Genomic DNA, 123,754 nt, shown 5'->3' on the forward strand with positions numbered 1-123,754 from the left:
TTTACAGTGATATGTCTCCGCACCTAACAGATGATAATTCTATCTTAATTAATTACAGCTTTAACCTGTCTACCCAGATCTGAGATGACATTGTTTCAAGTGTAATAGTAACAGGAATCTCAACTGCATAGCAGACTATGACACCACTTAGTGGCAAAAAATCCTTAATTCAAGCCTAAAGAGAGGACTTTAAAAGCATCGTTAAAAGCCTCGCAGTTCTTCCTGTAAGACCTTCCAGAGTTTTATAGGAGAGACAGATCGTTAATGCATTTGTCTTTCATTGAATAATAAAAAGTCTCCTCCCGCACCCAGATAAATGAAGCTTTGTTCAAAACCGTGTTCCGGTTTAATTGAACCACTTAAAAAATGGAGATTTCATGCAGGTCTTCTTCTCCATTTTTACAATCAGCCAGCAAAACCAAATGTTTAATGTGTGAGTAACAAGACCACGGCCATGGCTCTGGGTCATAGATGCCTTAATTCAGTGGCGAGGATGAGATCATGGCAGATATGAGAGGAAGTGTTCCTCCAGGCTGTGTCTCAAACAGGCCAAAGGATACTGTGTCATCCGCAGGTGCACAAATATGCAATGTAGGCAACACTATGCTGGTATGGTTTCCAGTGTTGTGGTTGGAAACAGCCTGTAGGCAGGCACTTGATCTGATAAGCATGGTGGAAAGGGTAATAAGTTCTGGCATTCATTTCAAAGAGGTGCAAAAGATGGTACGAGAACTTAAAACTACATAAACAGAACTGGGAATAATGTGAGAGAATAAATCTGCATTGTTAGTCCCTCAAATGATCTGATTAATGTTGACAAAATATGGAGCAGGTTTAACATTCTAACTCTTAAATATTCACTTTCTATTTTAAACAGAAAAGTGTGAAATAAACCTTTCACATAACTTTCCAATAACTTCCTATCCCAGGACCCCATCAAAGCTCCTGATTGTAGCTTCAGAGAGGGCGATCTGCTGAGTCTCATGTATCAGGTATGATGAGTACCTTCAAACAGCGTTTGATCTTGAAAGTGCACTGAGGTGGGGAAAGAGGTAATGAGATCTTGGCTGGAGCACAATACTGTATTTTTACACAATACTGCAATAGTGTAGCAACACCAACTATTATGACGTTCTTTTGTAACTTTGGCAAGTACTGAAAGTTAGCAGTCGAACCAAAGGAGAGCCTGTATTTCTTGTCATGGACGTTGAAAGGAATATGCATGGCAGCATTTAAACGAGAACAGTTTTGCAACTTCAAATAACATAAGATCTACATTCCAGCAACTGTATAATGAGCAACTCATATACTTGTTTGTGTCCCACTTACTGAGAGCAAAGGACAAGCGTTTTGTCCAATGTCAGGCCTTCATCTGTGCAGATGATTTGTAGTGAAAAGGGTCTGACATAAAGGATAGAGGCTGAATGTAACTATGCAGCCAACAAAAGGACAAAAACAATTACCAAGAAACACTCTGCTAGAGAGCTGGTTAGCATGCCAGTTTGTGCCTGTTTCTGTGCCTTAGGCTTTAATTATTGAAACCATTGTTTATTCATTGGTTTTTAACCCTTTGCTGTACCATGCAATATTTTGCTGGGCACACGCTCAGTTACATGCATTCAAATAAAAGTTAATTAGTTGTAGCATAGCCACAATATTCTGCTGTTGGCAAATGAACAGCTGAACTGGGAATTAGAGCTGGGTATTAATCCGAATTATCCAAACTGTCTCAGAAGCGCAGAAAACTTACAAGTATTGTCATGTTTTTTATTTACTTTTTAATCTGATAGTCCATGATATCATTCAAAAGTTTGCCATTTTTAGACTATTTTATTTAAGCAACATCCTTGTCTGGCTGCTAGTACTTAACATTTGAGAACTCTGGCTTCTTTTACTCAACTTCTAAAAGGGAATTGTAGAAAAACATGTCTATGCAGCATTCGTTAAGATAAGGTCTGAAAAGTATTGTTTGGCATTGGTACTGAAACTCTGGTATTGCACCTTCACTAGTAGTTTTCAAACAACACCTGGCTTTACAGGGGATTCATCAGTTGGCTGTGTTGATAACAGAGGAAAGACTGATGACCCCCTTTACACAAGCTCACTGACTTGATGTTTATGATGTCAGACTCATTGCATAGATTATTTTCCATCAGCAAGCCTGAACTGTCAGAAGTCTTTGTGTTTCCCATCGACCCTTGTTGTAAATACTCAGAAATTCTGGTTGAAGTGCTACAAATATTTTCAAGATGGACACTGATTATCTACCCAAATGCAAAAGCCTCCGCACCAGCACTGCTGCACTGCTTGGAGCTGTGATTCTTTGCTTGGTTTTAAACTGCAGAGTGAAACGGGAAGCAACGGTCCTAATTTACATCTGTGAGAATGAATACAATTCTGCAGATAAATAGAACACAGACATTATGATTTATATTTTATAACACACATCTGAGCCTGAGGGGATGAAGGAAAAAAGATCCTCAAGGTTTTGTTTGTCTGCACATGCCTATACACATTCCAGGAATGTGGAGAATGGCGAGCGAACAACAAGAGAGGCCTTGTGTTTGTGGCTCTATCTCCTGGCCACCCTGTAGATTAGCCTCTTATCTGTTAAATGAGACAGTGCCGACAGATTTGGATAACAGGACTTTGCTCCCTGCACTGAGAGCTCTGCTGTATCGCAGAGAGTCCCTGTGCCAGAGCTAAGCAGCACAGCCTTGGACCAAGCAGTGGGTGGATATGGGGAGCTACATAATAGGCAGCTTCAGATGCAGCCATTCCTTCTCCTTGAACACAGCTGATGATTTTTCTCTCCCTGGTCGTTTCTTATCATAACTATGGCGGTAACATGGGATTATGAGTGATACACCCAAGAAGCTACATTCAATTCACACTCTCCCACATATCACCTGGACAGATATGTGGTTGTGATTCCCGTAGCTGTTGACTCATTCCATCTCGGTCTGCGCTGTTGCCATGTGGCTAGCCAGGCAATACAAGGCAGGCTGAAATGCATCCTGCAGCTCTGACTCATGATTTGATCTGGCTTGTAGTCTCCCTCACCCTGGGCCAGAATTGATAGGTAGCGTTAAGCGTACACCTGGGACCCGAAGTTGGGCCTGTGCGCGTTCTCCCCATTTCCATCGTCCCTAAGCCCACGGCGTCAGCCAGACATTAAGCAGAAGTACTGCTCCACACACACTTGGCAGCCCACGCAGACTTACTGAGACAGAACTGCCTGCCACGTTAGGCGTGAGTGCCAGTCACCGTCAGGTCCAATGGACAAAACTGGAGCACATTCCTGAGACCTTACACGTTGTTTGCTAGTTAATAAATCTCTTAGCCTGCCAAGAACAGAAAGCACAGGAAGGTGCTGATTATCTCAACCAGAGAGGTAACAGGAGAGGACACAGAGTCAGGTTACACTGAGCAGGCTTGTCTCTCTGTGCAGGGACTTGACTCTCCCAGATATGTAGGCCACACAATAAAGGTAAGGCCGACATGTAAGGTTACCTGGAAGGACTGCAGTTGTGGAACGTAACTAAGTACATTTACTCAATTGTTGTATTGTAATTGTATTGTAGTTGTAGTTGTATTGTACATTTTCCCGGTACTTGCACCTTACTTAAACATTTTCTGCTACTTTCTGCTACCCTCTCCCTCTGCTCCGCTGCATTGAAGAGGCAAATATTGTACTTTTTACTCATGTACTGCAACCTTTATTAGATGACCTAAGTTAATTTGCAGATTCAGATTAATAATACAAAATATATTCAACAAATAATGTATGATGTACTATTAATAAGATAAATGATGTATGATGAAGTAAGAAAATAGCCTCACCTTCACAAGCTGCAACATCAAAGTAGTGTGCGCGTTAAAACATCAAAAAGGATTAGTTATTAATACACATCCTTCTGAAATGGACAATTCTGGTTTAAGAGTACTTTCACTTTTTGTACTAAAGCTATTTTTGATTCAAATACTTTTGTACTTTTACTTAATTAACAGAACTTAACTACATGTTTCATAGGTCATAGCCATTAAGCTGATTAGTTAGTAGACTGGTCGAAATGAGGACTTGATGAGAACTCGTGCATAAATATTATTATTGTGCTTTTTAGTGAAACTGTGTTTATTTAACCTTAATTTTACCAAACATTAAGAACAATTTGTCATTTCCAATGCCGGCCTGGCTACCTTGATTGTTGTCTTTTTATTGTTCTTGTTTTGTACGGACCCCAGGTAGACTAGTGACCACTTTGTGGAAGTTAATGGGGATTCAAATAAAGAATAAAGAATAAATATGGCATCATAGTTAAAATGTGAAATGGCCTTCCAAGGACTAGAACTTCAGGCTGTGTAATCATATTACTGCACTGATGGATTGGGTTAAGGACAGTTCAGGCAAGTGCTGAAGAGTCGCAGTACACATTTAAGGGCTACTGAGGGGGTTTTGATTTGATTTATGCTCCTCACTGGGGTCATCCTCTGGCTATTCCATTTGCTGATTTTTATATTTGCTGATGTCCTCTTGATGTGTTTCACAATCATTATGCCTGTTTGTCTCTGATAACAAAACTATTACCCAAGTCACAGAGGCCATTAGGGGCTTTTCCTCAGACTTCCATTTAGCATGAGGTCTTCTGAGAAGCTGTGCGTTTACTCTGTAATGGAGCAGCCTGATCTGCCACTGGTCGAACGTACAGAACTGCTAATGACCAATCCCCTGTAATTGCCTTCCGGGTCTCTGATAGCTGATTAATTATGCAGTGTAATTTTGCAAATTATCTGCTAACTTGCCTCAGCAAGACTCAAATGGGATTAATTAAGACTGAGATACATGTAAATATAACAAGATGAAACTACAAGTCCAAATTTGTTTTTCATTTAGATATAATTTTTGGTAAATAATTTTTTTTTTTTTTTTTTTTTAACACAATGAGCAGTGGCTCACTGACAGTCTATTTAAGTGTAGACACGCACAAGTGATGATGGTACCACTTGGAAAACCTTATTAGTGCTGAGCAGCGAGAACAGATAACTGGGGGCAGGCACAAACAGGAACACTTCTGTGGTCTAGGCACTGTGCAGAGAGGAAATCCTCCTTGTTCCTGTTCTATTATCAGCTCAACATAACAAGTGACAGAGTGAGCAGACACCCAGAGCAGACCAAAAACGAAACTTTAACAGGTAAATGATGTGTTCCTGAAGTGTTCTTTAAAGCATTTCAGCGCACGTTGTGACGAAATGGCCCTGCAAATGACTGTAGCCCTGTGGCCGTTCATGTGAGCCAAAGAAACTACGACAGGGCAGATGAAGTATGATTGTGACAAAAATTGCGGCTGAAAAGGGGGAGATCTGTGAGCACAACATATAAAAAGCTGAAAGGGTCTTTCCGTTTGCTATTGAGTGAAACCGAGAAGGGTTGTCTAAAGTAATCTACCATTGTGAGGGAGAGGAGATTGGCTCCATTGAGGGTCTCACTTCTCAGCCAACCCCCCTCAGCAGTCCGACAGTAGGCTCAGAATAACCCTTCTAATAAGTCACTTGGAAGAAAATGTGGGGAGTCAGCTGATTTGTAATCCGCTCTCTTTCTCGGTCTGTGCTCCCACATCAAGAGTCAGATTGATATGTGCAATCACATGAAAGCCCTTCTGTGGTGGGGCTATCATGGTCTAGTAGACCTGCAGGTGTTTTTGTGTATGTGTGTTTTGGCAAAAATGAGAACAGGGTGATGCATTTGCAATGGAAATCCCTCATCCATAATGTGCCTCAAGTGTAAACAACAGAATGAGAGAATAACAACTGCTAGGAAACGCATGTACTATTCTCAGCTGACACTGATACAATTTACATATTATGTCTCCGCTGATGGTGTATTCATTAGATTTCGAGACAATTAAGAGGTATAACACAATTACAAAAACAGACTGTCATTGCTCTGAAGGTTTTATGCAACGTGTGAATGAAATCTGTGATTAAAGAAAATGAATCCATCGAGCATCTATGTGATAATGTCTTTACATGTACTGCATTCGGAAAGCTGCGCATGTTCACTTTTAATAGAACATTAATTTACGCTCAATTTCCGATCTATTCTCTCGAGTCTACATGCAGATACTACATGCATGCTCTTTTTTCATACTGCCGCCTTGCAGGGGTGAACACAGAGTCAGTGCTGTTCAGATGACTGACAGATCTCTGAACTATTACAGACAGGCTCCGTTTCTCTATCTTAAAATCCTAATCATGCATGCCAAGGGTTTTATTAGTATATGAAGGCCATTTCTTTGTTGCAATGAACACTGAGTCAATTTTTTGCTCCCAGATATTCACACAGCTTATAGTTTATGATAATGTGTGATGATGGCATCACATAAATGGCATTGCATATTTCACACAAATATTCTCTGTGGAGTAAAAGACATCTAATCATTTGCTGGTAAAGCGAATTATAAGACTGTCTATTTCCACTGTTTTAGTCTAATGATATCTGTGATCGCTGTTTCACTTTAAGTTTTATGACTTCAACACTGGCTGTCAGTCTGAGAGATGTTCCTCCTCCTTTAAACTTTTCCTTTCTCTTTTAAGTTTTGTTCCCAGTAGAGCTCATGCCCTATTTAAAACCATAATAATGCAGGCTAATATAACCCGTAATTCATATAAGCTCAAAGAGATCGCAACAAAGAAATGTCACCTTCTTTGTGTGTATTTGTTCCATCTTAAAAGGGGAAAGTAGGAAGTCGTCAATGTGAGGACTTTTTTTAAGTATTCTCAAGGAATCTTTTGCAGTGCAGAGCAGGAAGTGGATTGAATGGCTGCTCCACAAACCAAAACTAACTGTAGTTTCATAATATATGTCATATCATTTCTACGATTGCTATAACATTAATCAATTATCATATGACATTTTGCTTTTGCAGAGGAGCTACAGTAATATAGTACAGCACAAACTGGACATTGACTCAACTTCACTAAAACATTAACTATAATCCTTTCAACTCATCCTTGAATGTTTGAACCCTTCAACAACCACATGCTTGCACCTTGTGACCAATATCACAGTTGCCTTCACTCAGCAGTCAAGTGTTTCTCTGAGACTAAACGCACTGATGACAAATGCACACTGCTGCAAACTCTGTGCAACGTGGGTGTATGATAAGCTTCTGTGCTGAGACACCCTGCACACCTTGTCAATAAAATCCCGCAATATTCCTCATCCAGCTGATGTTTGATTTTCACGCGCGACGTTAAGAGTATCGAAACCAAAATCAATATTTGTATTGAGTAAAACTCGAGTTTAGAAATCAGGTGTTTTTTGGGAAACGTTCTGAAGATAAGACATCATATTTTTCATGTGCGGCAACAGAAAATGAGTCACCCTGTTAATCATTTCAGAGCAGAACAAATACAACCTTTAGAACACGAACGGTCTTCATCTCAGCTGTCAGACGAGAGTCTCTGATTTTAGAAAACAAGAGCAGCAGCTGACCTGTTCAATCAGTTTGCCACTTTAAGTCTGTTACAACAAAACCAATGAAAGACAGCATGAAGGACAAATACACTATCAGAGAGCTCTCCTCAGGGCTGTATTTAACTTTTCTAACTTACAGTGGTACCACACTACAGGACATGAAAGTAGGTCAAAGCACCAAATTCTCTTCATCCAAGAATTTGGCAGCCACGGACTCTTTCTTCAGTTTCGCTTTCCTTATTTAATCCTCTGGACATATTGCTAGATCATTAGTACTTCTTCCTTTTCTAAAGCCACCCTGATAATTAGCCACCATGCCTTTTTCTTCCAAAAAGTGCATTTTACAAGTCTTTCATTGACTAGGTGTGCCAATAACTTATATGTGCTGTTAACTTTAACAGTTTATTATACAGCGCCGAGAACATCTGGGGTCTCTCTTCACTCACATTTGTGAACATGCAGTATAATGTATTCCATCCGTCCCTTGGGCTGAATTCTTGCATTTGTTCAGACCCTCCTTAGCTCCTTCAAGGTAAATGGTGCATTGTACTTTGTACCAATGTGCTGTTTTTCCTCTGAGGCCAGGCTGAGCATTCTCTGATCTTGTTCCCTCTTTTTCCTTCATCTGACGTGAACCCTTCGTAAAGTGTTAACTATTAATTCAGCTCTCTCTTTATTAGAGACCGCAGTTTGATCTGAGGTTGGTAGGATTGGATAGCTCCACTCCCTTCTATCACCTTCCATCTTCTCCACCATCCTCCCTCTTCTCCCCTACATGTGTCGTGCTTCCCTATGAGTCACTTCCTCCTATATGTATTTTGTCTGTCTTATGCTTCTTACTGTTGTCTGATATGCAATCATGCGCTGGTAGTTATGAGGTCTCTTCATTACTCTGAATGCTCTGTTCCTATTCTTCACCACCTACTTGCGCTTATCGTCCCACCATCACCACTGCTCCTCTAATACCTTTTATATGTTTTCTTCCTTAATTTCTCCTTACTTAAACTTAACGTCCACTTCTATTTTCTTTGACCAGAATTGTATTAACAATTATTTTGCATAGCACAGGGTGATGGACACTCCCAGTCATAATTTGGGGCAATCCTATTCAAAACAAATGCAAGGTCCAACACAGACTCTTTACCCAGCATAATGCCCACCCTGGTCTTCCTACCACCATTAAACTCACCAAATTATCTCCATTTAATGCCTCCTCTACTGCCTGCCCATTGTTGTCTGACTTTTCACTACCCCATAAAGTGTTATGTGCATTAAAGTACTGAAGCAACATGCCTTCCATTTCTTCTAGTTCACTGAACTCTATTCATTTGCATGAACTGTAATAGTTTATCAGGTCCTTCCTCTGAAACAGCTCGACTACAACATATTGCAAATACTCTATATAGTTATTGCTTTTTTAAGTAATGCCATACAGCTCCCTTCACTCCCTTTGCAATTACAGCGCCCCTCCCCACCTTGCGCATTGCCTCTCCCCCTCGCACATCTTGCATGCTCAAAATTCTGACATTGGAAAGAGCTCTTTGGCTTCGGTATATTCTCTTAAGCTGTAGCAGAAAAATCCATCCATCATTTTTTTGGCACCTCACCCTTAGGATCTCAACCAGCTCCTACACAGTGACTTTGAGAGGAAATCCATAGACCACCTCCTCACACTCTCCCACCCTCACTGCTTTAGTTACTATGATTTTGTCAGTCATGCATTTTTTTTTTTTTACTCTTTTCAGCTCTTATATATTTAACTTCCCTGACTAAGGCTTTGATGATTGTCAACTTCAGTGGGTTTCTTAACTCCTCCAAAACTCACAGCTACATTTGATGATACCCCCCTTAGATCCATGTCTGCACCCCCCCCCCCCCCCCCCCCCCCATCCGCCATTATCTTCTTTCGCTTTCAGCCACTACCCGCTCTTGCCCTACCCCCATATCCCCCCCACCTCTTCCACATCCAAGTTTTTTTTCAGTCCAGCGCAGGGACAGAGAGACGCTCAAACCTTCCGCCACAGCCCTCCTCCGCCGATGTTTTCACCTGCATGACGTCTCCAAATAAATGGAAGGCGGAGTCACGCTAGTACACACGGTTGGCCTCAACCTGTAGACCTGTCTGCGAGGAGGACAGAGGCAGTAAGGGAGGGGTAGCAACCGACATAATTACGATATAGAGTAGTGAACTACTAACCAAACCGGAGAGACAGCCGTTCCCTTGGCTGTGCTCAGATACCCTACTCACCAAATGCCAGATATCTGTGTGCGGCGCTGAGGGGAAAGCGCATGTTTAATGGCATGTTGGAAGTCTCAGCGGCTCTCTCCGGGTAGAAGAGGAGACATTACGGCGCGAGTTAGCTAACGTTAGCTCGCTAACAAGGTCAGTTTAAATTTTGGGTTATGTCGCTGTTTTAGCAGTAGCGTCGTGAGTAATGGCACCCTCGGCATCCTTGCTAACTCGACTTATTTCCAGATTTAGCACGGACTCCTGTCCGCTGACAGGACAGGTAACAGGCTATTTTTGTCATTGGCATACTTGACGTTAGCTTGTTGGTTAGCCTCACTCGGTGGCTATCATTGCTCAGTCCAGTCGTTTTTTTTTCGACTTTGCTGTTCGACATTTGGAAGTGATTGAGGTGGCTCACTTTAACACGTTATAGAGGTTAATGCCACGAAGCGAGCTTTTGTTCGTAAGCGCATCAGTAGTGCAGCCTCACAGGGCTAATGTTAGCTGCATAATATTGAGGGAGCTATTCATTTGTGTTGTGGCTGCCCCAGCAGCAGCAGCAGCACATCGCTGCTCGTTTCCGCCTAGAATAAAACAGGTGCATCTCTGCGCTAGCGACGGGCAGATGTAGATGCAGCACTGCACGCAGCCAGTGACTGGATTTGCTTTTTCATTTACGGCCAGTTTTTAGTCATTACTGTTCCCATAAAGGTAGAGTTTACTTAGTGGGTGCTGCTACATGATTTATCAAGGTTGAACGTCGTAGGTGGCGTTATCATACATAAGGGCCTCGTCTACAGACTCCAATCTAGCTAAACGGGGGCAACTGAAACGGGCCCGGTAGCTAACGTTTTAGTTAACTTAGTTAGCTAACGTTAGCTGTATGCCAGTAACTGCCTACCAACTGACTACAGGGACACGAATAGCAGCCAATCCTGACTCATTTGATTATGATATCAGTGTTTTGTGTAATTATACGTCAAAAACTAAATCGGCTGTCATCAATCACGGTGTCTTTATCGTTGATGATGTTATATCGGGAAGGGCGAGTGTAGCCGAACTTACTATTGTGTTAGCGTGAATTTCCCACCGTGTCTAACGTTCCAGTAGTTCCAGTCGCTGTACTTTATTTAACCTCGTGTGTCATATAGTAAACGCATTTGTGGCTTGTATCCTCACAGTCTTTAGCAGTCGGAAGTGTAAACAGGTTTAACTTCACGAATTAAGAAAAATCATCCGTAGCAACGGCCAGATTTCAGACACAAGTGTCACTCACTGGGAAGCTTTACAGAGCAGAGATTTAGCGTTGCCTTTTTTTGTGCGCTTGAAACTCACTGTTTCTTCATGCTCCGGATTCCTTTTGATTTGACACAAAGTCATTTGTTGACTTCCAACATTTAGTTTTGACAGCATACGGTGGTTTTCCTGTAGCTTGAAACGAGTTGCACGCAGGTCATCAAGCCACGATAGACTTTCACTCAGCCAAGGCCGATTTTGTGTTTTCTGTCCACATATTTCATTACTTTGTCGAACAGTGTGGAGGGCAACACAAGGGAAACATCCAACTGCAAAGCAAGCTTGTCTTGTGGATGTGTTTGTTATTCAGCTCATGCACTATCCAGAGGCTGCTGGATGTGGTACGTCAATTCAGTTGGCCCTGAGTGCCACTGTGCATCGGAGCACTAATTATTTTTGATAGTTTTCAAGTTTTAACTACTGTTGATCTGCAGACAGCGTGGATACCATGGCTGTAAACGGTGTCGTTCCCCTGTTAGTGCAGGCCTCAGTGGGAAATGGGCTGAAATCACCCACACTCAAAGCCTGTGTCATTGTACTAGGCCTGTCATAGAAACTGATATTTTAATAACTTGTCAGTGGCAAATTAACAAGTTGTGTTTTACTCAAATCCCAAATAAGCATATAAAATAACTAATTTCATTGACTTTTGTTTCAGCTCTTGGGCTTTTGAAACTACATTTCTTAAATATTTTGTAAGATTGCCATATGGCTCAGCCCCAGCACTGTTGTAAAGAAAGTATTGTGGTGATAACATTGAGGCACAATTATCCCTTCTGTTAACAATGAGATGCAGTTAATGCAGGTGTTGTGTTTTTCAAAAAATATACTGTGAATGTGGGGTCTATTCTAAAACTGGTAGTGATGATTTTTTTTCTTAATTTTTAGGACCTACCTTAGGCTTTTAAGGTCAGTCCTCTCCACAGCAGGCATTATGGATTCGTGTATATTCTTTTGATAAGCCTTTTGTTAAGATTGTTTTCCTTTTCCTCAAATGACACATCCTCATTACTGTTGAGGTTTACTCCTCTCAACACACATTCTGTTATGCACACATTTCATTTTTCATATTTGTTTTGTTCTTTTGAACGGCATGTTAGAACACTGCAAATCGGCATATTAAAACATTTCATATTTCTTAATGAGATGTTGTTTTAATTGGATTCTGAATTACTCGCACTGTGAAATGAGAACGTGATAGAATCTAGGCCACAATGTGGAGAGCTTACTTTGATGCTAGGATGTTGCCCCCCCCCCACATGTGTGTGGCAACAGCCTGAGGTAAGGTGTAGTGCTCATTCTGAATTGAATTAAGCTTAAGGGCAAACCCATTTTCATGTTAATGTTTATTTTACATAGAAACACAAATGGATAGATGAATCAAGAAATATGTTTTGTCTTCACAGCTGGCATAATATAGGTCACCGAAGATTTAGCCTTTTTTTTTTTTTTTTGCATGACCGTGCATTAATTAGATTGCTTATTGTATGTGTTTTTTTTTTTGTTTGTTTGTTTTTTTTTTCTTTGGAATAGTCAGTCAGAAGACAGCTGTGCAGGGAGAGAAGAGCGTGGGGTATAAATCCCACTGAACTGACTCAGTAGATAAAGATGTCAGATAAGGTGCATGTCTCAACCTGGATAATGGGTTATGTGAGACATGACTGGATGCTCTCCATGCATTTGTTAGTAGGTGGCAAAATGTCAAATTAGCAAAACAGATCACCAGTGTGTCACAGCTATTTCATGTTTCAGAGTGACTCGTTATTGTGTTTTGTATTTGAAATGTTATTCTTTTGACACATTCATTCAGCATTTCAAATTACGTGCAGGATGGTGGAGGGCACAGGAGCCCCGTGAATGTGAACTGATTGTATGTTGTAGTTTTCCCAGCTGGCCGTCTAGTCATAACAGTCCATTTCTGTGCCAGAAACACCACACTCTATACCTGCAGTACATATTAATATTTTACACTGAAGGTTGAATACATAGATTACGCAGTAGTTTGATTTTTGTTTTGCATACGTTAGCTACATGTTTTTATTAGTCACTAACAGTAGGTGATCTACTGACACGGTTGATTTTCAATGCAAACAAATATCTGTAGCGGCCTTGGTATGTAATTTTTTTGTATAGTGATGAATCATACATTTTTTAATGCAAAAGGTTGGCCTGTCTCAGTAGCGCTGGCTGAGCTGTACACCACCATAGAGATACTTGCTGTTCACAATTCTAGTAACAGATCAGAACAATGTGGGCAGTTATTGTAAAAGCGTGTGAAGGAGTGGGACTGTACCTGCATCCACAGAAACCAAAGTTGGAAAAGTAGCTGTTAGTAGTATGAATTTTGCAGGTTAATTGAAGGCTGAACATTGTTTTGTCAGGTCAGAGATAATTTGAACGACACAATTAACAGTAGTCTGTTTTCGTGTTTTTTGTTTGCTTTTCCAAAGGCTGAGTTATGTTTGTTTAAAAAAGAATTGAGTGACTAAACATTCAATATGTTTTTGCACAACTTAAACTATAAAGTCAACACACAATTACAGAAAGCTAATGTTGTAAAGAACAGCTTTCATCAGCCCTATAAGAGTTGAGCCTTATAGGATAAAATTTCCACTCATGAGGCCTATCAAAACCTTTATTCCCTCCATTCTTGTCCCTTGCAACATGGTATGGGCACTGAGGCTTTGATATTGTAGTTAAAGGCTCAATTTGTGCATGTCTAGGGAAATTCTGATCAATTTTATTCTATTGATTTATTTTTACTTTGACATCAATCTGAGCTACTGGATAGAGGTGTGTACAGAATCTTCAGGATTTCTAACCATTATGGTCAATTCCCACAGAGATTCTGATCACTTCCACCTGAAACCATATTTTCTATTGAAAATCTTTCTGCCCAGTTCAGCAGGGAACATACAGTCACTTAACTATTTAATAAGCTGCCCTTAGTATATATGGATTGCAAATGAGCCTTATTAAATGGGTTGTGAAGGTTAAAAAAGCAGCTTCAAACTAGGGCTGAACAATTAATTGAAATATTATAAAAATATACCATTATCAGTGAAGCATTGTGCTGCAGAGATGCCCTGCTCTACAAACCATATTCTCCAGATGTAAGGGAGCGAATATGCTTTTTTTGGTACTGCAGGAATAGTCACATAATTTTTTTTCCAGTGAAAATAATTTGCAAAAATGATCATATCCACTGAAATTGTGAGTCATTGCAATCACAATATTTGTCAAAGAAATTACAATATGATTTATTTTTCTTTTGCCTGTAGTTCAGTTGTGCCTCAGACAGTGGGAACTAAAACTGAACAAAAAGGTCATGGATTTTGCCCTTTTTTTTTAAGAAACTTGATGTCATTTCCCATAGGAACGGTTACCAACCAGATGTTTGAATGTCATATGACAGCATCAGCAGTCATAGTGTTATTATGATTTGATTGGAGGGATTTTGTTGTTAATTCAAGTTTTGAAAAAAAAAAAAAAAAAAAAAAGAGGCCAGACTAAAGAGAGAGGGAGAGAGAAAGTGAAAGCAAGTGGGTGAGTGAGACAAGCGAAACTAATCATCTGAAACTTTATTTGCTGCAGCATTTGGAGGAACACAGTTTAGTAGAAGACCATGCACTTGTGTGCATGATTGATTTCAATAATGACTACCTCCCATCATGTTCATTAAATTTTTATAGCTTATCCCAAAAGAATGAGGCTGAACATCTGTTCCTGCTTATATTAGGGTAAATGAATGTATATTTTGTGATTGCAACGTTTGTGTTGGTTTCCATGAGATCCCCATCCTAATGCAGTGCAGCCCTGTTACTGGCCTTTTCTAGTATAAATCATCCAGATATTGTGGTGGTTTGTTCAAACAGCATAACACATTCTTAGAGGTGTGGGTTTTGTTTAAATTGACTGATTTTATGACAATGATTCTAGATAAAAATGATGGCCAGTGAATAGCAAATATTTCACTAAGACCCTCTTTAAGCAGAGTCCTCTTTCTGGGGTTGGATTAGTATCTAACACGCAGTGTTTTGGAGTGAATAAGTTTGACGTCACAGCCTTGTGCCATTCAGGCATTAGGATTCCAGGCAAATGGGCGACCCTCCTCTGCCGTTTCTGACTGCTACAGGATTGGGGTTGGCTGGGTCAGCACAACAGGGACTCTTACTCCAACCCCCAGGGCACCTAATTAGAACTTACAACCAAGACAAACAACCTTTGACACTCGTGAGAATCGCTGTTACTGAAAATGCTGTGACAGAGAAGTGAAGATCAGTAGGAGATCAATGTGTCCTTTTTACAATAATGTTCATGACTTTGAAACTGCAAGTGCATAATCTAAATCAGAGATATATTTTACACTATCAGCTCAAATAACCCTACAATTTGGTTGAATTTAATTTCAGTAGATTTAGATAATTATGTTTATCCTAAAATTATAAAACTGGATGCATTTAGGGTTCAGTGTTTTCAGCGAGTCTCTATAAGGTGATTTATTAACTCCAAATATTGTCTCATTTATAATTTACGGTGGGAAAACAACATGCTGTGTCCAAAATCCTCCTTCCTTATATAATAGACAGTAGTTTACTCTTTAGTGAAAAGTATATTGAGATTTCAGATGCTTATACAACATTGTTATTTTGCATCATCAATTACAGGTATAGCGCTGTGCTGCTATAATTTATATGTCTGTAAAATGCAATGCATTGCTTTGTAGAATTGTTAACAGACAGCAGTACATGCCATGTACTGTACTTTTTTGGTTCCGTTGTGGTTTTGAGGGTACTATGTAGTGCCTAAATGTTTACACTCTGACCTGAGGGCAGCTTAGATAGGTGATGTGATCGCCAATTGGCACAGGCCAAGTGCACTGGATGGTAAATAGGGAGTGATTTTGGGCACCTAAAATATTCTGCAGTATCAGATCTTTTAAAGTAATGGAACAATTGTGCTACACCATCATACTCTCCTGTAGTACCATATAAATCATCTCAGACTCAGACTCTCAGATGGCACAGGGTTCCCATAAGTAGGCACCACCTTCTCATTCAACATGTCTTTGTCCCGCTATCCATTAAAGCCCTTAACACCACCTCGGCTGATATGTGTATGCCATAGCTGACCCCCTTGCTGTTTATCACTGTTATATATTGTGCTATGTGTGCACTTATGCTTATGTAGATAGGCATGTGCAGTTAATGAATGTTTTTTACTTCTTGCTGTGATTTTATACTGCAGGCTGTGATGTCCAAGGCAAATTTCCCACTGGGACATTGAAGTCTCTCTTATACCTCTAGTAGGGTGTTAAATGGATTTTTTTTTTTTTTTTTTTTAAGTTTTAACACACAATATACAATATATGTTGGTAGTATTGCGGTGGGGAGATCTGTTGAGACCACTTAACTGTGTGTTTGTACTTGTATGTTTGCAGTAAGTTTGCTTTTTTCCCCCCCATTTCTCACTTTGTCACACTCGTATTTGTTTTTGTTGTCTCACGCAGCTGGCTGACATGGCTGTCTAACAGGCTGCCAAAGATCTCTTCATGGATCACAGAGGACAACAAAGAGAAACCACTGCATCTGTGAGCATAGCCAAAAACTAGGGAATCTGACCCACAAGCATATCATCAGCCTGACTTGAGTGCATGTGGCCTCTTAAGTTGTTCACAGACATCTGTTGGGCAGCCCAAAGGCCTATTGCTATGCACTATAAACGGAGAGACATGAGCTGTGGGGATGCTGGGAGGAGCAGGCTTCTTTCGTGCAGGACTATCCCTCTGGTAATGGGGCTTCTGGTGACCATGGCCCAGGGCACTGTGCCAGAACAGCAAGAGACACTGGTGGAGATGATATCTGTGGAACTAGAGGCTTCTATGCAGTCCTCTGTGCTCTCTGAGCTACAGGCTGCAGCATCTTTGGTTGGAGAAGGGCCGCCTACAGCTATCCCAGATTGCTCTGCAAAGAATGGGGGAGTGCACACTGGCATCCCTGACTCCTCTGCAATCGTGGGCCAGGTGTTCCAGTTGAAGGTTCCACCAGGACCTGCCAATGCAACCTGTAATGTCCATGTAAGTGCACTGAAGATTAGCCATTACAGAAAAGTTTAATGTTGAGATAAATTTAGAGTTGATTTTATGTGTTAAATATTTGTATATAGCATGTAATATTAAATTGAATGTAAATTCATAAATTTATTTAACATTAATGAGATTGAATTAATCAGCCCCCCTTATTTGTTTGAATAGACTCAACCATGGTATTATTTGAATTAGACTGTGTCATTAAAACAACATAAAATCCATTGCTTTCTAACCTTTCTGTTATTTCTGAATATTTTTTTTATTGTTCTTTTATGGGTACTACAATGGCCATGTAGGCCAAAGTATTTTTCTGTCACTGTACAAATACATAATATATAGTATTTATCCTTTCAGTCTTGATCACAGTATCATTGCTGATTGAAGCCGACTCTGGTACAACTTGCTCCAGTCTGACTTATGAATGAGATGAGATTATTATTGGCCCAAGTGGTGATGCAAAATGATATCCTGTCATACAGTAATAACTCAAAATGAATAGTGATGACTCACATAGTGATTATGAATAGGAGCTTACTCTGCTTCCTGTTCATATTTGGCAAGATTTGATAAACTAAATGCAATATGAAAGGGTGTCTGGGGAGGTTGTGAAAGTGTTTCTACTTTTACTCGAGACATTAAGATTTGCATTCATTTTGATTTTGTTTAGTTTTTCCTAGTTCCAGGATTAGTCCATAGCAAACAGAGAATTAAATAAAGAATTGTATGTATATTAATTGATATACTTTTGGTAATTACTTCATATTTTCCAGTTAAAACTTTACAATTCCAATACTTACTTAATTTTCTCTGTCATATTATTAGTTAATTGAAATTTCTTGTCAAATGAAGTAAATAATTTTAAGACATCACCTGGGTCCTGGTAATTTATAGGGCCATTTGTAATTATTTCTTAACTGAATTATCATTTAATGAAATGAGTAATGACTTTCTACTTTTTGAACTTCAAGTAGTATTCCTATAGTACAAAACAGTAATAGTGTTTCTCTTCTTCTTGTAGCTCACTGAGATGGGAAAGGAGACTTTGCCCTCCTGGCTCTATTGGGACAAAGAACGCTGCATTCTGAGAGGCTTGGCCCTGGAGCAGGATAAAGGTGTGTATCATATCTTAGTGACTGGAGAGGAGAAAATTGAAAAGACTGCCAACCAAGTTTTCCCCGCAACGGTCTTCTCTATTGAAGTATACCCAGAAGAACGGGCTGATGCAGAGCCAGCCCTGTTCACTCTGCTGTCTGATGTCAGTGGCATCCAGCCTTTCACCTGTGGCTCTGAGGAGCCTGTCACTGTCCTTACAGTCATCTTGGATGCTGACTTGACAAAGATGGTTGCTGAACAGAGGGTCACCTTACTGGGCATTATGAGAAAATTCTCACATGTGCCCCTGGAGCACATGAGGGTGGTCCCTGTTGTCAACAACCGCTTATTTGACATGTCTGCTTTCATGGCTGGACCAGGAAATGCCAAGAAGGTGGTGGAGAATGGGGCCCTACTATCATGGAAACTTGGATGTGCCCTTGATCAGGCCAGTATCCCTGACATTAGCAGCGTCCAGTCCTCAGCGAAGGATGGGACCATGTCAGCCAGGCTGGGATACCCAGTGGTTGGCTGGCACATTGTCAACAAAAAGCCCCATGGAGTGAAACGGGTCAGACGGCAGTTGTACAATACTCCTACTCCAGTGCCCTCCCTTCTTCCTCCGACTACTCACCCAGAGCCCCCTGTGCGTGTTGTTCCCACCCCAACTTCACCCTCTATTGCCCCAGCAACAGAGAACTCTGCTCCCCCTGTCCGAGGCCCTTTACCTCTTCCGGTGAAACCGACCATGAGGGTCAGAGATCAGATAGCCCACACTCCTGTCTTTGGGCCTCCCCAACCCACAAGAGTTTTAGGAACAACAAGCGTCATCCCTATTCAGCCTACCATGACCCGCCCTACATTTGTGGAGGCCACTGCTTTGCCAACACCACCAAGCACGACCAAAAGACCCAAAACCTCTGCCACAAGGAAACCCAAGAAACCCAAAACTTCCACCCCAGCTCCCCGGGAACCCAAGTCCACCACGCCTAAACCACCCAGACGCACCACCACTCTCTCTATAGCTCCAGACTTAAATCAAACCCCAGAGATCCGCAACGCCATCGATCAGGTCAATGCATGGGTTGGCACATACTTTGAGGTTAAGATTCCACCTGATACATTCTTTGACAGAGAGGATGGTACGACTGACAAGCTGCGTTTGACTTTGAAGAAGACCCCCAAAGAAGCAGTGAGTGAAACATCTTGGATCCAATTCAACAGCACTATCCAGCTTTTGTATGGCCTTCCAGAGGAGCAGCACGAGGGGAAACATGAGTACTTCATGTTGGCTACCGATAAGGGTGGGAGGAGCATCATGGATGCATTTGAGGTTCAAGTCAACCGTTGGTCTACTAATGACAAACCGTCAGTTGTGTTTGCTGCTCGTTTCCATGGTGACCCGAAAACTTTAAGCAATGATGTGCATAAGAAGATTCTTTTGACCAAAAAGTTGGCTTATGCCCTCGGTGATCGCAACAGCAGCACAGTAACCCTGAAAAACATCACTCGAGGCTCCATTGTGGTAGAATGGACCAACAACAGTCTCCAGCAGAGTCCTTGTCCAAAGGACCAAATCACAGTTCTCAGCAACAGGATCTCTGATCCCCAAGGAACACCTAAACTGGCCTTCATCAAAGCCATGGAGCCTGATTTCAAGCCCATTAATATCTCTATTCGTGGCACCAATAAATGTCAGAGCTACACGTTCATCCCACCAGGAGAGGTGCCAATGCCTGTTCTTCCCACAGCTACACCATCACCGGGGACAGGTCGTCGGAGCACTGATGATGTTTACCTACACACTGTCATTCCAGCTGTAGTGGTAGCAGCCCTGCTGCTCATAGCCGGGATCATTGCTATGGTCTGCTACCGCAAGAAGCGCAAAGGAAAGATGACCATAGAGGAGCAGGCCACTTTTATCAAGAAAGGAGTCCCCATAATATTTGCAGATGAGTTGGATGATTCCAAGTCACCCCCGTCCTCCAGCATCCCTCTTATCCTTCAGGAGGAAAAGCCTCCACTTCCCCCTCCAGAGTACCCAAACATGGCTGGCCCCCACAGTACCCTGCTTAACCAGGATCTGCTGGAGGAGTATTCTGTTTATCAAGATGATCCTAATGCCCCTCCTTACCAGCCCCCGCCACCATTCACTGTCCCCATAGAGGGAAAAGGCTCTCGCCCCAAGAACATGACCTCTTACAGGTCACCACCTCCCTATGTGCCTCCCTAACGCACACTAGAGCTTTCAGTTTGGAAAGCAGGTGCAATGTAGGGATGCTTGTTGAAAACTATTACAGGAGTAATTTTACATGTGTTCAATGAAATGGCTTTGACTTTGTAGAGGAGCAGGCAACCATACCCATATATTTGACCATCATGGATAAGACACTGTATCGTACAATTCTACTACTGGCACAGGGCAAAAGGATGGGGAACAGTTCGTATTTCCAGCACTCCTTTTTTTTTTTTTGTTGTCCTTCAGATCTGCTTTTGACTTCTTGCATATTCTTTTTTGTCTGTTTTTGCCAAGAAGAGTCCATTTTATCTTCAATGATGTTCTATTTCTATTGTATAGAAAATAATAAAGAAGCAGGAAAGACTGACGCCCACAGGGCCTTTGAGCAGATGTCACCATGACAACAGACTTGAGGCTCTCCCTCACAATGTTAATCTTTATGAGTTCTGTATCACTCTTATCTGTCCTTCAGCTAGGTTTACTAAGATTTTGCACCTGTTATTTCTAGAGGGGAATGACATACAAAAAGCCAAACTGAAAGCATGAAATACTTTATTTACACAGAAATCTGTTTGTTTCTTAGACTTTGATCCCTGTTCTCTCCTATGCTTTGCTCCCTCTTGACAATAACATGCAAACCTTGCACTTATGCAAATTCTTGTTAAACCTTGCACTATGTGTCTTGCGCAGAATTGAACGCAGTAAGTGGTAGCTCAGTAAGGAGAAGAAAAATTGTTTTGGTATCCTTGAACTCACCACATGACTGAGATTCCTCTGGTACTTGATCACAAAGGACATTACACTGATCCCGCCTGTTGTAGATGTAGCCTCATTAAGTTACGAAACAAATAATGACTTTTTTTTTCTTTTTCCTTTTTTTTTTTTTTTTTTTTTTTAATATAAATGTGTGTGTGCCACTGAACCTGCCTGAGAGATGACTGGTTTTGCTGTTGCTAAGGTAATGTGTGTGGTCACAAGGCAAACCTTGTGGGGTTGCTACAACAGTAATGAAGGGGCCAATGGAACGCTGTGATTCACAGCAGTGGGAGACTTAGCGACACAATCAGTGAGGTGGATCCACTGTCTTATATTCAGTTGATTTTGTTGGTATGAGGGTGGGTGGGCCTAGAGTACTGTATTATTGCTGCTCTGCCTCTAGGAGTTGCACTGCTATGTTTAGTGTGCTGCCTTTTGTCAGTTCAGATGAGGCATGGGGACAAGGGGATGTACATAATTGTGTGCCTGTGAAATTAAACAACTCCATAATGTTAGTGTTTTATCAGTAAACCTAGTTGGGAAAGGGAGGGCCAGAGTGGGAAATAATTTTATTTTTCAATTGTATGTCTAGATTTATGATCACAATCATGAAAAAAATGACTTTATAGTTTGTGAGGGTACAAAAGAACATTTATGTGCCCATCACAAAAAAAAAGCATTATCTCAGTATGATGGGGATCAAAGAAACCACAACATGTGAATTATGTACATTTCATATCTGATATCACCATAAGAAAAAATGGTTAAAAATCTAATGTTTTTACTGAGTTTTTGATACAGTCTTAAACTTGTTTTATGAAAATATATTAATAAAATGTAATACTATTTGTAAAGCCTCAAAGATGTGTATAGTCCCTTTTTCGTCTAAGAAAGAACTGGATTGATCATGTTATGTTTTCAGCACATGTGCACAGGTGTATTTAAGGACTGACAAACACAGCTTGCCGGATAAATTAGAGTGCATTATGCAGTAAATTCAGTATGTGTTGGAAAACAGAATTTTTATTATTTTTGAAAGTTAAATAAGTAAGTTTTAAATATATATTACACCCCACTTCGCTTTCCAGACTTATTTTGCCCTCAAATATGCTACAGTACATAATAACAAAGACCTGTGGCCTTTTTGTGGCCTTGCTTTACAGTATGTTGTCACATTCTTGACAGAGTTTATAGAAGCAGGCTATAATAGGGTCCAATGGTTGGCTGGTTTTGGCTATAACATGAGCTACACACTCTTTGTTGTAATAAACCAAAAACACAGCAGGCATCCCCTGTGAGACATTGTGATATTTTAAGACAAGTGCTCCCTTCTGTGGCATTTAGGTGGGCACTTTTTCTTTTTTTGGCTCTGTGCTCCTGCGTGTCTTGGAGAAATATCAATAACAATGACTAATACCTGAGCTTGTGTAATGATGACTAATCCAGGTGGGGTTAAAAACAGTTCCATTAGTTGGTGACAAGTTGCAGACCCATGCGGTCTTGACAAATGTACATTTTCAGTACAAATCGCAACACGAGGCATTTTGATTTGTTCTCACAAAGTCAAATCGTTGAACTGCTGTGGATCTAATTGTGACAATGTGTATTTGGTGGAAACTTGCTCTGGGAATTAATCAAGGTGCTGAATATTTTTGTACCTTTTTAAAGAGCACCCAGACCCTGAAACACAACTGTGTGAATGTGAAGTTACCCTTCAAGCTCATAGAAAATCTCTGATCTGTAGACTCACGAGGAGAGAAAGATCTGTCTTCAGTAGGTTTATGCTACATACATACATATTTATGTACTGGAGTGACTGAAGAACTGTAATTTCTTCATTGTCCATGCTGTAATTATGTTACCTGTTGTGCTTTCATTTGCTCAGTCTTAATTATTTTAACACATAATTGGTAATGATGAGTTGGGTTATGTTGCAAATTGCAAAATCATTAATCAGTTAGTCAACATCCATCTAACTGTGGGCGACTGACTCATTTGGGACGCTGGACTTAAAAGCACTGTTTCCTAGAAACACTCTCTGTGATTGAATATTGCTTAGAATGTTTTTTAATACACAGACTGAAATACTGACATTACAATATACACTGAAACGGGCAACAAATTAATATCAAGCTTTTCATAGACCTGCAACAATCAGTTAATTGATTAGTAAAGGAGCATTTTTTTTTTTTTTCAGTCAGTTTTCATGCATAAATGCCAAACATTTGATGGTTCTGTGTTCTCAAATGACGACTCAAGACATTTGATGACATCACTCTGGGCTTTTGGAAATTGAGCGTTTTTCACTGTTTTAGGATGTTTTATTGACTAAATAATTAACTGAAACTAAGTTATAATCAGAAATATGGAAAATCTTCAGTTGCAGTCCTAAGAAATAGATAGATGCTACCTTTTAATTACTGATTATGCTTCAATTCTTCCATTCAAAAAATAGCGATTCACATCTCCTAGGCGCTTGTCATTACAAAGCTTGCAGAGTGTGTAATTCTGAAAACATACAATATAATATAGCAGCTCTGATGATCACCTCTGGCGCACATGGACCACAAACCGAATATGCAGCTGTAGGATGATATTTTATTCTGGGGGCACATGACTGAGTTGCTGACAGGCTGGAGTCTCATCTTCTGATGTTGCAGTTCAGGCGACTTGGAGCAGCTCTCTGAGGTTGAGGTTAGGTGAAGGCACAATAATGTGCACCCATATTACTAAGGACAGTTGTGATTACAAACGCTGCCTTTTTCTTGCAGTGACCCACTATAAGCTTTTAAAGGGATTTTAGAGCATTGTTTAAACTGGACCTTGTTGGGCAAAATGCATCAAATCACCTTTGATTTTAATTGCTAGTTTTAGTGCATCACAGCACAAGTTGCATAGGACTTTCAACTGACTGTACCCAAAAAATCTACTATAGTTTTTTTTAAAGCTGTAGGTATGGATATGCTTTCTATTAATACTTTCCATAAAGCATAATCTGACTGCCACAGCAGCAGTTGAGTAGTTTGAATCTACAAATGGAGTTGAGCTAATCGATAACAGCAGCCAATAGTAGGTAATGAGGCTGTATCAAAATGTGGAGTCTATTTTATGCCCTGCCAATCTCTCACTTCATCAGCCCCCCGCCCCCCAGCACCTATTAATAATTTAGTTGGAATGAAAGTTAATGTATGTAATGAAAAATGCATAACCTCATGAAAATCTATAGGAAGAACTGACCTTTCAGTTGTTGATGTGTCTGGTGCAGTGCACTTGAAAACCTGCTGTTGTGGATGCTTTGCAGCTCTGCACACGAAAACCACAAGTCTCATCTGTTTCACAACTTTTAATTCCTGCAGTGATAGTGCACCAGATAAAATACAGATGAATACAAATGCTTTGTTTTATAATTGTTTGAAATTGCTTCACAGATTTCTACATATCCACATTTGGTGTTTTTAGAACACCTGCTGTACCTTTGTTGTTTCAGACACTGGCAGAACTCTAATCAAAACGGGTGTTTTGTAAGCGTGTTTATAATTCCTGGGGTCATAACAAATTCTAATTAGGCTTGTAGCCATGCCAGACCAAACTCTCATTGCAAACAGGAGGGTAATTATTTCCACTGCACAGTATTATTGACAAAAACTTTTTCTTTTGATTAAAAAAGAAAAAGTAATCAGTCTTTGTATGCACCATAGTGCTTGAGGAGGCGGTAAGGTGATCTCCTACTTAGCTGTGGAAATGGCAGAAAGGGTATGATGGTGGGCAGCACCACATGATATGGACAACTCAGTAATAGGCCTCATTAGATGCCCAAAGCCCATGAAATGTGGCACTCTGTTTCCCATTAGGCTGAAAGCACAATGATAAAAAAAAGCCCATCATAATGATGAAGCATAATTGTCAGGGAAGCAAGGGGATATATATATATTTCATATTTTATTATTAGCAGTCCATTAAAATGTTTTGCATATTATCATAGACCGTATATAACCGAATATGATGAATATTGTATCAAATCATACAAAATGTACTCGTACTGTACGGTTCATCTGTATTTATACAGACAGACTTTACCCCATATGTTAAAGACACACTGATATAGTTGAAAGTTTCTGTCAGTGCTACTTTCATTTAGCATAATCCTGAAATGTAGCCACACAGGCCCTACACAGATTTTACTTCCTGTTTGTAAAAATTAAGCCTACAGGACCAAAACGCAATTTGAACAATTTTAAGTAAAAATGTGTCTGCACTGTTGTTCTCATAATAACCCTCATTAAACTAAATGGGAAATATCCAGTGCTTTAATAATTTTCCTAATTTCGTATGTCCAAATGTTTGTGTCAGCACTGACAAACTTAAGTAGCAATTCAACATTAGCCAACAGATTAACCATTGTCATACACCCGTAGAGACCAAAAAAGAAAAGTCTGTGTTTCATTAAATATTTATTAAAAAAAAAAAAAAAAAGGAATCAATCAAATTAATTTAGGGAGCTAGTTTATTACTTTCTGTGTCCTGCTAGCTAACTGCTAATAGTAGCTTTTTAGCTAGCTACTTATAGTTAGCCAGAAAGCTAGTTTAAGCATGACCTGATTATTTTGAATTTCATCAAGCCAGAGCGTCAGTCTGTCATCGGGGAGGTGAGCTTCAATTGTGAGTAACAAAGACACACTATTTATATTTACACTTTCGTATTCTACTTGAATAAAATTGGATTCTCTCTCTCGTAGGGGTTTTTATTTTTTTTTTTAGGTATACACAGGTAGGTATGGCAGCTGCTTGGTGTTTTTGCCTTTAACATACTGTATTTTTTCCTGCCTATACTTTTGCTAATTAAACTTCAAGTACAATAAGCTGTCCACACAGGACTTAAAAGCTGAGCAATTCAGATTACTATAAGATTAATGTAAACTGTGGTTGGGGTTAGGCGCGAAGTGATGTGGTGAATTTAGGTTTAGTATTCAGAGTTTAACATAATTCAATGCATTGTCCTCCTAGGTGACAAAACGTGTGTGTGTCTGTGTCTGTTCTGTGTTTTTATATTCTCTTGCAGAATTGGAAATTATCATGATGAAGTCCTCACCAGCAATGACTGCAGTGCCATCTTGTGAAAGAATCAAGTAAGTTCATTTGAATGCTTTGCAATGTTGACACAATGAGTTTGCTTGTTCTCAGTGCTGAACAGGAAGTATGTTCAGAAGTACATTTTGTCATCTGTCAGAACTGATAGTGCAGACCTTATATTTTGAGACAGTGCAGTGAGAATGCAGGGCTCTGAGGCAGGAGCCGACAGAGAGATAGACAGAGATCCTGCAGCATCAGTAGATGGCAGTAGCATCACACCAGGGCAGAGGTGCTGATTTGAAAGCCTTTGCATGAAATCATATCATTTGTAGATAAATAACAAGTAGCCCTAAGCTGTTGTAAACAAAATACAAAACTGCAATTATCATTTATCAGATGCTGTGTGTATAGGCAACAAGAGCTTATTATACGATATTTGAATTTATTTAAATTCATTACTATCCAGGAGGGTTACCGTAACGCTGCATGTGAATCAGTGGGTGAATCACTGATGCTTGGTATTTATCAAGAAGTGCATCAGCTCACTTAATTCCCCCCCGGTAATAAAATGTGTCGGCTCTCTTAAGTCACACTCATAATTAGAGACTGAGATAAGTTATAACAACTGCGAGATGCCATAATTCAGTCACAGATTTTTGTGTTGACTAATTGCATTTTGCCTCTTATCTAATAAATTGGATTCATCCCAGAGCTGGGATGGAAATCCCCATCTTCGGTCATGGAAGTTTGTGTGGATGCCGTGAATTTTCAGAGCCGTGACAAAGCTAGGGAGTTGGGAGGGGTTTCAAAGCCAACTATGGGAGAAAACATGACAGATGCTGCCTTGTCTTGGCTGCTTGCACAGGAGTTAATGGTGTGAGCAGCATTTTAAGCTGAGGTTTGCTGCAAGGGGCCCAGGGCAGCGGGCAGACACTTGACATATGAGAGGTTATTAGAAACATTTACATGACTGTGCATTTGAGTGCAGAGGAGAAACAGCAGCACTGAGGTCACGTTGACCCCCCCCCTCCACGCTCTGTAATGTCATGTTGAAGCAACCTCCGCCTGACTTACAAAGATCACAGCTGAATCAACATGTTGTTTTTGCTGTAAATTATACAGAATGCGATGGCTGGATCCCTGTCACTGTGCACAGCATACAGCTTATTCCTCTCTGCGGTATGCGTTTAGCTGGAAACTTTTATGCAGTCCATTGAACACACAACATGTCAAAACAAAACGTGGAGCCCTCATGATTTGTTTTGTTTTGTTTTTTTTAGATATTGTGTTCTCAGTATGTGGCGGCTGTGCATCGTTTCTACCTTTTGCAGGCATTGTGTGATCTGCCAGTCTCATGTTAGCACAGGATATTTGTGCAGAGCTTTGGTCTCTGCATCCTGCGTGCTCCCTGCTGCCCTGATGACCAGATGGGTCAGCGGCTGTGCAGTCGAGGCTTTGCGGGCCCCTTCTGTTCTCTGTGTGGCTCCACTCATGGGATCAAAACCCCAGAGACCACAGTTATAGAAGCTGGATCATAAGGTAGATGGCTTGCAAGCTGAGCTGAGACATGCACACACGTATGCATTCAGTGCACACACAGGTACACGGCTTTTTGCGTGGCAGAGAGCGTAGGTGCACACATGAGGATGTGTGTTAGGTTTTGCACTCCTGGTGGAGGAGACGGACCTGTCAGAGGGCATAATGTTTTACTGATCAACAGAGAAATTAACAGGAAAATGTGGTTTTTATTCAATAAGCTAGAAGCAGACCTGATCTTTTATCATTTCAGACAAGCTGTTCAGGAGGCTTACATTACTGAAGTGAGATTTTTCTTGCCATGTCATGTGGAAATTTAGTCAAGTCATCTTCAACTGTTATTGCAGTCCATTAACTCCATTGTGAAGATACATAATTGATGCAGCCTTTGGGTAGGGTTTAATCAAATGGAGAGTGCTCCACACTCCACCGCCAACTGAAAAATGAGACACACAATCCTCAGCGATGTAGTTTGCGTGGCGAGACTATAATTCACACTTTGAATTGATTTATAATCATTTGACTGCACACTTCCTGCACGATGCCCAAAGCAAAAACTCGCAGCTGTTAAGCCTTTAAAGTTGGATTCATGTGAAGGATTTATGTGACTGAATTAGGATGTGTTTTAAGAAGAAAGACAAAATAAAAACATAACACCAGACAGCTGTTTCTACTAATCTACTCCCAAACAAGCAAACAAGTGTGGTGTGTGATTTATTCTCTGTACCTTTTGGGTTTTCAGTTTCATTTCATCTTTGTTTGATGTGGATTTCTATCACTCACCCTCAACTATCCATTTCCATTTCAGCATTTTGTTTCTCTTTAGGCATTTACTTTTCTTTGAAATAACAGTGATCTGTGTGGGATGTGGAAACGCATTGTTTATGCCATGCTCCTTGAAATCAAGGGCTTAGCTCTCTAGTTAAATTTCCCAGCCAGCCAGCACTTATCTCTGTCAACTCCTGTTCAAGCCTCAGACAATTTGCCTTGGTTTAAATGCTATTGACTGTTGTTTGTTCCGTGAACCTGAGCTGCGATTTAATGTTAAAAATGTGCTACTTTATTTTCTACAAGCTTCTAAAAGTGAGTTGCATTTCTCATGCAGCCAAAGCATAACAAATATGCAACATATTCACGAGATGTATGCCAGCGCTCGGTACTTCTTTTCTCCATGAATGCATTTTTCTGACAGGGGAAATTGGGGGAAAGCAGCAGATTAGTGCACCTACTCAGCTGCGAATTCTGAAGAGCATTCGTCTCACTCAGCCGTCTTAATAACACAGCAGTCAATTAAAATCCGTGAAGTCAGATATGTAATTTTCAAATAATCATTAACTGGGGGAAAGATGAAATTAGAAGTTTGCATATCGGAGAGATGGGAGGGAAAGACAGCGAGAGAGGCATAACAGTCATTACAGTGGAGGCAACACAGACTAAATCCCCCAGCCAAAGATGAGTGAAGATAAAGGAGGTGACTGAGCTAATTGTGTACTGTCAGAATCCATATCTCTAACGACTGTCAAATGAGCAAATTTCAAATGTATCCTCTCCACCCACCCAGCTCCCCCCAGGAGTAAAAGTAGAGAGAGAGAGAGAGAGAGAGAGAGAGAGAGAGAGAGAGAGAGAGAGAGAGAGAGAGAGAGAGAGAGAGAGAGAGAGAGAGAGAGAGAGAGAGAGAGAGAGAGAGAGAGAGAGAGAGAGAGAGAGAGAGAGAGAGAGAGAGAGAGAAATAAATACCAGGAGACACTAATGTGATGAGAATGATGCCTGGTCTCTTCCGCTGATTAAAAATGCAATAACGCTGTGGCAAACACACGCACACACACACACACACACACACACACACACACACACACACACACACACACACACACACACACACACACACACACACACACACACACACACACACACACTGTGCAGCCTAAGCAAGGCAAGGAGTATGTCTGTGGAACCACAGATATGAAATGGCACCCAGTGACCCCAAACTAATTTATTCACTCAGAAAAGGAGGAACTGTATCTTTTTCTTGGATCGCTCATAGTAAAATAAACAACATTTCAGCTGCAGAGCCCGTTCATAGAATTTACTCGTGATCTTCCTTTAGATGATAATTGGTGCCTATGAGCAGATGTGGATGTTATGATTCATGTCTAACCATTGGCTATCTTACTGTACCACTAATTATAAAATATTAGTGTCACTTTGTGCTGGTAACAGTAACTGGCCTGATTTCTTGAACACAAAGGAAGAAGGAAAATGCTGGTAAACAAAAAGCATTGCAAGGAGGTTTCGAGTACAAGATGCAGCAGGGGGAAAGGATAAGAACAGTGAAGAGTGTCTTTATCCACCCCACGTTATATCGGGCCTCAGTTGGTTACTGACGGGAAGCAGATAAGGTTTCACTCTGGCTGGAGTTGGATAATTGGACATTTATGGAGAGATAGGAGAGCCCAGGGCCCAGGAGCCATGAAACAGAGCTAATCTAGACTCAGCATCAGTAAATTGTCTGTGAAAGAGCGCATCAGGAGTTCTGACAAGATAAGGAAGGCTTTCTTCAAAGGCAGAGCTGGACCAAAGTGACATGAAAACTCAGATAGAAGAAAGCCTGAGTATTTGGTGCTGGGACTTCTACATGTCGCATGAGGCGCACGCTGAAATGTATGTTTCATGTAGCAGCTGTGTCACCTTGTCAGCCAAACTGGGTCACGCAGACTTGTAATTCTTCACACTTTTCAGGACGTTTTAGACAAATTTGTAAGTAGGAAACTCTTGGCAGGCCTGCACGGTCTATTTTTAAGAGTCTCGAAAATCTGTTGTTCAACTTCAAATGTTCCGTGCATAAAAACCTGCGACTGACAGCCGTTAGTTTGAAACATTTAACACTCCTCCTGGTGGAGTAAGCCTTGCTCTCAGTGTACCATGATTAGTTTCCTCCCTTTGATGTTTTCTCCATTTGATTCTCACAGGAAACTGCTGCCTACAGAACAGGTGCATACTGAGCAGGTGGGCCCTTACGTAGGAGCCTTGAGAGTTTGGAGCCGGAGCGAACCATACCTCACGCTATTTCAGGCAGGTAAAAACCATTTCTGAACGTGCCCTGTTTTGATTTCTCAATATTTTGTGCATATCAAAGATCATGTCTCTTAAAGTCAAGATCCAAAATGCCATTTGCTGCTTTTGTCTTTTTCTTTTTGCTGAGCTGCAAATCGAAACTCTGTTCAGCCCCTACTGATTACTTGCACGCAGTCACTGACACACACAATTAATTTGGTGGGGGAGAGGCTAGTCTTAATTGGGCATAAGTGGGATTTTTCTTGGCTGTGTGCAACAGAAAATGACAGACTGTGCGTATGAGAAGTAAAGACCATCTGGTCCCACAGGAGCCGAGAGAGATGCCAGACAAGTGGAAAGAGAAACAAGAGAAAACCTGCGTGGGTAAGGATCTCATTCCTTCTCTTCCCCCTTCTCATTCGGTCTCTCTCTCTCTCTCTCTCTCTCTCACACACACACACACACACACACACACACACACACACAGACTAAAAATCTCTTGGTCATACAGTATATCATTTGCCCATGTAACAGCCTAGAGGGAGATGTTTACTGTGTGAAGAAACAGAAGTCTCTCATGCATGGCCTATTCATGTTTTTATATAATAATCAATATTGAAAATAGTAACATTATGCTTGCAGGCAGGCACAGGAATAAAGAGCGGTTAGCTCGTAAAGGCCCGGTCATCAGCAGGACAAATTGATCTGACATGTTATATTATTCATGTAGGGGACGGGTGGTGAGACTTGGAGGGAGCAACAGCGAGAGAGAAACAAGGGATGAGACAGAGAGAGCAAAGGCTGAGTAAAGGAGTTAGCTCGTGGACATCCTCTCCTCTCGCAGGGTCTCATCTCCTCTGCATGACAGCGCTGCTCAGCGAGCTCGGTAATGTGCCCTGTCGTGGGGGTGAGACAGTAAACGAGCACATGGCATTTCCATCAGTTTACAGAAACCCATAAACAACGCAGTGATTAATAGTACTTATTCATACATCAGTTTAAAAATGCATCCTGCTATGAAACACAAACGCTCTCACACACACACACACACATGCACAGAAATAACTATGATGTGCTGCCTGGTTTAATTGTATAAAAGATAACAAAATGATTTTTATTACATGTTCATAAGTTGACAGACATCACAACATACTTGCATGACTGCTCTGATATTAATGCTTCCCACACCATAATTAGGCATAATATACCCAATACGAAACTATATAAAACAAACATGCTTGCAGATACAGCGGGGGTCAAGTCAACAACAGATTAAAGCCATATTCCGTCATTTAATGAAATTCAGTTCTGGTAAAGGAAACAAACCGCAGAAGGATGCTGAAGCTCATTATCATTTTCAGAATTTATTTCTCTCTTTTTTTTTTTTTTTGTTTACATCAAATAGAACAGACATACATTGGCACATGCAAAGTGAACACTTTGTGGTGCTTTTCATTACCATCCAAATCCAATTGAACAAAGACTGGATATCTATTTTTGTACTCCAAACATGAAAATACTCTCAAATATTTACAAAAAAAATATACTTACAATGCCCATCACTCCAACATAATAATCATTTGGGACTGATTTGAGTCGGTAAAACAAAATACTGTATGTGGCAGAGCTCGCTGTTCAAGGTAATTAAATCAACTGCAAGAAAAAGAGGCACAGAAGAAAATCACTTATAAACAATACAAAACAGAAATCAGAAAATGGGAACCCCAAGAGAATATGGCTTTAATGACATTTCAAAAGAAAATATCTTGAAAGCAGATTCACTGTCTTTTTTTTTTTTTTTTCGTGCGGTCATCCTCGCTCACAGTGACCCCTTTTAGCAGGCAAGTTGTTCTCTGTTGGAGAGACGGGGGCCACAACACAAGTTTAAAACCTACAGTTTGGTTCGTGAGGCTGACCCAGCCACACTGGCCTACAGCTGTGCTAGCCTCTGTCAGGACTCATGTATCATGTCTGGATGAAGGTTGGATGCTATCCACAGTCCTGGAGTGCATAGGTACTGCAGGTGGTGCTGGGATGCCTGCGCTCGCTCTCCTGTCTCTGTCTGTCTTTCTCTGCTCCTCTAGAGCTCCCCTCCCTTTCAATCACAGATAAAGGACAAACACCATTCACTTTCAAGCAGATCAGATCCTGAGGTTGTTGTAACTCACATATGTTTTCTTGGTTGCTTGACCTGAGAACAGAGTGGGAAAAAAAGAAGCAGTTTAAGATTTACTTTGAGCGTTGCTACAACCAAGCAGAAGAAGAAGAAGAAGAAGACATGCATCTTGCAGAGGCAAACAAGCCGCTTTTGTAAACTCATCCTACTGTGCCGTGCATCCTCATCACCAGCTGTGTGCAATCAGTAGCAATATTTTCTGGCCTAGTGTATTGTTTCAACTCACAAAGCCCCCGTGTAAAGCCTTAGTTTCTATTTTCAGATGTTAACTAGTGATAAAAAAACACAAACACTGCACAAGTGAGCGCCGAACAAATGCTGGGGCATGCAATGCGATCTCAGTCTGGATTGCCATGGAAACATATCGGACTGTGGCTGAGTGCCTAGGTGCGTGTGTGTGTGTTTGTGTGTCCTCCAGTAATACGCATCGTTATGAGAGCCAATTTGAATTGCAAACCTACAGAGGGAAGGCTTTTTTTTTTGGAATTGAGGTCATCCTGGCTCACCATGACTTCTGTAAACAGGCTGTTTTAGGGTAAGAGGTAAGCTTAATGTTGAGGTTAGTCCCTGGTTTAGGTTGATTTTAGGGTAGGAAGTAAGTCTAGAGTTCAGGTTAGCTAACTGATTTTTAGTTGATGCTCTGCTGGTGAACACTGAGATGAGGAAATGTGAACATACTCGGTGGACCAACATCAAGATCAAAGAAGCGTGTATCTGCAGGTGCGCTGTTCTTTCTGCATGCCGGAGAAAGTCGATGTGCATTTCCTTCATCACAAACATTGCTATAAATGATCATTGAACTGCTTTAATGTTGCCATGGCGACCAACTCCCATGAGCGACGCAATTAAAGTCGCACCGTTTCTTAACAGCTGCATTTTGCAGACTTGGCCGGCAAGTACGATGAATAAAACATTAGTAAATGTACAACAGATTCTTCCTGTTAACCATAAATAGTCTTCAGGAAGATCTGAAGAATACGCTGTGTGTATGTCTGTGTGTGTTACCTACGCCATCATCTTAATTTGTAATACCAAGAGCTGATTTTTCATCTCATCCCATAACTTTTCTAATCTTTTCTCAGGTCTTAAGTTTAAAGTTTATTTCATTTATATAACACTTTAAAAAGCAAACAGGTTTTGCACAGACAGACAGATATGTGTACACATACATGTATAAGCATGAAGCCATATATGTGTATAACAGATGTGGAAATAAAACAAGATTTAAAACAGAAACCCGAGCAAACATTGGTCAGATGGTGACGTCATGTCCCTGGCAAAAAATGGTTCCAGTCGGACGCCAATAACTGCAATGTGTTTATGAGGCGGGCGGCCAGATGGTGATGTCGTTTCCACGTCCAATAATGGTCCAGTCAGACCCTCTCTTATAAACCAGGAGATATTGATCATATTATCGCAATAAAAAAAGCAAATGCTTTCGTTTTTAAATGCAGTGACATTTTATTGACATTTCATTTGGTTGTGAAATGGCGGTGATCAGGCGCCCACGCTGTGACGGCCACGTCACGCTCAAAGACAAGTAGTACTTAACGGCCATTTTTTAAATCTAAAAAATATGTTTATGCCATTTAAATGTATCTGCATGTAAATTAGATTCCTGGCTCATCATTTCAAGTCTTTATCCGAGCTGTCTTGCGTATGGGAGAAGCTGGCCTTCAGGGCTTTCCGGCTGGAAGTCAGGTGACGTAGTGCAAAGAGCGACAAAGTCGCACATAAGAATGTGTGAAACACAGGAATTTCACCCAGGAGACTGAGGGTCATGTCCCATGTCAGTCAGTGTTGACTGATTATTTTTAGACGTAGCTGACTTATTTATTTTTGCAGTTTTTAGGATGTTTAAGGCTGCTGAATGCATGCTGTGTGCAGAAACTTTAGCAATGTCCTGGGCGACGGCACAACTTGAATTCTGGAACTAATTCTGGAACCATAATGGGACATCGTGATTGGACGTTCAAACAGCGGTCGTTCATCATCTCAATATTTGCTGGGAAGTTTCAGCACAATTCAAAACCCAAGAATCAGCTAAAAATAAAAGCAGGTTAAACACAATTAAAAGCCAGAGAAAAAAAGTGGGTCTGAAGAAGCATCTTAAAAGCATCAACTGACAGCCTGTCTAATGGCTTCCGGCAGGCTATTCCACTGCATAGGACCAGAAAAGCCCTGTCCCCGGCTTCGCTTCTTTTCTTTTCTTTTTCTCCACGATGGAGGCACAGCCAGCATGCCACGGTGGCAGGATCAGAGGGAGGATCTGCTGGTGCTTTGAGGGGTGAGACATATGTTGGGGCAAGACCATGGAGGATTTTTTTTTAAGTTTATCCTGAAGTGAGCGGGGAGCAAGTGTAAGGATGCCAGGATAGGGTTTGAATTAGTTGTAAATGGAAGATGGTACTCTGAGAGATGCCTACAGTAGGTAGAGAGTCCAACATGGATGATGTTGAGTGACTATTTCTATATCAGAGGGTGATAGGAAATACCCAATTTTGGAGGTGGTTGGACCCGACAATGGAATTCACCTGGGTTTGTACTCGGCACTTGTTCATGAAATGAAATTGACCTGAAAAGCATTATTTTGGTTTATATTTTGGTTTATATTTTGGTACAGGAAGCATTTCTCTGATTTGCAGGTTAAATCCTGCTGTCTGTTCGAGGTGCAATCATGAAGATATTACAGCATATCAATATCAGTGTAAATCTGTTGAACTGCTAATGCTCTTAATCCTATAAATCACTCCGAGCCATCTCATACAGGGCTGATGGGCCCTGAAAGGGAGGTATTTGGCGCTCTGATGGTTACAGGAATTGACGGACAGTCTCCAGGGATGGTCGAGGCACAGTTCAGGTTTCGGGGCGGTCATGCAGATAAATTCGCCATTAATAAATGTCACTTCTCCTGCCGCTAAAATAGAAGGGCAAGAGGAGGAGAGGGTGTGCAGGGAGGGGAGACGAGGCGAGAAGACGTTCGTGTAGGAGAGACAGAAGGTGAGAGACGCACGGAGCAGATGACACCGTGCACTTTTGGGGCGGCCTCTCAGAGACCGTGTGCCTCGCTTGGGGACGTTTTGATGTGCTGCTGCGACAGATGTTTAGGTTTCACCCTCAATGCATTGCTCATTGAGCCACATGTTTGACTGGCAAGTATTTGCTCCCCGTCCCCTGATAAACTTGCATCAGCTCTCTGATTTATGTGCGCGCAACTCACACATTCAGTCGCACGCCGATACACACACTGAAAAGCGCGCGCACGGTTGCACACACTCACAGTTGTACGCGTGCACACATGCGCAAGCTCATTCAGCTCATGACAGATGAGTGTGACAAGTGTTTGGGTGTTTGGAGAAATTCCCGGGAAAATCTGTCATCTCATAGGCGTAATTCAAAGAGGGGTTGAGGGGCTGGTGCACCTGTGGGTGCCATGATCGCTCTATGTGATTAGAAGCATTGCGGGAGAGGAGGCCTTTGGAGCCTGTGATGTGTGATTTGCATGAGCTGTCAATCATCTCCGTCTCCATCTTGACAACTAGAGAAGAGCAAAGAGCTTCCATGGCAACACTGGTCTGAAACCTCTAAAAACACTTCTAGTGTTGGTGTTTCTCACACAAAACAAACACTGTATCACCTAACTAGGGAACTATGTAGGCTTCCCCACTCACGTACTAATGCCGAGTATTATCTTTGCTAACAGGATCATGCTTGCTGTTTCAGATGAAGGGTGGTATGAGTAACACGCAGCTACAGAGAGAGATTATCTCCTACCATTCCCAGCAACAAAGCCCTTCTTCAAATCTCTTCACAGAGCCAAGTCCCACATCTTCTTTCATGCTCGCTGCCGTGCACTTGGGCTAAAGGTCTAACCATTTATCAAGAAATGAGATAACTGGGTCCATTCTATATTCTATAGCACATTTTACATACTTTTTTTTTTTTTTATCCAAGTAGCCATCCAATTAAACTGCCGGAACGGGACTTTCTAATACAAGAAAGGAAATATGACACGAAATGAGAAAGAATAGAAAAAAAGTAGGAAAAGGAGGAAAAAATGATTTAAAACCTGTGTAGCAGAGAAACATATGTAGATGTCAAGTCCTTGCTCTTTGTGGTCTGTACACCTTGGTCTCTATACAAGCTTTATTCATTCATTTTAGAAAAAATAGCACTCTGTGTACTGTAACTCATCAATACTTGATATGAAATTCACATGTGTGATGCTGGCTTTAATAGATTTTATCAGGTGCATAACTTGATCATTGCACAACGTACAGTGATAAATGTGTGACCAGACACTGATGGCATTCATGATCATTTTACAAATTACTATTGTATTCTGAGCTTTAAAGGAAAGGTTATGTATTCTGATTGCACATGAATTGTGGTCTAAACTGAAATGGCATTGGTTCATGGTGTGTACGTGTGTGGCTCTGAGGCTCTGAGTTACTTACTCATGGGGTCAGCAGCGGGGTTCTCGCACAGCTCAGTCTTAGCCTCTCCGTTGGGCCTCTCGTTGGGCTTCTGGGACAGACGCGATGACATTGTGGCAGCTGTGACCACAGCCTTGAAGCTACGCTTCCTCTTCTGTACGTTCAGCTCAGGGTGGAAGATAATGATGTACACCTTGGGCATGTAGAGCATGCCCAGTGCTACTGAGGCACTGAGGTTCATGGAGATGGTCAGGGTGGTTGTCTGAATGTACAGCTGGAAAGAAGCACAGACAGGTGAAAAGTGACTTTTATACAGATTAGAATATCAGCAACGTAATGCAAATGGTCAATTCCTTTCTGTGAGGTATGAACTCTATGAGGTATGAACGGACGATCGAGTTAGGAGCAGCTTTTAAACCCTTATCAAGAAAAATGGCAGAACATGGCTATGATGGCTAAACATCTGTGGCCAATTACAGAGCAGTCACACTGCTGACCGCAGTGATGAGGCAAAACCTAATAATAACCATCGCCCGATAACAAAATATGAGCATCCAGTGAAAAAGTTCATGGGCGTTGTTCTTTTTTTAAATCCAGGAGTGTGAAGACATGTCCTGACATAAGGAACTGCATCAGTAGAAGACATGTTTGTTTTATAGACTATACTATATACTATAATACAAAGCTCCCTGATAATAACTGATACTTCTTTTCTTCTATCTAACATTTTTATCAGATATGTAGGAGGTCTGAATATTTTCTACGTGTAGCTGTCGGGAAAGGAGCAGCCATGCGTACGGTAACGTAATCCAGCAGCATTTATTAAAGCCTGACCTGCAGCTACTCAGTCAAGTCAAAGGCGGTTCAAGCGTGTTAATGACAATAGCAGAGGCATCACCGTGACTTTATCAAAATGTCCTCACAGGGCCTCCTTTCTACCGGTCTGTGCACCCGAACCCTTGACTAGATTGATAGACCACACTGTCAGGGCGAGGATCTGTCCGTGACATGTTGCCGTCACCTCTCCTTTCCCTCCATATCAAATGTTTTATCTCACCACTCAAGCATTCATCAGAACAATCCACAGCCTCTGAGCTACCTCTTCCTCCACTAACAATTTGTGTGGTCGGGCACATTTTAATGCAAATTCCTTCTCGAGTACAATAAAAGACTTCTTCCATGGACTGAGAGCACTGCTTCTGCAGTGTATGGCAGGTCTAAATTTGTTTTCCTGCAGCTCTGCACGCAGTGGAGTGCAGCGTGTGAAAGGCTCTCACTGCGTTAAGTGGTAAGATCATTCATAAGATTTCCATTCATGTGAGCCCCGGTACATTCTCTTACATGCTCCCTCCGTGACATTGCTTTTCGGACGTTACATAACACCTTTCACATTGTCAAGCTGTAATGGTGGGCTTACATAATGCTATGATTGAGGTTAACAGGAATTTTATATTGCGACTTCATTAAAAGGTAGTGATTTCGCCAAGATGCGGTGTAATTCAGCAAACACGCAAGGGCCTCTTGTAGCATTTAAGGGTCTTGGAGGAGAAAGAATCAGGTGAAGAGGGGTTTCAAGAGTGGATCACCAGAGTCCCCTCACTGATCTACTGCACTTGAAAGCATCAGATGTCACTTGTATGCTGCCTTCCAGTCAGCCGCCGGTGATGCGGATGCAGGAGAGGATACAATTGTAAACACATTAGCCACAGTGTATCTGCAGAGCAGCGAAACGCTCACTGATTCAGTCAGAGGAGGAAATGTCACCATTTGCATACAGTTTTTCTTGGTAAAAAGCACGACTAATGGTAATTTATTTCATACAAGGTTTTTCATTTACATGCCAGTCATGCCTTTGTCTTCCAATCTCCACCAATAAATCACAAACCAGAGATCATCAACATGCCAGTACACTCAACCTCTCCGTCCTCTCTGTTTCTCTGTGGAGCAGCATCAGAGGCAGTAATCTGGCTGGCGCACCATGCATTAATAACTGCATGAATATCACAATGCTCTCGGTGCACTCTGTTCTGTGTCACTCAAAGCTGGGGGAGAGCGGAGATGTTGTGCTTTCTCTTGCGTCTGAGCTGTGAATTAGCAGTGTTTATGATTAGATATCGGGGTGACCGATCAGAGCTTTTGCGAGGAGTACATGTGGCGTCAAATGTAACCGCCAGAGAATCTCAGCCTTGTGCTGTGTTTCCATGTTTGGTAGTTGTTAACCTGTCTGGTATCCATAGCAACACTATGGAGTTTGGTGCAAGCAACTAAACACGGCTGGAATAAGCTTTTAATGAGATTCTGATACCATGGACGCTGCAATGCTGACCCTATCAGAACTGATTTATTGACCATGCAGGAGAGCTGATTCGGGAGCAGGCGCACAATAAACATTAGGTGCTTACTCATACTCGTCACACACACACACGCGCACACACACACACACACACCAAAAAAAGTACAGATATGTAGGCTTCCACTCCCTCTAATGCGGCTACACATGCGCACAAACGGATACACATAAACACGCCAAACCAAATCCTTTTTCTTACTGCTCCTAATCAGCGAGACAGGGTTTTTCATTGTGCCTCCCGATGAGCTTGACCCAAATTCGTAGCCCCTCTCACCCACCACTCGAATGTTTAGCTTGTCACAGAACATTCATAATTAATTCCTGTTGCTTTAACATAAATAAATACATGAAGTCATTTTCACAACTGCTTGGCAACTCTCTATTTATAGCCGCGGTAATGATTTATTAACATCCTCATCAGGAATCGAATGCTTTCATTTGAATTTTACATCTCACTGACAAGCCAAATGTCAACATCCAGCTACAACAAACGACATGCCTTCCATTTAGACAAAAAAAAGCTGTTGAGGGTAATTCTCATAATTATACCCACCAGGGATATACTCTCTGCAAGGGCAATTTAGTTGGGTATGGTTGAGTACTATAAATGCACACAGCTATAAGGACTTGATTCAGGAAGTGACAAGTAGGAAGCTCTCTGCCCCATTAGAGAACGCCTTCAATAATGGATCCAGGGGATTTTCAATGTTACCTCCCCACCACCTGGACGTCTCTCGTTGTTTTGGGTGGCCTACTTCCTAGCCCCGCTCATGCTATGAATAACTCTGGCTTTGTGCTACAAAGCCCTATTCCACACTGGAGACACGGCTCTCTGTGTCGATGGTCTTCCCTTCATTTTGACTGCACAGGAGGTCCCCATTACTGGGCTTCAAGGTTAGTAGACAGAGGAGCTTGTGACACATGTTACCAGTTCTTGATGTGTTAGAGCAGGTTATTAATACTTAAAACAACCTGAGGAAGTCTTTTTAGGTGTTTCTTCCGACACAACACATTGTTTACACCGGTGTCTATGATGATATGACTCATGCTTTAGTCAAGGCTCATATTTATCAAGCACCTCATAATTGGAAACTGGGCAAAAATTCGAGAGGTGGAGAATTTGGTCCAAAACTTAGCTATTGGATTAAAACGGTATTATTTTTCTTAACTGAGAAAATGACTCCTATCTCAGCCAATATTCAGCTCCAGAGGCGTCCTAACCTATAAGGAGGAGCACTCAGGCTGAAACAATCTGTAAGAGGAGGGACGTTTTCGTAACACTTACTGAAAAATACTGCTATTGAGTAATTTTTGTGACTGACTTTGTGCAGCTGTAGAAATCACACGCTGCCTCTGCAGAAGCCGCTGTCCTCACTTTACACTGCAACAGTGACGACTGTGTCAGAATAAATCAGTTTCATCTGATTATCTTCATGAGGTGAAATCACTGGCACAGAACAAAGTTCCTTAGTAAGAATGCTATAAAACTTGCATTTGAGCACAAGTACATCCCCCTCAGCTGCTTCATTCTCATGTAGGATATCTCCACATAATCAACACATCTTATATCTTATTTGTTATTTATTCAGTTCAGTTCATATCGTTGCAGTGGTTTTACCTAAGACTGGGTGACATTACAGAAGCACATTTCCTCCCACCTATAGGGGACATGAAGTAGAAGATGTCATGTTCTCCGTGGAGAGGCGCGCCACAGCCCACACTGGGTTTCCAACACTATTACTGCGTGTGCATCACTGAACAATGCATTCAAAATGTGGCATGTTTTGTAAACCAATGTGCTTGGATGGTGCTGATATGATAATTTCACGCAGCTGACTAAAATTAACAGCTATTCCAATTTGCATACATTTTTTAAGCCAGACAAGTGGTTTGCCAGTGTTTGCATGAAGCCTATGTGAATGGCTCATCATTATAAGGTTGAAGTTTTTTATCCATTTTGGCACCATATTTTTTTGCATATATTACAAGTGTTTACTAAAGTTGTTTGACTATAATAATTTTAAAAAGTGTTGTTTTTTTGTATTTAGTCTATTACTCCAAACCACAGCTGACAGAAAAGGTACAATACCTCATCATAATCTCTACTTTGTGGCTCTGAGCATTGTAAAACAGCGACGTCTGTCCTGCATTATAAATAAATACAGGCCCCAGCGATGGTATTCTCTTCATCGTGAGGGATGTTCAACATCTATTTTCAAAATAAAAACTACAATGTTTCCTTCCTTCCACTACTCGTGACCAGTTTTAGCCTTTTGCCTGCAGCCTGCTTCTGGTGCAATCTATTCAAGGTTTCAAGCACGAAACAACTGATAAGCAGGGGAATTTCACATATTACTTTCAAAAGAGCTTCAAAATAAGTGTCAGGTCCAACTCCTGTCAAGGGCGGTTGTTTGCAGTGAGACAGGAAGATCAAAAGTTGCATTTTTAATTTTACCTGGAATGAAAAAGTATAGCATTGTTACTCATTGGTAATGATACTTGGCGGCACTGTCTCTCCTCAAGAGGGCTTGTGGGTACAGGAGACATCTTACAAGAGCCTAAGTGGTTTCCAGACATGTATTGAGGTATGCAAGTTTTCCTGACATGAATTTCTCTTTAAGCGTGACTGAATCTTGTGGGTGTTTTACTGGAAGGCCTGTGTGCCTCAAGGAAATTGTTTTATTATACCGTCATCCAACTCTTCTGAACAGAGAGAGTTTTGTGGTCAAAGACGTTACAGAATAAGAGAGTTCTGGTGTTCAGTGAGAGCGTCCCTTAAATCTGTTTGCTAGCACCTTTACTCAAAAAGTATATATAAAAAACAGTTTTGTGACTTAATGGACACTGATTTGCACATTTCTATTTGTGAAGAGTGACTTGCAGGCCTGGAGTTTGTTTCAAAAAACAGCTGATCTCCAGGCCTGAAGACAGCTGTGTTAATGGATTGTATTTATATAGTGCTTTTCTAGTCTGATGACCACTCAAAGTGCATTCACACACACTCACACACACATATGACGGCTAAGCCACCTGCTCATTATGAGCGATATCCCTTCACACACACTCACACACTGATGGCACAGCATTGGGAGCAATTTAGGATTCAGTACCTTGCCCATATAGACTGCCAAGGGATCGAACCACCGACCTTCTGATAAGTGGACGCCTGCTCTACCTCCTGAGCCACAGCAACCCCCTATTAGGATACTGGTGACTCTCACCGTACTTAACTTGAGAGTATTGAGTAGTTGACTGAGCACATGCAGGTGCACAGGAGGCGGGGGGATGCTCTGTGATCTTTTGTTACCATTTTCGCATGACTTCCCTCAACATGATTCTGCATGGGCAAAACAGGGAGAGAGGGGGGAGGGAGGGAGGGAGGGAGGGAGGGAGTCACAGGTGCGGAAAATAAGGGCGCATCTAAATGGTGTTTGGTTAAAGAAATTCCACTCAGTGCAGTCACAACTTCTGCTCACGACAAAACAACATAAGGTCAAACAGCCATCTGAATTGTTTTGGATTATCGCTGTCAGCTGGCATCATATCATCTCTGTGTTTTCATAAGTCTTTTGATACAGGACAACCTGGGGTGAGGGAGATTACTCAATTCTGTGTGGGTGTTTGGCCACATCTGCACACAACACAACAGGGCAAGGTGCTCATGAAGTGAGTATACAGTTAAATGCATCATAGTGGATCACATTTAGCCTCCCACAGTCCATTCACATGCAGATCCACACACATTATTTTTGTATTTTGAACCAACATTTTTAGTGAAGTATTCATGAAGGGATCTTATGAGCCAGTAAATTCAGTCTTTGCACAAACAGTTGAGCTGAATGTGTGTTTATTCTGAAAAGTTAAATAAGCTGAAATGATACATAAGATGGCCTCACTTCACCTTGACGGTGCAAAAGCATGTTATCAAGACATGCAAAGGCACTTCTCACTAGCTGCGGCTAGGAAGTAAGCGCTAATGCTCCCTCATGGGCCATTACACCAGGATGCTGCGGCCTGAGCGGGAGGTGAGTGTAAGGCAGGAGCTGGTGTGAAGAAAGAGTTAACTGCATAAAGGGGAAAGATAAACACATTACTGCCTCGCTAGTCGCCGCGAGTAGCATAATGAACTCCTAATCGCTGCTGAGGGTGTAATTCATCTATGAAATCAGCAGCAAATTGAGATGAGGAAAATCAGTTTCTGATCCATCTCATGCCGCAGCTTAGCAGGAAGGATATTGAACGGCGTGCCTCTCAAAAGGTTAGGAGTAACACTTTCCTGTCAGCATTGATATTCTGTCAGTGGAAAACTTCCCCTCCGCTCCGTCTTGTACACAGGGCCTGCCAAGCAGCATGTGCAGCTCGTGGTTCCAGCAGATGAATGCATCTGTATTCAGCCCAGTGCTGGCCAGATAAGCAATGACTAGCACATCAGGTCAAAATGTCAGATTCTCAATCAACTCCAAAAGCACCCAGTGTCAAATGCTTTGTTGAGTAGAGCGTTGCTGTCAAGGGATGGATTGTGTCGAATCAAACTTCTATTTACCCCCCATTTCTCCCTGTCTTCCTCCTCCTCTGGTTCCTCATCCTCATCTTCCTCCTCCACCCGCTTGTCTCCAAGGCATAATAGTATATGTTCAGCGCCGAGCATGAGAGCTAAGATAATGGCATCTGGAGCTGCCGGCACCCCCATCCGTATCACTCCTCAGGCATTTCAGGCATTCTGGTGCTTAACATCAACCCTTCCTCCGCCTTTGATATGCCTATTTCTGTCTGTGGTGGACCTAGTGTGGGTTTCCATGCACATCGGAACCATGTGAATACGAAATCAAAAGAAAATGAACCTATAACTTATACAGCCACTAAATGTGTGTGCGTGTCTGTGCTGTTTGTGTTTTCATTTTGGGTTTGCTCAAATATGCATGTGCGCATGTGTTTGGACAAGATAAAAACAGGGCCGAAGGAATGAAAGGGAAATTTGTGAGAGGAGGGAGAGAGACAGACAAAGAGAAGGGTGGTGACAGGGAGAGAGAGAGAAAGCAGAAGAGAAAGAAATGACTCACCTTCTCTGCCGACTGGGCTGTGCCAAAGAAAATCGGGATGAAGGCCAGCCAGACTATGCAAGTGGTGTACATAGTGAAGCCAATGGGTTTGGCTTCATTGAAGTCTTCGGGTACATCCCTTGTCTTGATGGCGTAGATGGTGCAGGTCACCATCAAAAGGATGCTGTAGCCCAGTGAGCAGATTATCTGCAGGTCTGTGATGTCACACTTCAGCACGCCACGGGCCAGCATGGGGTTGATGGTTTTCTGCTCATCGTAGTCGACGATGGTGTTTGGAGGGTCCACGGCGAACCACACCAGCACGCCCAGCAGCTGCACGCAGATCAGACTGGAAGTGATGGCGATCTGGGAGGTGGGGCTGATGAAGCGCGGGGCCGTCACCGTCTGCTTGCCCTGCTCGAAGATTCGATAGATGCGGTTGGTCTTGGTGAGCAGTGCGGCGTAGCTGATGCACATGCCAAGGCCCAGGAAGATCCTCCTGAAGGCGCACACGGCTACGTCAGGCTTGGCAATCATGAGGAAGGTGATTATGTAACACAGAAAGATGCCAGTTAGCAGCACGTAGCTCAGCTCTCGGCCCGACGCCCGCACGATGGGTGTGTCGTTGTAGCGTACGAAGGTCGCCATGACGAAGATGGTGGCGATGATACCGAGCATGGCCAGAAAGACGGGGATGATTGCCCAAGGGGAGTGCCACTCCAGCTTGACAATGGGGATGGGCTGGCAGGCGGTCCTGTTGGGGTTGGGCCTCATGTTGTAGGCACACAGTCTGCAGGAGGTCTCGTCGTATTGGTACTGGTAGCCATCACATAGCTCACAGTGCCAGCAGCACGGCATGCCCTTTACCCTCTTCTTCCTCTCTCCTGTTTTGCAGGGCAGACTGCACACAGAGATAGGCACCTCCTGCTCCCCATCTGGCCACTGAAGCTCCTCCAGCTGGGAGAGAGATGACACACAGCACAGCAGGAAAGGGTTAGCAACGGACTGATAGGCACCACTGAATATGAGAAATGATGAATATGTTCCAACACAACTTACTAACTGGCCACCAGTTACTAAAGTATGCTTCCCATGAAGTTGCAAAAACAAAGCGCAACGCAATCTTTGCCGCTGAAAAGATTTAAACGCAGTCGAGGAAACGATTAACCTAATACAGTACAACATCTTTCTTGCCAATTTCTTCCAGGGATTGCCTTTTCTAATACTTGAAAGTAATTGAAATCACCATGGCAACAGGGCTTACCTTTGTTCAGTGAAATAAAAAATAAAGAAATGTGAAATGCAAAAGACATTATGTTTTAATACAGGAGCCAGTGAGGTATGAAATATGTGATGATAAGAAAGGAGAATGGAATGTGGGATTGCAAAGAGCCTCTTTTAGACTTTGCAGAGCTATTTCTATTTATGATCTTGTCATCAGAGTGAAAGTGCAGTACACAGACACGCTGAAGAACTATCGAAACTCCAATCCAAAAAGGCCCGAAGGTGTTCCATGATTTAAGATCAAACTATACTCACAACATACAAGTCAGCCTTTAAAAGGCCATGAAGAAATGGAATATTTTAGGAATCTTACATATTTTGTTAGGGTGTTAAAAAAGCTATGATAATACGCTGAGCTGCTCTTTTGATTTATTATGGAAGTGTACTGATCCATGGCTTTGAACGCACCACAAGATTAAAGATCCTCCAACATGGTTAAGGCAGTTTCACAGAAACATACTGCCTCAGCCAAATAACCAAAATAAATCACTGGAGTGCAACAAACAAAAAGAAACTACACATTCTGCTCATATGATTATTAAACTGATTTTATTGTCTTCTAAAGCTGCTCTGATGTGACAGATTTAAAAGGTGCTTTGAGACAATGAGTCTATAACAACCTACATTAAACTCAGAATGACATAGTGTAAAGCTATGTTGGATGAACAGGGATTAATTTTAGTAATATTTTTTTAGTGTGCATTTTGCCTTGATGTGAAGTTAATTCATGACTTAAAGTACCCTTTGGAGTTTCTGACATCTAGTAGCGCCTTGAGAGCAGTGTCTTATGTTAGTCCCTGTTCTGTTTGTCTCGTGCATGTTCACAAGGACATGCATGCACGCATGTGACGCAATTCACAGTCCTGCTAGCGGCTTCACACTGTTCCACTGATCTACAGGTGGCAGTAACGTGCCAAGAAAAGCAGCGATGGTGCTGCAGGGACGGCAGGGAAGAAGACTGCAAGCTAGAAAACACTGATGTAAGCCATGCAAGATTTAACAGACTTAAATATTTAAAAATTAGCTTTGCAAATGAGGAAGGGAATATAGTCAACACACATGTTAGTCCACAAAGACACACACGATGCCTTTCAGAGAGTGATACTCAGGGTTCGTGTGAACAAGAAATTCATCTTTAAAGGAATATTCTGACAGTTTGACAACTATATTCCTGCCTTTTCTTGCATAAAGTTAGATTAGAGGATTGATGTTACTTTCATGTCTTTCTGTTAAATATGAGGCTACAGTCAGCAGCTGGTTATCTTAGCTTAGCATCAAGCCTGGAAGCAGGATGGAACAGTCAGCCTGGCTCTGTCCAAGAGAAACAAAACCTGTCTAACAGGACTTCTAAAACTCACAAATTGGTGTGTTATATCTTGTTTCGTTCATCCATAAGCAAACTGACCACTGGCTGTCTGCCAATGTCACTGCTTGGCTACAATAAAAAAAATCTGACACATTAAAAACCACAACTTCTCCCTTTCACACTTTTTTTTTATGATTAAACAAATATAACATACTAATTACTGCACTTTAGAGGTGCAGGGAGGTGGGTTTTTTAAGCGAAGCTAACCCTTTTCTTGCTTCATATTTAATGCACAGACATGGCAGTGGTATCAATCTTCTAATCCACCCCCCTGAAATAAAGTGAATAAATGTAATCCTAAAATACCAAAATATTCCTTTAAAAAATGCAGTTTTTCTTCACTGCTCATTTCAAGACATAGAAATCCTCAAAGATGAACCACTGTTTCTCCACTTGTAGCTGTACGCTCACATCACTCTTGAGCCTAAATATCAGCAGATAAAAATTCCACCCGTGTGACGACCCCTCCCATCTGTTTGTCCTTGTGCGTGTTTTCTCAGCGCCTGTGTAGGAGGCAGCCAGAGTGGCAGAGGTGTGTCACAGCAGAAAGCAGCTTGGAGGTCAGTGACAATGTTACAGCAGTTACTTCTTTTACATCAGTCTCTCTTTCAAATTCAATATCTGAACGATGTGCATTTTGAGTTTTATGGGCCAACGTCTGGGACTTCAATGTGCACCGTGGTGTGGAGGATGTGCGCCGGAAAAGGGGCGAAAATTAGCGCGTCCAGCTGAGTTTCCATCACTGCTGATTGGAGCTTGAGCCAATAAACACCTGTGACCCAAAGAGGAATGTCAGTTGTTCCCTTTACCCTCTGAAGACAACAGCCAGGTGTTTGTGGGTGTTTTTACACTTTACACCTCACACTTTGCCTACACTACGCTTGCCCACATGCACTCATTACACCACTGATGATACTGATTTAAACACATTTCCTGTATTTTTGTGTACGGTTCAATATTAGTTACATGACTGTGTTTTCCTTTAATCTGTAATTTTCTGTGTGGTTTCCTTCGTTTTTGTCTGGAATTTGAGCTGGTTCATGACAACCAGGTACAAATATCATCACATACTATACGAGTCCAGCAAGGGATAAGGATGTTGCTTCCTCCAAATATGGCAACTGCCAATTATTGCAGATGGAGAGCTGTACCTTTGCAACACACACACACACACACACACACACACACACACACACACACACACACACACACACACACACACACACACACACACACACCTGTGTATGTGTTGTGTGTACCTGTATGACAAATGTGTTGTTTCTGTGGTGTCTAGATAGATTATCATCTGCCATTTATCTGGGGGCATGAAGGTGCCATTTGTTATTTGGACAATGAATGGTGCTCTCTGGAAAACCTCCCGATTACACACAGTGTGAAAACGGTAATGAGACCAACAGCTCTGTTGCCATGGAGACCAGAAGCAAGATTTTTGACACCATGGACTCATACAGCTGCCATGCTTTGCATTTTGCTTTTTTGCTTTGGTTGTTAATTTTACAGTTAATTTGAGCATCTGTGAGCTGGAACAGCATTACGTTGCACTACTTTATCAATGATTGCAAAGTGCATTGGGATGCGCATTCCAGGTTAACCTTTAAATTAAGTTGCTCTTTATTTGTTACTGAACAAATAGCTATGGCATTGGAATATAATTGCACTGTAACAGCATTTGGTTTGTAATCACACTAAAACAGAATATAGCACAAATCACCAGCAACAGACGTTGTTCCACCTGTGCTATCAAATCCATTGGGTTGAGTTTAATTCTTGTGATCCAGGGAGCCATTATGCAAATGTATCATCTGTATGTAAATATCATGTTTTCTTTTTTTTTTTTTTGTAATCTGAGTCACATAGAAATACCTAGAAATTCCAGCTCAGGTTTCATCATTTCACGCAGCCTGGGCAATTTCCAACCACGTTTGCCTTGAAATAAAATCAGTTTCTTTATTGTCCACATGAATCACAGAAGCCCATTCTTGTGTTGTGACAGTGAGATCTATTGCACTGGCTACAAACCAACACCCTGCACTTAAAAAGCAGCATGGCAGCTGTCCCCAGCTCTACAACCAACACTGATATCAGACAGTATTTTTTGTAGATGAATGAAAGTTCCTTTCAAGCTCACATGAAATGAAAAAGTCTTTATGTTCCCATGGGTTCCAATACCTTCTAGATATTCCAAAACATGTCATATAAATTACATATTTTCCAATTAAAATCCTCCAGTTTTCCTGTAAAGTACCCAGTGCTTTCATACGATTTATCTTGCACTCTCGGGTGTACCTTAAATTATGTCTGACAAAATGTGATCACAGATTTAGAGTTTCATCATGTACAGTAGACCCCGCAAGAAATCACTAAGAGTAACATGGGAGGTGTGTATATAGGTGTCAGTTTCTAACAACATCAACTTCTACCGCAGCTCTCTGCTGTCAAATGCTGAACATATATGGTCTGACACCTGGGTTAAAAACATGCTCTTCCTCTTCCTCCCACTCTCCTTCACCGTCAGCCCTCCAACCTATTCAGTGGGAGAAGGGTGATCTCCAACAACGGAGTCACATCGTTGTCTGTTTTCTTTCTACCTTCTTACTTCCTTTTTTGCATTGAATACTTATATTTCAGTCCTGCACCTAACATCCCTCTGCAGGTGGAAACTTAACAACCTCTTTTTGACAGCATACAAAATGTGACAGATTAAAATTACTGCATTTAATCGCCCTTTGCACGCTAATTTTAAAATCCTTAGTCGGTTTAATTGCACTATATTGCCACTGGGACATTTGATTAACCTTTGATAAATCCATGTTTCAATTACAAATATAAACATTTGTCTTATTAAATTAAGTCCAGAAGCGATTTTCCCAAGGACTTATAATCAAGGGCAACATATCAACTGAAATGTATGAGAGTAAACATGTTTCTCTGCTCAACATTGGAGGAAAATATTACACCTGAAGAATTTATCTTCCTTCTTCTGACTAAACTGCACAAACAGATTGATTTTTTGCAACTAAAATACATCAATTAGACTGAAAGTAAAACAAATCTGCACCTGAGCTCTCCCCATATTCAATATGCAAATAATGTGAAATCTCTAGTCATGTAAGAGATTTCAATTGTGGAAAACACAGGATGTTATCATGCTTAGAAATCCTAGAGCTTAGACATCCTTTTTTAGGTTCAAGTATTCAAACAACATTTGGCATTGTGTGTCTTTCTCCTGCACATCAGTAAATCGTCATACCTTGAGCTGGAGAGTCTCCACCCACTGTCCTACCACTTTATACTCTGGGATGGAGGAGTTGGTCATCTGGAACTGGAACAGGTCATAGCGTCCTGGAGCATCCCCGTTCTTGTTAAACACGACAGAGGTGCCAGCACTGCCTGTACAGGGCAAGACCATCAGAACAGAAAAGTGGTAGACGCTGGTGTGACAAGGTACAGCATCTCTTCTAACAAGAGAAAAACATGAACTCCTGACCCCCTGCCTCTTGCTGTGCGGTGGCCTACATGGACCACACAAAGGACCACAGTGTGTCTGAGTATATATTCCTCCCACTTAAAACCTCAAAACACAATGACCTATATCTTGAACCTCTATGACAATCAAGGCTGGGAAGCGAGCTCCCTGCTGACCAATATAGCACTCCTACACCTGCTTCCTATGCATATGCAGCTGCACATCGGCCGCTGGAGGAATGTTTTTTCACATGCAAAACATGGTTAGATACGTGGACTCTCAGCTGTGCATTTAATATCAGAAATTCTCTGTTATTTAAAATGCACACTTCCTCACTAATGCATTTCCATCACACAGTGGACACCAACAGGAGATATAGGGAGGAGACACAGGTCAGCCAAAGCATCATACAGTCCCCATCTGCTCTCAGTGTGCAGCAGCCTGTCTCAAGCAGAGCCCTGAAGATTTCACTAATTAGCTCAGAGAGGACTGCGGACACCTGAAACATTATGTAAGAGAAAAGAGTTGTTTAAATTGGTATGTGTGAGTTCTCCGGCCTGACAGTTGTGTCTAAACTCATATAAGTTGCGGATGTGTGCTCAATTATATGAGCCTCGTGACTGTGCGTGCAAGGCAGTGTGTTAAGGCAGTTGTCAGTCAATATCAGATCTTCCTCGCAGCGGTGAATGTTGAATGGCATTAATGGGAAAAACGGTTGTACTTCATTTTATACATGAGGTCTGCATTGTTGATGAGGTCATATTTAACATCCCACAATGCTGAGGGAGAATGAAAACCTGCTGAATTTTACACGTCTATTCACCTTGGCACTGCTTCCAGTAGCTCGTAAGCACAAGTGGAGATACCATTTTTGAAATGGGACGGGGGGAGTCTGGTGACACTTGGCATGGGAATTAAGTGCTTTAATAGCTCCGGCTATAAAAAAGTGTAGAGAAAGGACCGGGAGCATATGTCCAAAACACTTTTGGGAACATGTTGTCTTTTGTATCTAGAACAGAGCTTGTGGCTTTTGGATGGAAGGCCACTGCTCCCTTTCCTTAGTTTCCAGCCAGAAGGGAATTTCATGTCCCTCCAGTTTTTTTTTTCCAAGGACATTTGTCATTGAACAGTCTACAAAAGTTTCAGGCCAAAAGACTCTTGTAAAACAAGAAAGGCAGAGGGAGCAAGAGAAAAAGGCCATTTCAGACAACAGACTAGGGGGCCATTTTAATAAAATACTGTGGACAAGCACCCAAATTTCCCTTTTTGACTTTGTGACACCGTTGTGCATTACAAATGTCAGCTTGTAAGACTTTAAGTGGCCATTTTCAGGTTGATGCAGAGCCACAAATCCCTCACTATCTGCTGTTATGCAAATCAATAGCACATATATTCCACATTAACAATACAGAAATGACACCACTGGAGTCATTTGACCCATCGTTCTGCTCCGTGTAAAAAGCAGAGCACTAATTCATAGGTATCCATGTGTGTCGGCACACAAAATGAAGCAGGACGGGTGCTCAGGATGAATTTAAGTGGGCTTGTGAAGCCCATAGTGAATACTGTCTCAATATGAAGACCAAACTAAAACTCGGTGGGTGGCAGTCATCGTCCTGTCACTTCAGCTTCCACCAAACAGACAGTAGACTTGTTGACACAGTGTATAAAGATGTTGACAAGGTATTGACTCCTGTGAGCAGAAGCTGTGACAGAGTTGCCATTCTTACCCCACGCCCCAACAAAAACATACACAAATAAACAAACACACAGAGTCATTCAGCAAAGTGACATGAGTGATTGGGCACTTGGCGCTCTTCAGCTCTAGAGCAAATAATTAAGTGGTGTTTCTGCGCGTGCAGATAAAAAGGCATTAGAAATTCCTTTGTATTTCCTATTGCCAGATATTTTCAGGGGAACAAAATGGTATGTGTAGACTCCTTAGTGTGAGTGCTGTCTAAGATGAAAGATTTATGCATTTGCATGTGGCTCTGAACTAAGACATGACAAAAGTGCAGTGCTGCTGTGCCGTGCCGAGCAGTGTGGGTGGACTGGGGATCCACTGCTGTGTTTCTCTCGCATCATTATTCTCTCCCTTTTTTTTCTGCCTCTCACTCTTCAGCTCTGTGACTCCGGCGCAGTGGGGAGATCAACAAAGGAGGCTTACACTTCTTCACTCTCAAACATACATTAGCAGTGTCACAATACACAGGATAATGTGTGTGGCTTCAGTCTAAATGCAATAAGGGGTAGTGAGATATGGCTGTGCCGCAACACGGCAACCTTAGGATAACAGGAAAAAGGTTTGAGAATACAAAGAAAGGCAAGAGGCGATAGGGAAGATAGGGATCTTATGTATGGCTCAGGTGAAATCATTCTTTGTCGGTGCCACAATGAGGTAAATGTTTTCTGGAAGCTGAAAATCCAGAGAAGTCAGCTCAAGCCCAGATGGTTTTTGAGATTGGACAGCAGTTTCTCAATCCCATGCATGAATCTGCACTTGGTTAAGGTCTCCTTGAAATCTTAGCACCGCTCAAGCAGTTGCATATACTCTGTTCCTTTAGTTCCACCTTAAAATCGGAGAGCTTCCCGCCTGCTGGAACTCTGCACTGCTGCCATAGCGACAGTGTTGGAGAAAGGCAGTCAGCTCTTTGGCCTTTAGATCGCCGACAGAAGTTTGCTTTCACAAGTTTTTTTTTTTTTTTTTTTTTATATAAGTGACCGTGAAGAGTTCTTGGGCCTGTTCGACGTGATCAATGTGCTGCTCACACTGATCAACAAAATAGAAAACATGCATAGGAACAAACCTTTAATGGATCAACATCACTTTGGCGCACGGCATTGCATGTTAAAGAATAATTCTGGTAATATTCTATGTTTTTTCTTGCCAGCAAATCACAAGAAAAGATCAAAACTAGCAATGAATTGATCATACTAAGTACTGTCTATGTAGCCAAAGCCTGATAACCTCTTGTCATTGTGGTTATCTTCATCATGATAACCACAGGCACTATTTATTTTCAGATGATCCCACATACAGCGTCCTGCTGCACAAATATTCACTAATGCATCAAATGTGTATTAATCCGCTGCTGAAAAGCTCTTAACATCACCAGGACATATTCATTAACAGTGTGTTACTACCACCAGTACACACTGTGTAGTGCATTGAGAGGGGACCCCTATTAGCTGTTTCACCACCGAAAGGCATGCTGGGTACAGCTCGCTCTCCATTGCTGGCTTCAGTACATTCAGATGAAGAGAAAGAAAGAGGGGAGATGTTACATTGTAGCAAAGCCTGTTTTAATTCGCTAAACTCAAACATTTCAAGCATCAGATACGTCACTTTTGGAATGCACTCCTGTGTTCCAGAAAATAGCCTGATCCCAAATTGCTAAATATTGTGGTCCCAAATAGCTAGCTGTTGGCAACGACAGCAGCCAGTTGATTATCTTACTTTCGTTATTACGTTTAACGCTGTTTTTGCTTGAAATGCAATTCAATAATTGTGTCCTGGGCATCTCCATTCAATAGCTCTGAGTGGTTTTCCAGAAAGCTGCTAGCAGCAATAGTCGAGGCCAAACAATCGGCCAGTTCCAAGCAGGCACGTTATGAATGGCTGCTGCGCTACTGCTTAAGAAATGACAGTGAGCTGGATCCACCTCTAAAAGTAGGTCAGCTTCGTATGAAGATTAAGATGATCTCTTACTTTAAACTGCTGAATCTTATCTAGAACATTTTGTGACGACACAATTTAGTTCAGAGGAGCCTCTAATGATCACTGGCTGACATACATGCCTACACATTTGAAATGAGTAAGGTCCCTTTTGTCTTAAACTCATCTCCCATTTGGCTCTCCCCCTCCACTCACTTCTGAATTTCAGAGCAGTTGTCATTAATAGCTATTGCCATTAATTGTTAAGCATATTCATCACTTCCATTCACATTGCTTTCTGTACAGGGCTGAATAATGTAGATGTTAAAGTACTGGCACACCCATAATAGATCATACTGGCATTAAATATTTCACAGATCCACAAAATATTGTGGTGCTTTGAGCTAAGAATGAACCTGAACTTGAGTTTAAATTCTAGCCAGCCCACAAGCAAGTGCATATGATGCATGAAACAGAGGAGGTGGTATTTATAACCTCTTTACCTACTTTTCACAGTCTGAAACTGAGATCACTCTGGCTCTTACGTTCACAAATTAGTTTCTCTAACATCGACCCCTGCAGAGTTGGTATGGATACAGCAGCTTTGACCAAAATACTTGAGTAGTAGTGGGAATAGTTTGAAATTTTAAGAAATACACCTATTTACTTTCTTGCAGAGTTGTGTGATTGATGCCGCAGAGACAGTCTGTCCCACTTGTTCTTCTGATGTTTGAAGAGCTCATATCAAGCTTGTCAGGGTCAGCTATATTTTGAGCTTATTTTCCAACATTGATGTGATGTGATTAGCTTAATAAAATGTGCATATTTAAGGCAATCTGATTTGGGTCTGCAAGTTTAAAGAAATTGTTCTATATTTTGGGAAATATGCTTCTTTTTTTTTTTTTTGCTGAGAGTTAGATGCAAAATTGAGACCACACTCATGGCTGTAGAGTCAATATGTGGCTGGCACCAGGAGACAGCTAGCTTAGCATAAAGACTGTTAGCAATCTGAATTGTAAAAATGACAATTCAACATTTCTTTTTTTCTGCTTGATTATGTCTCCGCACTTTGTTGTTCTACGGATAAAAAAACAAAACAAGATATAGCGTGTTTCACCGTTTTTCAGTTTTTATGCTAAGCTAAGCTAACCAGCAGCTGGCTGTAGAAATACAGATATGAGTGCGATCAGTCGTCTTGTCTGACTCTCAGCAAGACAATGAATAAATATTTCCCAGAACTCACTGAACTCATTTGTAAGTTCAAAAATGTGTATATCTTCCTTTATCCTCGCATGTAGCTCTAATCTCCAGTTAAACTACATCTTCAGATGTACATTTTACTTGCTTACTACAGCCAGTATAGTGAAAAAATCCTCCAAAACTCTGCCTAAAGTAACTAATTTTACTTTTTCACACATTCTGATGTGCAAACTTTTATGATGTGTCACTCACCATTGAAGCTGGTGTTGCGTATGTACTTCAGTAGAGTTTTTCCCTCAGCAGACTCCATTTGTGGACAGACGCCAGGATGATCAGGACATAAGTCCCTCTGCATGTTGTGGAGAGCGTGGGCCATAGCGTACACTGCGTCAATCACAAACTGCACCTTCCCTTCCTGCTCGTACTTGGAGTCGATCCCGATGCGCTCCTGGCCTGAGGGAAGAAAGGGAAGGAGGACTTACAGCCAAATGCACCAAAAACCATTAGACATCCTCTCAGCACTGCCTATCATCTTCAGCTTCATTTCCATTCCTCCAATTAGCATTTGCTGCCACTTAGTTTAGCTTTGACTTTGTAGGAATTACACCTAAAGGTACTGTGTGACATAGGAAATAAGAAGACACATTTAATCACCAAGTGGAAAATATCAAGCTGTGCTATGAGAAAAAGTGTTTGTGACAAATACAGCAGACAGATTGAATTACTGCGGTGTATTTCAAAGTAATAGACGGCTAAGAACGTACCTCACTTGTCTCATCTGCAAGGTGATGAAGCTCACCATGAACTTTAGTAACATACTCTTCTACACTGGCTTCTTGCTCTTTTATATCCTCCTCCCAGTGTACTGCCCTTTCACTATGGGCTGCCGTAAAGGTTTTGCCTCATGCTGCTGACACACTGCTTGAATACCTAATGTACAACCTCTGCTGGATTTTTGTTAAAAAACTGAATTAGCTATTTCCTGCTCTTGGTAGATGAAAGCTGCACTTCAAAGAGTGAATGGAAATTATAACAACAAAAATACTTGTAATAATAATCATCAACATCATGGTCATCATAATTATCATCATAATTTTAATATCCAAGCTCCCAGTAAACAAAGAGGGAAATAACACAGAATACTGAGAGACAATTTTCTCCTCAGTGATAGCTGTGCAGAGTTCACATGGAGAGCCCAGTGGAGGAGCAGATGATGTTAATAGGAAACATACAAGAATGTGGGAGACTTGCATAAACTGAGGGAGGTCAGAAGCAATCTGTGCTGACATTTCAGCCCATTTCTTAGAACTTAACATACATTTCAGCCCACACATAACCTTTTTCCTTTTCAGTGCTCTGCATGCGCTGCTAAACAGACAGTGTCTGAATGCAAAAATCTCCCATTTGTATTTAACATTCATAAATATGTGCTTGGCTTGAGGTATAAAGAAAGAGGATACAGAGACAGTTGTAGAGCCATTTTCAGTTGAATTGAGGAGAGGATAAAAGACATTAACAGTCACTTTACAGAGGGTTTGTGGGGCTCACTAAGTGGACAAGCATCTTCTGTCTTTGACGCATGATAAAAGACAGCAAACAGGGGATTATAAAGCAAACGAAATCCCTCAGCAAACAGTAATTTGTGTCATACTGCCATTACCGTCATCACGTATGCAAGCAAGATTAATACAGCTTCCCACATCACAGGCATCATCCTCGTAGATAATAAATGCAGTGCAATGCCTGTCACACCGTTGGCAGGCAGAGTTTAGGTAATACGAGTGTGCATCACTGTTAGCAACGACATTATCATTAATGCTGCCACAAAAATGCAAATAAAGAATGGGGGCATGAACAGTGTTCACTTTCTGTCATTTTCTCTGTAATTTCCAACCTAAATAAACTGTACTCTGGCTCGGTGCAGTTAGCACTCAGGGCACGGCTGTGCTGAGCTGTCAAGGTGACTGGGTTAAGGGGGAATAGAGGGAATATGGGATTTAAGAGTTACAGGACATTAGCCACAGGAGCAGAAGGTCTGTAAGTGTAGTATGACTAAGACACGTGATGCATTATTATTCTAATAATAAACTCTGCCTGTCCTGCACCCGCTGGGTAGAAACACCTGGTGTTAGACTTTCTGGCTGCGCTGCCGACTAGAGGGGTTGAATTAAAACTCCAATGGTCTATCTGCGGATTCTAATGCGAACAAAAGGTCAAGTTCACATCAACTTGACACAGGAGGGTGAAAATATATATCATCCATTAGTGTAATACAGAAATGTTCCTACTTTGTTCATGTCAAAACTCGTGTACCTGTGCATTTACGGCTGGTATCCTCTCTCTTCGATGCACTGAGGAGCCTGCAGTCAAAGTTTTCCTCCCAAAACTCAGCAAACCACACGTTCCTGCGATTGTTCTCCAGGGTGAGCGCAGTAAAGTATTCATCAAACCCTGGGAATAGAGGAAAGAGGAGAATGCCTCAGTTCCGGACCAATTATCAACCAATTCAAACCTGGAGGAAATGAAGCGAAACTTGTGCAGCAGTGTGGTGGTGGTGGTGGTGGTGGTGGTGGTGTGGCGCTGGCAGCTAGGTGTTGGAAGCACACCAGCAAGCACTACTTCATCAAAATTTGACCACAGAGGTTCCTCTTCCTCTCAAGCCCCATGGAACTTTAATCACTTCTTTCATCTAGGAAATTACATTAATTAAAAAACAGGATGCATAATAAATAAGGACAGGATTGTAAATGGTGCTGCAGCCCATTGCCTGAGGCTGCAAGGTCCTGTAGGTGCTGGACAGGTTTTCTTCACTTCATAAAATTCATTACAATAGAGAAGGATTGAAAGCATGATGTATTATCTTAACGCTAATTTCAACAGGGCTTAGGTGTCTGCATGAAGCATTAGCTTGAGGAGCAATAACTTGCTGCAGCAAAGGAAAAAGAAAGCCTGTATGTTGAAATTTGTTCTCCTGTTTGTGCAACCCAATGTGGGTCAGGAAAGTGAGCCGGGACAAAACTTCCCCGTGAGATTCATGGTGCAGTATTTTCTTTTTGTTACAGAAACACAATTTTCTGTCTGGAGAGTAATCTGAATTTTCTGTGTCTGTCTGTGTTTCCACGCTCTCTGTTCTCCAGTCATATCAGCTGAGTCGTGGGTAGAGGTGATAATGGCTAATCAGAGCCGAATGACTCAGCTGATTTTCTTTCCAAAAGACCATCAATGATGCACGGTGGATTAATAATATTCTCGCTGTCTCCAGAGTGTACATTTGTCCTGGCTAGACCTTCCCTAATTAAGGAAAGCTTCATAAAACTCAGACTTTCAAATTTCCTCGATTGTGATGATGAGTGGTTATTAGGTTTGTGACACTGGATAGAACTTAAAATAGATGGTGCATGCAGAGAATATTCTATTTCTGTGGAGAATTTGTACATGTCCTTCCTGGCAAATGCAGCAGTATAATTTCCTCGTTTGCCTCCTTCCTCTTGTGGGTGGATTTATTTAAACTACAATTTTAAGGAGGAATCCACCCCTAAGCGCTTAAAAACAACTGGTAATGAGATTTCATTTGGAGCATAATGATAGAAAATGTTAAAATGATTACAAAAAACTGCAGTGCTTAATAATAAAATTAAAGCTTTTTCTCAGATGCATCATTCTGTGTCCCTTTCAACAGCGATACAGCAGAGATGCCAGAGATACTAGTTTCTGCACAGGCAGCAGGCCGAGATTGGAGACTTTTCAATTTTTAAAACAAATAAGTCAAACCGCACAGATAACTATACCTGTGATGGCTACAAAAGGTCACACAGTCTACATTCATTCAGTTTCAGTATCTATCTAAAGCACCCAATTCGTCCAAACTGACTTTAGTCTGGTCATGTACAACCCACGGCCAAATACAACTACAAGGTCACACTTGTTCTCTGAGGATTGTCACAAATCTTTCTGAGAAATGCAGAAAACTGCCAGCTGAGGTAGAAATAGATGAGGCGGGTGAAAATGTGGGTACATGAAAAAGGTAGATGAGAATACATTATTTCAAAATATCTCTTTAAATGTACTGATTAATTTACTGACTGGATTGGTATAGAAAGATGTTAAATGTTTTCAAGGATGCAAAATTTCCTTTGGCCTTTGTAGCGCATGCACTTGTTTAAAGTGAGTCAATGATGCAGAGAAATAAAAAAAGCATTTGGCATTTTTTATGTTTTTACAGTTTAATAAAACAGTTTACGGGCATGAATGAGGACTTCTCACGTAATTAGATATTTTAGTGGTTCAGATAATATTTCGAAATATCCTATTTATGTGATGATATTACAGATCTTAACATCTCCCTCGCAATATATCTATATATGCAATATATGGATCGCACAATATTGCATCGTTTTATATTTTTCTGGTAAAATGTCTGTAAAACATGCCGCTGTAAGCAGGCACATTGTGGAATATGGCCACGCCCCACGTCTCTCTGCCACTGTGGGAATATGACTGGCTTGAATTCACCTGACCATATACCCAGGGCATCAGCGTGAAGGTACACAATTAGCTGATATGAGTGTGTATATACATGATTGGTTGTCTTAGGAATTCCACTTCATGCCCATTGAAATGCTCTTTGTAATGTGTGTTTTGAAGACTCTGATGAAAGCCACAAATCGAAATGCATCACCTACTTCTTCATACGAGAAATGCTGCTGCCGCAGTTTTTGACCTTTTCAGACTTTCTCCCTCCTCCATGCACCTCTGAAGTAGGTGAGCTTGTGCCAGAAATCTCTACTCTGCTTTCAGGGAAATACTAAATGAATTCTTAAAGCTGCTTTTATCAACGTTGTTACATGAACAACGGATGAAACAACTTCATGTGAAGTGGATCACTCAAAGCGATGACCCTGTAGAGAATTACCAGCTGACTCTTCAGTTCCTCTTATCTTTATGGAGCATTTTAGCATCTTTAAGCTAATGGTTTCCATTTTGTGGCCTCCAACTCTACTGTTTTGGTTCACTGCTCTCATCAGTGCTGTTTCCAGATGCAGCAGGCAGCTTTTTATTCAGACAAGGTCTATGCATCATCTATCCGATACCAAACAGCTGATAGAATTAGCAGTTATCTGGTGAACATAGTGGAGTATTAAACATTAGCAGCTATAGCTAAAGATTTTTATTTTATATTTTTGTTGATAGACACCAAAAACACAGCTAAAAGGAGGCTGAATATTAAAGGAACGTCTGCCAGGCGGTCAGAGCCTTGACTCTAAATGAATGCCAACAGGCAACTATTTGCTAACACATTCACACGATCACCTTTAAAAAGTGATAATAGTCAATAGAGTGTTTAAAGCTCCTTGACCTGCCCCCAAGAAGCCAAAAGGAAAAGAAAAAAACAAGAAATTATTGCACGTTTAAGGCAGCTGTAATCAATATTTTCACATTAATAATGGATCACATGTCTACTTGACCAAAAATCATTTGCCTGGTAGCCACAAGCATGACTCAGAATGAATGCTAAAGTTGCTCCATCACTGCTGGAGATGTTAATAGACAACTATTTGCTAAGAAGTCCGTCATGGCAGCTTAAAAGATGATAATATGTCGGTGTGGTGCTCACACTTTGCTTCATTGCACACAACTGACCCAGAAAACTATTATTGCATTTCATTTTTTCAATGTTCTGATTTTTTTTTAGTCTGTACGTAATTAAACACTAACAATTAGAAAAAAAACAAAAAACATGAAAGGCAATTACTCTGAACAAAACAGTACAGCAGAAAACAATACAGTAGCACAGCATGCTTTGAGGCACGCAGTGTGTGCACCAGTGTGTGCGTACCTTCAATGGAGGAGCGTTTGGGCAGTATAGTGATAGCTCCCACCGCTACATCCTCGAGCTGGTGGATCGGGCTGCTCTTGGCCCCCCAGCTGTCAGATCCAATCCACAGGAAATGGCCCACCTGATTGGCCCTCTTGGTGGCATTGAGAACTCCCCTGCAAGGACATTTGTGTGTGAATTTGGAGGGAGTATAAGAGGTGCGTGCAATCTAACATCTATTACACAAAGGCACAGCTGGCTCTAAGGAGTTGCTTGGACTTAACGTTGGGGCTCATGGTGTCTCTCAGTTCTTCAGTTTATCTCATTCAGAAGGGAAGGGGGAGAAACTATTGCTCGTTTGTGTTAACTGGTGTATGTTTTGTGTTATGTTGAGCAAAGATGATTGCTTTAATTTTTTTTTATTTGAAGACAGTTACAGCCATTAATCTCCATGTCTGCCACTGATCTCTCTTCTTATCACTTCACGAGTGCATCCACTTCTGGATTATCCATCCTGAATTTACAGGTTCTGAATGTTTGATTCTGTTTTTCTTTACAACACTTCCCACAGGCCATTGTAAATGAAACAATATCTCTGTTGCTGAGTTGTGATCTGTATTCCCACTCCTCCTCCGAGGCATGCTCGTGTTTGTGTTGACAGAGGTATGTTTGTGTAGCACGCATGGCAAATCTGTGCCTCTAGCCTGTCTTCAGGAGCTGCTACTCAGAGATTAAAGACCTCAACATGGCAAGTCATCAACGTGCCTAAGCAACATGCATGAAGCAGGAATGTGCTTTACTCCTCACCGTATGTCTTCCTCGCTGGCAAAGATGATGACTGCCCGCGAGTGCTGCGTTTCCAGCAGCTGTTGGATGGCTTTGTCATAATCCTCCAGCTTGGGGTTGTGGGGAATTTTCAAAGACTGGGCGATGCAGATTCCACCTTTTTAATAAGAAAGGAGTAAGAAATGATAAGGACGCCGGGATGATCTCACCCATTCACAGAGATGTATGCACACATAAAAGCCTGGGGTCACAACCGCTGCTTTTTTCCTATAGAAATGGAAAACAATACAATAGTGAGACTTTGATGATGCTGTTATGTTTGCTTATAGAGTTTCAATGATAGTCTTGCAGTGTATACATTTACATTTCGGCAATGATGTGAAAACCACAGCAGCATGCAATATAACACTCAATGTGCACCCTCCGACTGAGCACCGGAATCATTTCACAGTGAGACATTTCTAAATAAATCTGCTGGAACAAATTCAATGGTCCACTTCAACAGGGACATACAGCTACAGATTTCATATAATGGATTTGAGAAAATCCAACAGTTTACCATTGATGTTTCATTCAATGCCTTTATCATGCATCTCTTGTTGGACCTTGGACCAATCAGATAGCACAGCTGGCAATAACAAACAAAGAGGATATTAATACTGACAATAAATCATTCTCAGACAGGTCACCAGTAATGAGCTTGTACGGGATGAAGGGTGCTGATAGCTTCTGTGCGTTGCTAAATAGTTGCTAGATATTTGGCACAGTATATTATTACAATTGGCTTTTATCAGTTTGCCAGATATGGTTGTCTTAAGGGTTATATTCAACAGCTCATTATCAGGTTGAGAAGCAAAATTATACCTTTCATAAAGAATAATAGAGTTTGCTTCACTCTGGTGTGGTAATTACAGGTGTGGAGGACAAGCTAACCTTTGAGGCACTTTGGATAAACAGACAATATGATCACCTGTGCGATAGAACATCTTAGCTACTGTAGGCTTAGACTTGAGGCAGCAGCCTGTGTCCTGAGTCAACAACAGAGCTCTACCCAAACCAATTAAAATTTCTCCCACTCAAGCATTTTAATAGCCTACCCAATAACCTTTCAGTTTGAGTTTCCCTGAGTAGGCAGAGAAATGGAAGGAATCTCCTAATTGCCAGTCTCCTCAGGCTCATTACTTTGATATAAACAGCTTTTAGATGGCAGATCACACATCTCCAGCCGCGGTTTACTGTGGCATTTCTAAAGGCAGAAGATAGCAAAATGACAACTGCTGAAGCTCCTCTTAACTCTTCATTTTTCAAGTATCAGCAGGCAAAATTAGGAATGTTTCTCGATGCGAAAAAACATCCTAGATGTGCCAAAAGACCTCTGGGGTGGCTGCTGTTATCCTCCCTAAGTGGTCTAAACATAAAAATGGAGATCCTGCAAATGGCCAAGCTGTTGCTTAAGGGTTTGTGGTATCCTGTTAAAATGAAACGTGCTTGGTGTCATTTGTGCAGAGCAGCCAGCGTTGTAGGTCTCCAAGGGACGACACTAAAGCTCTGTTTCAGCGCAGAGATTTCAGTGGATTTCAGCCAGAGAGCCTACAGTATGACACACTTCCACGTTTCTGTTTTAAGAAACGGCACTGCATAATATCTGATTCTGGCGTATTAGCGGTACATTTGAGTTCCAGGTTTCACACATTAATTCCAGAGAGGGAAAAAAGAAAAAACTCTCTTTTTTGCTGAGAATTTAAGTCTCATGAAAATGCATTAACTCTATTATGAAAACAACCCCTGGAGGCTCGTGTGAAGAGTTATGATGGTTTAACAGTCTTGAACAGAGATATATTATAGGTCACAACCGTCAATAATACAGAGAGACACCACAGGAGCCACTGATGAAGATAAGAAGCTTTTGGAGCAGATCCCATTTTCAGAGAGAGCGAGAGAGAGCACCAGAGCTGCACATGCTGTGGGCTTAAGACTGCCCTACAGGCTGGTGGCTAAATTATTGAATGCCTGCAGCATACCTCATCTGTCACTCAGTGAGGTGGTCAGTCAGTCAGGGAGGCAGGGATGATGGAAATGTAAGTATTGTATCTGTGCTTCCAGAGTACTGTGCTGTGGGTCGAACCGCCTTCACCTGTCACTGGAAGGCATCGTGTGGACTTGAAAGAGTCCTCGACTCAAACAGGGGGAATGAAGAAGAGCTGCATGTCTGCCTTGGCTGGAGATGTGTGATCTGAGACAGACGAATGTCAGGCTCTGGGAGAAGACAGTGTTTCACTGCAACTTGTTCAAGTTTTATCCAAGAAATAGGATTGTAGATTGTAGAGTGGTACAGCTCTGGCTGCCACTTAAGGTGCCATTACACTCAGTCTGTGATTAGTTCATTTTCAGCAGCAGGGATGGTGCAAAACCTAATCCAACTTACTATTCACAGCACCAACACTACACTAAAAACTGTGGTCATGTCTCCCCTAAAATATTTTGTTACAGAGGTGGCTTGGTCTGGGGGTGTATTTTCAGCAGCACTCAGCACTTAATGATCATAGAAATATTATACGATTACTACAGTATGTCTCAATGATCTTCTCCCACATCCATGACTGCTACTTGTCACTTTGATTATGAAGATGAAACTACTCTATAGAGTATATAGGCTACACTATATTATAGAGATGAGACTTAACAGTAACAGTTCAGTGAATATTATAGATTCAAGATGAAACTGAAAGAAGGGCAGGACTGAGAGAAAAAGGCACACGTTCAAGCCGTCTGCCTTTTCAGCACCATGGACAGCACCATGGATTTATCGATACACAGCACAGTTAGGCTGCTGGTATTTCAGAGCCAATGTCGGGGCCAGAGACTCTAACTTGGACAAACTGCAGTCAGATGAAGGATCAATGAGTCAGGGAGGCTGACATATTCAAACAAGCAACACCCCAGCCCTGGACTCTCTCCGCTACTACTGGATGGATGCCACCCTCCCTCAAATGACCTACTGATTATACTTCATTAGGAGTGCTTTTCAGAGAGTATGAAACCTTTCTGATGGATGGCAATTTTGGCGTGACCAACTAAGTGCAACACTGTGAATGTTTTCCTGGAGAGGCTATACAGCTATAAACACTTTTGCCTTCCAGTGTGGTTGGACAGCACGTCATACAACCTGTTTCGGAAAAAAAAAAAAAAAAAAAAGAAAAGAAAGAAAAAAAACCTGGCTGTTACAGTCAGTGATTTGCATGGAGAGAAAGTGTAAGTTAGTCCTGAATATATAGAAATACTTACAATGTTAAATTTCTGCTTACATTAGAAAATGTGACACTGAAAGTTTTAGCTGCACTTTATTAATTTACCTCTGATCCCACAATATAGTATCAAAACTATATGCACCATGAACCCCTAGCCTCTGCTCCACATTTGATTAATATATCAAAGACAGCTTAATGATCTTGATGGCCAAATTCATCAGGCTCTTGGAAGTTCTCTGCTTATCTGTCTGAGTGCCATAGGTCATGCACTGCATTAACTGCTTCAATTATTCATTCTCAATGCCCTCGGTTCTGAAAATGCACTCCAGGGCGAGGAATCCAGCTTTGCCATTTTGCTTTGTGAAATACAAATCCCTTTAAATTAGAGGCTCTTGATGGATTCGACCCCCCTGCCTGACGACTCAACACCCTCCAAACCCAAACCTCCAGGGGATCCATAATGCTGCAATTATATTTATCACCTCGACATTCACAAGGCGGACCTGCTCCCTCCACAGTCTCCCCGTCTGAACACGTGAGAGCACATCAAAATGGACTGACATGCAGCTAGCATTCATATTCTACATCTGTGTGCCCTTCCCTATCTTGTGTGCCTTTCCACTGCTCCTCTGGGACTTGGCAATGTCAAAGGGTCATGCACAAGTATCGTGGCCTATTTTACGGTACTTCCAGATGCATCAGGCTTCCACCCCAGTCTTCTCCTCCTGCTAAATATGAGTTCTATATTTCACTGGTAGGTTTTTTTCCCCTCGCAGCATCAGGCTAGATCTAAGAATGCATCGTGTTGGCAACTTGCTGCAGTCAATTCCACAGTGATACTTTGTGGGTGGTTTTCCTCAAATGCGAGTCTTTTTATCAAATGGGAAAACTGAACTCCATCTTTCTGGCCTGAGTCCAAACAGACACAGGAAAACACAAACAAGATTAATCTCTGCCAGCTTCACCTGGAGCCAGGATGAAGGTGCACAATGGAACAGTGCCTAAACAGGGGAGAGGAAAAAAAAGAACAGAAAAAACAGAGGAGATCAATACAGGCTGACCATCACTCCAGTCTCAGCTTGGGGTAATGGGCAGCCATATTGCATTAGTCCGCTAGATGGTTCTCCTTGAAGTGGTGAAGCGAGAATCGTACTAATGCATCTGACATTTCACTGCAACTAAACAGGGCAGCCGCAAAAAAATGTCTCAAAGCCTCCAGGATCAACTTGCATTGATGCTGCAACATCCACCCGACAATGTTGTTTTGCAGTTTAGCAATTTCTTGAAAATTATGTGTTGAAAATATTTACTCACTGCACATTATTTTCCAAATATTCTCTCTTTCCATATTCACTAAGATGTTTGCTTCTTATGCCATTCAGTCAATTTCAGTCAATCCCGGTGCAGAACTGGTGCCTTGAATGAAACCAGTGAATGTACAGTTATGCTATTACAGTCCATAATTAATGTGTTTATTAAAGATAAGATGCCTTGGGTACTGGAGGCTTTCCTTCAGAGGGAATAATTCCCATTTGTATATGAATACAAAATATTGCAAAGTGATTGAAGCTCAGTAGCAACAGGATGAGTCAACAACAACAATGGCTTATAATTTCATACTCGTTGTGTAGCTGTTCAAAAGTCATGATAATACCAGTCTGTTTACTGCTCTTTGCATATGAAAAAAAGAAAAAGAAGAAGAAACATCAGTGGAAATTGCACCTGTGTGCAACTGTGTTTTCTCACCGGATAAAAGATGAATTGAAACTGCCAAAATAAGCCTTAAATCAGGACTTTTCCTTATTCGATCCTGCACAGGCTACTTTCTCCTTCTCGCAGTCGATGCAAATTACATAGCCACAAACAGCTTCTTAAAGTTTTAATGAGTGATCACACTGGACATGAATGCACACAGATAAAATATTCATGCATAGTGGACTTCTTATCGGCGCCTGTGGGATATCATTAGCTTCCCTCATTTTAGAGGTTTCCGCGCATTAGTCTATTGGAAGACACGCAGATCACTCCCTGAAGATTTATAGGAAATAGATTGGGATTTATAGAGGTCGAGGTGAGAAGCAGCAAAATACTGCTGTTGTCATGAGTTCCATGGATGTGCTATCAGGGAACATTTTTTCCAGCCCAAGTACCATTCCTCTTAAAGTGATTCTTTCATAAAGATGAAAAGGGATTGGAGTTCTGAACGTACAGCTACTGCCACCTCTTGTGCACTAATGTTCATGCATAATGTTCATGGTCAGTCAGTTCAAACTGACTGTATTATATTGTAAAAATTTATCCTTGTCCTGATCTTGCAGAAATACTGCAGCAGCAACTGGAAGGTCTCTACAGCACAGCTCAAAAGCACAGCACAATAAACCACATGATTTGATAAAGATAGCCAAACCGTTGTACTGAATAGCAGCTGAGCGTCTCCTGGCGACAGCAGTGATGCTGATTCACACGTACCACCACATGCCAACAACAGCATCAGTGTGGAAAAAGCAGGTGAGTCAAGCATGTGCACAATTGTCATGCCACGACAACACCGTGTCTGAATGCAAAGATCTATTGTACACAGTACTCTTCAAGATCCTTATCATAATCTCTCAAAACCCAAATGAAAACTTAACAAATTAGCTGTTAACCCTGATCATTGCCATTTAAACCGTCACTACTGGCACAGTGGTAACACTGTCACCTCACAGCTAGAAGGTCCCGGGTTCGAATCTTGCTGTGGACGCCGGGGGTGTGTCCTCCACCATGCCTTCGGTGCCTCCTGTGCTTCCTGTGCCTCCTGTTTGCATGTTCTCCCTGTGTTCACCTGGGGTATCCTCCTTCAAATACCCCCACTAAAAACACGCAAGAAGATCACCACCTGAGCAATGGTGATGAAAGAGATTGGGTCCCTGGGCGCCAGTTGGATGGCAGCCCACCGCTCCTGGTCTACCCTGGAGGAGGGTGACCAGGATGGGATAAAGGTGGAGGACAAATTTTACCAAATCTGCATGGCATGTGTGTGATGTAGTTGTTGTGTGACTAATAAAGGGGATTGTCCCTCCGATTCTTCTTCTTCTTCTTCTTCTTCTTCTTCTTCTTCTTCTTCTTCTTCTTCTTCTTCTTCTTCTTCTTCTTCTTCTTCTACTAATGACGCATTACAGGATCCAACAAACGACTGATTCTAATAGCTTGTTCGCAGTTCGCCTGTCTCTGTTTAATCACATGCTTTATAAGAGAGATTTTGAGAGATGTTCACAAAGGAAGGCCGGCTTCTTTTTCAGAAAGACTAAATATTTAAAACCCTGCTGATTCATACACATAATCGGGCCAGAATGGTTTGAACTGACTGACCACAAAGATGACTGACCATCATTACCAGCATGCACTCTCACTAGCAGGGATAAAAAATGAGATGGAGCGAAAGAGAAAAGACTGTGTAAAACAAAACTCATGTCTCCCAAATGACCAGTTGCCAGACTGCTCTCCCTCCTCTCTGTTGGCTAAAGAGAACACATTAAATCAAACAATTCCCCTTCTGAGTGTGCAAAAAGCCAAAAGGGTTATATTAACAAAACAGCGGGTACAGGCAATGCTCATTATTGTGACGTGGCATCTTCCCTAAGCTGTTTCTCTGTCTACATTTCCAGTAACATTCAACAACTCACCGGGGAACCAAAGCAGAAGTTGCCAAACAGATCAATAATTCATCCATCCAAAACAGATTTTTACAATGAATTGCAAAAGCAAGGCTGATGGTGGAAAATACATGTTTAAATCATAGAAACAAACAAACAACAATGAAGAAAAAAAGATGAGAATTCTGTTTCAATGAACGCCCTTCTTTACCTGCTTCTTTGGAGAGTTGCGTGAAGGCCTCCACTCCCTTCTCTCCATAGCTGCCCTCTGAGGCGATGGTGGAGACGTAAGTCCAACCCAGGGCTCGGATAATGTCCACCATGGCCTGGGCCTGGAATGAGTCTGGGGGAACCACCCGGGAGAAGAAGTCATAGCGCCTGTCGTCGCTCAGCTCCGGGGCTGTTGACGCATAGCTGATCTGTGGGATCTTGAAGAGAAGAATTGGGGTAGGGGAGGGGAAGGGAAGGTTTACTCATGTGTTGGTGCTATTCTGGTGACAGATCATAGGTGGCTGCTAAGGTGACTGCTCTGAAATATCACATTTTTTAGCTGCAGATGTGTCTGGAATCACTTCCTATTTACTACGAGGCACTAGATTTCTGCACAATTTGCCCTCAGTTTAGTGCCCACAATGGAACAAAAAAGTAGTGTCTAAGGCATGTGTGCTACATTTCTGCTAGCAACACCACAATGCACAGAGTATTCATCACACTGCACATCTATCACACATGTAATGCATAAAGAAGCTACAGCGCTCTGGTCAGAGCTTAACAAACAAGATACCAGGTGTTACTTAATGAGCTTTAGAGGTGCTGGTGGCTAACTTGCTGCCAGCTGTAACGTACAGACATGAGAGTGCCATCAATCTTCCCATCTAACTCTTGGCAAGAAAGCATATTTCCCAAAATGTCAAGCTATTCCTTTAATGCCAACATTAACATGTTTCACTTCACAATTCAATGTACATTTGCATATCTTGTCATACATGACAGCTGTCACATGGGCATCACAGGTATAAACAATATTTGTCCCATTAATGAATAAATTCAACATCTGACTGAAGAACACATGCACTGCACATCACTTGCTTCTTTTGCCGCTCACACAGGGTGATGAAGACTGAGGTTGACAAAATAGCTTGCAATATAAATGAGCAATACATTTTTCATGGACTTCACATTATCTTGTCAAATGAACATCTATGAATATATTCATATTATGCAATGCTATGCTTTACATTGACTATATTGGGTGTGTTACCTGGGCAACCTACTGTGCTGTCACTTTCTTCTTTCAACATATCAGTGTAGTGTTACTGCAGAAATGTCTTTGCAGCAGTTTCCATGAACTAACAGCACAGCCTTGCATGTGCTCTCTTACGCTTCCCTCCTGGTGAGATCTCAGCCTGTCTTCATCATTATGCAGCATATCCAAATATGAAATGTGAGGAAATCTGTATCCACGCTGCTTTTGCCTCTTCCATTTCATCCTGTATTGACACAGGCTAACAGCTATGCTAAGCTAACATGGTACATGAAACAAGCCCCAATATATGGTCCATGTAGGTCTAACAGGTGACATTGGCACTTGATCAAAATCTGAACTAAAGGTCCCCTTACTATCCTTTTGTGTAGCTTTCAACCACATCACAAAAGTTTGCTCAATTGCCATAATGTGACCTAAGTATGGCACTTAAGCCTGATATATCTGACAAAACAATTTAACCAAAGGTCCTCTTGCAAGCCTTTCTGGAACTTTCAGTTGCATCTTGCAACCTTCTTCAGCTTGTCTTTCAAGTCTTTCAACAAAGGAGTCCTAATGTGCCCAAAGCCCCAGACTTAGGTCACGTGATAGCCAGGCGGTAAATGGTAAATGGCAAATGAAGTCTAACACAAGTCTGACTGGAGTTGCTTGAGTGTGAACTTCCTCTAAACAAGAAGCAGGATTGAGCTGCGATCATTACTCTAAATTCGGATATAATTGCACCAAAATGCACCTCCAAACTCTTGACGTACCAAGAATCTCTATTCTTGAAGCCTCATGCAGACCTCATCAACATGGAGAAATGCAAAGCTTTACAGGCCAGGTGGTGCCTGTTACACTTACGAAGATAAGATTTGACAGTTGCTGTTCAGAGGAGGGGTTTAGCGAAGGATCAATTACCACTATCAACTAACAACTGAACACATGGTATCAACTGAATGGTGGACGTGTAGATAACTTGGATTATCTCATAACAGGCTGAATCAATGAAGCTCTTTAGAAAGATGCAAGATTGTGATTTTCCCTAATGTTTGGGAAGCTCATTAATAGTCTGCAGGTGTTCTCGCCCTCAAAACCTCTTTAAATTGCTCAGCATTTTAGCCAAGCTAGCAGTATTGCTCTGGGATGAGGATGTCGATCTGCGAGTTGGTCTGTCTGTCCACTTTTCCTCTAGGGCCACCAGGAAGTTAACATTCATAGCCTTGAGTGAAGTGTCTCTAAAGCTATTGGATGGACTGCCATGAAATCTGGTAGACACATTTATCTCCCCCTCAGGGTGAATAACAATAACTTTGGTGACGCCTTAACTTCTCTTGTAGTGCCATCATCACTCTGTCTTTTGTGATTTTGAGGTAAGCAAGACGATGGTCGTGGTAAACATTATACCTGCTTTGCATCAACATGTTAATGTTGTCACAGTGAGCATTTTAGCATGCTGCTGTTAGTGTTGAGCTCAAAGCACCACTCTGAACAAACTGACGATAGCGTGACGGTTGACTCTTTGTCTTCAGACAGAACATGAAGGGAATTTTGGAAGCTTAAGAAGTCAATGCAAAGATGTTATTAGATGCAAAGTCACACAGAGTGACGCAAATTGTAAGCTTGTTAGTTGTTAGTGTTTCTACTTGAGAGAAAAATCTACGTATATCCCAGGGCTTTATGTTTCATAAACATACAGACATGAGAGGAAAAAGGAGAGAGACTGGAGAGAAATAGCACAAAGAGCCAAAGTTTCTAGTGAGAGGCTGAGCTGAACAAAAACACACAGGCACACTCCCACAGACATGGCCATTGTGCCAGATTTTAGCAAAATAGCTTCCTAGCTAATGTCTGTGCAGCTGGTACAGTACGCATCTACTGTCTTTCCAACCTACTTAAGACTTTAACTTTTGTGTTAACAAAGGGCCTTTGAACTGACTACATACCACAGTTAGGAGGCTGTGAGACACCCACTGAACATACAGCTGGGAAATAGCACGCTAGCTCGCTAATTCTCGTCTCATTTGTGGTTTGATAAACAGTAAATTCATCACATTCAGTGGCCCATATGCTATTTTCCAAGCTACACATAATACGGCCTCTATGCTTACACCAGACACCCACTGAACATACAGTGGGGAGTAGCATGCTAGCTAGCTAATTCTTGTCTTACGTCTGGTCTGATAAAGAGTAAATTAATCACATTCAGTGCCCCATATGCTCTTTTCCAAGCTACACAAAATACAGCTTCTATGCTTACGCCAGACACCCACTGAACAAACAGTTGTGAAATAGCATGCTAGGTAGCTAATTCATGTCTCATCTGTGTTCTGATGAACAATAAAAACATCAAATTCCCCATACGCTATTTTTCCAGGCTACTGTAGCTGTCATGTTTCACCTGAGCGCAGTTACCATGGGAACACAGCCGTTGAGGCTTTCGGCATTTGACATTGGCCATAATTTCATCTAAAGTGGGTAAATTTGGTGCGAACAATGCAAGGTTTCACTTTGTGTCTGAATGCACCTTCAGTCATTTCATACAAGCTGAACATCTTGGAAAAGTATAAATAGTAAGCAGGATCTATCTGACTGAATTTACATTTTTCACATGAGCTTCTATAATGACCAAATCAAACACCCTGTATAAACTAAATCAGTTGATCAAGGGATCTAGTATCACATCGCTCACAGTGCTGCTTGATAAAGTCTTAAACATCTTATCAGCAACTGTGTTTGAGGTCTTGAAACTGCAATCCCAACTGGTTTGCGTGACTGGGATCAAAATGGCTACCTTCCAGACAGGTGGATGCACAAGCAGGAGTAGACATCACCCCGCGCAGCACCTCATCACAAAGTCTAATCTAAGCACTGTATGAATGCCATCCATTTCTGTTAGCGTGATCAAAAAGAGCCGGACACTGGGGAAACACAGGAATGAGGACACAGCAGCTCGCTGATGGGATTGCTTCAACTCACAGAGTGTGAGTTATAGCTTTGACCCACAACTCAAAGGGAGTCAACCGCACAAAGCTGACAAATTGTGGAGCAGAGGAGGAGGTCAAGCTCAAGATGACTCAATACGTTTCAAATCACTGCAAAAAAAACCAAAAAAAAAAACCATACCAGCTGCAAACACGAAAATCTGTGATACAATTAAAGAAATTCACAGGTGGGAACGCTGCTGAGATGTCACGAGTTAAATCACTTCAGGGCTGCCTAAATTGAGTGTACTGGGTCAAAGAAGAAATACAGCAAAGTGATGGAAAAGCAACAGCAACAGTGATTTGCATGTAAAAAGACTCCTTTCTAAAAAGTGATGCATCTATTTTAAACATTTCATGGAGGATGTATTTTAACAGAGCTTCTGTGGTAATACTATGGAGCCAAAAGGTGTTAGGGTTTGTTGAATCACGTCCTATCTTTGCCTCAGCTGGGACAGAAAGCTGCTTGAACATTTGTCTCTCTGGAGCTTTTAGCTGCAGGGAACCATTTAAAGATGGTGATGTCTTTTCTCTTTGTGCCATACTTGTACCCTGTTGATATAATTTCTCCACTCTTTATTCCCCAGGAATCTACACCTCCTTGCCGTACGAACATTGATGTTTTCAGCCTGCGCTTTTTAAATTAGCACTTTGACCTCCAGGTAACAAAGGTGCTAAATCTTGATTGATAAAATGTCGAGGTTTGAGGATTAAGCCAGCTGGAATTACGATAAAAGGAGATGCTGACTAACTAATACATTTAGAAACTAACACCTTTGATTTTTCTATCTGGTAGCTAATGGGCTACAAACGAAGTGAAATAAAATTAGTAATTTAACCTTCTCTATTAGAAGTGAATTGAATTGATATCTTATGAAGCTGATTAAGACTTTCTCAGTAAATTAAAAAGCAACAAAGTTTAGCTTTTCCACTTCAGTCATGGTTGCTTGATTGATTCCCAGAATGGTTTCAACTAAATAAGCTCTTGTTGCAACAAATTGCAGCAGATTTGAATTATGTGGGTTGATAAAGTAGAGATAATCAGGCGGAGAGAATGGATATTTTATCAACACTTTTGACTCATTTTCTGTAAATAATTAGCTTGGAATGAGTCAAGGATTATTTTCTCATAATCCTTCATCTATATTAGGAATTTGCCCATTTCACTTCATACTGCTTGCAATTCTCTGTATTTCATCAAGACACTTTAAATCTTTTACATGTGAAATATGGCATCGCACATAACAACATGGTCTCTGCTTCAGTGGCAACCAGGGATGGGAATTGATAAGAATTTAACGATTCCGATTCCATTATCGATTTTGCTTATTGATCTGATTCCTTATCGATTCTCTTATTGATTCTCATTGGGTGAGGAAATAAAAGAGTACAAGTGGGTTTGTTTGTGTTATCTGTCTTTTATATTTTCATCTCTGCACAGAAAATATAACATATATTGTAACATACAGTATGCACAAATGATGTGTAACGTAACCTCAGAGCAAACCTAAAAAGTAGGTGAGCTACTTCTCAGAGTAGGGAACGAATGAAGCAGAACTACACTGGTTAAAATAACAACATGCAACTTAAATTTCTGATTTTCATTTGAACAGATATGCCAGATAAAATGCAACGAATGAACCTACCGAAATTCAGGGGCATCTGCAGTGGCAAAAGGGTGCAAACCTTTCACCACAAATCTAGTGACCGCTCTGTGACATAACTTTATCCTCGGCTCGGTCATTTTACTCTTTCCTGCCTCAGTGAAAGGAGTGGATAGAGGTGCGCGAGACCTGCCGGTGCCCACTGCAGCCTCTGAGGCACCCTGACTCTGGCAGTCATCATCATCTAAATTTGATGGAAGGACATCGAGATGATTCATATGGCGAAAGCAGTTCACAGTGAAATGGCGCTAACCTTAACACAACAGACACGGCTTGTAAGAGTTCAACATTACCTTCGGCACTAATAACAGATGACGCCCTGGTGTTTGCTCTGCCGCTAGATTCAAAGCGTTGCTAAGTAGCGTATCAAACACGTGGCATTCCTGCAAATGAACTGCATGCTGTGTGGACAAATGTTTTAGCATGTTGGAGGTATTTCCAACCTTTGAAGAAATGGAAACTTTTTCATGTGAAATATAGCCATACTTTGGAGCGTTTCTGCCTCAAGGCCATATCAGCTACGTTCTAAACCAAAATAATGCAGCGTGCGTGACGTTATGGCGCATGTGCAAGACAGGCGGGATCGATAAGCAGAATCGTTAACCAGGCAGGCAAACGATTCCAAGGAATTGAGCTACTGGGAGCCGAATCTCAAAAAGAACCGGTTCTCGATTCCCATCCCTAGTGGCAACAAGGTGAATGAACATCGACAAGGACTACAATGACCATGAAGCGATCATGAGCAACTGAATTCAGGCCAAGAAAGAATGATTAACGATGCCCCCTTTCAGTACCACAATTACCCAAAGCTGATGTCTGGCACCTGTCATGTGCAGTACAGATCAACGTGAGGATTGCTGAGGGTAATCGCCTGGCTTGCTCTTGAATGTATCTGAGCTGACAGGATCGATGGAAGGAAAACACAGAGGTCTGTTATAGGGGACACTGTTTTATTGATTTACCACCACAAAGTGCTCCAGCCGCCCTGAATAAAAATCTGTTGCTGAAGTTTAAAGAAGGTTAAGAAAAAAGAAGGCAGGGGGAGGGAGGTGGGAGGTGCTGGGGGAGGGTGGTAATCTGCTCATTGACATTAAATGAGAATTTCAACCTGGCTGTTTAAGAGGAGAGGTGACTAAGTGAGGTTGTGTAAAGGTTAGACACGTTCACAGTGAGCAGGAATGCCAGGTGAAGTTAATTAGAGCGCCTTGGCCTTTCCGTTGCATTTTCACATACAGCAGCCCACAAGCAACACGAGCGGCTCTAAAGAAAGGTGAGAGACTGTAATATTTTAACTGCCCCGCTCTGCTAATGTGAAGGTGATGATTCGGACTTGCTGAGAGCAATATGTGCAGATGCAGCGAGCTGTGCTGCTCTGCTCCGTCTTTCCTCTAATGTCAAAAAGAAATGTTTTTGAAGAAAAATAGGCAGCATATGGCACACCACCACTCTCAGTTGGGGTAATGGCAACCATCTATCGTTGCCATCTGAGAGGAGGAAAATCCGCAGATATGATAAGACAGGCTGTCTCCACAGAAAACAGAAGGGAATGACAGTCCATGGGTTCTTAAGCAAAAACTCAGACAAAAAAAAGCCATCTTTCCAACGCAGAGCTTTTTCCTGCAAAAGGCAGCTCTGAGCAGACACCATCAGTGTCATACATCAGGCACATGAAACTAGAGTGTTGTCCAGACAGGGTTTGGTACCCATTAATCCAAAAGCAACGCTCAACATAGCTGTAAATGAACTGTGAGTGGCAGAGCTGAAATGTTTCCCATGAATGGCTTTAACTGGAGCGAGGGCGGTCAGGCAGTTTCTGTTGCAGGAATCCCTGCGCCTCTATTTGCTGCATGATTAGCTTCTAAGTATATCTTGACATCAGTCAGCTCCACTCGGCTGTTTGCAACAATCTCCGTGGTGATGGCGGAAATGACAGCGGGTTCTGACAGACCCGAATCTAACCCCATGCTGTCTGTGGCCGGACGCCAGTGCACAGATTGTCCTCATGACACCAGCACAATGACACACACACACACAAACTCTAAGTACAATGCTATGAACTGGCCAAGGGGCCATTTTGAAAGCAATTCAAAAACTACACACCCCGCCCATAATGGAATAAATATTTGCTCACAAAAAACATCCCCAGTCAGAAGATTTATTTGTAGCTCCACTGCCAGGCGCTGTAAACCAGCGACGGTCGATATCCTATAAACAAAATAATACAGTACGATAAACAGGCCTATAAAGATACTGAGCAGTTATCAGGTTTTACATCTTTCCGGCTAAATCAAGATTCAGCAGCTCTGCCACAAAGGGGGCATCAGACAGCTATCGGTTTGCATTCAGACAGCAGTGCCATTTGTTAGCAGGGCAGAGGTAATGACTGTGTCCATACATGCAACCTCAGGCTGGGCTTTTGTAATCTCTCTTCACCAGAGCATGGTACTGCCAACGCAGCCGAGGGGGCAGGGAGGAAGGGCGGGGGAAACCGACAGCTTTCCCTCCCTTTCTCTGTCACTCTCTCCCCCTCTCTTCCTGCCCATCTGTGTCTCTCCCCCTCGCTCAAACTCTCCTTTTGTGAAGGCTGTGTTTCCTCATTGTGCCCTCACACAACCTGTGACTTTGGGCCTCGCTGCGCTGTTCTCCGCCCCTCTGTGTGTTTCATCCCCATCGGAGAGAGACGAGTGAGCCTCATCTTCCTGTGCGTCTCTCCCTCCTTCCCTGTCAGCTGTCTGCGCACAGACACGCCCACACAGATGATCAGCAGACACTTCCTGCCCACAGAGGTCCTCGGGCTGCCACTCTCCCCCCAAGCCCAGCCACCCAAATTTCCCCTCCCCACTGTCCTTGGTCTTTCTCTTTTCACACCCATTTTCTCCATATGTTTCATTTAAACCTTTGCTCCTACAAAGCACAGCCAGGTGTGACTAATTAACAGATATTTGTTGTTGGAAATGTAAAGTCAGTAGGTTTTTGTTTGAAAAGTTTTATTTAATCAGCGCTGTATCTGCAAGCTGTTCACTGCCAATGCAGAATCATATGTGCGGAAGGTTCATATCCACTTGTGGCAACTTGAGTGATCATGATTATCATTTTTATGGTTATATTTAAGAAACTTAAAGCTTTGATTAAACCTGCATTACAGTTCCTCCCCTAATGCTCACTGAACCCCTAAAAGCTCATCAAAATGACATATTTTTATGTTTTTTGCATGAAAAAAATCCCTTGATTAGTATGCACCGATCTATGAAAATGCAAATAGTCCCCGCCTCTATCTCCACCCACCCCTCCGCTGCTCGCCTGCAGCTCAAGCGGACCTGCTCACCTTCAACTCTGTTAATCAAACACACAATCCTCTGCTTGTTTTTTGTTTTGCTAGCTACTGTTCTAATGGCAAGTGGTAATTAGGAGAAATTCAGCCATACAGTACATATTTGAAACAGAAACCAAATCCAAAGAGAAAGAAGCGCCATTATATGGGGTCATGATATATTTAATGTGTCTCTACAGCGTTAGCAACATGATAACATGAGCCTCCAGCTTGACTGCATTATCAAGCAGCTAATAATGTGTGTAATATGGAAAATCTTACCTTGCAAGATGACAGGACTGATTCCTTAAGTGCGTGATGTATGAAACATTGGCTGTCTGAATCTGTGTTTTTGAGATCTGTACACTGCATTTTCAATGTGGAAATGCTCAGCCATGACGTTGACTGTTTATTCCATTCATGATATGTCTTGTAGCATGTAAAAAACACCATGTGGACATATTAACAAGGTTAGAAACTTGATTTTAATTGGAGGGAATCTTTAATAGATTTTTTGCCCAAATGGGGGGAGCACAACAACCTGAACACATCACAGACATATAACTTTATAAAGCTGATATAGCAAAGGAGGTCACCTGAGAAATCTAACTCCAGTATTCTCTTTTAGCTCTGTTTTGGTCACCACCAACTCCTGAAAAAAATATTATGGTTCTGGTTAACTATTTCAATAATTAACCAGAACCATAATCCTTCACTAACCTGCCTAAACTTAGGGATGTAGGAACCCCAGTCTTCAGTGTCAACGGCCTGTGCTTTGTACGGTCAAGCATCCTCCCGAAGACATGTCGTCTGTATGGGAATGTCACACTTCCTGTTACCCAGGAACAACCCTGTTTCTTCCATATCATATTTGGAAAACGAAAATCAGACATTAATAGATGCATTTTGCAGTAGATACTTCTGTTTCATTCCCTCTCCCTCAAGCTCAAGACCAGCCTCTCACATCACACGCCCACTACATCTCTCCACGGTTTTACAGCCAGTTATTCTACAAGGACCTTACCTGAATAGTGTTTAAACAGTCTGGATGTTTACTGTAATTTGCAGTAGCTTTTTGCTACAGGAATCACAAACACCACCCTCTCAGAGTTGCCCACACTGCTGAACTAGCCTTGGTGTTACATGACAGAAAGTTAGGCTTTCATAATCCTTTATCTAACACGACCTTCCACCGTCTCCTTCTTTCCACCCACTTCTCTCTTTCCCAGTTGATTCCCTCACCCTCCGTCTCTCCCGCTCACTCTGTGCCAGTCCCCTGGGCGGCTCCAGTGCTCTGCGCCGGGCCTGAGCTCTTGCATGGCTGCCCTGCCAGAGTGTATTTTAAGACAACCAGCATGTTCCTCCATGGGTATAGAGGCAAGGTATGACTCACAAATCAGATATTTGACCAGGAGAGCCACACAGTAGAGTAGAGCCGAAGCGTGGGAGGAAAGTGTGGATAGCTCACAAAGGCAACCTGACCGACCTCCATCTTTCCATCTGGTAAACAGACTGCTATTTCAACTCTATTGGTATTTCAAAGAGATAATCGTTTCCCAAAACCAAATAGCTCTCAAAGCCTCATTGGAAGAAGAGTCTGCACCGAGGAGAGGCCCAACATCTACTGTATGGGGTGTACTGTAAAGGTGTAGTGCCGCTTTTACAAACACATGTCATAAATGGAGCCCACTGACTTAATGATCTTACCTCTTAAGCTGCCATGACAGACAAGCTTTTATGCTCATCACTCATGAGAGTTATTTTGTACAGATACAGTGTCTCTACAAGTCATTTTGTAAAGCGTCTTTTGACTTAGGCTTCACACAAAGCGAGGCCCTGCAGAGAACAATGCAGTTCGGCAGAACAGCCTTGATCACCGTGGCTGTGCTGTGTGCTCTCCTGGTGCGACAGAAACTCATGGAGTCACGGTAAGAATAAAACATAGCCTGCAGGTTTATGACTAAGTGTTATCAAATGTATTCCTTTATATCCACAGGATCTCACATTACAGATGGCTGTATTGATTTTTCCTGCCTGCAAAGTGCACTGGACGCAGCTTTATTTTCTCTACTGTGGTCTTTGCAGCCTGCATGATAACTTAATTTTTTTCTCTCAGAGACATCTGAAATATCAATAAAGCAATACTGAAATATGCATACTATTATGTCTTAAAAAGAGAAAAACAGGACTGTTCTTCCATGAAAGACATACAAATACAAATGTCGGTTTTTGGGAATTGTTGGCGTGTGCAACATCTTCACATCCCTGCTCTGAGCAATCACAATGTGCCAATGACATTCATCAAAGAGCAACCATAGGTGCATCTTTTTCCCACCTACACCTGGAACATGCAGGGTCTGACACATTCATTGTCAGTCGTGCACCTGCAACACTCTGACCTGCATCCCAATGATTCCCTCTGTACTATCCCCCATCTCTCCCTGTATAGCTCTCTCTTCAGACTCGACAGAGCATCATCACTGGGCCCATTTCTCCTCTAATAGCGCAGACAATGCAGGCGAGCCTCCTCGATCTTATCTTTCTTCTCTGTCTGCTCCTCACAAAGAATTCTTGAGCAGGGGCATGTAATTACGTACTGATCACAGCAGTGGAAAATATCACAGATATCCTATTCCTTCTGTTAGTATGTCTGAGCCCCCACTCGATGCCATGCATTTGAGATATATGTAGCGGCTAAGAACAGAATGCGATAATGGGCAGTTATCCACTGGCTTGGTATTGCCTGTAGTGCGTCCTTGAACCTCTTCCAGAGCTGACATTATAGCATCTTATCAGCAACACCTGCATTCATAACACACGCCAAATCCACTGTCAGCCCATATGGATCTTTGTGTCAGATGGGTTGCAAATGTTAACAAGAATGTGCAGATGAATATACTTCCCTGCAGTAGTCTCACGCATGTATTTGAATAGCTCAAACTGATGTAATGCCTGTTGTTTTGTTTGTCACAGATTATACTATGCAGTGTGGTAACTGCAATGATTTTCACCAGGAGGTGTTTGGAGATGAACGTATGCAGCCATAGTGAAATTTACGCAGAGCTGACATTCTTATGTTACAGGAAATAAGCAGGATTAGCTGATTAAACTGCCTTTCAGCGTAAGACATTAACGCCCGTTGACCGGGGCTTTACAAAACTGGCATAATAACAAAGAACATTAAAATGTTTAAAAGGGCAATAAAGGTAGAAAACACATTCACAAGAAAAGTAGTTAAAACGAAATGGAAGAACGAATAAAGAAATAAACAAATACAGAAACAGATAAAACAGTCAGAGTATAGCAGCATAAAACTACGAGCAGGAAAAATGAAAAACATCCGAAATAAAGATGGTGATAAAAGTGATTTGAAAGACAACCTTGAATGTGGTTAAACAAAAGGAAAGTTATCAAGGGAGGCCACTTCACAGTCAACTTTCGGAGTTTAATTCCCTGAGTTAAGCTGCACGGGAAAGACCTTCCTCCAAGGCTTTATACAAATCTCGCCTCCTTCGCTGGGATTGGCAGACTCTAACAGGCCCTCACATTAACTATCTATAACCTGAAGCATTCTGATCATTGGAACTTGTTTGTGGCTCAGCTTGGCAGGCTCAGTTCAGGACAATGAAATCCCTGCAGTCTATAGGTCCTAATGACAAAAGCACTTTTCTTCTTCTGTCAACGCAGTCGCTCTCCGCCTGAGGCTCTGAGGCTGAGGGCGACTCTTAAAGAAATAAAAGTTCTGCGAGGAGTCTGACCACAGCAAGATGTTTTCAATATGATCAGAAAGTCCAAAGAAAGTCTTGTAGGCAGTGAGCTGATGCAAAAATCGAGAATGTATGGTCTCATAGTGGTTAACATTCTGTTGCATTTTAATGCTTGAGGCAAGAGCATGTAAAGTGAAAAGTTTTCTAAATGTAGAAGAAAAATGGAGATATGGTCCTGGTTAGTTTTGCAAATTATAGGGTTTTTTCCATCACTTTTTTAGCTGTGCAAGCATCTATCAGTTCACCACTTTGGTCCAGACTGAAATAGCTCAACAACTATCAGAGGGATTATTATTAAATTTTGGCCAGACATTCGTACCACCCAGATGATAAATCCTGCTGACTTAGCAATCGTCCGTCATTTCTTCCAATGCCACCAACAGGTCAAAGTACTCACTTATCCTGTGCAATATCTCAGTATCTTGATGGCGTGCCGTGAAATTTTACAGAGACAGTGATGGCCCACAAACAATGAATCTTAATGACTTTGGTGATCCTCTGATTTTTGCTATAGCGCCACCATGGGGTTGATATTTGGGATTTAGGGTCAACTATTGGATGGTATGCCATGAAATTCAGCATAGAAATTCATGTCCCCATCAGGATGAATTGCAATCACTTTGTAAACAGCTTACTTTTCTTCTAGTACCATCATTAGGTGCAAAGGTTAACTATAATTTGTCCAGTACTTTAGTTAATGACTAAATGACTGCAAAATTAATGACACTGCCATCAGCCACAGCTGTTCTTTGTGTTATTATGCCTGCTAAACATCACCATGTTAGCATTGTCATTGTGAGCATGTTAGCATGTGCCCCGTTTAGTCCATTTGCTACAAATTATGTGGACTTCACATCACAGCTAATCATCAGCAAACATGCTGCTGTGTTTTAGACATTTTAAAGCATGTGTTTTTTTCACCATCACAAACAATCATTGTCTTCTATTAATTTTTGTGTAATATGAAAAGATATCAGAGCTGTGTAATCAAAGCCAATTTCTAGGTATGTGGTAATGAAGTGCCGACCCTCCAAATAAGTCTGCCCTTGAACTGCATTACCAATGATAATGTAACACCAGGCCAACACACAGACACGACAAGACAAGATAAGGTAAGATATGTGCATTATATAGAGCATAGTGTATTCAAAAAAATATTACCTTGAGTATTTTAATTGCACATGGTAAAAATATGGATAATTAAATCCAGTGTTATGTGCTATTGCACAGTAGAAAATATATAACACAATAGAATAAGCATAAGCACAATGAAAAAAAATTGATGATACTACATGTATGTTATGTTATAGTATGATCCTTGAACCTCTGAAGGACTCTGTGACACCACTGCTACTACCAGTCAACATTATATTGTTATGTGCTCTTGAGCAGCAAGGTATAAAGAAAAGTAGCTGTTGTAAAACTTGAAGTGAAGCTTATTAGAGTTTCTGTATATTGGCTATCTTCCAACCCTGCGGCTCACACTCACTCTGCTGGAAATTATCCTGTGTCCAGTCATGACCTGGCCACCCATAGACTCTGCTCCCTACTGCTGGTGCAGTGCATCACTGAAGGCATCTGACCTAGTAGTTTTCTCAGCAACACACTGAGCCAGACACACAGACAACCCACAGTCAGAACAATGGACAATTGTCCAAAGAGCACAAGAAGCTTTTTCCGGTGCTGCACAAGCGGCCAACTCTCAAAGAACCGGGCACAGTCTTTCAAATAGAGCTATTCTGTCTTAACAGACTCACTGAGATCATGATTCATCAGAGCAAGTGTCTCAACAAATAGATAAAGAGCATTTATGTGGAATGTGTTTTCGTGACACGCATATTTCACATAACTTCCACCCGCACGAAGTGAAACAGAGTGTCAGAAGGCTGCACACTGACATGTATTTCAGAGCCAGAATCAGAGAAGCGCAACAGACGCCAGATCAGACAATTACCCTCAGACAAGTTAACCAGCCGAAACAGGAATGGGTCCTGTCGAATACAATGGAACTGTCACACACCGCCACTGAAGGGTTATCTTTATTTTCAACAAGAGCACTAACACGCAACTTTCTGAAAACAGCTCATGTGGATCTCGGGTCTGCCACAACACAATCTGTGAAATGAGCTGAAATAAGACCTTAAGTATGTGTTCAGGAGGGGTAGTTCATATGTGAGGTATATCAAGCGTAGATTTTACATACGCATTCTGTGTTTACAAGAACTTTTCGCCTTCAGCGTCAGGAATGTGACTCAAGCACCAATAAAAAAAAAATGATGACAGGATTCAGAGAAGGAAAACTCCTTCGTGGCATATATTGAAGTGAACTGCATATGGCCTAAACAGATACAACTATAACATTATCATCGTAACATGAATTGGCACAGAAAAACGCATCAAATTCAAGGCTGCTCCAAACCATTTGTGCTATAATTCGCAGTGAGTGCATTCAAGTGCATTGTGCTTATGTATTTCTTTATTTCGTCTCCATCACAGAACATTCAAAATCTCTGTGTGGATGGTTTCTCCAAATAAAAAGGTGTGATGCAGTTCCAACTGCACATAGGAACTGGAAAATTGCTCGAGCACTGAGAGTGTAGGATTATTGCCACCCTAAAGCACACATAGACACATTTTTATTACTTAGTTGGACACTGGAGATTCATGCCCTGGAGGCGTTAGCCTAACCTCAAATCCGCCATCAACCTCAGCCTAATCCTAAAAGTAGCCTTAACCGATTGCTAAATCTAATGGTAACATTGTGGGGATCAGCTTTTTGTCCCCAAAGAAATGAGATCATGTAATGATCATTGCAAGAATATATATAGAACATAGAATATATATACACAAACGCACACACACACGCAGACACTTGTTTTTGTCATATGCCTCGACTTCAGCTTGATTTACAGTTATACATTAAGAGGCTACAGCGTGTAGCAGCCAAAGCTATGTTGTAGGGTATGTCATATCTGATGTGTGCCTTTTAATAAGCGTTCACTTTGGGACTGCAGCGATACCATGTAGGGACGGCAAGAACAGTGATAGGTCAGTTTGGGGTGCTTGTGTTCTGTACTACAAGTTTTTGATGCTGGTGCGGATTGTTGATGGCGCAGACAAAATTCAGTTAAAGAAAGACTCAGCAGTCCTCTGCAGCAGCAAACATCTAGCAAAGACATCTCTGCAAACCCTGCTCTCTATCAGAGTGACTGAATGAATGTAAACAGGACGGCTGAATGAGGAGCAGTCTCCACTTCAGGTAATGAGACAAGGTGGAATAGGCATTTAACCCTGATGTAAGTCCAGTTCTACTGTGTAAGTATTTATGTGGCCCGCTGTTGCTCCATATCACAAAGAGAATGGATGAATATAAACAACAGTTACTGTGGAGAATGTAAATAAAACAATATGTGGCTTGAACACATGCAATAAGTCCTTCTAGTGCTGCAGCGGTGCCATCAGCGAGTGAAATCTAACAGACATATAAATAAAAAGGTACTACGTCGGTATCTATGGCAGGCTGTTACCCATTTGTGTCAAGCATAAATTTTACATGAATTCTCTGGAGACTTGTTCTTAACCATAACCACTATATCTCTAATGCCACCCTTACGTGTCAACCTTGTGAGGTCCTACTTCATGTCCTCATAATGTGAATACTTTACCGGACTTGTATACCAATAACATAATACAACTACACACATCATTATGAAGTATGAGTCGTAGATCAGGATTGTACATTTGTAGTCCTTCAGCAAAACTTGTTTAGCCTTCCTAAATATTACATACATACATACAGGAGAGCAGGGAGACTGATGTTTGACTAATTGATGCAACACAGAGAGGGTTTAGTTTCCCAGTGCCTCAAAATATACTGGCAAATTTCACATTTCATTGGCCTTCGACCTCCAGGTAGAGAGTGCATGACAGCTCTATGCATAATCCATTGATAAATGACATGCTATTGATCCTCTCAGGCTCGATGTTGGCCACATGTGAGTGCTTTAACAGCGGTAAGGCAGTTAAAAAACCCTCCACTCTGTCACCTATAGCGTCTGTCCGGCAGTCAATTGTAGTTTAAACAACCGCGATTTGAAAGGAAAGAGCTTCCCTAATTTGCAAAATGTCAGAGGTGATTGAGGTCTTCCCCCAAATCAATGTAACTGTCAGATGCAGGCGTTTCGGAGAGCACTTGAAATCCCACGGGATTAGCATCTGAAAACAGTTATCCTGTCAACCGATTTTTTATGTATGCTCCGGCTGCTGCGGCACAGCATACATTTCAAGCTCAAAAGAGCAGAGACACACAAATTTGTTCAAACAGCACTCACACACCACTGCAGAGCCAGCCAAAAAAAAAAAAAAAAAAAAACACTCGCCTACATTATCTCAAGGGAAATACAGACAAAATGAAATTGAAGCTAATGAAACTGCAAAGTTCCACTCTTTCAATTTTCACATGTAAAATCAACAGGTATTTTAGCATAACTACCCGAGGCCTATGCTGCTCTCTAATAATTTAGTCTTGCTGTTAAAGTCCACACTGTGTTTTGGCTGATATAATGGTTATATATTACTATCTGTTGTTAGCAACTGATGCACCCTCAGGCTCTGCTGTAATAACACCACTGAAGGACAAGGAATGAATCCCGATGACAGTTTATTATGTATACTGTGAGGGAGCCCACTGAGCCCTGACATCGCAGACACACACACACACACACACACACACACACACACACACACACACACACACACACACACACAAATATAGTGAAACACATTCAGGCACATATAAGCACAGATGTTGAATTTAACGTCTTTCATATGATTCTGTTCACTGTCCACTATCGAGCCATGAAGCTCGGTTTGGTCTAATCTGATCAGGTTTTTAACTCTACACCATCAGTGTTGTACATTTACTGTGATTACTAACTACTAATAAACATTTTACACATAAAATCAGCGTATAAAACATGATTTTCTTTTCATCTACATAGCAAAAAACCAAGTTGTTAAAACTGGCTCCACCTTAAAACGCTACTTTAAGTAACTACACGTTCATGCATCAGTAATAATAATAATAATCCAATAATAGAACATAATAGTGACACTTGCAGGATGAGTTTTTCTTTATTAGGATGGATGAGGATACTTCTTTTGTCACTGTCTGCCACTAAGATATCTGCCTCCAGCCAAAAACAACTGAGCTGAATGGGCACAGACTGCACAATTGTTGCATTTTAGAAAATGCAACAACAAATTTCTGTGTCCAGAAACAACGTTGAAACCGGAGCACATAAAAGTGAAACAACTGGATCTGCAGTGCTCAATACACCAGAGGTAACTGAGAAAATATAAACAGTGCAGGACCATTGCTGTTTCTCCTCCCTCTCTTGCAGCTCGAGCTGGCGTGTGATGGCTCCTTGTCTATTTCTTGCTGCTCTTCAGTGGCATGCCCATCTACATTAGAGCCCTCACATGGACATGCAGTTTAAACAGAGCCTCGTGCCACCAGCCTCCAGGGACAGCAAGAAAGCCATGCGAGCAGTGGTCCCCACGTCCCTTTTAAGCTGGCAGCACACACTGCACAAAGTTCACTGCGTTTTAAGTTATTGTTGGATTAGTCTTTTTGCATACACGTAGCTCTTAGCCTCAACTGTGTGAACTGAGTGAGACACTGAATATGAAGCTGTTGTTTATTAGACTTCCATGCAATTTTGTGCAAACATTCATGGTCCAGTAAGTGGATGAACCCTCCAGACTTTTCATCATTTGCACCCCCCCAAAGGATGATTAATAACTCCTTTAGTTCCATAAGGTCAAAAATGTTTGTCCAATACTTTCCTTTATGATCAAAATGCTGCAACACTAGCAACATTCTCGTCAAACAATGCAAACTAAGATGGTGAGCATTGTCATTGTGAGCATGTTAGCATGCTTAGCATTAAACTGAAGGTACCACCATGCTTAACTACAGCCTCATGAAGCCACTAGTCTCTTTGTCCTGTTACCACAGACTCGAGCTATCTGTGGTCAATTGTGGTCGCTCATGTGTTTAGCTGCAATCAGCACGTTAGCATGCTAACACGCTAAACTAAGATGGTCAACATGGTAAACAATACGTGCTACATGCTAACATCAGCACTGGGCCTTACAGTGCAGCCTCACAGAGCCATCACTATGGCTCCTGTTTCCATCAGTTTGCTCCCCTTGCCCTTAAAATGCAACACTTTTTATGTGTTGAGAGGGAATTCTCCCTGACAAGTAGATCCACAGGATTAGTCTTAAGTGCAATCTAATTTCTAAGGTGCCATGTGATTTCAGAGCCAGATGGGGAAAGTGTTGAGAAAGCGATAAAACAGAGAACAAAGCATGGAATCCAGGTCTGAGAGGAGCCACAACACACGCCTCCTTTTGAAGCAGCAGACACTCTCACAGGCAGACTACAAGCAGCCTTTTAACAAATCCACTTAACTCATTTACCGGGATTTGAGGAACTGCGAGAGTTTGCTTGGTAAACAGATCATATTTAAAAGGCAGATTTTCTTATTGATCTATACAGACATTTTGTGTTCGTATGAGGTTTTCTACAGTGAAAACAGACATGTATGTTATTTAGCTATACAGCACAGTAGTCTACCATGGCTGATGGGTTTTGTAATTCGGGCTCTGTCCAGAACGTTGCACGGATCACAGATCACTGTGTTGAAACAAACTACAATGAGCCCTGTGATAATGCATTTCAGCTCGCACTACAGCACTTTCTGCTGAAGCAACGGGGACATTTTTCCTTTTGGAGGGATGAGTGAGAGGCCGACCAGCAGCCAGCAGAGACCTCCTCATGCTTCTCCGCTCATCCCCGTAAGAGGATCGGACGTAATGGGGTTTCCTCTTCTCTGGCTCCTTCTGCTCGCCAGATAAACTGCAGAAAACTTCCAACAAAGTCGAAGAGTGCTATTCTTGACACATTTTACAGCCATACTGACAATAAGTTTTGAAGGAACACTGGTGTGACCTCGATGTGAGCACAGCTAAGCTTTTAAGCAGGTGCCCTCTCCCCTCGTCTGACGCACTGGGAGAAAATGGGCCTGACTGGTAGCGTCACAACGCTGCGATCGTCAAGCGAAAACGATTGCAGCAGGGATGACACCTCATTGAGGATGCTGAATCAATATTTGCCAGCTATAAGTGGACTTATATGCCTGAAAGCAAATGAAGAACGGAATGAGAAAGTACTCGTTGTGTTTTCACTGAGATACATTTAGTCACAAAGCACGCTATCACGTAGCTGAATAATAAAGTGCACCATCCCCCCAGGCCTGTGGGAATAACCAAGACATGGCGTGCGTGGTTTCTCATCCTCTCCCTGTGGCAGGCTGCTGACCCAATGACCTCATGTTAGCAGCAATGACAACTTGTCTAACACCGGGATATTTTATTCATTTTATTAATATTGCATTAGTTGCACACACTGCATCGTGTTTGTGTGTGAATACTGTATATACCTGCTCCACTGGCAGTGCTCTCTTTCACAACACTGCTCCTCACAAAAAGACCAAAAGAATGGAAATTTGAAAAAGGTTCTCCGGCAACATTTCTCTGTGTGCTTATTTAATCACCGCCTTTGCAGGTCTGAATTTTCCTGGAGTATGGCTCATGCTCTGCAAACAGTCATCTTGCAAACCTCCCAATTTAAATGCAAAAATAATGGCAGTGTTTTTTCTTCATTTTATCCAATCCCCTCATCAAATCTATGCACCTTATCGCTCAACCGCAGAGCTTAGATTCATACCACTGGTGCTGTACAAGCAGATAACTTCAGTGCACGCATTAATGTACATCCCAGGTCCAGACTCTGTTTTCACCCCATAATTTCAGTAACACGGGGGATTTCGCTTCTTGTCATAAATTGATCTTGCCTTGTTCACTTTTTGAGTTCAATCAGACTGAACTCTCACCCGCGAAATAGCGAGACTCTTCGGTGTCTAGCCAATTTAAAAGAGCAGGTGGGATTGACCTCGCCGTAAGTGAGTATTGATTGTTTCTATCCTTGTTTGTATGGCTGCATGCTTAAAGCACACAAGCAGCAGGAGAGGGTTGACACTATGTGGATGGCTACTGGCACAAGGACAGGAAAAAAAAAAAAAGCCAAGTATAAAGTAACATAAAGTGTATATTTGTGGAATGCTATTTTTAGCCTATTAGCCGTGCTAACATTTGTAGCTTATTCCTGTAACCCTGCCCACATTATTTCCTGTCCCACCTGCTTTTTGCCACAGCATGTGAGTAAACTTCACCTTGCCAGTTCTGGTCTGACCGTGCCATAAGTCAGCATCAGACTAAATGGCTTGAATGAAAAACAGTGGGGCTCTCAGTCTCAAGGTCCACAAGAGAGAGTAGATAATGTAGTCAGTACACGCACTCCAGAATAATAAAAGACCAACATTTATTTTTAAAGTTCTTCAATCCTCTCAACTTCCTTTTATTTTATTATCATTTATGTTTTAGTGTCTTTGTCCTCTTTATTCTGGAAGCAGTACTTATTAGCACTGCAACACTTTGGAAGCATTTCTTTAAAAAAGCTTTTGATAAAATAGAGCAGATTTGTAGGTTTGGGTAGTTATGTTTAACTTTTTAAGTTTGTATGTGTGCAATGCAAAAGGCAGAAAGTTCGATGAACAAAATCAATTGCACTATCAATTGTTCTACAAAACCGGCAAAAATAACTGATGATTCATCAGCCCTTTAAAGTCTGTCGGGCATTTTAGGTATTTGTGGAAAGAGTGTTATTAGACCATAAAATACAAGAAGATAAATGTATTAACTGTTTTGAGAGAGTGGAGAGAGAGTTTCAGCCACATATTGTTCCCTTCAGGGACTCGGGTACTGTACTCCTAATGTAATGCTGATGTGATGTTCACATGGGTACCGTGTAATCATTCCTTCTGACTGAATAATTGGCGATATTGTCCTTGCATGTATTTGTATTTGTGTGTAGGCCAGACTCACAGATGGTGTGTGACATGCCATCACAGCTCATCTGCATACACAGGTGTCCTTATTTTAATCTGAGGAAGACCCGTTATGTTGAAAATGTCACGTAGAATGAAAGGAAAAATAATAAATTGGTAAAGTCTGTTTTCCATTTGAGAATAGATGCATATCAGATTCTAGTATTCAGTAAATGTCTTGTTCTATGTGATCATTCAAGTTACTAACATTCAGTCATGTTTTGAATTTCCATCTGTGAGGTGAATCCAACTGAGCCTCTCACAAAATCAAAAATTTGGAAATACCTTCCTCTTTTCTCATATCCTGTGTGTTATACAGTCGAAAAGCTTTTTTGTTCAACTTTTTCAACTACTTGTAAAGGTAATCATTTCACAGCCATTTGCAATAATACACATATAATAACAACCATAACTCCATTATTTATGGTCAGTTTTGGCTCTTATATCAGTTTAGTTGTGTGTTAACTACTGTAAGATGCTGAAGCTTAGCGTGAACAAGAGCATCACATTAGCTGAAGAAGTGGAATTACTCTCTTTGTTTCAGATACTTTCAGAAGTTCAAATGCACTGAGTGGGGTCTCCATGTCACATGTGAATAAAAGCCAATTAGCAAGTGATGGAGAGAAAATGCAAGAGCAGGAAGCAATGGTGTGGATCATGAAACATCCATGAGACAGTTGTTTTCCTTCCTTTAAGAATGGTAATAGGGTTCTTAGTGTGTGTGTGTGTGTGTGTGTGTGTGTGTGTGTGTGTGTGTGTGTGTGTGTGTGTGTGTGTGTGTGTGCATCTATTCATATGCTGCACATGTGACATACCAGCCACGTCCCCTATGACAGGGCTGAATGCAGTAGTAGGGATGTGACTAATTGACCTGCTCTGCTTCATGCATCGGTGTACAAATGGCAACTGTGTTTAGAAAAACGGACATAATCGACCCCTGCCAGTTTGTGTCACTTTGAGAGCTTGTTAAGTAACATACAGGCACACACACACACACACACACACACACACACACACACACACACACACACAGGCCTCATATTCCTCTGGTGTCCGTCTTAACCACTGTCAGCTGAATAGATCATGCTGCAAGGCTTCAATCTCCTTCAAATCAATCACAGCGATGATTCTGTGAAAAAAGAAGAGATAAAAAGCCGACTGGAGCCTGTCAGGGCTATGAGAGCAGAGGACGTCAATGCCTCACTTAGACAGCTAGTCTGAAGGGGCCGCTTCCCCAGACAGGAGGACAAGACGGAGTTCACCTGCATTCAATACAAAGTTTTGCCCCCCTTTTTTTTTTGGACAACAGATACGACGTCAAAGAATAGCGAGCTGCACTCCTTGATGTAAATGTCATCTGGAGAAAAATCAATTTCATGATTCATTCAAGAGGCCAGGACTTACAAATGGACAAAGTTGCCCCGTCTTTTCAACTATGGTGTCGTCCTCCTTGAAAGCAGGGAGTAAGGATTGGACCATTTTTCTTTTTTCCCCCCAAAAGGTGCACAACATCATCATAGCTCCTGGTGACTATTCCAAACTTTGGCTAATTGATTTTTTTCTCCTCTGGTGGCAGTGTTGCTTCTCATTTCCAACACAGCATGAAAGGCAGTGAAATAAAAACATCTTAGCAGCAAATCGGCCTCACCATGGCAACAGTATTGATCAGCCCTCCTGGGTCCTCAGAAAAATCTATCCCTCATGTCAATTTCCTTGCATTAACAGTTCAGCAGCTACTCATGTCCTGAATAGACAGCCATGATATTTAGCGTCTGGCAATAAAATCTACAATCACTATTTAGCTTCCCCTGATGAATCATTTATCGCAGGGGTGAGATGCAAAATGACCTGATGATACTCACTGAGAACAAAGCGGGAAGCAGGAGAGCTCAGGGAGAGGTCATTGTCCGCAGGCTCTAAGTGTAAAGATTTCACTTTGAAGTCAATTAAACTGCTTAGTTACGAAGCATATCCAGTAATCAAATGTAATTCAAACCGACTAAGACGAGAAATTGAACACACCTTGTTCACTTTCATTTGGGAGAAAAAGATGTGCTTTGCTTCTTTAATTATATCTGAACAGGTATTTTCTCAAGGTTTAGATGCTTTTGATTGGAATCATTTAATACTTGATGGATTGCAGTTGAAAATAATCTCAGAAACTTGATGCCACACACTAATCAAATGCTGTAAAACTAATGAGGGTAAATGGGCTGGGAGCTCTCACTTCTGGCATGTATTGATTATGCAGTGTCATGTGGCCTCGCATTTAATTTATCATCATTTATTATAAGCACCATCATCACCACTGGTGGAAAAAAGAAGTGTTCTGAAGGGCAAACAGGTTCAGACAAGGACCGAATTTATCTGCAGATTTGACTGTGGTGATTAAATCCACCTTTGGGGGGGGATTGAGAAGATATGCAGAGTGACGGACAGAGCTGCATGACAACTGCTGTCAATCCACACTTTCCTCAAGCCTGATTACAACATCACACATGGACTACACCTACACTCCACAGCTTTACACTTACAAGACACGCTGGTGCACCTGGTGTGAGGAAGAAAGATGGGAGGGAATTAACATTTCACCCCCCTTAAACCCTCTAAATTTTACAAATGCATACATGCTGAATGTTACACAGCTTGCATGAAAAAAAAAAACAAAGGAAGTCTTACAACCCTTGCATTCTGCAACAAATAACAAGGCTTTGGGGGATGCTTCAAAGTATAACTGGAGGATTTTACCAACTTGGCATGATAAAAATTTAATTTGTTAACACAGCATACAAAGAGCGAATCAGAACCAAAGCCAGGCTGCAGGTTGCGGTGGGGACCATCAGTCTAATTGTCCAGTCAGTGGAGCCATAAAATCCCACAGGATGACTGCTCTGTAAAAAAGGAAAGTGTTGCATGTGTGTGTGTGTGTGTGTGTGTGTGTGTGTGTGTGTGTGTGTGTGTGTGTGTGTGTGTGTGTGTGTGTGTGTGTGTGTGTGTGTGTGTGTGTGTGTGTGTGAGCGTTTCAAAACAAATGGAAGTGGAGGGGGACTAAAAGCATGTTAAGCTATTTGATGCAGTTAAACAGCTACTTACAGTCAGGCCCACGGTTTGTCTAATTGAACTGAAACAAAATGACGAGATTGTGAGTTACAATCTGCAACCACGAATCATTAGCAGCAGGAGCGACGCTGCAGCTCTGATGAGCCTCCCTGGCTTTCACACCACCGCCTGCACATTCGCAAAAGCGTGCACATGGTATTCCAAGTAATTAAATATTTTGCTATGGAGATGTGATTTCAATAATTTATCTGCTGTGCTGGTGCCCTGCTGCGTTTCTCCATCCACTGCAGCACCAGCAGTGGGTCAACACTGTCGGTTGACTGTCAGCCAACAGGAATGGAGATGTGTTCCCTCATAAAGCCATTTTGAAATGAGCGGCGCAAATTCATTTCATATACTTGCAGCCATCGAGCTCAATTAGGGTGCAAAGAGTATGGAATGAGCTCATTTTGAAGAGCCCCCCCCCTGCAGATAGGAGCAAGCCAACTCAACCATGAATCCAGGCTTTCAGGTTCAAAACAATTCATAAAAACGCCTGCAGTTTTGCTGCACAAGAGGCTCATATAATCATGTGCAATCACATGAAGCGGGCCTGTTATTCTCAGGAGGGGCTGTTGAGTTTGGGTGTGATTGTGTCAGGCTGTCAGTTCCCACTCATCCAGACTCTGGAGTGAGACTGGAACAGACGGGAGCTGTTCTTTCAGCACCACCGGGGACAAGCAACAGCACACTCAGCTGTCTCATCCGCACAGGGTAGTGGAGGGGAAAACCACCCAAACTCCCTCCACCTTCCTTTTCTACTAATATTTTTAGATGGAGAGAAGTGTAGATGAAAATTAGCCATATAGCACATCAAATTTAATATGGAGAAAATGCAAAAGATTAGAAATATTACCGGAAAAACAGCAGATTTTTGTTGTTAATGAAGCATTTTCTCCATGGGAGAAGGTGTATTTGTTGTGAACTACTTATGGCATCCCTGCTCATCTGCTGGGTAGCAATGAGGCGCACCACTTTCACTCTTCCCTAAAAAGCGTCATTTACCGCAAGCCTGCACATACTGCCGCTGCATCGCTGGAAAAACACAATTTCAAAGCCACAAAACTATCGCACACGCTCAAAGACTTGCCTGAAAGAGGCGTAGGATGTTGGCAACCATGATCGATACAGAACTCGCCGAGGCTCCGATGACTCCCACCACTTTTTCGGGCTTGACGAACACCGGTGGCTCCCCATTCGTGCACCTCACGTCGGAGGTGTCCTTCGTGATCAGGGCTTGAACGAATGTTAAAGATTGCTCCAGCGCGTAGGTATCCCTAGAACAAGTGTCCAGCACCCGGGCGCCTAAGGTGATGTTGGGTAGGAGTTGCTCGTCCTGGTTGATCTGGTCCAAAGCGTACATCATGGCCTCAAGCCGCTGGATGCCGTTCTCCTTTTTGAGGTCTCCGCATGGTGTGCCGTCGGCCCCTCTGGCGTGCACCGGGAAGAGTCCACCGAGGGTCAGGTGCCCCTCTGTCCGTATTGAATGGGGTGCATAAGTCTCCTGGGGCAGCGCGAAATCTACCACAGTCCTCATGAACCACAACATTCTCCACATAGAGCTCAGCTTCACGCACAGACCGGGACGAGCCATGATCAACTTTTAGGAAGGATGGAGTCTGCAATCCGCAGAAGACAGAACAGGCAGGCACAGAAGTTTGTTAAAACGAACCCATTCTTGTCACCAGGGAGGAGATTCAACAAGCTGGGCTGGAAAACCAAGACGCAGTGGATGGCTCAGGCAAACTGCGCCCATCGCTTTGCTGCCAGGAGTGAGCGGTGCAGCTTGTTGAATAGCGAAGCCCCTAACGACAAATCGGGTCCCTCGGAACGGGAGGCTACATCCATAAGTCGGAAAATATCAGTAAAGGAACACGAGCACCGGCCGCAGATGAAAATGGCCTAATTTTGTCCATTTATACTAAATCCGAAGCGCGAGTGGAAACGCAACGAAGCTGACATATCTTCACAACCTAAAGCGGGAATTCTACCAAATAACATATAGACATATCTTTCAGTAATTACCTCTTGAAATCAATGCTTAGATATTAGGACCGGCAGAAGTGGGTGACATTCTTTATGCTCAAACCAACTCCACGGGAGCGCATGGATGGCTCGGTCGGCTGTGGTGTCTGTCTCCCAGGAGTGCATATCATCTCCACAGTCTCCAAGAAAAAAGAAGAAGAAGAAGAAGAAGAAAAAGAAAAGGAAACGACCAGTGCGAGCTGAAATGCGCGTCCACTGAGCAGAGGACTGAGAAACATCCAGCTAATTAAAGCCCCGGCTCTTTCTCTGTCTCCGCAACCGGTCGCATTTATACAAAATGAATGAGTCACAGCGAGGGATTCACTGTGTGCGCCGAGTTTGCAGCCCCCTTTTTCCTTGCTAGACGTCATTCAGCTGGCTGGGGGGGTGGGGGCGGGGTGGTGGTGGGGGAGAGTAGCATCACTTCATGGCAAGGTTTTCAGGAAGTTGGCGTTCAGTGTCTTCAGACATCAAGTGATCGAGAAGGTAAACAAGGCGAACAAATGCACTTACAGACTTTAATAGCGCGACAATTGTTCCTCTGAGTGCCTCTCAGTGCGCCGCATCTCAGCATTCATAATCTCTTTCTCTCTCTGCTTCCCCTCCCTCCTTTATCCCCCTCAAACACACAGAGAGAGAGAGACGCACAAAGTGTCTCTTTTCTTTTGATGTTGACTGTAGCAGGCACGAAACACAGATCTGTGGCATTATGAAAACACAGCAGAGCTGCAGGTATGAGGCTTTCGCCCGCCGACTAAAAAGTGCCTTTCCTGAAATAGTTTTGGATTCATTACTGATGCACCTTTAAAACGGAGCAGAGAGAGCAAGGAGGAGGAGGAGGAGGAGGAGGTGGGAGAACAGACACGTTTGGAGGGGTCCAGGCTGGTCTCCCAGGCAACCCTTCTTCAGAAGACACTCCTGATTCATCCTGTGCACCCCCCCCCCCCCCCCCCCCCCCACGCACACACGCACGCACGCACGCACGCTGGCACACATACTGGTGAGAATTAACCACACCTTTAGGAGCAAGGATCCCTCACATCTTCCTAACAAAACACTATCATCACCAAACTGTTTAATTGCGCAGATGGTGCTTTTACAAACAAGCAGATTATGATCATTTGCTTTGGTGGGCATGCATTAGCCAGGGACTCACTTGGCAATTTGTGGCATTAATTTAAAAAAAGGTAGTTTGTGTGTGTGTAATTTAAAATCTCATATTAAAAGAAGAAGAAGAAGAGAAGCATTGTTAGGCTCCACTAATGACTGCTGTATTTGTTCAGCTGGTTACAGTGTTAAAAAAGGTGCCGACCAAGCGCTCTGTAGATGCATAATTCATGCATACGCCACCTTAGAAACTGACCAATTCTAAACCAGCCACCACACATCCAACAGTCGCATTCACACGGCTGCTGGTGTTGGGAAATTACAGCAGCACCCTGGGAAACAGTCAAAGAGGAAACAGCAAATGGATTATGGGATAAATCAGTTAACTTGCTTGATCTTTTAGTAATAAACAGCCTCTGAGAGTTGCTTTATCATCAAAATGAATACGAGCCATAGAATCTCATTTTACGAACATGCTCGCTCCATTCGGTTCTGTTCAATTAAAAGATTAGAAAAGGCGATGTAGCTCTAATTGAAACATGTCCTATTGACATTACAGGCTTGGATGGACAAATTTCTAATTAATTAAGTTGAACAGAGATTAATTCAAGCCTAATCCTGCCATGTAGTGTATTTATCTCCATTAGCCGCACTGATTGCATGAATATCTTTCAATAGGCAAGTCGTTCATGTCAAAGCCCAAGCGTGTTAATGTGGATTTGGGTGTACAAACCTCACAGTGGGGCCAAAATTCATGAGATGCATCAAAAATACATTTAAGGAAACTGTGTGGGAACTGCTGGGAAGAGACTGCTAAGGAGAGAAATGAGGGATGCGAGAGGGGAGGGAGGCAGATGGCCTCCTCCGCTGTGAGCACACTGAGACAGGCAGGCAGGCCTGGAAAAATGCAGCAGCAGTCCCAGCAAATGACACCCTGAGAGACTGGTGTCGCCACGCAAGACACTAATTCCACTGCTCGGACTCTACAGTGAGAGCCTGACTCCCACTTACACTGTCAACGGAAAGGTTACTTTTGAAAAATGGGGCCCTCACCGTGATTTAATTCACTGACTAACCCCAGGAAGAGGGGCTTTTCCCCCAGGGAGGCTGTGTAATTTAGACTGAGATTACACTTCGGTTTGGATCTTCTTTCTTTCTCCGTCCTCTTTCTCACAGACAGTCACATGTGCGCACACACACTCACAGACACACAAACGCTCGGATAAATTCCATTTCAATTTCATCATTGGATGAAGTAGAAGGCAACAAGCGAGGAGGAGTGAGAACGTATCCTGGAAGAGGTTTATGTTCAATATATAGCTGACCAAACAAACAAATCCAACCATGGCTTCCTTATGTCAGGGGTGCACTACATTTCAATGCATCCCACTAGATAAATTATGGACTCCTATGAGAGACCAAAGCTTTTGTTTCAAGCGCTCAATAGCACGTCTGCTCGATGCAGTCTTCTTCAAGTCAATTACAGGCCTGGCATATGTGCGCTCCTTTCAAGAACGACGAATCAAAGAACAATAAAAAGTCAACCTTCAGGACAAGAGGCAATAAGGTTTCCTTTTGGGCTGACACCCAGCACAATGGGGTCTGTCTGTCAAATTAATTAACCCGGAGACCTGTTTAATTCCCAGACTCAAATGAAAGGGCCGTCGTATCCACAGGAAAGAAATAACTCCGGAGCAGGAGGTAATTGCATGTCGAGGTGATTTGTTCGAAAGCACGCAGGCCACCAGTCTGTTTGGAGTCATGCATACTCTGCGAGGGGTGAAGTGTTAATGTTAGATCAATGTAGGGGCAATGTTAGATTAGCAACATGAAGGTCACTGAGCTGCTGGGCCCCCATGCCTCATTTTGTACCATCTGCTTTGGAATAATAAAATCAGGCTATCCGTGCTTTTCTTCGTCACTGTGAGCAGAATCTGTGCCTGCGAAGAGGCAAAAAAAAGACCCTGTGTTGTAATTCTGCAGGCACACTGTATGAGAAGACAAATTTTTACCTCTTCTGCTGTTTATGCAAAAGACAAAGCAGGTGCACTGCAGCTAGGACGATAGACTCTCTATGCTCTCAATTATGATTGTAATCCATCTGTCATACCTGCTCCCTTCTAATTATGTCTCTGTAAAGATGCTGCTGTGAGCCCGGTACCTGTTCACACTCCGAAATGTGAACGATAGACAGATAATACACAAGTGACCACTGGAATACATAACTGCAGCAGGCAGCTTTGTAAAAGGTTTTTCTCCCCAGGCTATCTTTGAAACTCATGGGTTATATATGACAATGAGTCTGCTCAGATGGTTATACAGAGATGTGGCCTTTGAGACGAGCAAAAAAGTTGAAACGAGAAAAAGGAAAGCCAAAAGGATATTAACCCACGACTGCTGCTGCTGTTTTTCTTTATTACAGATGTGACAAGTACCTGCGCCTGATTGGGAGCCTGCCCGGCAGCAATAATGATCAGAGGTATTATATGTGGCAGTAACGGGCCCAGAGGTGCTGAACTCCCACCCACGCAGTCCTGGAATCTTCCAGAGGCCCTATTAGAGGGTGACTGGGCCTTTGTTTTGATGGCTAACCTCATGGTCCACTGGACTAAGGTGATAAGTGGGCGCAGCTGTGTTAGTTAGCCAGGAGGACTTTCACCACAAATTTGATTGTGATAGTAAATGCATCTCGCCTTGTGTCTGCTAATTAGCTGACCTTCTGAGCAGCTCTGGACCTCTGTGAATTATTATATCACAAGGGTCTTCATGGTACATGGTGATGGAGGAGATTTTATCCACAGTCTTTGGGAATGACTCATAACAACCCCTCTGTGTGTGTGGGTGGAGGGGGTGATATAAGGCGATGCCGGCATGAGGCTAGAGAGACAGGTACAGATGACCACAGTACCTTAATCGTGTATTAGCACCAATAAATGAATCATACTTCCAGTGCAATAATTAGTTTGTTGTGAACGTTTACAATAGGAAACAACAGCAGCTTCTAAGTGAGGAACAAATCAGGAAGGAAATGATTATTTAAAAACAGTACGTTTCTGATAACTGAATCAAGGACTATGTAAATATAAGACAGTGATGAATTACAACCCAGACTCCAAAAAAAGTTGGGATGTAAAACTTAAATAAAACCACAATGCAAACTGAGTTTACAGGAAATTGTTTTACAAAGTGTTTCTGAGCCCGTGTAGTAATTCCTTTATCCAACCAATGTGTTGACAAAGTGGTGAACCTCGCTCCATCCTCGCTTGTGAACGACTGAGCCTTTCCAGGATGCCCCTTTCATACCCAATCATAATACTATCACCTGTTACCAATCAACCTGTTTACCTGTGGAATGATCCAACAGGTGTTTTTGGAGCATCCCACATCTTTCCCAGTCTTTAGTTGCTCCTGTCCTGTCAGCATATATTTACAAAAATCAATGCAGTTGATGACATAAAACATTAAATATATTGTCTTTGTCCTGTTTCAATTGTGTTCAATGTCAAAAAGGATTGTCAAGTTATCTGTTTTCACACTTTCTGTATTGGAATCAGGGTTGTAATCCTTGACATTGTGTGAAATATGCATATTGACTTTTTTTTATTTATTTATTTTATTTTATTTTACTAAGAGTCACATTAACCCCTGGAACCAGGGAGAAACAGCTAGGCTGCCTTTGTCCAAACAACAAAATCTGCTTACCAGCACCTCTAAAGCTCACTAATTAACACTTTGTGTCTGGTTTGTTTTATCTGTACAAAAACTGAAGTGTAAAGACAACAATCTGTGTGTTTTATAGGGGGTTATGATTATTTCTTGGCAGTGTGCAGCAACTTCCTGGAGTGTTGTCGTCACTGTGAGGTTGCCAGGCAATTAGCACAGACTCCATTATGCTTATTGAGAGTGGTATCGATCTTACTCCTGGCAAGAAAGCAAATAAGCATATTCCCCAACATGTCAAAATATTCCTTTAGAAGCGAAAAAGTGTCCAGTTTCAGACTGCTGTCCGTTGGTACTTGTGGTCTTTGCAGTATCAACACGAGAGGTATTAATCATTCATGTTTAATATCGATGGACCCATCTAACTTTCAGCAAGACAGCAAATAAGCGCCATTTCCAAAGTGTCCAACTATTCCTTTAATGAAGCTGCACGTAATGATTAGAGCCTTGATATCTATGAATCAACACACTGGCAGCTTTCTTAATGAATAGATCCTGATTAACTCGGAATCAGCTGCTGAGTGACACAAAAGTAATAATTACAGTTGCTATTTTTACCATTTCTGTTTTGTACTTTAAAGTAACTGGGAACCCACAGTTATTTCCTTCACAACAAACCAAAGACAGAGAGATAAAAACCTGCACTGCGATAAACATCAGGACGTTTTCTCAGTACAATGTGTGCAGCTGAACTCTTTTCATCTCTGATTACAGCTTTTATTCAACAATGGCTTGTTCTCGCTTTAAATTGAGCTCTGAATTAAACATCGTCCAGAAATATAGATGTTTTGTAAATGCTGTGGTTCCAAATGTATCGCAGCTCTGCAGCTGTTAAGTGACACGAAAGACAGCTACAGCGCGCTCGAACGTCAGCGTGTTCAAACCGACCAGTTTGGGCCGATTAAGACAATCGTCATGTTAATGAGAACGTTAACACTGAGACACTGCACATTCTGCAGATGGACATCATAACCTCATCATCCCTCTCACTTTGGCAGGCAAGCCTCCTAGTTTGTTATTCATTTCAATTTATGCTCTGGCAGCTGGTCACATACCACCACAGTGACTTAGTGTCTGACGTATTTTGCATTGCACAAGCCTTCAAATTTTCCTCATTGTATTATCACAGCACGGATGAGCTCATTCTTCTTTTCCAACTTTACACTTGGAAAATGTTGTGCCTGAGACTCAGTGAGTGGATTATGCCTATGCTACTTGAATTAACTGCAGTGCTGTTTGTGTTGCAAATAACATATTTTCTTCATCTTACACAGCTCATTACCATATGGAGCTGCTAGCGAGGACTGCGGTGGAGGGCAGGCCTACTTATTTCGGATAAGTGCCCCTGCAGTCTAGTTTGAAAAGCATTCACAAAGGTACACACACACTGATGTGCGCACACACATTTTGAGCAAGAATTTGCTTAGCCTGACTGCTTGCCGCTGCGCAATTCATCATGCACATGAATTAATCTCTCTCACTCATTACGTGGAAATTAACTCTGTTACAAATTACCGCACATAACTGTCACATAAGGTGGAACAATAAATCACTACCTTTATGCATAAAAGCCATCCACTTTAATCGTCACTTACGGTCGCTGCCTCCTACACTGTGTGTCAACTCCCTTAGCTGGAGCCTGTACTCAATTAAAAGAGGTTCAAGTTAAACCGTTCCCCATTCTGACCATGTGCAAGCCTGAGGATGGCGCAGTCTGATGGTAATCCCCTGGGTTTATCTGTTCTGTGTGCTCAGTGCCTCCACGGTCCCCCAGTATCCCTCCTGTCCCTCAGCCACGGTCTGTCTCCCTCTGGACTCCCCAGTGGTCCCATAGGAACAGTGTTGCTGGAACTGTGGGTCACAAAAGCTGCCTTTTCCCCAGGGTCGATGCTCTCTCGGCACACTGGGAGCCTTTTCTGAGCCATCCCAGCTGATCTCTTGCATATAGAGAGTGAGCCAAGGTGAGGGAATTCATATATTCATACCTATTGGGTAACAATAGTCGTGGCTTGTTTTGGTTGCACTATGGAGATGAGCAAAGTGACGGTCAAATTAGAGTGCCTGTCTCTAAGTGACATCTCCTGCAGAAAAATCACCACTCAAAGTGAAAGAGAGAAACAGGGAGCACACTGTGTTTACAGAGTTTGGAGGGAGGTATGATCGCGTATTGCAGCATTTAATGGGTGCCTGACAGTGTCGAGCGAAAGTGAGTCCTGTCGACACAGGGGCACAGCACAATACAGACGGAGCAGAATGGGACTTCTTATGGCTGCATGGGGATTGAATAAAGCCCAGTTCATTTGCTACATATCACGTTTTGTTACATGGTTTCTGACAATTCCTCATATTTCATCCTGGAGCTGGCAATGGGCGTTTTATATCCTTCCTATTTCCTCTACCTTTCAGCTCGCTTTAAGCCCCTTCATGTCATCATGGTGTTTTTTTCCCTTTCGGAATTTCTCCCTTTTTGCTTTCAAGCTGAAAATCAAATCTATAAATCAAAGGCAATGGGAGAAAGACGCGGGGACTGAAGGGCATTTAAATCCTTTCAGAGTTCCCAAAGCTTCAGAGAGCGAAATAAACAGGAAATTAAAATGGAGCTTGAAATGGTAGCAATCCCTCTTTTCAGGGTATTGAAACCAGGTGCATTTCTTAACACGTCTTCCTGTTTTATATTCTGTTCTATTGAGAATGGATCGTCTTCTACCTTATTAATTTCCTTGAATAGGGAAAGGAATTAAACAGCAGTCTTTGAGAAATGCTGGAAATGCCAAAAAAATCAAAAATGATTCTTTTTGCTAAACTGTTGTAGATTTACTTTGTATTGAGTCACCAAAAAGAAAAAAAACGTCATCATGCTTAACATGCAAAAAAAACCTTCCAGTGCCAACGTGCTGTTAAAATGTAACACACACGGGCTCAGGCTGTCTACTGTATGTCACCGAACATCCCGCGACTGTGTCTGCTCACCTGGCAGAGTGTTTTACTGAAATATTGCTGCTGAACAAAATTGTTGGCTGACCTTCAGATTGAACTTAATTTGCATAAAAGCATATGATTAGACAAGGTGCAGCCACCGCTGGGAAAACCAATTTGTCCACACTTGACAAGCGCTGACCACATCCGTGAATGAAAGAGTGACCACAATTTACTACCGATAGCTCGCTCAAAGTTGTGGCAACAAGAGGCTGCAGCCACGCTAGCAGCTGTGAGGCACGCTGGTGCTTTTAACTAAATGCAAGCGCACAAGTACAACATACAATGATCTGCTGATATTTAGCAGATAACGTTTTCCTGTTTCCCATCTTAGAGTCTTATGTTAGCATGCTAATGTTTGCTTTATGGGATTGTCATTAGTTATGTGGGTGTTTTGTCATGAATCAAAGTATTGGACAGCTTCAAATTTTGACCAGACGATAGCGCCAGACTGAGGGACAAGGACACAACAACCACCAGCCGCAGACAACATTGTAAGGAGAGGATGGAGATCAATTGGACACACACTACAAAAACCAGCATTAACCATCAGACAAGCTTTGACATTGAACCCTCAAGAGAGGAAAAGAGGCTGGCAGAAGAACACCTGGCGATGGGATCTCCAGACAGACATCAAGAGACTGCGATACATTAGATAGAAATAAAACTAATGACGGAGAACTCTGGAGGTCTCTCGTCAATGGTCTACACTCTGGGAGGGACGCCAGACATAAGTAGGTAAAGTACAGCACTAGACGAAATGGATTGAAATTCATCCTGGCGAGGACACGAATGTGCGTACCAGATCTTATGGCAATCTATCCAACAGCTGTCGAGACACTCACTTAAAACCACAGCCAACCTCATCGTGACGCTACAAGAAAAACTCGATAGCAGACACTGTCTGTGAACTATGAATGCATGAAATTTCGTGACAAGCCATCAAATAGCTATTGAGATACTTGAGACTGGACCAAAATGGTGAATAGACTGACTGGTATCACTTGAGCCAGAAGTGGAAGTCCAGCTGCCTTTAGGCGATTGCTGTGAGTTATTTCCTCTCAGAAAGGCATTCAGCGGAATACACTGAGACATTTATTTGAATGACGCAGTCAGATGAAATACACGACTCTCTTTCCTACATTTGTGTCGAGAGGAAGAGGCTATCACAGGCGAACTTTATGAGACATGTCGTTCTTGACTGCCTCTTTGCAGAACTGTATTGAAAGGCTAACATAATGCCTCCACATACATCACACTTTCGTTGATCACCTAAGTAATGCTATTGATTAACACCTTATAGAACTCTTCGCATAATGTCAAAAGCGGTGTTGATATTGATCATTAATTTCAGGCAACATTTCTTAATCAAGAGGAGCCAGGAGCTCAGCGCTGCTCAAACATGAGCAGATTTACTGCTCATGGTGCTTTGATCAATATTTTTTCTTCATTGTCTTGAGTTGGTGTGCGAACGAGAAATCCGAAACTCAAACATAATCACATCAAAATGACTGTTGTATGAAAAATGATACGTCTGGTCCTTTTCGTCAGAAGACTCCTATACAATAAATTGCACACCATCAAACTGAAGCAATAAATCACGGTACTCTGAGCCAAAGGCAGGAGTGAAAGGCATGCTTTCTTTTTAAGTGGAGGCTTACAATTGAACCTCGGGCACTAGAGTCCATAAATTGCAGCATTAATTATTAACCCAAATCTGTTTTAATGTGCCAAAAGAAACCCCAGTGGGTAAGCTAATGCAACTAGCAGGAAATGAGGAGAACAGATAAAATGACCAGTGTGGCCGAAGTCGGCCCCTTTTTACGTTGGAGCCAGTCTAGAGTGCAGGAAAGCATCATCACGAGCATCAACACGAGCCCATCCTGTCAGACTTTAGGGGCCATCAGCAGCTATATTAGCAGCTAAATAATAGAGAATTCCATTCAACTGAGAGTGGAAATATGCTGCTAGGCTGAGCCTTGAGGACATAATTGATGAAGGCCGCAGAGACATGGCAGTGCAAAAAGGAGAGACCAGGGTCAGCAAACATACCATGTTTGCTCTCACGATGCTTTTAGAAAATGTGTCAGAGTTCACGAGGTGATACAAGCGATATTCAAAGTGGTTGTGAAAGTAAACTGCATGCCATTTGGAGACAACCTGAGCAATCACAACGTAGCTGTAGGGATGTGGATATATCATGATCACAGGCTGAGACCAAAAGCAAATAGAAATTCATTCCCTTTAGGGTCGGTAGTTTTCTCTGCAGTTCATTTTGCAGTAAATGTTTTCCAGCATTTCATTAATGTGTTCAAGACCCTCACATTGTCCTCAGCAGTTCACGGAATGCAAAAGATCTTGAGGACACTCTTGACACGAAGGCCGTTGTGACGAAAAAATAAACTGTACACTACTATGTTTAATCAATTTAGCTTAGAAAATCCAATTACAGACGGAGTAAAGGTAGATACACGTGTTAGTGAAGGGTCGGCTGTAGCTCAGGAGGTAAAGTGGTTGTCCAGTAATCAGAAGGTCAATGGTTGGGTTGCTGCAGTCTGCATGTCGAAGCGTCCTTGGGCAAGACACAGAACCCCAAATCGCTCATGATAGCTGTGTCATTGGTGTGCGAATGTGCATGAATGGGCGAATGCAGGCTTGTGTTAAGTGCTTTGAGTGGTTGGTAAGACTAGAAAAGCACTATATAAACGCAGTCCATTTACCATGAGGGATGATTGAGCTTCAAAAAGAACAAATTATACAAACTGGTATATTTTCCTCCCTTTGCACTTCAGGAAAAATGAAGTTGAAATCGAGTTGAGGCACTGATGACATCTGCCTTGCTTCCACGATTTATTATTTAATTATTCATAGTGTTTTCTGTGGGGGGAAAAAGGCAGGCTGATACAGGAGCAAGCCCTAATTTTGCAAAGCAGGTGCTTGCCAGCATACAGCAGCAACCCAGTTGCATCCGTTCTGTTTACATGATGCAAAACCTGCAAGTGTTTTTTTGATTTTGACATATTAAAACACTGACGGGGTAAAATATGCAGCTGTAACACATCTACCCCATCGGTCGGCTTTGGCTGTTGTTACTTATTTAAGCAATCGGCTTTATTTCCACTCAGTGATCACTGGGGAGGCTCTCCAGGACGCACTCAGATCTCTTCCTTCATCTGACAGAGGAGGGGAGTGTGCGAGATGAACACTGAAGCTGTCTTATTAGTATTAACTCTCCTGCTTAGGCCTTCAGATTGACAGGGGAAAAAAAGAAAAACTGTTCATGCAGGCTGCGCCATAAACAGTGGCAGTGATAAATATCTGCTGTCACTTCCAACATGACTCACTTGTCTGAGTCTCAGCTTTAGTGCACACAAAGGAGGCTGGAGCAGAGCAACCATACACTGCTGCTAAATCTTTATCAGATTACAGATAATAGATGCACTCTATAAAATAGCTTATATTACCAGAGAGTGAGTTGAAGCGGAACACAGTTCTGCACCAAATGGTGAATAATGAGCATAATTCTATGAAAGCACACACAAGCTTTGATACAGGTAAAAGGCCATACAAGACCTCATTACTCTTTGAATGGATGGCCCATTAATGTTGTTTTATGTAGACTTCAGTTTCTTACTCTTGTCATCGTCTTCAAAGTGGCCCCTCCAGACCACGGCCAGTCACCAACACAGCCCTGCCTGTGAGTCAGATGAGGCCAGGGGGTTTTTTGGGTTTGCAGTGAAGGTGGTGGAGGGTGTCAGTCCTGCAGACTAAAGTTGTAAGAAAATGAATATGGGGTCTGAAATTATTCTACAGTTCTGCAGTATAGAACCATTGCAAATAAGTCCTGCATTGAAAACTGTCACTAATAGTAATCATCAAAATTACAAGCCTCTGTGTGTGATATGCTATTATCCGTTATATTATTGGATTATTTCACTGCTGCATTCATGTGTAAGTAGCATTTTACTGCTGTACTTATTCGAGGAGCTAATTTAAAATATCTTATGCACTGTTGAGTAGTTTAATCCATAGCAATGCCTCATATTTTCTAAACTCGTGTATGCTTTGTATGTAAAATCTTAATCTGTGAAGTAGAATTGGAGTAAAAAGTAATCACGTAAATTACAAATCCTGCAAATTTGTATTTGTAATACATCCATCCATCCATTGTCTATACCCGACTATCCCTTTACGGGGTTGCGGGGGGGCTGGAGCCTATCCCAGCTGTCAACGGGCGAGAGGTGGGGTACACCCTGAACCGATCGCCAGTCGATCGTAGGGCAAGATTTACAGACAAACAAGCATTCACGCTCACACTCACACCTACGGGCAATTTTTAGAGTCACCAGTTAACCTAATGAGCATGTTTTTGGTCTGTGGGAGGAAGCCAGAGTGCCCGGAGAGCACGCATGCATAGGAAGAACATGCAAACTTCACACAGAAAGGCAACCTTGCAGTGAGGCACGCGCAGTACTTCATTAAATGTACTCTGTGGCATTTCACCATTGCATTTCAAATCACAAAGGAAAGATATAGTAAAAGGCTTGTGATACACTACAAGGATAACTTTGGTTAGATAAGCTTGTAAATGCACATAATTAGTTTCTAGTTTCTAAAAAAATTGCTCTCACAAATGTTTATCCATGACCAGGCCGATAGTTGTCACCTGTTGCTGGGGACAACCGATATATCAGTTTGAATTAAACATTTGCACAGTGCCTGTTCACAAGGCTTTCCTCCCACAGTCTAAACACATGCAAATCAGGGGGATTAATGACTCTAAATTACCCATAGGGTTAAGTGTGACTTATTATGTGAATCTGTGATTGCTCTGTGATAAACTAGCAGTCCGTCCAGGCTATTTTCCTGCCTTTATATCCAGTGTATGCTGTGAAAGACTCCTCAGGCTCCTGAATAAGAATGAGACGTTGAAGACAATGAATGAATTTTGTGCATTTAGTCGCCCGTTAATGGAGCAGCAGCAGAACAAAAGCCAACATCCCTATTTATACTCCCAAGCTAAGATCAGCACAATAAGTCTTTGAGTGTTTATGTTACATTACATTAGTGAAAGGTCATTTAACAGACAGGTGCATTCAAACAGCTGCCATCAAAATGATCCAGTACCTTTAGCAGATTACATTGTAATATGGCAATCTTTTATAAGGGTAATAAGACAAGAATAATAATCACAGCAATAAGTAACAACACTTTCCTTTTGGCTGCTGCATATCCTACTTGCCTTGTCATTTTAACCTTACTTTCAAATTAGTTGTCAAGAACCCTTCAAGGAACGATTTGACCACTTTCCTTCTACATAATCCAAAATCAATTTATGACCAATTTATAAAGATTTACAACTGCAGACTTGGTATCTTCTAATAATGGACATTCAGCTGCAGGCATCTGGTGACTTATTAAGCTAGGAACTCATGGCCATGTACAGTATTAATGTCTTTCTCCCTTTCCAAGTAACCATCAAGTCTGCAGAAGTGGATATCACAAAAGGTGAGCAGAGATTAAAAAGAAAACCTGCTGAGAAACCCACCTATACAGCAGATTAGTTGGTGCTTTCTGGCAATATAAGACACGAAATTATAATCAATGTGCTTTAATTAAATCTTGTTTACTTGCAGCCATAAGGATGATTAATCTGTATTTTGTTTCAAAGACGCACGCAGTGTGTTTTTTCCTCTACGCGTATGACAGCTAAAGTTTACCTCCAAGTAATTTAGACTGACTGCTGCTCTTAAATGCCAGACACACCAGGATCGAAGTGGGATTGGCAGCCCTCCGGTTTTTATTTCCCAGAACAGCGACGACACGCAGAGTACATAGTATGCCAAACAGCCTTTGCAACGAAAAAAAACCCAGCACACAAACATTTCTTCTATTCGACTGAATCACGCGGCAGTGGAAACAGCACAATAGTCCTATAATCTTACAGCTTTTAAAAAGCTAATGTGAGCACGCTCTCCCGTATGCAATAAGCCACTTTGTTTGTTGAAAACTCGCCAAGTGACAAAAAAGCAGCTGCTATCTCTGCAGTCTCAAGGGGCTAGTTAATTTTAGAAAGATAATCTCCTGCAATATGCTGAGGGATTAAGACGTTAAAAGTCCCAGCATGGGAAGATGATAAGGCTGAACAGTCATGCACTGCAAGAGGCGTCTTGTGCATTTGAGGAACAGAGAAGTATGTTACTTATCATGCTAATCAGTATGCAGATCAGGAAGAACAAACACCAGTTGTTCAATGGCAAGTCTACGTAATTTACCACTACAACTCTGTCTGTGAGCCGCAAATGATGATCATGATGATGGCAGTTCATCTTTGGCTATTAGCATTGTCTCCCAAGGCTGTATTGCAGTACTTTCTCCAGAGATTACCTGCAGGAGAGGAATGCCACACTGAAGCAGGGGAAGTGCTTTCTCTGGCTTAATCAATGTCATTTGCATATGCAGGATAAAACTAATCCTCATCAGAGGGAGGTTCTCCACCTGAGGCTCTTTCTTGTCCTTTCCATGCAATCCCTCTCTTATTAAATGATCCCTTGACAATACTCACCTTGCCAGAGAGAACAAAGCGTGCTATCACACTGTGTGCAGAGGGAGGGAATTCTACAGGGATGTTTGGACTCAGTATGAAAGTGTGATGTGATGCAGAGTATAAAGAGCCGGGTTAGGCTGAGCTGAATGCTGGGGAAGTGCATATAGCAGACCAGCTATAATGCTGTTTGGGTCTGGAAGTCAATCAAACAGCAAGTTCCACGTGAATAACAATGTGTGGATTTGCAGGAATCAGGTTCAAAGTGTGCTGGAGCACAGCGAGCTTGGCCTGGCCACCCGCTTGCTTCTTGGGATGCTGCCAAGGTTTTAAAACACCCAGCCAGGGGTAACAGTTGGGGTTCCCCTGCTGTTCCTCTGCTGTGCTTGAACGCAACACATCACATACAGGGTAGAAAAATACAACTAATGTACCTGAAGCAAGCTGACGATGGAGAAGCCGTTCCTTCTGTTGGAGGGATTTGTGTCACATTAGAGGGATGCTGAGCAGAAAAGAACTGGCTTTCAAAAGATCCCTTAAGGCCGCTTTGTGTTGAGACCACCTCTTCTCTCTCACAGGCTCCTTTCTGTATAAGATAGGAAAATTTACACAGGCAGACAAACGTGACATTTTCCTCGTGCAAGAGCTGCTTAAGAGGAGGCTTCATAGGTGGGCACGGCTGATAAGAAGACAGCCGGGATTGGAGGGACTGGAAACCCAGCATGAAAAGAAGATGACAGGAATCAGCAAGAGTGGGATGCCTCCCACCCCTTTTATTTTCTCTTATGCAAAGATACACCAACAGGGTGAGGTTCAAGCAGTGTTGACCTGCCCGCAATAGACTGGTGCTCCTCTTCATGCTTATTTCTCTGTGGTAATGTCTACCTCAGGGTGCTGTTTGGCTGTCTTTTCAGGCTGAGGCTCATAAGAAGCTCACCCTGTTGATAGGTAGGCTATCAAATGGATTACAGACTCATTATCAACAGTGCTGTGTGGCTATAGAGGCCTATCGTTTACAGCACATTTCCACTGTGTCAGCCACCACACCAAATTCCACGGCAGGAGAGTGTCGAGGTTGGTGTTTTTTTTGTGTGTGTGTGTTTAAGCGAGTGTTTATGTGCGTGCAAAACACAGTTTAGAGCGAAGAGTGGCTGCACTAAAGGCATGGCTGATCTGGTTTTACATGGTGTCTCATTCCTGAAGTTGGAGCAAAGTGATTGGCCATTGAGCTTACCGGCGGACTTAAATTTCATGACCATGCCAGGGAATTACGCTCAAATACATAGCAGCAGTATATTCACCAGTATCTAACAAATAAGCAGCTATTACTACTTTGTTTTCTGCTCTATTTTTCTTTTTATGCCCTGACTGCAGTGTTGCATAGGACCCAGATATCCCCAGCGGCTGCACAGTGCTGCAGTGTGGCATGTTGGTGTGATGTAATGCTATGTTAGCTCTCTGAAGGTCTGGGCTCAGCGACGCCATACATGAGACAGTTCAACATCACTGGCCATTATGAATTTACCTGCAAAGGTGACGGGACAAGAAACTAGTGTTATTCTGCTTGGAAATGACAGCATTGGCCAGAGTCTCTCTAAATCAGATTGATGATCCATTTTCCCTGCCCCGGGGCCACAGCAATGTAAGGGCCTGGGATCTACCGAGGCTGCACAGAGACAGATGGGACCTTGTCTGCTATGACCTTGCTGAGCTAATATTTCTCCCAGGCCTTGTCTGTTGCCTCATCATTAAAGGTGCCATGGCTATTAACATTGGGGGAATACTTCAAAGACACTGTTTACTTAGACAGGCCACAATGCGGACAAAGAAAAATCACAGCAGAGGAGCAACACGGCAAAGAGTGATTGTTTGGTAAATGGTGAGACTATCACACCTGCCAGGTGTTTCAGAGATGCCTGTACAATCACTGAAAATCAGTGTAAGTATATGCAACTGCTTGTTTAAAAGAAAATATATGACACAATACAGGAGAAACTGATGGTACAGCTGGAACAATTTTCCACCCAACAAAAAATGTATTCTTAACTATTTTGATAATAATTTAATATGTATGATTTTTTTCAAGCAAAAATGCCAAAACTTCCACGGTTCCAGCCTCTCAAATGTGAGAATAAGATTTTTGTCATAATATCTTTAAAAAGCATAATTTCTTCTCTGAAGCTGTGGGGGGGCAGTCAGCCATAGACTCATTTTTCATAGTACCACTGGGGGGTACAATTTTAGTATAAACACAGGGCTTTTAAATATATAATGCAGGGATTGTTGCTCACTCTTTTTAAACAAATAGTTTTCTGCGCTTTGTCCACCATTTCCATAGTTTCCTTGTGGATGTATGCTGTTTAAAGCCTGCTACCTGTTATCGTCTGGGGGTGACATACCAACTGCCCAAAGGTTACAGCCCAGAAATGTCACAGCAAAATAAGGAAATACAAGCAGAGGGCAGGGTCTTTGCAGATAAACACACCAGCACACACTTCCAGTGAGCCATAAGTGATGATTGATAGGGATTACCTCCGTACAAGTTTCTACATTTTTTTTTAGGGTAATCCTGCATAGCATACCTTTAAAGATGTGCAGCCAGTTTCACAAAGTTGGGCCACACACTCTTAGATTAATTCGCTGAAAGTTTCACGAAAACAAACTCGCAACAAAAACTGACGTATTTAAGAATAAGAAGTTAGCTACTCCACGCCCAGGCTAAGTCACAAATGAGAGCTAGATGTTTCTATGGTAACAACCAGTGGCACCTGCTGACCAGTGTTTCCATGGTAACAACCAGTGACACCTGCTGACCAGTGTTTCCATGGGAACAACCAGTGGCACCTGCTGACCAGTGGCACCAAATGACAAAAATAAGGAAACCTTGGCTCATAATTTGTGGTTTGCCAACACAGTGAAGCCTCCTCATTACTCAGGAGGGAAAGAGTGTTTAGACCCTGCAGTCAACTGTTGCAAACATACAGAAGTGAGGACTATTTTTTCAGCAGTTTGGAAACTATCCTGAATGTGAATGATGAGTTAGCAGAAGCACTGAGCTGCTGCCACACTGAGAAGCCACAGCAGCCGTGCTCTGCTACAGGTCTGTGTTGAGATTTTATGCTGCTGGATGCTTTTTGTATTGTTACACTCGTTGCTCAATTCTCCCGGTAAAATGTCTTCGTAGCTGTTGAGTTCTTCCAGAAGGCAATCATTTACTGCTGGAATGAACTGTGCTGAGCAGTATGTCAACGGCTGCTCACTCAGCCATGTTTTTTAGTTTAGAAAAAGTCTTGACTTACCCAGAATTCATGGGAAATCAATCTGACTTGAGATAGTGAAGAACTAAGACAGCAAAGACCTAAACAGCTGTGTGCAACAGATGAATTTTCTAAACAAACATCTAAAACACATTTAGATATCTGAAGTCTGATCTGAGCCAGTCTGTCTTTGTGAAAATGGCACCAGGTGTCAAATGTTATGTCGTGTGTGGATTTATTTTCCACTTCCAGTCTTGGTAATGGAAAAAGTAATTAATGCAGGACATTGAATGATGTTAAAACCATAACACCCATTCACAGTGTTCACATTTAGCCGTCTCATGGCTGTATGTTAGCTACATGTTCAACGCGGCAGTTTATCAAGATCTCTTTATTGGTAAGTCGTTCTTTTGCTGCTTTGAGGGATTTTAAGTCTCAGAATAAATCCACTGACATTAGGAATGGATTGCAATGTCAGAGTCAGACCAGGAAATATGGTCTAGGAAGCAATCCAGCGGGTCACTGTTACTCACAGCCAGCCAGTAAGAGAGAGATAAGGAAATAATCAAAACAGAGAGGCGAGGGCCAACTTCAGCCAGACTGCACTGACAGATGGGCTCCCACTTTTATTCTTTAGTACCCCTCCTCTCCCATTTTATCCAAACCAAACAACACTCTTTCTGTTGATATGTGCTGGCTTATGGAGACTATTTAAGTCTTTTATAACCTTTCTGCTACTTTCGCACTTGCTATACAATAAAGGAAAAGAGCACCCCGCAAGCCCAAATTCCCTTATCTCTAGTTTCTTATCTCTCATTAGCTTTGGCCTGTGATGAGTGTTGGTGCTTTGTAAGGGGGGGAAATAATCTATTGAAATATGGTTTCATTTTGGATAGGCTTTATCAGCAAAGCAATTTAAATTTTGATAATGAAGAACACTGTAAATCCCCCAAGTGCCCTTGTTCCGCGGCGTACACATAGCACAACAGTATGCGGCAGGTGGTAATCATTGTGTAATCACTGAAACAACAGTGCACATCTAAGCCCCCGAGCCTGCAGCCACTCCCCGGGCAGCCCAGCCCCTGATATTTGCTGGGCTTATGATTTGTTCTGGGATCTAAGCAATAAGTAAAGCCTCCTCATGGCCTTGTAGCCAGATTGAATTGCAAAAACATGTTGCACCTGGTGCAGCTAGAGCTGGTAAGAGAAGCAGCAACATGGTCTGCATTCGCTATCTGATGGCTGCAACCTTATTGAAAATCTGATAATGATATTTGGCGAGCTTAATGGTTGCCCTCTGCAGGCTACAATCAGTCTCACTCAATCCTGTTTTCTTACCCACCACCCCCCCACCACCCCCTTCTCTTTTTCATCTTCTGCTTCACTTTCACAGCATGCCGCTGCCAGACAGAGGCATGATATACGGCTGCTTCGCTATGGCGACACCACATCATTTTTCCTTTGCATTTTTGTTTTCAAGTAGAATTAGTGTCTGCGTTAGTGAATAATCAATGAGAAGCACTGCAGGTGCCTGTACGCTTGTTGTGTTTATTCTATGGCTCCATTATCTGCAGCAGAACAGCAAGTTTGCCGCTGGCAGGGAGTCGGCGTCCCGCTCAAGGACACTTCAGCAGGAAGGATGCTAAAATGACTGAGGCTTGAACCTGGACTTCATCATTAAAGGAGTCTTTTTTCCCTCATTACAGCCCTGCTCCTTTAGAGTAAATGCAGGATGGTAACACATGCTATATGTTCAGAGCTTTCTTCGAACATGAAGGTATAATGACCCAATTTGCCCACAGGGAACATTAAAGTTTCATCTAATGTGCTCTAATGGAGTCATACAGACTTTACTGAAAGACAGCATACTATATCTAAAGCCACATCTATCTGCTGTTGTGGCTTTAACGGGAGACATTTTATTAGGAGTTCCTCCAGAATCGGGAACAATACATCACTTCCGCTAAAATAGCTCAAGGCTTTCAAGCCACATTGGCATTTTCATTGTAACACATTTGCAATAATTAACAGAGCTAACTTTTTTATTGTGATTAATAATAGAGTAGAAGATAGCATTATTGAGCCACACATTAAATTGCTCTCATTAAACTGACTTTCCTGAACGCACCAACTCTGACTACTAAGCAGGACAGTGGAAGGTCAATGTGATCGTTATATAATTTAGCTGGAGTACAATTATGAAATGGTCTAATAAGAGTGATTTCTAATGAGCAGTGTGAGAGTGACACCTCCTTCTCTGTGGAGTTAATCTATCTAATTGACAAAATGTGAAGATCCATTTCACAGCTTCAGTGGAATCCAAACATGGAACTGTTTTAGCCCGATTTTGTTGTCCAAATTCAACACTGCTCAGCGTGCTCAAGCACAATTTTGAGGGACTTAAGATTAAGATTAAGATTTCCCTTTATTGGTCACAATTTACACACAACATGCAGAGTTAGGGGGAAACTGTACACGCCATGCATTTTTGTGAAATTCTTTCTCCGCTTTTGACCCATCCATGGTCCGTCCTTCCTCCGCGGTAGACCAGGAGCGGTGGGCTGCGAGTCGACCGGCGCCCGGGGACCAGTTCCATTGTCGTCACCATTGGTCAGGTGGTGATCTTCTTGCAGGTTTTTAGTGGGAGTATTTTTATGGAGGATACCCCAGGTGAACCCGGGGAGAACATGCAAACTCCACACAGAAAGGCCCTATTTTCCTCTACCAGCAGGCACGGAAGGCATGGTGGAGGACACGCCCCCCGCGCCCACAGCGGGATTCAAACCGTGACCTTCTAGCTGTGAGGCGACAGTGTTACCACTCTTTCCACCGTGCCACCATACTTTGAGTGTGTCTTTTTTTTGCTATTTCATACATCTAGTCTGCACAGATGACGGCTATAGCACATACAGTAGTTTCTTAAGATTATACACTTATAAAACATAATGTATTGTTAAATATTGAACCAATGGTTCCCAACCTGTTGGCCTTGTGACCCTTTAAAAGCAGCGTATACTGCAGCTGGGGCCCCAAAGAGAAATTTCTCTGCTAAACTTGTCAGATGATGATTTAGATTAACTGTTTGAGGCCCAGCAATATTAGCCAGTATTTTTTTCTTTTTAAGACAAACAATTTGTGTAGCAGAACTTAGATTTTTCTTCTTTTCTCTACACCATTAATCATCTCACAGCCTCCAAAGAGTTATCTCATGGCCCTTTGGAGGGGCTGACCCTTGGGTTGGGAACCACTGGGTTAAACTGCCTAACTGTACATAGAGTTATTAAAAATACTAGCATGACTGGCTGCAGCAGTGAAATGATACCTGCAAACTGATGCATAAACATCTAATAATGTCATATACAACAAAACATCCGTTACAGAGGCCATTGAATAATGAGAATATTTACTTTTGCTATTTTAAGTATTTTATGCTGATGATACTTAAGGAGGATTTGAATACAGGGGAGTATTTTTACATTGCTGTATTGCTACTATGATTTCGGTAAAGGATCTGAGTACTTCTTTCACCCCTGGGGCTTAAAGTAAAATTGACAGGGACGCAGAAGGTGCCCTTTTTCAGACATCCTTTTAGAAAAGAAGGCACTCATTTCCATGTGTGGAGCACAAAGTGGGATTGAAAAATATATTTTGAAGGCTTTGCTGCAAATTCAATCCAAATACAGTATTTTCCCTTGTGTGCAGGCATATGCCTTTGAAGCAGGGTGCAAAGTTGGGAATGGTTCCAGAAGACCAACTCTCCATTTTGCTAGCTTCAGCACTCAATAGCTCCATGATTAAAGCCAGTCTATTTTATTGATTGAAAAGGAAGGAGAGAAAACCCAGAACCTTTCTACTCTTCAGTCTACGCTTCTCCATCTGTAAAAGTGGTAGCAAAGCCTCCCTTGACCATGTCCAGGCAATTAGGGTGGAGCGGGCCTCTCCTGTTGCACTCAGTGACTCTGGCCATGCTCTGTTACCTCATCTCATCAGCTGGGAAAGTATTTGTGCTTGTAGCTCCAGAGAAGGCGGCCACAAGTTAAATTGAGTTACCTGTTCAGAGATGGTTTCATTTTCCACGGATGGCCCCGGAGATCCTTGATGGAACTGCTAACTGCTCATCACCATTCATGTCCCCGAGTGTCTGTCTGAGCAAAGAGCAGCGACAGGGCGACAGCAACGTGGCTCAGGTGGCAAAGACAGCTGGCTGCAGGATCAATCACACTATCTCAACTGTGAAGTGCAGCGAGATAAACCTGCTCCGCATAAGACACTGGCGTTTTCATCTTTCATCTTTGAGAGGAGGCATTCTGTTTCTCTACTCGCCCTCTCTTTTTGTTAATACATGTATAGATCACAAACTAACACAAGCTACTTCCTGTCATATTGGCTGATTCTCTCAACTTCACCCATTCTTTATAGAGCGGCACAGCAGAGTAATTGTCTGCTTTCATGGCTATTCACCGGGCACGCACACATGCAATCAGGTGTTTCAGGTGATATATGGCCAATAAATGGCCCTAGTAATAAGATAGTGATTAATTTTATGGCTGTGATTTATATGAAATCCCTTTTTTATGTACATTAATCCTTATTGATTATGATATAATGGGTTTTCTAAGATATGTCAATCTACCATAAGTGATCCAGAAGGGGTAGAGGCTATAGGCTTGTCTCATGTCCTGCCTGTCTCTGTTGATAACCACAGGGCAGCAGATGAAAGGCAGAGAGGAGAGGTGTAAAAAAAAAAAAAAAAAAAGTGATGTAAGGAGATAAGAATTGAGAGGATAAACCAAAGGAGAGGAGTACAGACCAAGGGAGAGGAGTACAGGATGTGAGGAGAGGGGGCAAGAAGCAAAGGAAGGGAGCAAGAGGAAGGCTTAGCGGGTGAGCAAAGGGGAGAAAGAGAATATATGAGAGCAGATGAGAGCAACAAGAGATGACAAAAAAAAGGGGGAAAGAAGAGGAAGGAGATGAGAGGACAGCAGATAAAAGAGCATACAGCCTGCCACCCCACAGTCACGTCACACAATTTACTATGTTCTGGCCCATAATGTTTTATAGCACAATCACTGATAGCACAGTAGTCAGTAGTGATCTCATTTCACAACCCATATCCTTCAGTAATGTGAACACAAAGGGAGACGCAGAGCCATTAGCAGCGTCCAGTGCTCATCCACTGCTATTCATGCATAATTGGCTTCCACGGAAGGAAGCAAGAAAGGGTAAACAGCAAGCAATCATATTAACTCCTGTGAGTTCTAATTGAAATCTGTTAAGATCAGCGTGGATGATAGAGGTTGGTGAGACGTGGAGATGTTCATACCCCGAGAGCTCTTTCCTGCACGCTGCCCTCTGTGTATTGACACCCGTGAAGACGTGGGTTTGCATTATAATCAAGAGTTATGCTCCATTCCTGCGTTCACACGTAGCAGAAAAACAGCAGCTAAATGTCTGCACACGGTGAAATCATTTCTGATTTCTGCCCACCATAGGCAGAGGGAATTAGGTGGGCATGAAATGGAAAAGTATCCCAGAATGTCAATTTTATCATGGATGCTATGAATCTTAAAGGAATAGTATAACCTTTTCGGAAATACTTTTATTTACCTTCTTGCTGTAATTTATATGAGAAGATCGATACCACTCTCACACTTGTACATTAAAAATTAAGCTACAGCTAGCAGTCGGTTAGCTTAGCTTAGCTTAGCATACATACTGAAACGAGATAAACAGCTGGACTGACTCTGAAAAAGCCAAAAAAAAAAAAAAACACCTACTAACATCCGTGTAGTTCAATAATTATCTGTTTTGTTTAATCTGTGCAACAATGTAGTGTAAAACCTTTGTTAGGTTGCTTAAAGGTGGACTGAGTCACTCTGGAGAAAGATATTTGTTGATATTTGCTCACATTTCCTCATGGACAGCACCTCACCTTTAAGTAGTCTGGCAGGCAACTCACCAGTAAAACCAAAACACGACGTTTTGGCCTTGTGTGGGTTAAATGCAACACAATATTAGTGAGCTTTAGAGGTGCTGCAAGGCGAATACTGTTACCTTTGGACAAGAGCTTATTTATTGTAGACATATCTGTATGTGTATGCATGACAGCTGAAAAATAAAGTGCAGAGAAATTCCAAAGTAGGTTTGAGGTAAGAATCACTGTCTCCATTGCAAAGGTTATCCACCAGAGAGCACTGACAGGTTGATTTTGCATATGTGCAACGTCCCCGTCAGCATGCATTTTAGTCGCAATTTAAAAACAACACATCTAAGAGATCAGAGATCAGTTTGTTCATTTCATGTGCTAATGTTTAAAAAAGGGAGGCCAGTGTGGTACAAGATTTTTTTGAAGCATACTTCTCAAAAATCTACTCCTTAAACAGTGTTCTGAGAAAAGCCACCAGTTCGATGCAATGCAATTATTCATTTTAGGCTTGCTTGCCATCGTTTTAATTTTCCATCTAAACATATGTACTCTATTCTTATTCCTCCTTTATGTAGGAACAGTGATAGGGGAAAGGAGAGTGCACTGGATGCTTCACCATTCCAGTTGATTCTTAAACCACTAGATGGTGTGCTTGTCTCTTCACACTTACAGTACATCACATCCACCAGATGCATCGAGTGGAGAAAAGCCGCAGAAAATAGACTCATATTGTCTGCATGTCGACATATGAAACCACTGTCTCACCAGGTTTCCGGGGTTTTGCCTGAGACGTTCTCAAATAACGCACCGCGGTCACTGTGAACACGGAGCGTATGGAGCAGTTGAGCAGCTCCTCGTGACAAGCAAACAGTCTTGCACAGTCTGAAACTCCTTTTCAACAGAGAGCTCATCCAGACTGCAAATGCACCCAGGGAGAGAAGAGAAATAAAACCGAATCCTCTGAATCTTTATCCAGGCACTGACTCATTCATATTTAAGAGTCTGGCAGTCAGCCATGCTAACAAAAAAAACAGTTGAAAGGCAGAATAAATACTGAACAAGGGTGTGTATGTTCAGGTTCAAAGGTTCATAATTGGCAGACAGAGGCTAAGGAAACACTTGAGCGAGTTGTCTTTAGTGATGTTGGGTATTTCAGTGAATTGAAGTGGCAGTCAGGCTTGCTCTTGCGTCTCCTGCTGCCTTGTCACTTTGTCAAATATTTATTCAGTAATTAAAACAAAGCTTGACAATGTTTATTTCCCCATCCTCTGTTTTAATTCATTTTTCAAATCATATTACAGTGTGTTTGAAGGAAGCTATACTGTAAAGCAGCTTGTTGGTACAAAGCTACTGTGCTTATTGTTAACATAATTTCAAGACCAGATCTTTCTGAGACGGGTATTTTGTTTTAAGTATTATTTTAAAGCATAGCAAAAAGAAAAAGGGTTTAATACATGTCTGCATTCCTACATTTCAGTTCTTTACTGCGCAACAAAAATACTGCTCTTGGATCTAAGAATATAAACCTTTGTATTATCGACTCTAAGTGAGCTTCACTGCTTCTCAAGGGCAAGATGAGAGCAGACATTTCACTGTGCTGTTGTGTGTTTCTTTTCTTTTTCCTTTTTTTCCTCCTTCTCCTCTGCAGCAGATGGTAAAGAGAAAATCACTTTCTGCTAGGGGCAGGATGCATCAGGGTCAGGGTTTAAGCTTCGAGGTCCACTCTGAACCTGGCCGATTTGACAGGACTGTTTTGCATACGCCGAGTCTAATCACATATATGCAGAAGAAGAAGGCGGGATTTGCAAAGCAGCTTGATACAAAGATACTGATTAGATTAGGGATTTTACGACACAGCAGGCTGGAGCCACACAGTCCGGTCTGACAACAGACACATACATGAACATGCAGAAACAAATAGAGATTCACAGGAAGGTTTTCAGCCCACATCCACAGTGGGAAAAAAAGGGGAAGAGATGAAGAGGCTGTGAATTTTGACATTCCAGAGGACCTGATTCTGTTGAAACTACACAGATTATTATGGTATGATGAAAGGCAATCAGCACAGAATGGCAAAAAAAAAAAGGCTTACAATTTAAGTAAATAAGTCTGCACAGAAACTTGACTCCCTCTTCGTCTTGTTTACCTGTTCATGCCTTGATTGAATTGATCTCCGAGGACAATGACAAATGATTGCACTCGAAGACGACGAATCCTTTGCAGAACGAAAGTCAATACTGAAAATAATGAGGCACTGAAATGTTCAAGTTATGTCAACAGCTGCAAGAGAAGGGCTGCCTGAGAAAAAAAGAGCATGTTCCCCGCACGATTATACTGTAGCTAAAAACAAATGCTGCCACTGACATCACGCTGGCACGATGACACACCTTATTTAAATATCTCATATGCTCTCATATTCTTCTAAGCACGCCAAACCACGAATCATTACCAGCTTATGCAGATGAACAAGCTGGTTTTTAGGGCTTATGTGGACTCAGGGACCGCTACATTCATGATTGCAGCAGCCCATTGATCAAACACGAGTGTTACAGAATACCTTTAAACAATCAATGAAACATGAATATTTAAAAAGATATTGGGATCAAGGTTTCCTTTACAGTAGGACAAAGTTCAGTTTGCAGGAAAACAGGCAAATTATTTGGAAGTTATTCGAGCCATGATTTAAACCATCTACACCTACAAGGAGAGCCGTTTTGAATCATTTTCTAACATATCTCAAATGTACATGAGTGGGCGTACATATGCATGTTACAGCCAAGCTGATGACTAGCCTTGGGACAGGATTGTGTGCACTGCCATGATGCCAAAGATGGTGGTAGCTTGCTCATTTCAACATAAATACATCAAAATGTAGTTCCTTTTTATCCTTAATCCTACTCTTAAACACTGAGGAGGAATACTGTAAGCTGATCTCCTTACTCCTTACTTTCCACTTCAGTTTCCTGCATCCATCTTCCCGTGGACTCCGCATCTGCTCCCATCAGCCCACCTTTTGAGCAGTGAACCCCATCCAGCGCGCCTGAATCCACGGGGAATCGGCTACGTGCCCCTGCAGTGAGTGAGTGAGTGAGTGAGTGAGTGAGTGAGTGAGTGAGTGGGAGTCAGTCAAAGCCCCAAGCACTTATAGGGAGGGGGTGGAGGGTTGGGGGTAGCAGTGAGGAGGTGGCTGCTGGGAGGCAAAGCTAATTCACTGTGACAGAAATCAGAGCTGTCAGGACCACCATGACCAAGCAGCATGGACAGCATATATCCAGTCAAACTCACAGCCAAGTGGAAGGAGGGATGGAGCGAGGGGGGCTCAGAGAGAAAGGATGTACTGATTAAGGCACTTAAAGTGAAAGTGTGTGTGTGTGTGTGTGTGTGTGTGTGTGTGTGTGTGTGTGTGTGTGTGTGTGTGTGTGTGTGTGTGTGTGTGTGCGGGGCAGGGGGCAGGCAACATCTATTCAGTCAAAGCCAGTGAAATAGAAACGACAAGGTGAGGAGGCTGCACAGGTAAAAAGACTTTCAAAACACAGACGCTGACAAAGTACAGAGAGATGAAGCAGGGTGGACAGGATTTGCCAATCTCAAGAACTCACGAAAACGAGTGTATTTACAACGATAAGTAAAGCGACATCCAGACAGATTTACACACGCACACACACAAAAAGGAAGAAAGTACAGTCGGCATAGCTAAATTTCAGTCCTCTGGGATTATTGGTGAAAGGTTACCGGATAACACATGTAATATTCATGAGGAAAGCTCCTCGGTCCTACTAATCTGTTCGTAAGCAAGACACTAA

At 42.1% G+C, this 123,754-nt stretch overlaps 2 protein-coding genes across 3 annotated transcripts; one reads left to right on the forward strand and one right to left on the reverse strand.

Annotated features, from left to right (window-relative positions):
* The first annotated feature begins 9,578 nt into the window (after nucleotides 1-9,578).
* On the forward strand, nucleotides 9,579-22,891 carry LOC139335401 (dystroglycan 1-like). Of its 2 annotated transcripts, none has more exons than XM_070968998.1 (3): nucleotides 9,579-9,860; nucleotides 16,513-17,079; nucleotides 18,110-22,891. In XM_070968998.1, the coding sequence occupies exons 2-3, from the start codon at nucleotides 16,657-16,659 to the stop codon at nucleotides 20,414-20,416; spliced, it is 2,730 nt and encodes a 909-aa protein (XP_070825099.1). In that variant the 5' UTR covers nucleotides 9,579-9,860; nucleotides 16,513-16,656; the 3' UTR covers nucleotides 20,417-22,891. The 2 variants fall into 2 exon arrangements, with proteins under 2 accessions (XP_070825099.1, XP_070825098.1); XM_070968997.1 differs by lacking the exon at nucleotides 9,579-9,860 and adding an exon at nucleotides 9,901-9,987.
* A 9,030-nt stretch (nucleotides 22,892-31,921) lies between these two features.
* LOC139334613 (metabotropic glutamate receptor 7-like) lies at nucleotides 31,922-97,005 on the reverse strand. Its single transcript, XM_070967606.1, has 10 exons — nucleotides 95,487-97,005; nucleotides 69,527-69,743; nucleotides 62,454-62,589; nucleotides 61,668-61,822; nucleotides 58,145-58,282; nucleotides 56,084-56,284; nucleotides 50,761-50,900; nucleotides 44,861-45,796; nucleotides 37,472-37,724; nucleotides 31,922-33,029 (listed from the first exon to the last, which is right to left on the reverse strand). The coding sequence occupies exons 1-10, from the start codon at nucleotides 95,988-95,990 to the stop codon at nucleotides 32,980-32,982; spliced, it is 2,730 nt and encodes a 909-aa protein (XP_070823707.1). The 5' UTR covers nucleotides 95,991-97,005; the 3' UTR covers nucleotides 31,922-32,979.
* Between the last annotated feature and the right edge of the window lie 26,749 nt (nucleotides 97,006-123,754).

This window comes from Chaetodon trifascialis, chromosome 8, assembly GCF_039877785.1.
Source record: "Chaetodon trifascialis isolate fChaTrf1 chromosome 8, fChaTrf1.hap1, whole genome shotgun sequence".
In the NCBI taxonomy this organism is placed as follows: Eukaryota; Metazoa; Chordata; class Actinopteri; order Chaetodontiformes; family Chaetodontidae; genus Chaetodon; species Chaetodon trifascialis.

Bases quoted from the DNA above. Each gene is read 5' to 3' on its own strand.
- LOC139335401 (XM_070968998.1), top strand. From the start codon at position 16,657: ATGTGGCCTCTTAAGTTGTTCACAGACATCTGTTGGGCAGCCCAAAGG. The intron at 17,080-18,109 runs GTAAGTGCACTG...TTCTTCTTGTAG, and splicing joins ATGCAACCTGTAATGTCCAT to CTCACTGAGATGGGAAAGGA.
- LOC139334613 (XM_070967606.1), bottom strand. From the start codon at position 95,990: ATGGCTCGTCCCGGTCTGTGCGTGAAGCTGAGCTCTATGTGGAGAATG. The intron at 58,283-61,667 runs GTACGCACACAC...CTCTATTCCCAG, and splicing joins CAAACGCTCCTCCATTGAAG to GGTTTGATGAATACTTTACT. The intron at 33,030-37,471 runs GTAAGTAACTCA...CTCTGTTCTCAG, and splicing joins CCCCGCTGCTGACCCCATGA to GTCAAGCAACCAAGAAAACA.